Raw genomic sequence first — 144179 nt, 5'->3', positions numbered from 1 at the left:
AAAGAGTTTGTTGCTTTTTAAACAAAGGATGCTATTTTTCAAATGAGTGGTAATGATGACTCTGTGATCAGAGTCACTTTATCTAGGGTATGCTGAAAATATCTCAGTTTCAGTATTTATCTGGTATCTCAGAACACAGAAAGTTATTAATAGAATAGAAAAAGTGTTAAACTGATTTATACAATGTGTGCTTGCTTACATACCATTAGAGTGAGAAAATATGGTTTGCTATAATTTTAAAAATTGAAACAATTTTACAAATTATATTTTTTGTTAGGGGGATGTTTTTTGGTGTTAGTAAACATTTATTTTAAAATATTTTTTATTATATTATGTTAATCAACATACAGTACATCCCTGGTTTTTGATGTAAAGTTCCATGATTCATTAGTTGCGTATAACACCCAGTGCACCAAGCAATACGTGCCCTCCTTACTACCCATCACCAGCCTATCCCATTCCCCCACCCCTCTCCCCTCCGAAGCCCTCAGTTTGTTGCTCAGAGCCCATAGTCTCTCATGCTTCACTCCCCCCTCTGATTACCGCCCCTTTCATTATCCCTTTCTTCTCCGACCGATCTTCCTAGTTCTTATGTTCCATAGATGAGAGAAACCATATGATAATTATCTTTCTCTGCTTGACTTATTTCTTTTTTTTTAATGATTTTTTATTATATTATGATAGTCACCATACAGTACATCCCCGGTTTCCGATGTAAGGCTCGATGATTCATTAGTTGCGTATAACACCCAGTGCACCATGCAATACATGTCCTCCTTACTACCCATCACCGGTCTATCCCATTCCCCCACCACCCTCCCCTCTGAAACCCTCAGTTTGTTTCTCATAGTCCATAGTCTCTCATGTTTCATTCCCCCTTCTGATTACCCCCCCTTTCTTTATCCCTTTCTTCTCCTACTGATCATCCTAGTTTTTATGTTCCATAGATGAGAGAAATCATATAATAGTTGTCTTTCTCTGCTTGACTTACTTCACTTAGCATTATCTCCTCCAGTGCTGTCCATGTTGCAGCAAATGTTGAGAAATCGTTCTTTTTGATAGCTGAATAATATTCCATTGTATATATGGACCACAACTTCTTAATCCAGTCATCTGTTGAAGGGCATCTCAGCTCCTTCCACGATTTAGCTATTGTGGACAGAGCTGCTATGAACATTGGGGTGCATATGGCCCTTCTCATCACTATGTCTGTCTCTTTGGGGTAAATACCCAGTAGTGCAATAGCTGGATCATATGGTAGCACAATTTTTAACTTTTTAAGGGACCCGCACAGTTTTCCAAAGTGGCTGTACCAACTTGCATTCCCACCAACAATGTAGGAGGGATCCCCTTTCTCCACATCCTCTCCAACAATTGTTGCTTCTTGCCTTGTCAATTTTTGCCATTCTAACTGGCGTAAGGTGGTATCTCAGTGTGGTTTTGATTTGAATTTCCTGGGTGGCTAATGATTTTGAACATTTTTTCATGTGTCTGTTAGCCATTTGTATGTCTTCATTGGAAAGTGTCTGTTCATATCTTCTCCCATTTTAGGATTTGTTTATTTGTTTCTTGTGTATTGAGTTTGAGAAGTTCTTTGTAGATCTTGAATATCAGTCTTTTATCTGTAGTATCATTTGAAAATATATTCTCCCATTCTGTGGGCTGCCTCTTAGTTTTTTTGACTGTTTCCTTGGCTGTGCAGAAGTTTTTTATCTTCATGAAGTCCCACAAGTTCATTTTTTCTTTTGTTTCTCTTGCCTTTGGAGATGTGTCATGAAAAAGTTGCTGTGGCTTATGTCGTACAGGTTGCTGCCTATGCTCTCCTCTAGGATTTTGATGGATTCCTGTCTCACATCGAGGTCTTTCATCCATTTGGAGTTTATCTTGGTGTATGGTGTGAGAGAGTGGTCAAGTTTCATTCTTTTGCATGTAGCTGTCCAATTTTCCCAGCACCATTTATTGAAGAGACTGTCTTTTTTTCCACTGGATGTTTTTTCCTGCTTTGTCAAAGATTAGTTGCCCCAAGAGCTGAGGGTCCATTTCTCGGTTCTCTATTCTGTTCCATTGGTCTATGTGTCTGTTTTTGTGCCAGTACCATGTTGTCTTTGTGATCACAGCTTTGTAGTACAGCTCGAAATCCGGCATTGTGATGCCCCCAGCTTTGCTTTTCCTTTTCAACCATTCCTTGGTGATTTGGGGCCTTTTCTGGTTCCATAGAAATTTAAGGGCTATTTGTTCCAGTTCTTTGAAAAATGTCATCGGTATTTTGATCGGGAGAGCATTGAAAGTATAGCTTGCTCTGGGTAACATGGACATTTTAACTATGTTAATTCCTCCAATCCATGAGCATGGAATATTTTTCCATCTTTTTGTGTCTTCTTCAATGTCTTTCAAGAGTGATTTGTAGTTCCTAGAATATAGATCCTTTATGTCTTGCTTAAGTTAATTCTGAGATAATGTATGATTTTTGGTGCTATTGTGAATGGAATGGATTCCCTAATTTCTCTTTCTTCAGGCTCATTATTCGTGTATAGAAATACGACTGATTTCTGAGCATTGATTTTGTATCCTGCCACATTACTGAATTGCTCTATAACTTCTAAATGTTTGGGAGTGGATTCTTTTGGGTTTTCCATATAGAGTTTCATGTCATCTGCGAAGAGAGACAGTTTGACTTCTTCTATGCTGATTTGGATATCTTTTATCCCTTTTCATTGTCTGATTGCTGTTGCAAGGCCTTCTAGTACTATGTTGAATAATCATGGCGAGAGTGGGTATCCTTGTCGTGTTCCTGATCTTAAGGGAAAGGCTTCCAGCTTTTCCCTATTAAGAATGATATTTTCTATAGGCTTTTCATGGATGGTTTTTATGAGATTGAGGAATGTACCCTCTATCCCTACACTCTGAAGGGTTTTAATCAGGAAAGGATGCTGTATTTTGTCAAATGCTTTTTCTGCATCTATTGAGAGAATCATATGATTTTTGGCTTTTTCCTTCTGGATAAAATCTATGACACTGATAGATTTGCAAATGTTGAACCACCCTTGCATCCCAGGGATGAATCCCACTTGCGCATGATGGATAATCCTTTTAATGTACTGTTGGATTCTATTAGCCAGGATCTTGTTGAGAATTTGGCATCCATATTCATTAGGGACATCGGTCTGTAATTCTCCTTTTTGATGGGGTCTTTGCCTGGTTTGGGGATCAAGGTAATATTGGCCTCATAGAATTAGTTTGGTAGCTTTCCTTCTGTTTCCATTTTTTTTAAATACCTTTAGGAGAATAGGTATTATTTCTTCTTTGAATGTTTGGTAGAATTCCCAGGGAAAACCGGACAGTCCTGGAGTTTTGTTTTTTGGAAGGTTTTTAATCACTGATTCAATCTCTTCATAATTAATTGGTCTGTTTTTAAACAATTTCTTCCTGTTTTGGTCTTGGTACTTTATAGGTTTCCAGGAAGGCCTCTATCTCTTCCAGATTGCTTAATTTATTGGCCTAAAGCTGTTGATAAAAGTTTCTAATATTCCTTCCAATTTCTTTGGTGTTGGTTGTGACTTTTCCCTTTTCATTCATAATTTTATTAATTTGGGTCCTTTCTCTATTCTTTTGGATAAGTCTTGCCACTGGTTTGTAAATTTTATTTACTCCTCCAAAGAACCAGCTTCTAGTTCTGTTGATCTGCTCTACTGTGCTCCTGGTTTCTAATTCATTGATTTCTGCTTTCTTGTGCGTGGATTAGGCCTGTTCCTCTGTTGCTGTTACAGCTTTTGAGGTGGGAATATAAAAACTGCATTTTAGATTTTTCTATTCTTTTGAGTGAGGCTTGGATGGCTATGTATTTTCCCCTTAGGACTGCCTTTGGAGTATCCCATAGGTTTTGGAACGTTGTGTTTTCATTCTCGTTCATCTCCATAAATATTTAAATTGATATTTGATTTCCTGGTTTATCGAATCATTCTTGAGCAGAATGGTTCTTAGTTTCCAAGTGTTTGAGTTTCTTCCAAATTTTTCTTTGTGGTTGAGTTCCAATTTCAAAGCGTTGTGGTCTGAGAATGCAGGGAATAATTTCAGTCCTTTGGTATAGGTTGAGACCTGTTTTGTGACCCAGAACATGGTCTATTCTTGAGAATGTTCCATGGGCTTTAGAATAGAATGAGTATTCTTTGGTTCTGGGGTGTAGTGTTCTATATATATTTATGAGGTCCAACTCGTTGAGTATGGCATTCAAAGCTCTTGTTTCTTTGCTGATTTCTTGCTTAGGTGATCTGTCTATTGCTGATAGTGGAGTGTTGAGGTCCCCTACTATTAGCGTATTTTTATCTATATGTCTTTTTATTCTGGTTAAGAGTTGGCTTGTGTATCTTGCTGCTCCCCTGTTGGGGGCATAGATATTTATAATTGTCATATCCACTTGTTGGATACATCCTTTAAGAATAATATAGTGCCCTTCTGTGTCTCTAACTATAGTCTTTAGTTAAAAATCCAATCTGTCTGATATGAGAATTGCTACCCCAGCTTTCTTTTGAGGTCCATTGGCATGAAAGATGGTATTCCATCCCTTTACTTTCAGTCTGGATGTACCTTTAGGTTCAAAATGAGTGTCTTGTAGACTGCAAATTGGTGGGTCATGTCTTTTTATCCAATCTGCAACCCTGTGGTGCTTTATGGGAGCATTTAGGCCATTTACATTTAGACTGATTATTGAGAGATATGATTTCAATGATGCCATGTTGCCTGTAATGTCTTTTTTTCTATAGATTATGACTTTCTGTTCTGTATCACTCTTGGGGCCTTTTTACTTTTATAGAACCCCCTTTAATATCTCCTGTAGGGCTGGTTTCATGGTTACGAAATTGGTCAATGACTTGCAATTCTGGAAAGTCTTTATCTCTCCATCAATTCTGAATGACAGCCTTGCTGGATAAAGGATCCTTGGCTGCATGTTCTTCTCTGAAAGAGTTTTAAAAATGCCACCCCCCCAAACCCTTTCTCATTCCAGGTCTGTGTAGACAGGTCTGATGTAATTCTGAAATCTTTGCCTTGGTACGTGAGAAATTTCTTTGCCCTGGGGGCTTTCAATACTGTATCCTTGAATCTAATATTTGCGAATTGCACCATGACCGACATGGCATAGGTTTATTGTGGTTGAGATTGGGAGGGGTCCTCTCTGCATCTTGTACATGAAAGCTTGTTTCCTTTGCTATATTAGGGAAGTTTTCAGCTATAATTTGTTCAAATATCTCTTCAAGACCTCTGTTTTTCTCCACTCCCTCGGGGATGCTGATGATTCTGACATTAGAATGTTTCATTGAGTCAGTAATCTCCCGTAACCTACATTCTTGAGATTGGATTTTTTTGAACCAAGTTTCAGCTTTAACTTTCTTTTCTACTAACCCATCCTCCAATTCACTGATACGTTCTTCTGCCTCATTCACCCTGGCCCTCAGAGCTTCTAGTTTTGACTGCATTTGATTCATAGAATTTTTAATTTCTGCCAGATTTGCTCTCATTTCTACCCTTAGAGATTCTATATTCTCATTAACATTTTCATTAATAATTTTTTCAAGTCTACACATCATCTTGACCATTGTTACTGAACTCCATTTCTGATAATTTGGTTATATCCATATCCATTAGTTCTGTGGTAGAGGCCACAGACTCATTGTCTTTTCTTTGCTGGGGGGGATTTCTCCTTCTCGTCATTCTGATGAGGAGAGGTTGCGGAGTTGTCCAGAGCCCAAATTATTGACCTGGACCCAGGCAGTGCGCACTTGTTTTATAGGGACCTTAGGGATGTGGGCTTCTTTGATTTTTCAGCCTACCTTCTGGGGGAGGGGCCTGCCGTGGTGATACTCAGGCAACCCTGTTTGGGTAGAGTCTCTGTGGCCCCTGAGAAGGTGGATCAGTGTGGGCACACTGTAAGCCAGTATTTCCAGGCTTTTGTTCTCTGGCGGCTTTCCCTGGTGGTTTGCTGTGTCTCTTCTGCAAGTCAGAGCAGCAGTGGCCAAATCTCAGCCTTTGTCTCAGAACAGATGAATTGCAGACCGTTCTCCACTGATGTTCTGGCCACTTTAACTCTGTTTCTTTTGGTGCTGCTCAACCCTGCGGCGTCCCTGGATGTGTGCCCCACAGCCGGTGTCCCAGCCCTCACTTCCAGAGCTGGCACATCTCTGTCCTTTGTGTTTCTAACACCACCAGCCTCCAGCTGCCAGCCGCTCCCGTGCACTCGTGGAGCTCCCGGTCTCAGTCTGGTTCCAGTGAGCACACCGGAGCTCCATTTCAGTCTGGTGGCGCGCGTTCCCTGGCTCACGGTCTCAGTCTGCTCTCTTGGGGGTGCCGGTCCGCGAGTCTGCCCCCTCCCCCGTGCAGGAGGCTACTGCTTCCCAGTGCCCGAACGCGGTGGCTCCCTCGCCCTACCGTTTATCTTCCGATATCTGTGTGCAGTTTCATGGCTCCCCGCTTCGTACCTCAATACTCAGTGCTGGAGATGTTCACTTGTAGAGATCCAAATGTATCTTCCTGCATCTCAGGGTGATTCTGTGGATGTTCAGGATGGTCTCAGGGGACCAGCTGAAAAAGGGGCCCCCTACTCCTCCACCATCTTAACTCCTCCACTCAAACATTTTTTGTCTTACAGGATTTCACCAAGATCCCAATAGTATCTAATTAGAATCTGAGCATATAAAAATGTGATGTTTCCTTCATTTTGTTTATACAGTGTATTTAAATACAGAACCTTCAAGAGCCTGTATATTGAGAAATGTGGACTGAGAGATGTCTTTTATACAATCCTATATGTTGTTAGTGTAATTTTTTATAAAAAAAATTAGGTGTTGTATAAATGAGAAAAGAGGTGCTAAATTATTGTCTGTCCATACTGCTTATTTTGAGGTCACCACCCTTGCAAGATTAGTTTGACATTTGTGACTTGGCCATAGTGGTAATCAATCATCTGACTTGATTTGCATAAAACTTAATCACTGGCTACTAGCTTCTCTCTGTTTAAACCTGCATACATAGTTAATCAGAGTTTATTATTGCCACAATCAGTCTATATCTGTCACTGTTAAGTTTCCAATTATCAGTTCCTTGGAGAGAAAATTATGGCTTAACTAGAAACATTAGCTCTGCACATTCAAGAAATGATTATTTGTCTAGGTTTTTGTTCTGTATTTGTAAACTTTTATCTTGTGACAGGAATAGCCCCCCAGCCAGGTGTTCAATCCATGCATAAAGTCAGGTTACTCTCTTAACTCCAGGATGGAGTCAGTGATGCTATGCTGCACATGCAGGAACGTCATGTGGGTGTTGAAACAGGTTTATCTGTGAGCAGTACCATGTGGAGAGCCTGCCTCTACTCTTCCATTAGCAGTCTGAAATAGATAAAGGTATTATTTCCTTATTGCTTCTTTTTATTCAATTTTATTACTTGAGAATTGATATTAGGAATTTTGTTAAATGCCCTCCTTTTGGAACCCCTTATTTAAAATGACACAGCTAATCACTGCCGTGCTGAGAAGTCAATTTTTACTAAATGATTAGCACAATAATAACTTTAAAAAATGTTTCTAGAATCATTAAAAATACCTACATAATATAGCATTTCGCATCATGTCTTCATTGTCAATCATAAAACCTCCTGGAGCAATTGTCAATAAGGTTTTGTGTTGCATTTATCATTCTGACTGGGAAAGTCCTTGACTGTCTCAGTCAACTTTTGCTATTTATTGATTAATCTATTTATAACCGTAATATCATCAATTTTTCAAATTAAGATACAGTTCCAAAATGCCAAGTTTGGACTTTTTAATAATTACTTAAGTCCTTTCTGCTGACCTTTGTCTTTCATGTTGTTAGTGTTTTGCTTATGTAGGTTCTTTCTCAACTGAGCTACAACAGATTCAATGGTGCTCTCCTCTTGAAGTAAATATATCTTCTGACAGTGTTTGATTCAATCAAACTGTGCACTTACTCTCTTATTTTATTCCTTGTACCTTAGTGGCAATCCAAACTATTCGATGTAGGTATGTGTGTGCGTATGTAATGCATTGTTTCTTCTGAGTGTACCTAGAAATTTAAAGAAATTTCAATTTTAGAATATTTTATTTCCTTGCTCATTGAGTTTACTTGCCAGAGTACCCATTTTTATCACCCATTTTTCCAATCAACACTATTCAGAGACTGACTTTTCCAACTTAAAAACAAAACAAAACAAAAACGTTTTCTTCCAGTCATGTCTTCATTGCCAAAGTTTTATAAACAATGCCATGACTCAATGAATGGACAATACTATCTCCAGGATAGAAATCATTTTATCAAGGAAAGGTGGTCTTCGCTTATTAGATAGAATATAATTTCAGTGGAAGTAATTTTAAATGTGAACTTCCGTTGGACAAAATGTCCTTTTTAAAAGACTTTGACTGCTACTATGGTTGAACTTTTATCACAAATATTCCTTATTTTAAAATAAATAAAAACAAAGATGGCATGGAATGAGTTTCCACAGTATGAAATTATTTACAGCAGCAGCAGACCACTTCTCAGATAAAGTTATCGAAATATGTGTGTCTGAAAGGATGGGAATTTATGCTGCTTGACTCTATGGCATCTGGAGGTCGACAGCTGGCATTATGTACACCTAATTTACCGGAGCAGTAAATACTGCAAGTGAAGAGATCAATTCACCAATGGTCTATGGTTCAATAGGTTTAGCACTTCATGTTGAAAATAAAATGTGGAATAAATTAGGAGAAAACCTTTCTCACACTGCCTCAATAATAAAAGAACCCCCACAGTGGAAAAAGGCACTAAATGAAGTGTCTTTGATATAATTAGGTGGATGGTAATAAACCCAGTCTTGACCTGCTTTTTATGAAGCTATTGTAATAATAGTAATGATGTTTAACCATGTAACGATCCCTGGACAAATGGTAAATCTATTTTCAATACCAAATTACTCATCTTTAAAAGAAAATAGATTAATAGCATTTTCTACTTATAAGACGTTACAGGGAAATTAAATTAATGAAGCTTTAGTGCATGCAGAAAGGAAAAAAAAATAGTTTGTAAAGGAAACACAGAATTTTCTATTAAGCTTTAGGTTTAGTCATTTGTGTTAACCCAGGAAATACAGCTAACAGTTTAGAATATGGGTCCAATTTAGGGATTAGCTCCTTTTACCATATAAACTGTTAAGAAAAACATTTTTAAAATGCAGTCTAGCTTCTAATCTAAAAGGATCATTCAAATTTTACATACAAAGCAGTGTATTTTTATCTCTTCTCCATTTTCTTATATAATAATCAAAAATTTAATAAGTACAAGGTCACTGATAACCACTAATAAATATCACCCACAATTAACACCTCAGATAAGCCATTCTATTCATGCCTGATAGCATATGGTCTTTATTTTTTATTTAAAATGAGCTTTATGTTGCAGAATCACTATATCATAAATCTGAAACTAGTATAACACTGTATGTTAACCAACTGGAATTAAAATAAAAAATTAAAAAAATAAAATCAACTTTATGGAACTGCATTTTACATTCAATAAACTCCACTGCTCCTTAAAGGGAGTTTTCACTGGGTTCTGACGGTCTATAGTCATGTGGCCACTACCCAAATCTAGATACAGAATAAGCCTATTGCCTCAGAAAGCTCCCTGTGCTGCTTTGCTTTCTATCCCCTCCCCCAAAAACTCATCATTTCACAATGACCATTCTGTTTCTTGTACCCAAAGATTTTTCTTCCCTAGCATGTCATTTAAATGCAATCATGCAGCATGCACCCTTTTGGGTCCAACTTCGTCTGCCTATCATATGTGTTTGAGACTGATAGATGTGGCCTGCAGCAAAGATTTAATTCTTCTTTTATGAGCAAAAATTATATGATCATTTCTTAAGATGCAATCAAATTTCTACATTCTGATATGACTTTAAGCTTTTCCATCATTCTGCTGCTTAAACATTTTATCTATATTTTGGAGTGTCCTTGGCATTCAAAGTATGTTCAAGAGTGGATCAGGGGGTGAATCTTTTTGAGTTATAAATCACAGCTTGTAAGCTACATTCACTAGAATACATAAAACCTTGTCCTTACTATGTGCTCATTTTGTTAAACCTAGAAGTATATTTTAGTCATCTTATATAATTTTTAAAATATAATACATGTTTTCTCAAACTAAGGACAACATACATTTATTTAAATATTAAAGACTCAGTGGCTTCTCTTTTTCAAAGTATTTCAAGACTGTCTCATTTTAACCTAATATCAAAGTGGTTAGCTACTTTCCATGTGAAAATATCTTTTGTTATTTAATATATTTGTATTTCCATGTGCTTGTTTTAAAATTGCTGCTTACTACATTTAATTTCAGAATTTCTAAGTTAACAATCTTGTTATTAAGAACAACTTTTTAAAAAGAAAATAAAAGCACTAACAGAAAAAAAGTTCTTAACATAAATCTAGTGTTGTTTGCACTGTAAAAATTGGACATCCTTGAGCTTCTTAAATAAGCAGAGTTAGGGGTAAGACAAAAACCAACCAATACAATACTGACCATTGATTTTATGTCTCACAGTAAAGGCTTGTGTGTGTGTGTGTGTGTGTGTGTGTGCGCGCATGCGTACGCGTGTGTTTTGTCTTAATGCTAGCTATTCTTTTTTTTCTGGGCATGATCACCAACAAACATGGAGACTTAATTATAAACATACAGTTGACCCTTGAACAACACGGGTTGCAACTGCATGGGTCCACTTACATGTGAATTGTTTTTAATAAACACAGTATAGTCCTGTAAATGTATTTTCTTTTCCTTATGATTTTCTTAATGACATTTTCTCTTTTTAAATTAAAAAAAAATTTTTTTAATTTATTTGAGAGAGAGTGAGTGAGCATGAGTGGGGTAAAGGGCAGAGGGAGAAGCAGACTCCCCAAAGAGCAGGGAGTCCAATGTGGGGCTCCATCCCAAGAGTCTGGGATCATGATCTGAGCCAAAGGCAGATGCTCAACTGACTGAGCCACCCAGACACCTCTTAATGACGTTTTCTTTTCTCTAGCTTACTTTATTGTAGGAATACAGCATATAATACACATAACATAAAAAACATGTGTGAATTGACTATGTTACTGGTAAGACTTCTGGTCAACAGTAGGCTATTAGCAGTTAAGCTTTGGGGGAGTCAAAATTTATACACGGATTTCAATTGCACAGAGTGTCAACACCCCTGCATGTTGAAGGGTCAACTGTAACTATTCTACTCAAAATTATAGTGTTATTTTTGGTGTCTAGATAGACATCGGTTTTCCTTGGTCCTCATTCCCTTTTCCCCTCTCTTTTACTCAGTCTCTCTTTCTCTCTCTTCTGGAGGTCATGCTATTTTTGTTTTCTTATGCTTTTGGACTCTTTCTATATTTCACTAGTTCATTCTCACATCTAATGTCAATGAAATCCTTAGATTTTAGTCCCTTTCATTATTCTTTCTTTTGCTTTTAGGTCTCATCTACCATAATGGAGTCACCTATCACTCTTGAATTCATAATGTCCAAATTAAATATTTAGTCCTGAACTTTTTTTCAGAATTCTGATTTTGAATTTTAATGCAGAATATCTCTATCTGGATGTTTTAGCCTCAAATTAAGCAAGCAAAAAATCAACTCCATGTTTTACCATAAGCACATTCTTCTCTGGGTTTCCTAATTTCTTCTCATGAAACTCTTGTTTCTTAATTACTGGGTTCTAAAATGATGCTTTGTTCTTATTTTAGTCAATAACTAGGTCCTGTTGATTTTTCTCTCTAAATTATTGTGTCCATGTCTATCCCTTTCCTAGTGTAGTCACTATATTTACTCTAGCTCAGGGCAATGTCACCCCTCTGTAATAGTTTCCTTTGTGTCTTTTCCACTCTTCTCCAAACCATTCTGCATGTTTAGATACATTAATCTTATAAAATATCACTTCTTTGTTTCATACTCATGCCTCCAAAAGTTTAATGCCTACATTAAATGTCAAGGTTCAAACTAGGACAATTTACTAATAGAAGCTGGAAGTTAGTTGGTTGTAAATAAGAAGGGACTCCACATTATTAGATCAGGTTTAGTGGCTGAATAATGAATAATGGTTGCAGATTTAGCTGTACTTGAACACGAGGCAGGTGAAGAAAGCAAGTAATAAATATGTCAAATGCAATTTTTAGTCTTGGCCTACGGGACCAAGTTTTGAAATTTAACAGTTATACATAAAACACTAGTACCAGAAGTTCATTCAGGATGGTGAGAACCAAAGAAGCCAGTAAAAAAGAGCCAGATAAGTCAAGGATGGAAATCAAGTCAAGAATGATACTGAAGAAAGACAGAAGAAGAGTTAGTTACATGATGACAAGAAGCAATAGTTCATATGTGCTCCAAAAGTGTGTTCTACTGATCGAACCTTGCTCTTAAATGCCACAGTTTACTGAAGAGACATGGAATTCCTTTGCAGCTCTCCTCTTAGGGAGCTTTGTTTGGTCTTAAGGTGTAGTAATCCATCAGATCAAATACCGAAGGTTCAGGTTATATATCTACTTAACTCACCATGCTCTACAAGAATGATATTCTGTGGCAATGCCACTACCTAATTAAGAACTCATTTTCTTTCGTGGGTCAAGTTTCAAAGTCATTGTTGTTGAAATCATTCATAATGTTGAAGGTCCATCTAGTATGTTTGAACAAGTTATAAAATTTACTCACAAATTCTTCCTACAAAGAAATTCTCAAGTTCCTTTGAATACTTAGAACATTGCTTTATACATTTCCAAAATTTACTTAGTCTGAATGTTAAAAGTAATAAATGATTCTGTAATTAGAAGTGTCTTATGAACTGTTCTTGTGTTATATCTAAAACAATGTCTATTTCAATAAAATTATCCACACTGAACAAATCATTCTTAATATCCAAACATTTTCTAATTAAGAATCCCTCTACATATAATGCTTTTCTTCTGTTTTCTGTTGATCCATTGGGTTTGTGCTTTGAAGCCCATTCATCTAATAAAATCTTAGCCAATGGGCTTATTTCAGTGAATTCTTCATCTTCTGAAATGCAATGTTTTATCTTTAATATTCAAACAGCATTTAAACAGTGTTTATTATTATTGTCCTTTTTGAGTATGTTTTTAATCTGCCAAGTACAGTTATAAGTTTCTCAGAACCGAAATACCGTCCTACATGTCTCCATCACTTGGATAATGTTCATTATAATGTCTCTAGGCAGTTGCTGAGCAAAAGTTGGTATATTTTTAAAAATATTTTATTTATTTATTTATTTGAGAGAGAGAATGAGCAAGAGAGAGCACAAGCAGGGTGAACGGCAGAGGGAGAAGCAGACTCCCTACTGACCAGGAAGCCCAATGTGGGATTTGATCCCAGGACTCCAGGATCATGACCCAAGCCAAAGCAAAACCGACTGAGCCACCCAGGTGCCCAAAAGTTGATATTTTTATGGTTGATAGATTGATCCCTCTTCCAGTGTTTCAAAGAGCAATGCCTGTTTTACTGCAAGGTTACTAATATCTAGGTATAAACTGACCCTGAGAGATGCAGCAAATGGCCACAGGGTACAGTGACAAAAGCATCAAAATGTAAATCAAAATACTTAAGCTCTAGCTTTAGTTCTACCCATAAACTATGATTTACCTTTTTCTTTGCCACAAATCTCTTTGGCCAAAACCTCAAGGGTTATTTGCTGATATAAGATTTTATTATTCTATGAATAGATTCTCCCTACAGCTTTTTCAGCTCTGAAATTTCTTTGTTTTAAAAATCACCTATTTCTTGGGGTGCCTGGGTGGTTCAGTTGGTTGAGTGTCTGCCTTCAGCTTGGGTCATGGGATCAAGTCCCGGGATCAAGCCCCACATCGGGCTCCCTGCTCAGTGGGGAGTCTTTTTCTCCCTCTGTCCCTCACCCTGCTCTTGTGCTCTCCTTGTTCTCTCTCTCTCAAATGAATAAATAACAAATCTTAAAAAGAAAATCACCTATTCCATGTGTAAAATTCCATGACTTTCTCATCATTTCATTACATGAATTTACTCTTTTATTCATATTTAAAAGAAGACTGATTCATAATCATCTCAATTTACATATATTTGTTGTATGTATGCTGTACATATTCCATTTTCTCACTCATAATTGCTTACCATGTACTTGTTATGTTCTGATATTACTACTTATTTTATTATCCCATAGGAAATTATGCTACTCATCTAGATGTCTATTAATGCTTTTAATTGAAATAACTACGATGGGAAAATGAGTAAATAAAACATGAGTTCCCCCACTATTTCCTTAAAACAACTTTCATAAGGAAGTTTAGGCAAAAATAAATGTTATTACTGTTAAGATAAATCAAGTTAATTTAAAAATCGTGAGCTCTGAGGTTGAAAAGGTTCATAGCAGCAATATCCACAATAGCAAAACTGTGGAAAGAGATGAGCTGTCCATTGACAGATGAATGGATAAAGAAGATGTGGTATGTATACAGACACACACACACACACACACACACACACACACACACATAATGGAATATTACTCAGCCATCAGAAGGATGAATAGTCACCATTTACATTGACATAACTGGAGGGTATTATGCTGAGCAAAATAAATCAATTAAAGAAAGACAATTATATGGTTTCATTCATATGTGGAACAGCACAGAGGATCTTAGGGGAAGGGAGGGAAAACTGAATGGGAAGTCATCAGAGAGGGAGAAAAACCATGAAAGACTCTTAACTATGGGAAACAACTGAGGGTTGCTGGAGGGGAGGTGGGTAGGGGGATGGGGTAACTGGGAGATGGACATTAAGGAAGGCACATGATGTGATGAACACTGGGTATTATATGCAACTGATAAATTATCGAACATTACCCAAAAAAAGTGTGAGCTCCATATCCTGTCTTAAAGATCTTATACATTGTCCCAAATAGAAGGAGTTGTGCTTAGAAATAAATTGTACCTTAAATGCAACCTAAAAGAAAACAATCAGCAGAGTGAAGGATACCTGTAATTTACTCCACATGGTCTTATGCAGATAAAGTATTATATACCGACAACCAAAAGTTTCCATTTGCCAAAGCTTCAAGTAAACAGTCACTGCCTGTTCATTACTTTGTAGGTTTCTAATCAGGATTTGTAGAACTACAAACATGTTTAATAAAGGCAAAGACAGGTAATAGTCCAGTAACTTTCTCTACCTAAAAAAGCCACATTTCCTCAAGTTGAACATTCTTTAAACTTTTTTCCTTCCCACATTTCCATATCATAATACTATTTTCGTGTTATTGCTCTTTCTTCAGTTAACTACTCCCAATTTAGCATTATCCATGAATTTAATGAGTATGCAATATAGCTTTACATATTATTAACTGGGAGGTAAAAAAGGAAACAGCTGTGGCAGAACAACTATTTTAAAAATGCTTAAACTTATCAATATCCTAGTTCATTAATAACTTTAAAAAGGAACTGTAGAAAGCTAAAATATGAAAATATTCCATATCAGTTTTTATATGTGGTCCAAGTGCATATGAAGTATAAATGTAGCTCATAAGAAAAATAATTCAAGAAAGTAGAAATACTGCTCCTAAAAATATATATTCCACTTTCAAAGGATTAATTTAGGAAAAATATAATCAAGAAAGAAAATCAAAATATAATCATAGAGTCCAGAAATTTTTAAAAACTCAAACAAAGATGATGTCTCATAACATAATTTGTTCTGTTCTAGGAAAAAAAATCTTTGATGTTCTTGAGAAAAATGGAAGGATATAGTGGGATACAGAAAGAAGCCAAATCATGTATCATGGACTTCTTAAAACTAGGAATATGGGTCAGGTAAGTGCTCATATTTTCAGTCAAATTTGACTTTTCTTTAATGAAAGGGAATTTTATATGATGAGAACTTTTCATGGAAAATGTGTGAAATTGTAACACTTAAAATTGGGTATTTATTTTATAAATAACCCCTCATTTTCCTTATCTATAATATAAGTCCCTCTACTCCCACCCATAACTCAACATTTTTTCTCTTCGGTATAAGAACATTTAATTAAGAAAATTAAAAACAAACAAACAAAAAAACACCAAAAAGCATGCAAGAAAACCCTGATAATTATTATGGGATTTATTTTCCAAATGTAAAATGAAGAGTTTTGAGAACACGGGCATCACTAAGAGTTTAAAATAGCTGTCATTGATGACTTCTGCAGTAATGCTAGCAAGCAAGTATTTCAATATCAGAACCCAAACTCCTCAGTTAATTTACCAATCCCCTAAGCAGGTGAAACCATTCATGAGTACCTTCCATCTGTTCCAACAGGTCCCTATGTTTGTTATTTCTTAGATGGGTGCACACCATCCAACTGTGACACAAACTCACAAATCAGCTGTCAGGTAGTTGTGAAGACAAAGGCATAGGAAAGTAATCTCAACTTTGAAAACACTCTTACTCATAAAAATAGCAGCATTAAACTTTTTATTACTACATGCTGTAGCTTATAATTTATCTTATACAAACTCCCTTAAATAGCAAGTTGTATATTACGATTATTGCAATCCACTATTGATAAAAAAACCTCTCTGATTATTTTGACCCAAAACATTCCTCATAATTTATTAAATTTCACTGAGCTCTACAAAATAAGGCACAGCTATAAATAAAGAGAATATTCTTTTTTATATTTATTTTTAAAATCTCAATTTTGCAAAATTATAAATGGTCTCTTTCTTATTTGTCAAGGACAAATGAATAATTTTGATAAGAAGATAAGGAGATACATAGTTACAATAAAACATGAAATCACAGAGACGAAATTGTGCCCTAGATGAGCTCAGTTTTCAGGAGGACGTCAAAGACAATTGATCCATAATGCTGTCTATTGCATCTTTGAAGATTCTTATGCAAATTAGCCATTATTAAAGTTCCAGTTAGATATATCTCTGCTCTTTAACACTTTGATTATTCCTAGCAAAATTGGTTATTATCAACTTTCACGTCTAATTATTGTCAATGTTACCCCCATAATTATTTGATTTCTGTGCAAAATTGGTTTCACTTAATTACATACTGCCTTGCATAGCTCTTTTCTTAAATGGAAATTTATTTTTCTAATTACATCGCATACTCTGGTCGTAAGAGCATTGTTGTTTATATTTAAACTTAAATATGTTGACAGACAAAAGTGGATTTTAACCCTGGCTCATACACTTATTCTGCATTTGACCTTCGATTATTTATCTTCTCTTGGCTTTGGTCTTCTCAGCTGAAACTACTACAGTTGATATTATATACCACTAAGTATGACGAAAATTGAATCAGATAAAGAGCATAAAGCACCCATTACAGTGTCTTAAACACAGTAGCCACTCAAAAATAGCTATTGTTCTGTGGATGATATCAAGGAAAACTTAGCTTAAGACATTATTCAACAATTGTTCAAGTGCATTGTATGGTACATTTCAGTATTTCCTACTTGAGAACACTCGCAAGAATGCAGTATAAAGAAAACAGTTAATTTAAATGGTGCTAACAAGCCTGATTTCCATTATTGGCATATGGGGACTGAAAGACATGCAGTTGCTCTGGACATTCCCACCATACGGGATGCCCTGCTAACAGTGTTCCCTCCTCTTACCCCTGGCTAAATATGGTGATGCTTCTCATGTCCAGGAGTCCATAAATGCTGCAATTCTATGGGTTTCCATAACCTTACCTAGACCTTTTGAAAGTGCCTCTTCATTAAATTCTCCTTATCCAAGTTGAGTGTGTCTCCATATTCTCACCTCAATTAAGTGTGCCATGTCCTCTGCCTTGCTGACAAACATCCAGCATGTCTCACTGGGGCTATTTCAGTGTCTTTTTGGGGGTCAGTTATCTTATTTCAAGTTGTGCCCAAGTAAAAATTCTATCCTCCATGAAACCACCAGGGTAATTTATTTAAATTGCAACTCTGACCAAGTCATTCTTTTATTTAAAATCTTTACATGACACAATATCAACTAGAAGAAAAAAGTCCAAATACGCACATCTCCTATTCCCCTTCCTCTTACTGTGGTAATGTGATCTAAATCAATGTGATGTTCAGAGTGGAAACCAGAAGAAGAGAGAACTCTAGCTATATTATGACAGAGAGTTAACATAGTCCTGAAGGATGAGAAGGGAGAGAAACAAAAAAACTGTAAATATGTATAGTTGTTCATTTCATTTGAATGTCATTTTTGATCTCTTCTCTTCTAAGAATGGAAAATAATTTATTTCCCAAATCTAAAAAAAAAAAATATGACACATGACACAGCAGCTGCAATTGAGACTACAACTTGATTAAGTTTGGGATAGTCTATTGTCAGTCTTCAGGATAAATCTGGTTTTTGCAGGGTCCACCATGGTAAATTTAATAAAAGAAAATGTTGAGGGCCACCATCTCTGTATCCTTTAGAATCTAGAGAATATACTGATGTTTGCCATTTTACCCCATGATATGATACTGCTTTTAATTTATTATCTCAGGGGTCAGTTACGGAAACTGTCATTTGGTATCACTTTTTCTGAGAATGCTTATCCTATAAGCCATGAAACTGATTTGGGAATTTCCACAACTCCATACTAGGTATGTCAAACCCCACTGACTGCTGAATCATGTGAAGGAACACATTTATTACCTAGTGTGTCCAGTCAAATAGGGTATTATGGTGATTCTTCAGATCTCCAGGTATTCATGTCAACTCAGGGGCTCTGAAAAACAATTCTCTAAAGTATGAAAGTATGAGTATTCTACTTTGCCCAGTGCAGTTATCTATGCAAGTCAATGGCCACAAGTGTCTTTTAGGGGAGGTCTGCAGGAAGCATTAGCATGTGCTATTACAGTGGTGTTGCAGGTTCCTTCTTCCTGGAGATCTGGCCTCCTTTTTCATAAAAGCCTTCTGGGTCTGAAAATGAGCCCAGGTCTGTCTGAAATCTGGACATATGGTTGTTAACGTTTTAGGGAAAAACAACGAAAGGTCATCTATCTGATTTCTCCAAAAGTTTAAGCTAAGTAGTTCTCTTTTCGACTACCTATAGATTATGCACTTATGGGGATAGGCTGGTGATGGGTAGTAAGGACGGCACATATTGCATGGTGCACTGGGTGTTATACGCAACTAATGAATCATCGAACTTTACATAAAAAAAAAAAAGATTATGCACTTATGGGAACTGTGTTCTGTTTACTATCTCCATAAACATCTGTGAGTTAGACAGGCCTCTTGGCAGTTAATCCAAACCTCTGCTATTTACAAAAATTGCTTCCATCAGCTTCAGATGGGTAAGCACACTTCCTACACCTCTTCGGTTTAGGGGTGCTATCGTCTCTATTTCTATTATTGTTCCTGGTTCTGTAACTGCCTCTTCTACAATCAACCCTGGTCTACAGAGGAGAGCAATTAATGAACATTTTAATGATGTTGGTGACACTTTTACAAGCATGTTTATTGTGGCCTTGGCAAATGTTGAATCCTTCAGGCCTTCCTGGGGAATGTAATCATCTGGTGAGATTTACTGCCTTACATATTGTAACCACTCAAGCAGTCCCACTTTCTCAAGCCTTTGAATTTTTTCCTGTACTATCTGCAATGGGAACTGGGCATTTTGCCTCCACTTAGCATGCTCATTGCTTTTTCCAGCTTCTAGGAGCTATCCTTGTAGCCATTTCACATTTCACACCATCCTCTGGGTCCTTGACAGGATATTAAAATGTATATCTTCAAAAATTTCTCCTAAATAAATTCCACCATATTCAATCTTATATTTTGACCCTTGGATCAAGATTTCTCAGAATTAAATTCTATTTGACTCCACCAGCTACTGCTGGTACATGCTAATTAGGTCCTTTGAGACATCATCCCCTTCCTTTCTTAAGAGGCTTAGCAAATTCCCTGCTGGGTTATGCCACAACTTAATATTAGTATATGCCTAGTGTGCAGCAGGGAAGGATGAGGCTGATCCTAAGGGGAAATGTGCATCTTTGTACCTTTAAGTTAGTGCTAACTCTTGGTACAAGCATCCACCGAAGTGTATCCATCTCAATTATCAGGGTTCCATTATTTTCTAAATTTGCTTTTGACACTGGCATAACAGACCTTCGTTGGCTGGGCATTAACCATCTCTAGAGTTTGAACACTTTAACTGGCAAGTCCTAAGCCTGTTTCATGTCATTCTCTATATCCTTGCTGTAGGAGATGATATGCAACACTTTGTTGAAGTTTGATTTTAATCGTCGTGAAGGAGAATCTATTTCTGTTTTTCCCTTAATCAATTTGAACTGTATTTTTTCTAAACATTTTTGAGTTGCTATGGATAAGACTATATGAAATTTTCCATGTTTAAATTCTGTTCACGTACATACAAATCTTGTATGGAATGTGTATGGCCATATTTAGATAGCAGTTTTGTATTTTTATTTTCTATTTTTTATTTTGTCAGTTACAGGAAATCAATGTTATTCTCTGAAAAGTGGAGTTTTAAAGTCATAAAACATCATATTGAATTGGCTGAATAACATGATAGACTCATCAGGAACTCTTACTGATTCACCCAGGTGGAAGGGAAAGGCAAGCTTGATTATATAGAGGATAAGAGTCTAGCCGTAAAGGTACAATAAAAGAACAAAAGATCACATGAAAGTACAAGACAAGGCTGGTTGACAATAAAAGAGATGTTTCAAGGTAAACAGTGTAGTGATATAGCATTTTGAGGTTAAATGGGGACTAGACCAATGTGAAGATAATAAATAAGGAAATGTTCCCAGATATTCATTGAATACTTCCTTTGGTCCATTTACTCTTGTAGTTCCTTTGGATGGAGTAGGGAATAAACATACATATCTCCACAGGCAGATTATACTTCTGTGTGTGGAGGTAGGAGGGCTGGGGGACAGGTGAGATAAATAAATAAATAAATAAATAAATAAATAAATAAATAAATAAAAAAAACACGTTCTCTCTGAGGAGGAGATATGTCTCTGAACCAATGATTTTTTATTTGTATGGAGTATCTTTTTTCCCTATTCATTTATATTCAAACTTTCCAGCACATCATGTTTAAGAGATTAGTCTTATAAGCAGCTTATATCTAGTTTGCAATCCATTCCTACAATCTTTGTGTAACTGCTTTTATATTTGGGTTAAATCTGCCGTATCAATATTCATTTTCTATTTTACTCTTGTTTCTGTTCTCCTTTTCATTTTTCTTGCTTTCTTTTTGATTAATCAATTCCATTTTTCTACCTATATATTTACAGCAACAAACAACCTTTTCCTATTACAGTCTACCTGGCATTGGTACTTTTGCCATTTTTAAAAAGATTTTGTTTATTTATTTATTTATTTATTTATTTATTTAATTGGTACTTTTGCCATTTTAAAAAATATTTTATTTATTTATGTATTTAATTTATTTATTTATTCATTTATTTAGAGAGAATGGGGGAGGGGATAGAGAGAGAGGGAGAGAAATTCTCAAGCAGACTCTGCTGAGCGCCGAGTCCAAGGCAGGGCTGGATCTCACAACCCTGAGATCATGACCTCAGCCAAATCAAGAGTTGGAAGCTTAACCGACTTAGCCACCCGGGCACCCCAAGTACTTCTGCCATTTTCTGTATAATTCAAGAACCTTAAAATATGATATTCCATTTACCCCTTGCATACTTTCTGTTCTATCATTGGCATGTACAATATTTTAATGCTACATATAGTTTAAATCCCACAGTACATTTCTTAGTGTTGTTTTAAAATTCAATAGTAATTTAGATTTCTCACATATTTACACTTTCTGGTGACTTACACTACATCTTGCCATTTTCAAGTTCCTGTTTGGGAACATTATTCTTGTATCTAATGTATTTCTTTATGGCAAGTTTTGCTATAAATTAATTCTCTTAAATTTTGTTTCCTTTTGAAAGTGCATTTATTTCATCTTTGTATTTCAAGGGTACATTCACTGCATATCTTTGTATTTATATTGCTTTGTATTTATATTGGTTGACAGAGTTTAAACTGTGTTTTCATGTCTTTTTCATGTGATTGTGGAAAATTCTGTGGCAATATTACATCATCACTATTTCTTTTTGTCTTTCCCTTTTTTATTGTAGGGTATCATTTATCCTATCAGTCTCTTATCTTGTTATCTGTATTTTTCTTCCTATTTCTTTATGTACTTCAGTTTTGATATTTTCTACTGTTATTCTGGGTTTTCTGACCTATTAAAATTACCTAGCAGATCCTTAATTTCCTTTCTTATATTATTCATCTCTATAATCTTCATTGGCTCTATTTTAGATATTACATTGACTTCAAATATTTTCCTCTAATTTCTCGATTGTGTATATTATACATGTCATAGAGCCATGGTATACAGGCTCTGTCTTTCTTATCAAGTATGACTTGTTCAAGCCCCAGTCTTCTGCTTTTTGTTGACCTTCTACTCCTTGTGATAAGAATTGAAAAAATATAAGAGAATTGTTGCTTACTTTTTTTCTAAAATCATGGCTCCCCAAGTCCTCACTGCCTTGGTGCTCTCTGGTAACTTTAAATATCAGTTTCAAATATGGTATCCAGCATTTACAGTTCATATATCTCTTTGTGGGATTGTCAGTCTGATGCAAACTGCTTCATCCTCACAAGGTACAGAAGACTACAACTGACACCTTAATGATTAAAAAATGGGGGAGGGCAATGTGACAATCTGAGGAAAAAGCATACGATGTAGAAGGAAAAGTGAATACAAGAATACTGGGTTAGCAAAAAAAGTAGGCTGATCTAAGACAATGACAAAAGTCATTATGGTTAGAACAGAGTTGATAGATCATGATAGATGAATTTAAAGAAGTAAGTTTATAGATTTTATGCTAAAGGACTTTATTCTATATGTTTTGTTAAGCTATTGGTAGTTTAAAGGGGAGGGTTATTTGAGCTATTTCACATTTAGAAAATATCAATGGCCATTTTTATCCATTGTGGAGTAACAGGGACTGGAGTTATCTTCTGGACTAAAGCAACAATAAAATGGACAGAATATATGAATCAAGAGTTTTTAAGACATCGGGCATTAGGCAATGAAGGACAGTAATCCCTGAAAGATAAGAAACAAAGGAGATGAGCCCTACAATTGCTGCAGCTTACTGCTTAGAGAGAATATGAAGGCTATGGCAAGAGGAAGGGACAGAACCAAACAATTTGCAGCTTTCTACAATCAGAAATATACTACTAGAAAGGGATTTCTGAGGACCACAGTTTACAGTAGCTAAACTGACACATGCAAAAGCCATCACACGATACTGCATTCATATAGTATTGTCAAAAATACAAACTCACCTACAGTGACAGAAAATAGATGGGTAGTTAGTTGCCTGGGGATTCTGATATGAGATGCTGGAATGCAGGATTTAGTGATAAAAAATGGGCACAAGGAATGTGGAGTGATGGATATGTACATTAACTTGACTGTGGTAACGGTTTCATTGGCATATACATATATCAAAACTTACATTGTACACTATAAGTGCAATTTCTTTTATTTAAATTATGCTTTAACAAAGCTGTAAATATATATATATATATTTCCGGCTGGTAAATCTCTAGATTGTTGGCAAAGAAAGGAATAAACAGACCAACTGAAAGTTTTCTGCAATAGTTTAGATAATAGAGAATGGTTTTGATCAGGCTTCAAGCCATGAATGTGGTAACAAAGCTGGATTTGGGACCTACTTTGGAAATTAGGGACAATTATGAGAAGTTTTAGAGAATTATATGACCCTATACAATTCAACAGATATTATTTAGAGCCTATTTTGTGCTAGCCAAGACAAAGATACTAGTAATATGGAGTCTGCAATAACTTTTTGGGGACTTTTGCAAGTTCGTAGCAGTATAGTAGGTTTTTATTAGACCACAGAGGAAGCAAGTTAGGGAGCACAATTTCCCACACTGACATAAGCCAAATGTGAGAGGAAAAGAAGAAACTGTTTAGGGGCGCCTGGGTGGCACAGCGGTAAGCGTCTGCCTTCGGCTCAGGGCGTGATCCCGGCGTTGTGGAATAGAGCCCCACATCGGGCTCCTCTGCTATGAGCCTGCTTCTTTCTCTCCCACTTCCCCTGCTTGTGTTCCCTCTCTCGCTGGCTATCTCTATCTCTGTCAAATAAATGGATAAAATCTTTAAAAAAAAAAAAAAGAAACTATTTAGAAGAGTTCTAAGGGAGACTTTGTTTCCCAGAACTAGCTAGGATCCAGTTAAGACAATGAAGCAATTTTTTAAAATAATGTTAAGGGTATAGGAATGTTATTGATTACAAAGAGGAGTTCAAAAGGACACAATAAAACTTTTAACAGAAAGAAGTGGGATTTTACCTTAGAGGAGAAGTACAGATATTAGGAATGAAGAGACAGAGCTAGAAGATACATAAAGGACTTGGGGGAAAAAATCTTATCTATCTTCCACAATGACAAGAAGAATTAAAATAGGTTAAATAACATTAAAAGTAATATTATTTTCCTGTAATATATATCTTGCAGTGTATGCAAAGTCACACTCAGGTCCATGGTAAATTTTCAAATCAAAGAAAGAAAACAGTAAATAATATATGCAAGACCCTCTTCTCTAAATCTTATATAAGCGTGAGTAAAAAACCATATGCAAAACACAAAGAATAATCTATATCATCAATCTATTTTCCATGCCCTTGATTTGATAGCTTCCTGAATTACCTTGTGAGTTTTCAATATATGTGTTCAATTACCTTTATCTATATTTAGCACTAGCCTGTTGATATCATTCACTGTAAAGAGTCTCTGCCTGCAGAATATTTGCTGGTATATCATGGATTTTCATATTTAGTTTTTATACTTTTTTTTTACTGGATGTAATAAATTAGTTGTATTGTTTTATTCACACATGACTGCATTGCAATTCAAAGACCTTGGCAGCATTTTAGAATTACAATGAAATCATCATGGGGACCAGATATTCATTGCCTTTTTCTTCAAACTGTCACTAAGCTGTGCCAAGTAGAGAGGAGCACACACATAAATACATATATTGAATATAAACTTACTTCATATTAACTATGTGGGGTTGCAGGAAAAATGGTGAACTAGCAATGGAAACTAAGGGCTTAAAGAAGAAATAAAAATAAACTTTTTTTGTTTTTTTAAAATCCTTAAAGTTCAAATTACAAATCTTACAATTTTGTATATAATTTATAATTTTAGTATAAAAGAAAGTAATTATTTCTTTTCAAAAATAAAGATAATGACAGTCAAACTTTTGCAATTTACTTTGCAAATAAGTATAGACAGTGGGAATTTAGAAAATGTATTTTATGGTTCCTAAAAGGAACTGAGTGACAGGACATTGTGAGATTATCGCTTTTCAGAGGTATTTAAACAAACTACTCTGTCAATACTGAAGCTAGAGAATGAGATAAGTCTTTTATAATTATTACTTTTTAAAATGCAAAAAAAGGAATGTTTACATTTTTTTGTAAAATCAGCAGGATCATTAAATTTGCTTTTATAGATTGAAGAGAGAAAAAAATCATACTATGAAATAGTGATGGTATACACTACATTCTTCCATTCCAGAAAAATTACAAATTTCTTAAAGAATCCAGTTACAACACATACAGTATATTTTGGTTCTACCTGCACACAACTAATTACTAAAAAGAACTGAGATCTGTCTAAGACTCTGCGATGTCCATACATCCTCAGAAATGTCGGCTCACCTCTATTCTTGCAATTAATTGTATAAATTTAACGGTCATAATTATCAGCACTACCTGGTGTATACCATTGTCAAACTTGTATTTATGTTCCTTTTTTTTTTTAAAGATTTTATTTATTTATTTGACAGAGATAGAGACAGCCAAGTGAGAGAGGGAACACAAGCAGGGGGAGTGGGAGAGGAAGAAGCAGGCTCATAGCAGAGGAGCCTGATGTGGGGCTTGGTCCTATAACGTTGGGATCACGCCCTGAGCCGAAGGCAGATGCTTAATGTCTGTGCCACCCAGGTTCCCCCTGTATTTATGTTCCTATTCCATTTTTGAGCTCTGGACTCCTTTCCAGGGGTTAGAAAAATATATGACCTCATTCTGTGCATGAGAATCCAGATATCATTTTAAATCTTTTATAAGATAGTAAGGAAATAATGGATCGAGTTATTAAATGTGTCATTTGAATTAAACCAATGAATGTAATTGCCAGTACCCCATAATCATCACTGTTTGAAAGGCTATGGAGAACTTAATTATGGGGAACCGCTCAGTGGTTGAAGGAAAAATAGTATAGCTTAAAACTAATATAAAGCTTTGATCATGCATGTAAAGGCTAGATACATAACATCATGTAAATCGTACCTGGACTCATTGGGATGAAGCAAATTTGGACATACCTCACTTTGTAGATTATCTTAATATGGATTTTTAAAAAATGAAGCAATTTCATCTGGTGCTATGTAAGATTGAAATAACATAATATTGGAAATAAATGCTACTTTGCAGCAAATATATATATTTTAAAACCTTGTGAATAGAAGTCACTGTGACAATGGGGTAAAAAATTTGTGGCTTTGCGATATTGTCATTGTTGGCCTAGATTCCACTATTTTATAAATGTTGCTGGATGTCATTCTCCTTCATTCATATTGCTTCAGATAATTAGATAATGTTCAAATCCACGAATTTGAACATCCTTAAATTGCACTGTGCCCATCTCTTTCCAATTGTTAGTAAAGATTGATGAGTAAAAAAACACGAGAGAACCCTTGAATATTTTGCTTTCCCTGAGGATGTCCTCATAATTCACTATTTGACAATAACTCTTTAATCTGTGAAATATATATTGCAAATTGTGATTAGATGAGCATGTTATACCAGACTTTGGATTTTCTAGTGCCAAGTATAATTTAAATACCTATAAAAGTAAATAAAAAAGCTTGAGAAATTCAATGATATTTATCTTACATTTTCCTTTAACTTTTTCTTAAGCTTCCTGCATTTTATTATCTCTTTAAGATAATCAATTTATCACTACTGGAAATAAAAATGGAAAAGTATACAAGTATTATCAATTTTAATTATATTGTTTGTAAATGATGGGTCAGGGAACTAGGAAGAAAGATGTGACACCCAGGTCATGTGGGAGGAGCTTGAGTAGGGATGGGTAACTTTTTAAACTAAGCTAAAACAAGGTAGCTAGCCTTATTCAGACATTTGAATCCATCCAAGAAGAATCTTGACAGCAGAGGACTGAAACTGCATGCAATATCTGAATAGTAATTGCTACTAAAATTTATGATATCTTAATAAAAAAAAAGATAGATATATATTTAAAAGACGTTTTCATCAAATGCATGATCCTTGGAATTTTGAACAATTCATTCACTCCATTGCAAAGAGAAAATATTTCTGAGCCCTAGATATATATGCTAATGAGATATGTGTATAAATTTGGACAGGGTGAGAAACACAACAACATGATCATTGATGGTAATTACATTTATGCCATGTGAATCTATAAGAATAAATTATACCTATTGTCAATTGGCAGTGTCATGCATGGAATAGTCAAACTTGGGGGGAATGACAGTGTGCCAGGACTAAGCTGAAGTTTAAGAGGAAAAGCATGCTTCTCCCATCTCCAGTCTGTCTTCTATATTAAAGAATATTTTGTCACAAATAGCTTTGGATGCTATTGGCTATATTTTAAAATATTTTAATAAAAACATGTCAAAAAATAATTGCTAGTTTGCAAGCAGAAATGAGGAGTATAGCAAGCCCCTCAAAATTTGGAATTTGCAGGGTTAAAACATGGAACATTTTTCCATCTTCAACTGATTAAAAATGAAATTACTAAAAGCTGGCTCCTAATGAATATTGGTACTTAAATAATTTCTCAATTATCTTTTAACTATGATAACTAAAAAAGGACATGTATTTTATTTAAAAACAAAATTAGTGATGAGAGCATCATGTTCTTTATTTAAAACTCTAGAGTAATGTGGTTTCTAGGAAGTCCATTCAGTTGGACAAAAAATTTCATTAAAAAAAAAAAGACTAAGGGTATGTTCCACATTAACACAGAACTCAAATAAGTAGTGAAGAGATAACAATAAACCATTTCCAACAACACGTATTTTTTAATTAAAATAAAAATAGATACATGATATAGATAGATAGATGTAGATAGATGATAGATTGATAGATAGATAGATAGATAGATAGATGATAGATAGATGATAGATAAATAGGTAGATGATAGATAGATGATAGATAGATAGATAGATGATAGATAGATAGATAGATAGATGATAGATAGATAGATTCACATGCCATTGTAAGAAATAATGCAGAGATTCTGTTTACCCTTTATTCAGTTCCTCCAGTGGTAATATCTTACAATATTATAATTTAATATTACAACCAGATATTGACCTGATGAAATCGAGATACAAAACAACTCCATCACCACAGGAACCCTCTTTTTACCCTTTACTAGCCACACAACTCTCTCTTCCCCTATTCTTCACCTCTGGCAACCACTAATTCCACTAATCCATTCCCCATTTCTATTTTCTTTTAATTTCAAGAATGCTGTGTAAGTAAAATCATGCAGTATGTAACACTTTGAGACTAGCCTTTTCTTCACTCAGCATAATTCTATGGAGATTCATCTAAGTTGTTGCATACACAATAGTTTCTTCATTTTTATTCCTGATTAGTATTCCATGGCATGAATGGATTTACCACTGTTTAACCATTCAACCATTGGAGGATACATGGGTTGTTTCCAGGTTTTTGCTATTATGACTATGGTTAACATTAACATCTGTCTAGAAGTTTTCTTTGTGAACCTAAGTTTTCATTATCACTGGGATAAAGGCACAGGGAGCATTATTTTAGGTAGATGGCAGTTTCATGTTTTGTTATTTGAGAAATTGCCAAATTATCTTCCAGAGTGGCTCTTCTATCTTATATTTCCCCACAACATATAAGTGATCAAGGTTCTCAGAATCCTCACCAGTATTTGGTATTGTCACTGTTTTTTATATTAGCTCTTCTGATAAGTGTGTAGTGGTATCATATTGTTTTTAATTTGCATTTTCCTAATGACTAATGATATTGAACCTCAAGAAATGTAGTTTTCAGAGAGTAACCTTGAGAAATGAAGCATATTGTCTCTTCTGGAGCAAAGAACAGTTTTGCTTACTGCTTGCTATAAAACACAGGGTTTTTTCCAAGCTCAGTACTTTACTCCTACAATGCAACCCACTAGATGTGCAGACATTCATCTGGTCTTCACATAGAAGACAAAGGGAACCAATGCAAACATGACAATTAGGGTGCCTACTTTGCTATGAGTAATTAAGTCATTTGACCCTCAGCTGTAAGTCTTAGGTCTTCTGCAAAACAGTAATAGGTTACCTTAATATTTTTATGTAGGTATAAAATCAAAACACACACTCATCATTAACTACTAAACTCTAAGTAATTACAGGGAAACATATTTCAAGCCTTTCATCATTGGAACTTAACCAATATGCAGTATGCATTTAATAATTACATGTTAAACAACTGATGAACTATGGATAAGACTAGTAAGTAGATGTAATATATATATATACTAAATGAGTTGGACAGGGAAATTTGCCATTTGAGATTCTCTCATTGCAAGTCAACTGATTCTATTTGATTTTGGCCTGCTAAATGCTAATATTAAACCTTATGACATTATTACTTATTAATATTATTTTAATTTTTAAACCTTTTCCCTAAAGTTTATCTCATTTTATCTTTACAGCATGAGTGTGAGTTACACAGGACATTATTTTTCAAAGGAGGAAAATAAGTTCCACAGAGATTAAATGACATGCTTTGAATTAAATAATTCACAAATCAGTTCCAGGATAATATAAAAAATGCATTAACAGGATTTGCACTTCGAGTTTCTCCAGATTGGAAATTCTGAATTTTTATATCAAATATTGGTGATGTATTCATTTATATCATCCATTCTTATCACTTTAACACCCAGGAAGATGTCAAAATCTGTTGTTAAACATATGTAGCCTTTTTAAAAAATTATTTTAGATTTTATTTTATTTTAGATTTTCCCAAATCATCTCATATACAAATTATCCAAAATGTATTTCAAATTCTCCTTTTTTTCAAATTATTTTTGCCTGTATTTGATATAAATTAATGACTTCATTAAACTTCAAGTATGTTAAAAAAATAGTGAACTGCCTTGTCCAAGGTAATATTATTTATCTTAAGAATATTTGATAAAGATAGAAAATTCTTTTTATAAAGTTTTTTTAATGTTAATTTTTTTAGTAATATCTATACACAATGTGGGGCTTGATCTCATGACCCCAAAATCAAGAGGTGCATGCTCTACCAACTGAGCCAGCTGGGCACCCCAAGACAGAAAATTCTTTAGAGTTTACTGCCTAGCCAGGTACCCTAAGTAGCTTCATCTGCCACATCTCCTTGGATGGGCTTTGCCCAGTATTTGATAACTCTGTCTCAACCACTGCAGTTTTCATTACACTGTCTCACTTTAAGTTTTAAGTTTATATGTTCAATTATTAATTTATTATTTTGTTAGACTCTTTGTGACCAGACTATTTGCTTATAGTTAATGTTACATATAATTCTATCTGCAGGTTCCCAGGTGTCATCTTTTTTAAATTAAAACTTATATGTGTCTACTAACATAAGGTAAAGTCCCCAGTACTTTGTGATCTGAATCTAACTGCTTTTATGCCTCAAATGATTATTATAATTTGGATGAAAAATGATGACACCAGCAGATAAGCACAAGTAAAATAATATGAGAAATAAATAAATAAAATAAATAATAAATAAAATAATTATAACAGTAATAACAGCTAACATTTATATAGCACTTAATCTGTCAGACACTATTCTAAGCATTTTTAATGATTTATATATTTAAAACTCAAATTAACTCTGGAAGTATGCAGTAGCAATAGTTGTAGTAGTAATAGTAGTAGTAAGAGTATTTGCATTCCACAGAGAGGAAACTATTGATAAGAAGTGCCATTAATCTGGGTAAATGGTTACATAGTTCAGTAGGTATATGTGTTCTTTGTTGGAGACAAAAGTGTCCCTTGCCTTAAATTCCCTTGAAAGCATACATATTGTTTGGAATGTAAATTCCATCAAGTTGTTTATAAGAAACTCAACCCATGTCGTTCTTAAAGTATTAGAGAGGAATGATTTTGTCTTCCTGTAGCTATCCTTGTGAGAGGCTTTTATGGATTCTCACTACTTGCTGGCCTAATATGAGAGCATACAAGTCATAATCAGTTGATATGATTGTCCAGCATCAGTCTAACTTGCCTTAGAGATGTTCACATCTATCCTCCTCCCCCACAGGAGCACCTGTCCAAATCAGTTCCTGGGTAGTCTAAAGCAAATACTTCAGCTTGACTTGTTTCAGATCATCTCCAAACATTGCTGTGATCTGGCATCTGCAAGCCAGAAGAGATTTCAGGCCTGGCTTACATTTCTATACCCACAAAACTGAAGTCCTGCCCCACTTTCTACTGTATTATGATTATGATACAGTCTTCAAGCTCTAATGAGTTTTCCCAGCAGAAGCAGAATCATCATATTTTGTGTTTAAATTCCCAGCTCTCCATTTGGAGTTTTGTCTTTTCTTGTCTTCTTAGGAGAGATGTAATTATCATAAGGATATAGTACATCCATAATTAGTCAGGTAATTCCTTCTCTGTTTCCCTATAGAACTTTTCTTTTTTTTTAATTAATCAGATCCTTTAACATAATGGATTATAATTATTCCTTCAAGTGTCTTTCTCAACAATGAGAATAGGATATCTTCAAGGCAAGAGTCCTTTTGAATTGATATTAGTACCCTTGGTTCTTATTATAGCTCTTGGCATATTTTAACTTTTCACTAAATATTTAGCTAATTATTTCATTAATTATTTATTTAAAAATCATAGAAAATCTGCTAGAAATTAAACTACCATGAATCAGAATATGATTTCATTTATTTTGGCAGAAGTTTGGAGGTTTTTTGTTCGATTGTTAAAACATATTTGTTTCTATTTAATTTTCATGATGCTAATGAGGATTAGATAAAAGAAAAGTAAATTATTTTATTCTGTAATAAAAATGCAATGCTTTTAAAGTGAAATATATATTGACTGTTTTAAAATTTCTTGTTCTGGGCATCCTTGTCGTGTTCCTGATCTTAAGGAAAAGGCTTCCAGCTTTTCCCCATTGAGAATAATATTTGCAGTAGGCTTTTCATAGATGGCTTTTATGAGATTGAGAAATGTACCTTCTATTCCTACACTCTGAAGGGTTTTAATCAGGAAAGGATGCTGTATTTTGTCAAATGCTTTTTCGGCATTGATTGAGAGGATCATATGGTTCTTGAGTCTTTTCTTGTTGATACGAGGTATCACGCTGATTGATTTGCGAATATTGAACCACGCTTGCATCCCAGATATGAATCCCACTTGATCGTGGTGGATAATCCTTTTAATGAACTGTTGGATTCTATTAGCAAGTATCTCGTTGAGGATTTTGGCGTCCATATTCATTAGGGAAATCGGTCTGTAATTCTCCTTTTTGAGGGGGTCTTTGCCTGGTTTGGGGATCAAGGTAATATTGGCCTCATAAAATGAGTTTGGTAGCTTTCCTTCTGTTTCTGTTTTTTGAAATAGCTTTAGGAGAATAGGTATTATTTCTTCTTTGAATGTTTGGTAGAATTCCCCAGGAAAACCGTCCGGGCCTGGAGTTTTGTTATTTGGAAGGTTGTTTATCACTGACTCAATTTCTTCATAATTAATTGGCCTGTTTAAGAAATCAATTTCTTCCTGTTTCAATCTTGGTAGTTTATAGGTTTCCAGGAAGGATTCCATCTCTTCCAGATTGCTTAGTTTATTGGCATATAGCTGTTGATAAAAATTTCTAATAATCCTTCCAATTTCAATGGTGTTCGTCGTGACCTCTCCTTTTTCATTCATAATTTTAATAATCTGGGTCCTTTCTCTTTTCTTTTGGATAAGTCTTGCCAGTGGTCTGTCAATTTTATTGATTCTCTCCAAGAACCAGCTTCTAGTCCTGTTGATCTGCTCTATTGTACTTCTGGTTTCTGCTTGATTGATTTCAGCTTTAATTTTGGTCAACTGCTTCCTCGTGTGTGGATTAGGCCTGTCCCTCTGTTGCTGTTCCAGCTTCTTGAGGTGAGAATATAAAAACTGCATTTTAGATTTTTCTATTCTTTTGAGTGAGGCTTGGATGGCTATATATTTCCCCCTTAGGACTGCCTTTGCAGTATCCCATAGGTTTTGGACTGTTGTATTTTCATTCTCATTGGTCTCCATAAATTATTCAACATAGTACTAGAAGTCCTTGCAACAGCAATCAGACCACAAAAAGGGATCAAAGGTATCCAAATCGGCAAAGAAGTCAAAATGTCTCTCTTTGCAGATGACATGATACTCTATATGGAAAACCCAAAAGAAGCCACTCCCAAACTATTAGAAGTTATAGAGCAATTCAGTAATGTGGCGGGATACAAAATCAATGCTCATAAATCAGTTGCATTTCTGTACACGAATAACGAGAACGAAGAAAGAGAAATTAGGGAATCCATCCCATTTACAATAGCACCAAAAACCATACGTTACCTTGGAATTAACTTAACCAGAGACGTAAAGGACCTTTATTCTAGAAACTATAAATCACTCTTAAAAGACATTGAGGAAGACATAAAAAGATGGAAAGATATTCCATGCTCATGGATCAGAAGAATTAACATAGTTAAAATGTCCATGCTACCCAGAGCAATCTACACTTTCAATGCTATCCCGATCAAAATACCGAGAACGTTTTTCAAAGAACTGGAACAAATAGTCCTTAAATTTCTATGGAACCAGAAAAGACCCCGAATCTCCAAGGAACTGTTGAAAAGGAAAAACAAAGCTGGGGGCATCACAATGCCGGACTTCAAGCTGTACTACAAAGCTGTGATCACAAAGACAGCATGGTACTGGCACAAAAACAGACACATAGACCATTGGAACAGAATAGAGAGCCCAGAAATGGACCCTCAGCTCTTTGGGCAACTAATATTTGATAAAGCAGGAAAAAACATCCGGTGGGAAAAAGACAGTCTCTTCAATAAATGGTGCTGGGAAAATTGGACAGCTACATGCAAGAGAATGAAACTTGACCACTCTGTCACACCATACACAAAAATAAACTCCAAATGGATGAAAGACCTCGATGTGAGACAGGAATCCATCAAAATTCTAGAGGAGAACATAGGCAACAACCTCTACGACATCGGCCAAAGCAACCTTTTTCATGACACATCCCCAAAGGCAAGAGAAACAAAAGATAAAATGAATTTATGGGACTTCATCAAGATTAAAAGTTTCTGCACATCCAAGGAAACAGTCAGAAAAACTAAGAGGCAGCCCACGGAATGGGAGAATATATTTGCAAATGACACTACAGATAAAGGACTGGTATCCAAGATCTACAAAGAACTTCTCAAACTCAATACATGAGAAACAAATAAACAAATCAAAAAATGGCAGAAGATATGAACAGACACTTTTCCAATGAAGACATACAAATGGCTAACAGACACATGAAAAAATGTTCAAAATCATTAGCCATCAAGGAAATTCAAATCAAAACCACACTGAGATACCACCTTACGCCAGTTAGAATGGCAAAAATAGACAAGGCAAGAAACAACAATTGTTGGAGAGGATGTGGAGAAAGGGGATCCCTCCTACATTGTTGGTGGGAATGCAAGTTGGTACAGCCACTCTGGAAAACAGTGTGGAGGTCCCTTAAAAAGTTAAAAATTGAGCTACCCTATGATCCAGCCATTGCACTACTGGGTATTTACCCCAAAGATACAGACGTAGTGAAGAGAAGGGCCATATGCACCCCACCAATGTTCATAGCAGCAATGTCCACAATAGCTAAATCGTGGAAGGAGCCGAGATGCCCTGCAACAGATGACTGGATTAACAAGTTGTGGTCCATATATACAATGGAATATTACTCAGCAATCAGAAAGAATGAGTTCTCAACATTTGCTACAACATGGACGGCACTGGAGGAGATAATGCTAAGTGAAATAAGTCAAGCAGAGAAAGACAACTATCATATGATTTCTCTCATCTATGGAACATAAGAACTAGAATGATCAGTAGGGGAAGAAAGGGATAAAGAAAGGGGGGGTAATCAGAAGGGGGAATGAAACACGAGAGACTATGGACTATGAGAAACAAACTGAGGGCTACAGAGGGGAGGGGGGTGGGGGAATGGGATAGGCCGGTGATGGGTAGTAAGGAGGGCACATATTGCATGGTGCACTGGGTGTTATACACAACTAATGAATCATCGAGCCTTACATCGAAAACCGGGGATGTACTGTATGGTGACTAACATAATATAATAAAAAATCATTATGAAAATAAATAAATAAATAAAATTTCTTGTTCTGGAATGTCTGGGTGGCTCCGTTGGTTAAGTGTCTGCCTTCGGCTCAGGTCATGATCCCAGTAGTCCCACATCAGGCTCCTTACTCAGCAGGGAGGCCCTTTTCCCTGTGCCTGCTGCTCCCCCTGCTTGTGCTTTCTCTCTCTCTCTGACAAATAGGTAGATAAATAAATAAATAAATAAATAAATAAATAAATAAATAAAATCTTTTAAAAAAAGTAAAATTTCTTATTCTGTTAAAATTTGGTTACATTTTTAAAATGTTTTGTAATAAAACATTTGGATAACCATAAAACATAGGAAGAGAACATTCATTAATGACATGACTTCAGTCAATTTGTGTCTCCATGCTGACCCTATAGTTAAAGTTTTGCTGTATAAACATGCTTAGGAAATTTTAAACTTTTTAACAACTCTGATTATGAACCTATGGAAATGTCAAATAACAAAGTCCATTAGCAATATTTTCCTATTTATTTTAATCAATCACTTCTCCTGAATTATCACTCATACCAATATCAAGGCAATACATCTGACTCAAGTCATCATATCCGTTTTAGGAAGTAGGAGAATTTAAAAGATGAATTGGAAGAGTGGCTGGCTGGGTTGGTAGAGCATGAGATTCTTGATCTCAGGGTCATCAGTTCAAGCTCCATGCTGGGCATAGAGTTTACATAAGAGAAAAATTAATTGACATTGGATTTAGATGTGTTAAATAAGGGAGTGTTTGGAAATTCGTTTGTTTTTAAAAATATGCCATGGAGGGAGATCCATTTTTGGATCAGTGCTCTAAACATTATTTGTTCTCTATTTTCCTGGGTATTTCAGGAATCTCTTCTGACATGATAGCTTCATAGCACTGGAAAGAAATCTTTTGATCAGGATTTAGTCATTTAACATCTGAGCATCTGACCTAAAAGCAAAGACTATATTCAATGTTTAAGAACTTGGCATAACAAAATTGAATTCAAATACTGAGTTCTGTAGAGAAAAAATATTTTATTTTCATATATCTGTCTATTTATAAAAATGGTATCTTTCCTTGTGTCATTGTGTGGATTAACAACAGTAGTTAATATTAGTTCAGAGTTTATATGATTTCATTTCATTACACTTTAACAATATTAAAACAAAATTCAACAGTAAATTTTAGAGATCTTACTGGCTTTATTCAATGATTCATGAATCAGGTAGCATCCTATCTAGCAGATAGAAAGGAGCTCTGAGGAGCTGTACAAAATGGAAGAAACAAGGAAGTTAAGCTAGCAAAAAGTGGATTGGTTGTGGTAGGGTCACGTTCCTTAAGGGGATGTCAGAGATCTGTCAGTCAGATCATCTCAATAGTGCTGATCAGCTGACTCCTGATTGACTGGTTTAAGACTTCACTTCTGGGGGAGGCTAAAATGTAATTAAGTCAAATCTTTGCTTGGTGACATAATTGACTCCATTTCGGGCCTGTTGTCTTGTTTTTAACAATAATCGTATGAAGTTGGTACTATTATTCTCATTTTACAGATGAGGAAATAGTAATAAAAGATTAAAGCCATATGCTCAAGGTAATGTAGCTAATAAGCAGAATGGCTAGGATAGGAACATTTGGGCCTAAGTCATTTTAAAAATCAATGAAAATTATCTAGTAGGAATTCCAAAATAAAAATTATTATGGTCATAATTACTAGTGAAACTAGCCCATTAAAATGAACTAAATTCAATAAGACAAAATAATTAGAGATCTTTTCCTCCATTACTGTTTTCAGTTGAATCATCTTTGCCCTTTGACAAGATCTTGGGATACAAGTGCTTCATTACTTTATAAGTATCAAAAATAGTTATCTGTCAAAGGCTGGAGTAGCCTGCTCTGGTGATGCCCAGGCCCTTGCAGGCATCCTCTGCCCAGTGCTCAGGGCTCTGGCTTCTTGTGCAGCAAAAAAGCTGCTGGTGCCTGAATCCATAGATGCTGCCACTGCACACACCTTTCTCTGGGTGGATGGGTGGGCTGGAAGTCTCCTAAGCCCTCTGCCGACAGGCTGTGGGAGATGCTCTGGAGCCCAGCTTCTTCTCCCTGGAGTGCCCAGGGCTTTCAAATCACTGCAAAAACACCTATGCTCACCCAGCTCCAAATGTTCTGAGCTCAGCCAATGTTTACATTCAATTCCGGTATAGGCACTATCAGTTTAACAATTCCATCACACAGAGAAGTGTCTTTACTGAAGCAACAGATACCAAATGAAAGCAAGAACTGGTAAAGAAAAAAGAAGGTGGGGGAGAGATAGAGAGAGAAAGAGAAAGAGAAAGAGAGAGAAGTAAAGACCTCTTAGGAAAAGGAGTAGAAGAATAAAATGGAGAACTCCAAATGTTGATGGTGTTGGAAAACAGCTAGATAGAAGATAATGATGATGACAAGATGGTGTCTCACATGCCAACTTTCTGGGCTCCAATTGCGTCAGCCAGAGCTTGAAAGCAAGTCTCACATAGTGCTTGCTGCCAATAGAGATCCTAGTGCTTGTCCTTGGACTGGTGATTTCTAGTAGTTTTGACATCAGGTCATCAGAATAGGTGTTACTGGTGTCCTCATTCCTAAGGCTCTACAGTCTAGTGTTTGACCAGGTTGAAGGTTTGGGATTACAGTTTTAATTGAACTCTTTGCTTATATTTTCTGAGATGAATTTAGAGTAGACCTGTGTTTGGGTGGATGGGATGTATATCATTAACTTTTTATATTCACTTCCAGTCAAACGATCTCTATGGTTTCTGTAGAGCTTGGCACCAGTTGGAATATTGCAAGTATATAAGATGCTTCCCTGATGACAAGGTGATGATAATGGCATCCTGTGGTTAAGAGAAGGAGAACCAACTGATTCAGTTTTACTGGGTCATTTTCATTTGTCACAAGATACAAGATATTAGACCAAAGTATTTACTATGAGACTAAAAAGCATAAAAGTTTGAAGTATGTTTCATTTAAAGTTTTCACCATCAAAACAAAAAAAGTTGCCCCTGAGTAATATTCAATGCCCCAGATATTGAGTGATTGCTGTGGACCTAACTGACTATATGTTTAGGAATTTTCACATCTAATTTTTCACTTTGTATAGGTTTAATTCACTCTAGTTTGAAATTTGGTGTTCTTTCACAGTCATAGATGGAAATAAATATAGGTCATTTCCAAAAGAAACTTAACTTTTCTAAACTATGAATAAACTTTCTTTACTTTGCGCCTGCACCATTTCCTCCATCCACACACCAAAATTTTTCATCCCAGAAATAACTCTAATTTTCTGAGGAGAGTATGTGACCTTGCCTCTTGTTCTCAAAAAGTAGCAGCATTGTAGGGTGGTGGAATAGATGGGGTTTACCAACTGTATGCATATTATTTTTAGTGTAGGAAAAACAGAATTATATGAGATTTCCTTTCAAAAGATAATCAAAACTTTATGACACAGTTTTACCCTAAAAAATAAGAAGACTTTTATAATTTCATGTAAAGTTGTTTTTTATGCAAAAGAAGATATATATTCATAATTTAAGGGTCCTTAATAGTAATTTAGCATGCTTGAAATTTAACTTATTTTCATCAATTAGAAGATCATAAAATGCAATTTAGGGCATATGCTATGAATATTTTGCTTAACCTACAGATCAAGATGTTGAGAGTTCAAATATAATTTTAAAGAGAATTGACTCATTCCAAAAAGATTCCATTAATAATGGAAATAAAAGGTCATGATTTCATTAAAAGAAAGATTCTTTTTTTTTGCACAACTGAAAACTAAAATTGATTTAATGGATCTTATTTCCTTTTTGTGATTCTACTGGGAGAGGAATATAATATATTGTTTCACAGCCATATGCCCACCAATTATTTTCATTCAAGAAAGCAAAGATATCTTCTAAATAAATGAGATTATTTTATAGCTGCTGTATTCTCCTGGTGAACTCTTTCACCTATTCTTGGAATTGCTCAGTAGGGCTTTTTAGGAGTGAATGGAGATGTGGATCCAAATTTGATTTATGCTCAGAGTAGCTTTTTGTTAATAAAATCATTTTATATTTTAGCAAGTATTTAACAGTAATGATATAGCATGTTAGATTTTTATTTAATATGTTAAATTGAAAGTGCCTTAGTAAAATTAATTAAATTAAATGAAATAATATGTCTTAATAATTTCTACAATTCTAACTTTTAACTGAGTTGCTTGCAAATATTTAATAAACAATAAAATATAAACATAAATTAACATAATAAAACAGAATAGCAAAACTTTTTCTGTAATTGCAGATTTTAAAAATGACACTGATTTAAAATTAACTCTACATAAATAAAAATTATCTCGATGATCCTAAATATTAAAACATTTGAATTTACTGTTATTTTTAAAAGTAATGCTTGGCCCCTAAAATGAATTTATGATGTGACAGAAGATACACTTTGACTTGCAAAAAGATAAGATGTTTTTCCTTTCTAATTTTTGCTTTCCTTCATTTTATTTAGAATTATCAGGGTAACTTATTACTGGAGAGGGCAGTTTCTCTCTCACTGAAAGCACAGGAGAGTTTGTATCTCATCTCCTCCAGTTACTAGTCATGTAACCCAAGTGAGTGTTTTAAACTCTGTGTGCTTCAGTTTTACCCACGGATATCACGGATATGGATTTTATCAAGGGGTATCCAAAATATAGCCATCATTACAGTCATAGCCTTCTTATGCCTGTAAACACTAGACCACGAGGCTTGGGTGCCATTTTAAAGAGTGAAATCAACAACAGAAAGCACCATCTTGTTCATTCTCAGCTAGTAATGTGCACATAGAGTAACTCAAATTTTTTACCCCTCCCTGCATGTTTCAGAACAACTGTTTAAGTACTGCAAGTATTGATTTGGTTTAACAAGTTAATTTGGGGGGGGGGGAGTGGATGTGCATATTGGTAACTGGCAGATAATCAGGATCGACTATTACTCTATAGGAACAGTAGGATTAAGATCAATATGTACATAGGTCTAAGTACTTAGACCCTAAATTAAATAATAGAAAAACAGAAAAATTACTTGAAAGAGCATTGTTTCTAATACTATTTCATCTGGCATTTACTCTTCTTAATTTTCCAGTTGATGACAACAAGTCCTGACTCTGAGATTGAGCTCTTTACAGGGTCCACTGTTCTGGAGGCAAAGCTCAGTGAAACAATACTACCTTTATGTCTTTTAACTGAAAATACAACCAAGAACATATATGGCCACCAACTGATTTAGAAACAGTAATCGTGGAGTGAAGGTTCACTAGAGGGCCCCTTTAACTATTATAAATTGGCCAAACTTCCTCTGAGGCTTTGCAAAAGTTAACTTAATGTTCCTATCACCTTCTCATCAGGACACTTTGGACTCATTTCCAGTTGAGCATAACCAGACCCGTAAAAGTGTATATCTTTTACACCCGCAGGAATGGGACGTTACTTTAACAAAAACAACATGTTTTCTTGGTTTCTTAGTTTCTTACTCAGTAATGAATCTGCCTGTTTTCTTCATTTACTTTGATGAAAAAAGTCAGGCTTTTCAAAATAAGACAACACTAAATATTTATAGTTGGAAAAAATAGTTAAAGCTTCAACAAAATTATTTATTTAGGGTTTGGTAATGAGATTTTTAGATACAAATTCAAAAGCATGATACAACTCACAAAAGAAAAAAAATGATAAGTTGGGTTTTTGAAAGACAGTTAAGAGAAAGAAAAGACACAGACCTGGCAAAAATATTTACAAAACATCCATTTGATACATTTCAACAAGAATAAAACAAATGAATTTTAAAATGAACAAGAGGGGATTTTTTAGCTGGGCAAACATTGTTATTGCTTTCAAATATATGTTAAAAGATCCCTGTCTAAGAGGCTTTTCGAAATGGGTTGGCTATGACTGAGTTGTTCCCCTCTTCACTGTTTTTTTATCCTGATAATAATTACTTTGATTGATTTTTCAAATGTTGAACAAGCCTTGCACCCTTGGAGTAAACCTTGCTTGGTCTTGTGGAATCATTCTATATATAATTTTTATTTCTATTTGATAATATTTTGTTAGGAATATTTATGAATAATTCATGAAGTAATTTGGCTTTACTTTTCTCTTAATGCACTGTTTTGTCTGGTTTTTGTATGAAGATAATACTAATTTCCTAAAACAAATTGGAGAATGATTCCCCCATTTTTATTTTTTGGAAAAGATTGTGTATAAATAATGTTAATTCATATTTAAATATTTGGTCTAATTTTCCAATAGAAGAATCTGAAACTAAAAATTAATTTTTGGCAAGTTTTAAAATTGCAAATTCAATTTCCTTAATAGCTACAGAACTATTCAAATGATCTCTTTTATTGGATGAGTTATGGTAGCTTGTTTTTTGGAAGACATGGTCAAAAATTTTGTGGGAGAGGAGTTAAGATGGTGGAGGAGTAGGGGACCCCTTTTTCAGCTGGTCCCCTGAGGCAAGCTGGATACGTACCAGACCATCATGAACATCCATGGAATCACCCTGAGACGCAGGAAGATACATCTGGATCTCTACAAACGAACATCTCTAGCACTGAGTATTGACATACAAAGCATGGAGCCATGAAACCAAGCAAGATATCAGAAGATAAACGGAAGGGGGAGGGAGCCGCCACGTTCAGGTGCTGGGAAGAGGTAGCCAATTGCACGGGGGAGTGGGGGGACTCGCGGACCTGCACCTTCAAGAGACCAGACTGAGACTGTGAGCCAGGGAATGCACGCCACCAAACTGAAACGGAGCTCCGGTGTGCTGACTGGAAACAGACTGAGTGGGAGCTCCGGGAGCACGCGGAGGCAGCTGGTGGCTGGTGGCTGGCGGTGTTAGAAACACAAAGGACAGAGATGCGCTGGCCCTGGAAGTGAGGGCTGGGACGCCAGCTGTGGGGCGCACGTCCAGGGATGCTGCAGGGTTGAGTAGCACCAACAGAAACATAGTTAAAGTGGCCAGAACATCAGTAGAGAACAATCTGCCATCCCTCTGTTCTGAGAAAGATGCTGAAATATGGCCACTGCTGCTCTGACTCTCAGAAGAGGCACAGCAATCTGCCAGGGAAAGCCGCCAGAGAACAAAAGCCTGGAAATACCGGCTCACAGTGTACCAATCCCCATCCACCCTCCCAGGGGACACGGAGACTCTACCCAAACAGGGTTGCCTGAGTATCAGCACGGCAGGCCCCTCCCCCAGAAGGTAGGCTGAAAAATCAAGAAGCACACATCCCTAAGGTCCCTATAAAACAAGCGTGCACTGCCTGCGTCCTGGTCAATAATATGGGCTCTGGACAACACCGCAACCTCTCCTCATCAGAATGAGGAGAAGGAGAAATCCCCCCCCCCCCCAAAGAAAAGACAATGAGTCTGTGGCCTCTACCACAGAACTAATGGATATGGATATAACCAAATTATCAGAAATGGAGTTCAGAGTAACAATGGTCAAGATGATGTGTAGACTTGAAAAAAGTATTAATGAAAATGTTAATGAGAATATAGACTCTATAAGGATGGAAATGAGAGAGAATCTGGCAGAAATTAAAAATTCTATGAATCAAATGCAGTCAAAACTAGAGGCTCTGACGGCCAAGGTGAATGAGGCAGAAGAATTTATCAGTGATTTGGAGGATGGGTTAGTAGAAGAGAAAGCTAAAATAGAATCTGGGTTCAAAAAAATCCAATCTCAAGAGTGTAGGTTACAGATTACTGACTCAATGAAACGTTCCAATGTCAGATTTTTGGCATCCCCGAGGGGGTGGAGAAAAACAGAGGTCTAGAAGAGATATTTGAACAAATTGTAGCTGAAAACTTTCCTAATCTAGCAAAGGAAAGAAGCATTCATGACCAAGAGGCAGAGAGGACCCCTCCCAATCTCAACCACAATAATCCTACGCCATGTCACGTCATAGTGCAATTCACAAATATTAGATCCAAGAGTACAGTATTGAAAACAGCCAGGGCAAAGAAATTTCTCACATACCAAGACAAATGTATCAGAATTATGTCAGACCTGTGTACACATACCTGGAATGAGAGAAAGGGTTGGAGGGGAGGCATTTTTAAAGCTATTTCAGAAAAACATGCAGCCAAGGATCCTTTATCCAGCAAGGCTGTCATTCAGAATTGATGGAGAGATAAAGACCTTCCAGAATCGCCAGTCATTGACCAATTTCATAACCATGAAACTAGCCCTACAGGAGACATTAAGGGGGCTTCTATAGAAGTAAAAAGGCCCCAAGAGTGATAAAGAGTGGAAAGTCACAATCTATAGAAACAAAGACTTTACTGGCAACATGGCATCATTAAAATCATATCTCTCAATAATCAGTCTCAATGTAAATCGCCTAAATGCTCACATAAAGCACCACAGGGTTGCAGATTGGATGAAAAGACATGACGCATCCATTTGCTGTCTACAAGAGACTCATTCTGAACCTAAAGATACATTCAGACTGAACGTAAAGGGATGGAATACCATCTTTCACGCCAACGGACCTCAAAAGAAAGCTGGGGTAGCAATTCTCATATCGGACAGATTGGATTTTAAACTAAAGACTATAGTTAGAGACACAGAAGGGCACTTTATTGTTCTTAAAGGTTGTATCCAACAAGTGGATATGACAATTATAAATATCTATGCTCCCAACAGGGAAGCAGCAAGATACACAAGCCAACTTTTAACCACAATAAAGAGACATATAGATAAAAATATGTTAATAGTAGGGGACCTCAACACTCCACTATCAGCAATAGACAGAGCACCGGAGAAGAAAACCAGCAAAGAAAGAAGAGCTTTAATGCCATACTCGACGAGTTGGACCTCACAGATATATATAGAACACTACACCCCAGAACCAAAGAATACTCACTCTATTCTAATGCCCATGGAACATTCTCAAGAATAGACCATGTTCTGGATCACAAAACAGGTCTCAACCCATACCAAAGGACAGAAATTATTCCCTGCATATTCTCAGACCAAAATGCTTTGAAATTGGAACTCAACCACAAGGAAAAATTTGGAAGAAACTAAAACACTTGGAGACTAAGAACCATCCTGCTCAAGAATGATTCGATAACCAGGAAATCAAACATCAATTTAAACAATTTATGGAAACCAGGAGAATGAAAACAGAATGGTCCAAAACCTATGGGATACGGCAAAGGCAGTCCTAAGGGGAAAATACACAGCCATCCAAGCCTCAGCCAAAAGAATAGAAAAATCTAAAATGCAGTTTTTATATTCTCACCTCAGGAAGCTGGAACAGCAACAGAGAAACAGGCCTAATCCACGCACGAGAAAGCAGTAGATCAAGATTAGAGCAGAAATCAATGAATTAGAAACCAGGAGCACAGTAGAGCAAATCAACAGAACTGGAAGCTGGTTCTTTGAAAGAGTAAATAAAATTGACAAACGGCTGGCAAGACTTATCCAAAAGAATAGAGAAGACCCAAATTAATAAAATTATGAATGAAAAGGGAGAGGTCACAACCAACACCAATGAAATTGGAAGGATTATTAGAAACTTTTATCAACAGATTTATGCCAATAAATTAAGCAATCTGGAAGAGATGGAGGCCTTCCTGGAAACCTGTAAACTACCAAGACTGAAACTGGAAGAAATTGATTTTTTTTAAACAGGCCAATTAATTATGAAGAGATTGAAACAGTGATTAAAAACCTTCCAAAAAACAAAACTCTAGGACTGGCTGGTTTTCCCCGGGAATTCCACCAAACATTCAAAAAAGAAATAATACCTATTCTCCTAAAGCTATTTCAAAAAATAGAAACAGAAGGAAAGCTACCAAACTCATTCTATGAGGCCAATATTACCTTGATCCCCAAACCAGGCAAAGACCCCATCAAAAAGGAGAATTACAGACCGATTTCCCTAATGAATATGGATGCCAAAATTCTCAACAAGATCCTGGCTAATATAATCCAACAGTACATTAAAAGGATTATCCATCATGACCAAGTGGGATTCATCCCTCAGATGCAAGGATGCTTCAACATTTGCAAATCTATCAGTGTCTGAGATTTTTTACAGAAGAAAAGAGCCAAAAAATCATATGATTCTCTCAATAGATGCAGAAAAAGTATTTGACAAAATACAGCATCCTTTCCTGATTAAAACCCTTCAGAGAGTAGGGATAGAGAGTACATTCCTCAATCTCATAAAAACCATCTATGAAAAGCCTAGGGCAAATATCATTCTCAACAGGGAAAAGCTCAAAGCCTTTCCCTTAAGATCAGGAACATGACAAGGATGCCTACTCTTGCCATGATTATTCAACATAGTACTAGAAGGCCTTGCAACAGCAATCAGACAACAAAAAGGATAAAATGTATCCAAATCAGCAAAGAGGAAGTCAAACTGTCTCTCTTCGCAGATGACATGATACTCTATATGGAAAAACCAAAAGAATCCACTCCCAAACTATTAGAAGTTATAGAGCAATTCAGTAATGTGGCGGGATACAAAATCAATGCTCAGAAATCAGTTGTATTTCTATTCATGAACAATAAGACTGAAGAAAGAGAAATTAGGGAATCCATCCCATTTACAATAGCACCAGAAACCATACGTTACCTTGGAATTAATATAACCAGAGACGTAAAGGAACTATACTCTAGAAAGTACAAATCACTCTTGAAAGACATTGAAGAAGACACAAAAAGATGGAAAAATATTCCATGCTCATGGATCGGAGGAATTAACATAGTTAAAATGTCCATGCTACCCAGAGCAATCTACATTTTCAATGCTATCCCAATCAAACACCAATGACAGTTTTCAAAGAAGTGTAACAAATAGTCCTTAAATTTGTATGGAAACAGAAAAGGCCCTGAATCTCCAAGGAACTGTTGAAAAGGAAAAACAAAGCTGGGGGCATCACAATGCTGGATTTCGAGCTGTACTACAAAGCTGTGATCACAAAGACAGCATGGTACTGGCACAAAAACAGACACACAGACCAATGGAACAGAATAGAGAAGCCAGAAATGGACTCTGGGCTCTTTGGGCAACTAATCTTTGATAAAGCAGGAAAAGGCATCCAGTGGAAAAAAGACAGTCTCTTCAATAAATGGTGCTGGGAAAATTGGACAGCTACATGCAAAGAATGAAACTTGACCACTCTCTTGCACCGTACACCAAGATAATCTCCAAATGGATGAAAGACCTTGATGTGAGACAGGAATCCATTAAAATCCTAGAGGAGAACATAGGCAGCAACCTCTACGACATCAGGCAAAGTAACCTTTTTCATGACACATCTCCAAAGGCAAGAGAAACAAAAGAAAAAATGAACTTGTGGGACTTCATGAAGATAAAAAGCTTCTGCACAGCCAAGGAAATAGTCAAAAAAATTAAGAGGGAGCCCACGGAATGGGAGAATATATTTGCAAATGATGCTACAGATAAAAGACTGGTATCCAAGATCTACAAAGAACTTCTCAAACTCAATACACAAGAAACAAATAAACAAATCATAAAATGGGCAGAAGATGTGAACAGACACTTTTCCAATGAAGACATACAAATGGCTAACAGACACATGAAAAAATGTTCAAAATCATTAGCCATCAGGGAAATTCAAATCAAAACCACACTGACATATCACCTTATTCCAGTTAGAATGGCAAAAATGGACAAGGGAAGAAACAACAATTGCTGGAGAAGATATGGAGAAAGGGCATCCCTCCTACATTGTTGGTGGGAATGCAAGTTGGTACAGACACTCTGGTAAACAGTGTGGAGGTCCCTTAAAAAGTGAAAAATTGAGCTACCCTATGACCCAGCCATTGCACTACTGGGTGTTTACCCCAAAGATACAGACATAGTAAAGAGAAGGGCCATATGCACCCCAATGTTCATAGCAGCATTGTCAACAATAGCTAAATCGTGGAAGGAGCCGAGATGCCCTTCAACAGATGACTGGATTAAGAAGTTGTTGTGCATATATACAATAGAATACTACTCAGCTTTCAAAAAGAATGATTTCTCAACATTTGCTGCAACATGGATGGCACTGGAGGAGATAATGCTAAGTGAAATAAGTCAAGCAGAGAAAGACAACTATCATATGGTTTCTCTCATCTATGGAATATAAGAACTAGGAAGATCGGTAGGAGAAGAAAGGGATAAAGAAAGGGGGGTAATCAGAAGGGGGAATGAAGCATGAGAGACTATGGAGTCTGAGAAACAAACTGAGGGCTTTGGAGGGGCGGGGGTGGCGGAATGGGATAGGCTGGTGAAGGGTAGTAAGGAGGGCATGTATTGCGTGTTGCAACTAATGAATCATCGAACTTTACATCAAAAACCAGGGATGTACTTTATGGTGACTAACATAATATAATAGAAAAACATTAAAAAAATAAAAAATAAAAAATAAAGTACAACATGGTAATAAAAAAAATTTGTTAAATGTGTGTGCATATAAATTTGTTCTTAGTATTCCTTTGTTATCCTTCCGACGTCTTCAGGTTCATAGTGATCTGTCTTTTTCCATTCCTTCTAACTTGTGTCTTCTGTTTTTTAATTTGTCAATACTATTACATGTTTGCCAATTTCATTGATCTTTTCAGCTCTCTGTTTCACTGACTTACTCTATATTATTTTGTTTTCAATTTCATTGATTTCTGCTTTTATATTTGTTATTTCCTTCCATCTACTAGCTTTGGATTTGTTTTTCTTTTTTTTTTTCTAGGTTTTTAAAGTGGAAGCTAGAGGATTGGCTTGAGGGACACTTAAGGGTCCAAAAAGGTTTTAGACAGCTCATAGGAAGGTATAAAATGACTAATGATTATAACAATCATATTTGATCAGCCAAGTGCCATTTGGCAGTATGATACTATCCTCCAGGACATCCCTAGGCTCACAATTCCTAGTGGGATCTCCCCAACATGAATCCTCTCAACTCAAGATCCCAATGCAAAGGGATTCAAGAAACTTGTGAAGGAGAGTGACTTCAAAACACTGCCACTCTGTCCAATGTGAAGAGGGGATAGGGGAATGAAACTTGGCAGGACAATTTGAATTTCCAAACTTAGTAAACGAAAAGCAAATATGAAGGCCCCAGATAGGTCTTCTGGGTCTACAGCAGGGGTTTGGGGAAAAGAGAAGCAAAATGGCAGTGGCTGGGAGCAGGTTTCTCTTTTCTATTTTTTCCTCCTTCTCTCCTTGAGAGCCAGGTGGGTGGCTATGCCATTGGTTATGTTATAGTAAACATGCAAGTTGGAATCCTCAATGAAGATGACCTCACACTGCAGTTTGTTTCCCTGGTGTATGCCTGTGGCTTCATAAATCTTCACCTGGATGTCAGAGATCTGGTCTGTGTGTAGGAGGATGAAGAACAGCACCTGTCCCTTTAGCTTCAATTCTGTCTTATCTGTTGGGCACTTGGAATTTGATGGGCAGTAGACCCTTGTTTCTGCATAAAAACTTTTCCTCCAGCATGAGGATATCTTCTGACGTCAGTTTCTTGGAGACAGGTTAGGCTCATCTTCAATGGAGTAGAATGTAGGTAGGAGTCACTGAGGCTGGAGCTGGGACAAGTGCTACAGGTGGAGATGGCACAAAGGCTGTTGGCACAATCATGGGGGCTGAGTAGGGTGCCATGATCGGAGGGACCGATAGATGCATGGGCACTTTGTTCCTGAGATTATGGGTGATGGGTGGTGTGAGGGTGATTGCTGAGCCCAGAGACAATTGGACTATCGATACTGGATGACCGTATGGCAGACAAAACTCTGGTTTGGCCTGAGGCACCAATGCTGGTGGTTAGGAACACCAAGGTGATGGTTTGGGGTGAGCTGAGTATGTTAAGGATAAAGACAGAGGTGGTAGCTGCTGGAGGAGTTCATTGGACTTGTTGGGGCCAATCTTCTTTTTGATCTCTTCTGGCACAAGGCTCTTGGCCCATTGGTGGCTCAATCTGTTCCTGAAGGATGATATTGGTCTGGGCAGCTTTCTGGGCCATGCTATCCAAGTGGCTGTGTAGGGTCAACTTTTCCTCTGGCTTTTGGATCTCCTCCTCACTGATCTTACTAGTGATCATTTCCTCTATACCAAAGATGTCAGTACACCACTGGGCCAGTTGTTTCAAGCTGCTCTTAATAATCAGATCTGGTGCATACACCTCATTTTTTCTCTGCACTTCTTGCTCATAGAACAATCTTGCTGCTTCACTTAGTTGGGGTTGAGAAGCCCAGTGCACATGTATTTCTGTATTTGCTGGCAGGGATCATCTCCTTGCTGATGGGGGACACAAGATACTCATTTGGAGCAGGAGTTGGAGGCCGGGATTTGGAAGCTTTTGAATTTTCAATATTAAAAAGTTTGTGTGTATGTGGTTGGACTATTCTTTTTTTTTTTTTTAAAGATTTTATTTATTTATTTGACAGAGAGAGACAGCCAGCGAGAGAGGGAACACAGCAGGGGGAGTGGGAGAGGAAGAAGCAGGCTCACAGCGGAGGAGCCCGATGTGGGACTCGATCCCGGTACGCCGGGATCACGCCCTGAGCCAAAGGCAGACGCTTTAACGACTGCGCTACCCAGGCGCCCCTGGACTATTCTTTTTAATGAATGCATTTAGTAGTACAATATCCCTCTCAATACTGTTTTAGCTTTGTGTCCAACTTTTGATAAGTTGTATTTTTATTGTCATTCACTTTAATGTATTTTGAACTCCCCTTAATATTTTTCTTTTTGATATACACATAAATTAGAAGTCTGTTGCTTAGTTCTCAAGTGTTTTGAGATTTTCTTGTTATCTTTTTCCTATTCATTACTAATTTAATTTCACTGTGGCTAGAGAAGACACTTTGTATGATTTCAATTCTTTTAAATTTGTTGAGGTTGTTTTAGGGCCCAGGATATGGTGTCTTGTTATAAGTTTTGTGAATACTGGAAAGAATATGTCCTTTGCTCCTTTTCATGGAGTATCCTTTGAATTTTGACTGAGTCCTGGTGATTAATGGTGTCCTTGAGCTCTATATTCTTGCTGAATCTCTCTAGTTGTTCCATCCTTTGTTTTGTAAGGAGTGTTGAAATCTTTAAGTTTAAACAAATGTAGGCATCTCTTTTTTCCTTTCAATTCTATCAAATTTTGCTTTGCATATTTTTAGCTCTTATTGTTGGATGTACAACCTATAAGTTTTCTATATTTTTCTGATGGAGCAACACTTTTATCATTATACAATCTTCCCCCACTTCCAACAATAATTTTCTTTGCTTTGTGATCTAATATATTTGATATTAATATAGCCATTACTATTTTCCTTCAATTAATGTATGCACAGTATATACATTTCATTCTTTTACTTCAACCTGCTATTAATTATAATCAAAGAGAATTTCTTGTAGAAAGCATAAGTTGGGTCATATGTTTTGATCCACTCTACCAATATCTGTTTTCTAGTCAGTGCATTCAGACCATTTTATGTTTAATGGATTATTGATATATTAGGACTTAAATCTGTATATATATATATATATATATATATATATATACAGAGAGAGAGGGAGAGGGAGAGAGAAAGAGAAAGAGAAAGAGAAAGAGAAAGAGAAAGAGAAAGAGAAAGAGAAGGAGAAGGAGAAGGAGAAGGAGAAAGAGAAGGAGAAGGAGAAAGAGAAGGAGAAAGAGGAGAAAGAGAAGGAGAAAAAGAAAAAGAAAGAGAAAGAGAGATGTTTCCTTCTGTTATTTCTTTCTATGCTTTCCTTTAAATTTTTTTTTATGCTTTCTTTTTCCTAACTTTTTGTGTTACTTATCTGGAAAACTTGTTTAGGATTCCATTTTGATTTATTTATAGTATTTTTGAGTGAATTTCTTTGTATAGCTTTATTAATGATTGTTCTAGGTATTACACTATACATACACATAACTTATCACAATCTACCACTATCATCATTTTACCAGTTTGTGTGAAGAGTTGAAGCATTACTTCATTCTATGTGTCTTTGTCCTCTCTCTTTTATAATTGTCTTAAATATTTCCTATGTATTCATATAGAACCACATTAGGCAGTACTGTAATTTTTACTTCAACCACTCATTTAGAAGACTCATGAGAAACATAGTTTATTGTATTTATCAATATTTTTGCTAATCATGTTCTTTCTCCTTTCTGCTATTCCAGTGTTTTTTCTTACATTATTTCTAGAGAACTTCCTCTAGCTATTCTTTTAGAGTAAACTCACTGGTAACAAATCCTGTTTTTCTTCATCTGAGAATGTCTTGATTTCCATTTTATTCCTGAAGGATATTTTCACTTTGTATAAGATTCTGTTGATAGTTGTTGTTTTTCTCTTTTCTTTCTTTCAGCACTTAAAAATCTATTGTGCCACTTCCATTTGGCCACCATAGTCACTGATAAGAAGAAATCCATTGTCAGGAAACCATGGGTGCCTCAGTTGGTTGAGTGTCTAACTCTTAGTTTCAGCTCAGGTCATGATCTCAGGGTTGTGACTTCAAGCCCTGCATCAGACTCTGTGCTCAGCTAGGAGTCTGCTTGGGATTCTCCCTCTCCTTCTCCCTGTGCCTCTTCCCTCTTCTTCCCCCCTCACACATGTGTGCATATGCATGTGGGTGACTCTCTTTCTCTAAAGTAAATAAATAAATCTTAAAAAAAGGGAATCTACTGTCATAAATTTTTGTTCATGTATGTGAAGTGTCATTTTTCTTTGCTTTCAAGACTTTTTTCTTTATCTTTAGTTTTCAAAAGCTTAATTATGAAGTCACTTGTTAAGTATTTCTGTAGGTTTATTCTATTTGGTACTCACCTTCTTAAACTTATAGATATATGGGATTTTTTTTTCCAAATTGGGACTATTTCTGCCATTATTTCTTGGAGTACTTTCTCAGCCTCCCCTTTTCTCCTTTTCTTACAAGACTCCAAGATACGAATGTGAGATTTTCTTATTTTAATTGTCCCACAGGTCACTGATGTTTTATTCAATTCTTTTCAAGCCATTGTTCTCTATCATTCTCTATTTAAATTGGGTAATTGCCATTGCTTCAATGTCACTGACTGTTCCTTCTGTCCCTCCATTCTGCTCTTGAGCCCATTTACTGAGATTTTTTAGATAATATATTTTTCAGTTCCAAAACTTGCATTTTGTACTTTTATATCTTTTCTTCCTGAGACTTTCCAATTTTTTTTTGTGAGAGCTTTTGAATTTATCATTTGTTTCAAGCATGTTTGTAATTGTTCCTTGAACCATTTTCATGATGACTTCTGTAAAATCTTACTGAACTTACTCAATATCTTTGACTTCTTGGTGTTGGTATCTATGATTGATTCCTTTCATGTAATTTGAGATCTTCCTGGTTCTTTATATGAAAAGATTGAAACATGGGCATTTTATATTATGTTGTGACACTCTGGATCTTATTTGAATTCTCTGTTTAAGGTGTCTTTTTTGATAACATTTTGTTAAGTAAAGGGAAGCACTGCCTCTGTGTGGGGATAGAATTTCATATTCATTACTGGCTTCAGTTGATACCCTAGTATGGGGTGAGCTCCTCATCACTGTTGGTGAGGCATGGGAATTTGGGCTCTCCATGTAGTCTTCACTGACAGCACTGGTTTTCACTGGGTAATGTTGAAAGTCCAGATTTTTTTTTTTCCTTCCCTGATACCACCCAGTAATGAATGTGCAAGAACCACATTATCCAGGTGGGTCTAGAAGTCCTAGGTCCATACATGGTCTCCATTGACATTACAGTGGAAGAAAACTGTATTACTGGCAATTGGATATGAAAGTCCAGTCTCTGTGCTGGGAGTTTTCTGACAACACTCTAGCAGCAGTGTTGAGGAAGCTCATTACGTCTTCATAAAGGTAGAAATCCAGGCTCCCCATTCAGCATCTGCTGGCATGTGTGAAGGAGAGGGTTACAGTATTTTCTGTTATTTTACTGAAGTAGAACAGTTATTGTCTAATATTTTTGTTTTGTTAGACTGCTCCTTTGTTGTTTCTTTTGCTAGGAAAAGCAGGTTTTTGTTAGAGGTTTCTTGGCCAGTGCCCTTTGGAATCCCTAGATTGCTGCATTCTTCAACTCCAAGTCTAGAATATATGAATGAAAAGAAAAACCAAAGAATTCATCACCATGTTATTTGTTAGGCCTTGAGGTCCTTGCATCTTTCATAGACTTCTTATGTTTGCTTTATATGTAACATCCAAGGTTTTCACTAGACTTAGGAAGAATAGGAAAAGTATGACACTTCATCTTTCCAGAAGCATAAGTCCATCCCTTTACTTTTAATCTGAGTCTTTATTTATTTTTTCTTTCTTTATTTATTTTAGAGAGGGGTGGGGGCATGAGCGGCAGGGGCAAGGGTGGAGGAAGAGGGAGAGAGAGAATTCCAAGTAGGCTCCATGCCCAGCACAGAGCCCTATGCTAGCCTATATCTCAGGACCCTGAGATCATGACCTGAGCTGAAATCAAGAGTCAGATGCTTAACTGACTGAGCCACCCCATGCCCTTGAGTCTTTATATTTAAAGTAGGGTTTTTGTAGACCGCATACAGTTGGGACTTGGTTTTGGTTTTTGTTTTGAGTTTTTTTAATTCACTCTGACAATCTCTCTTTTAATTGGAGTGTATAGACCATTCATATTCAAAGTGATTATTGGCATAGTTGGACTAATATAAACCATGTTCATAATTGTTTTCTATTTATTGACAGAGACTTCTTTTTCTACCTTATCTGGTTTAAATTGAGCATTTTATATGATCCCATTTTATTTCCTTTTCATCATAACAGTTCTTTTCACATTTGCAATATTCATTTTTACTAATCTAAGGCCTCCTTCAAATAACATATTATTTCATTTGTAGTATAGATATATACTAAAAATATATAAATATATTACTAATAGTATATATTATATTTTATATCTATATATTATTAGTATGTGTAATAAATAACATATAACTATACTATGTTTCCAATTCTTCCCTCCCATCCCTTGTGTCATTGTCATTTATTCCCCTTTCCATATGCCGTAAATCATCAATTGTTGCTATTTGTGATTTGAACAAACAGTGTATTCAGTTGAATACATACTTACATTCAAAAGGATTGTCGTGTTACCTAAGTTTTGGAAACAGTCCTTCAAAATGCTTTTGGATTTTATTTTAATAGGTACCTTTGATCAATACTATGATTTTTAATGATTTTTCTTTATCTCCCAAACTCTGAACCATTTGAGTAGTTTATATTGGTACTCTCCCCCATCATTTCTCCAGGAAATACATTCATTTTAACCATTAAGTGAATTGATTGATGATCATTGCCATAAGAGATCCAAGCATGACAATTTATTAACAATATGCTGAGTTCTTAGTCTTCACTGTAGCATAACAAATTATAATTCGTAATGAAGCATCTTCCTAAAGACTTTCAGCCTAAGGATTACCTATTTCCCCTGCAGATTCCAATGATCAGTCAATCATGGTCATTCTCCTGGGTGAGCACCATAGGGGAAAATGGAGAGTGCACACTCTGGTTGCCATTTCCTCTATACCTAGTTTAAAATATGTCTACTAGCTAAGCTCTTGTAAATCAAGATTAAATTTGAGAGATGAGAATTGTATATAATTTGTAAAATTACAGATACAAAATTATATATTTAATCATGTAACATGTAAGTGACATTGCCAATAACCTCAGTTTTATCTTCGAAGTATTTATTTTTATGTTTAAAAGGAGTAATTATTTGAGAGAAATGATAACAAAAGTTAATTTCATGATTGAAGAAACTATTCGAGATGTAGTATTTTCTCTAATTTTGCAGGAAACCAGCTTGCCGATTTTTCATTCCCTTTAGGCAAAGACGATCTCATTATTGAGACCACCTACAGATGGTATGATTGAAATTTTGAATCTGTGCATAATCACCTCATCATTTTGATCTTTTGATGCAAATCTCTAGATAATCATGGACATTACATGAAAATAAAACTTAGGAAGTTCAATTTTAGCCCTAAATTGCTCACATTTCATATATGCCCTACATAAATCTGAAATATTGCTGGTATGCCTAACTTCTCTCAAGTATATAAAAAAATAAAGTTTCTATGATTGACAACTTATTTTATTTTATGCATTCCATGAAGTTAGAGCATCAGGTATTATTCTTGAAAAGTTTTGGTTTTAAATAATGTGTTATATTTTTGATTGATTTAAAGTCTCAAGACTTTGCAGCTCACATTACCCTGTATTGTTTTGTCAATGTGTTAGTAGTTTGCAAATTAGTGTTTCCTTTCTTCTGTATCTTCTGGGATGAGGCTATTATTCAACATAAAAATTCAGTTTTATATTGAACAAAATTAGTTTTATTTTAAAAGAACTGAATTGCACCTCATAACATGCCAAAATATTATTTTAAATGAGGAAAATCTTTAAATATTAAAGGGTACCATAACTTACTCATTCCATTTGTTGTAATTTCATTTGATTATTACGGGTAGACATATGAAATTCTGTGATTTTAAAAAATGTTTCAAATTACTATTAAAACACCATCATCCACTATTATTTTATAAAACATTTTTAAATTGGCAATCAGATATACTAAAGATTATTGTGTTCATGAAAGTTACATTACAAATTTAATTATATTTCAGTTAAGACCCAGCATCATTTACTCTAAGAAAATCTATATTATGAACCCAACATAAACCATAAAACCTTTTATTATAATTACTGAGATAAATAACTAAATTTAATTAATGCCAAAATAACATACAAAAGTCAAATATGTAATTTAATTTACATGATACTGGAATATCAGATGTAATTTGTTGTTTTTAAGACTTTATTTTTTTTTAATTTTTTAAAAATATTTTATTTTTTTATTTGGAGAGAGTGCCTGAATGGGGGGTTGGGCAGAAGGAAAGGGAGAGAGAGAATCTCAGGCAGACTGAGTGTGGAACATGACATGGGGCTCAGTCTCATGGTCCTGAGATCATGACCTGAGCCAAAATCAAGAGTTGGATGCTTAAGTGACTGAGCCACACAGGTGCTCCTTAAGACTTTATTTTTAAAGCAGTTTTAGGTTTATAATAAAATTGGGAGGAAGGTATGGAGATTTTCCATGTTACCCCAAGCCACACACGTGTAAAGCCTCTCCCATTACTAACAACACTCACCAGAAAGGTACGATATACTCAAAGTCCATAATTTACCTTAGAATTAACTCTTAGTTTTGTACATTCTATGGGTTGGGACAAATGCATGATGACATGTATCAATTGTTATAATACTCATACAGAGTATTTTCACTGCCCTAAAAAAATCCCCTGTGCTCTGCCTATTCATCTCTATCTCCCATTTGTTGCTACCTAAAGCAACCACTGATCTTTTTATTGTCTCCCTAATTTTGCCTCTTCCAGAATGTCATATAATTGGAATCATATGGCATATATAATCATATGGTGTATATAGTCATCTCAGATGGACTTCTTTCACTGAGTAATATGCATTTAAGGTTCACTTATCTCTTCATGGCTTGACAGCTTATTTCTTTTTAGCTCTGATTAAGATTCCTTCGTCTGGGTGAACCACAGTTTATTCATCCATTTACCTAATGAAGGACTTCATGGTTGCTTCTGAATTTGGGCAACTATAAATAAAGCTCTTATAAATATTCATGTGCAGGTTTTTGTGTGGACGTAAGTTCTCACCTGTTTTGAATAAATACCAATGAGCACAATTGCTGGATCATATATCTTCCAAAGTGGCTGTACCATTTTGCATTTCCAATCATTATTGCCTCAAATATTTTTTTCTATTCCTTTTTCTCTTTCTTTTCCTTCTGGTGTTTATGTGTATGCTACATCTTTTGTAGTTGCTCTACAGGTTCTGGACTTTCCAGTTTGTTTTTTTCAGTCATCATTCTCTTTGCTTTTCAGTTTTTGTTGATTCTATTGAAAATTCTATCCTCTAGCTCAGAGATTCTTTCTTCATCTATGTCCAGTCTATTAGGAAGCCCATCATAGGCATTCTTTATTTCTCTGTGTGTGTGTGTTTTATCTCTAGAATTTCTTTTTGGTTATTTCTTAGTATTTCCATCCCTCTGCTTACATTGTCCATCTGTTCTTGGATGCTGCCTACTTTATCTATTATAGCCCTTATCATATCAATCATAGTTGTTTTAATTTCCCAGTCTGATGATAATGCCAACATCCCTGCCATGTCTTGTTCTGATGGTTGCTCTTTCTCTTCAAATTGTGGTTATTACCTTTTGGTATGCCTTGTAATTTTTTCCTGATTAACTGGACATGATGTAAAGACTAAAAGGAATTGCTGTAAATAGACTTTAGGAGAAGAATCATTCTATAGTCCAATAGTTAGATCTCAGTTTTTTTAGGGAGCCTATGCCTACGGACCTTGAACTTCACAAGTATGTCTCAGGTTTTTTTCCTCCCATTTTAGGTAGGTCAGGATGGATAGAGTGGGGTTAAGTTGGATATTTCTCTTCCCCATGTGGAAAGCTAGAGCCAGTTGGAGTTGGTTGTTTCCCTTCCCCAGATCAATTAGGCTCTGACAATACTTCAGCAGGTTAGGCTCTAATTAACTAGTTTTCTCCATTGCTAAGAATGGAATACTCTGGTATAGTTCAAAATGGTTCCTTTTCCTAAGGCTCTACCAGAAGCCTGAGGGGATTTTTATCGACATGTACTGTGGGAACCTGTTTGAGCTTCGGGAGTTAAATTTCCTATCATGGAGGCCTTCATAGCTGGGTCCCCCTAGAATTTTCCAGTCTCAGACTTGTCCTCACTGAGCCTCCAGCATTCATCAATTACAGCGTAAGCTTTCCTACCCTGGCACTGGATCCTGCAGTGGTTCTGCTCTCAAGTCTCTGCTCCAGTAAGCTGTGCCTGCCTGTGTTTACCTGTCTCTTCCATTTTGGTGGCAGCAGTTTTTCCTGCATCCGGCCTTCTCTTATGGATAGAAGAGTTGTTGATTTTTCAATCTGTTTAGTTTTTTACTTGTTGTCAGGTTGGAGTGGCCACTTCCAGTCTTCTTATATACAGAAGTGGAAACCAGAAGTCCATTTGTTCTTCAAAAGAGAAAAATTCTATTAAAAAAATTAAAAATTATTCCATTAGTGCTGTAATTTAAAAAGGCTTTGGGGAAATGTATTTTGTTTATTTTATCATAGGAAAGTACCTCAGAAAAAAGTTTTCATTCTTTAAATTGGAAACTCAAGATATGTATATGCATTAACACAGAATTAGATGTAATGCTCTAAATAAGTTTGCAAGAATAAGCATGAACGAAAATTTATTTTCAGCTGCACAAATTATGAATTTTGTTTATTAACTTTAAGCCAAACATAGCCAAAATGGAAGGGGAAAAATGTATTGTAGAAAATATTTCTTGGGCTGTATTACCCTGTTGGATTATAAATCAGACCATCTTTATTATGCATTAGCTAATTTAATACTAAAATCAACTTAATAGCTAAATGTACCTATTTGAATTATAAGCTATTTTAAATAAATTCACAGTTTATGAAGTGCTATGTGAAAAGGATGTCAACCCAGATGGTCTGAATTGTAGAATGGAGATTTACAATAAATAAACATATTTATTAGAAGTGTTCCTAATAATTACTTTGTAAAATAAGTAGTTTTATATATTGCTTCAGAATATGTCAAACTTGAATAGAAGCAGGTGGCTATTGGTATTGATTTCATTGTGTGTAAAATTAAATATATCTTTGTCAATACCTATGCATTTCTTAAAATATGTCCTTTTTTTGTCCTCTAGCAAGGATTCAACTTTCTGTTCCTATTTATTCTCTTAATATTTTGTATGTGAATAATTTCAGTCTCATATCCTTGAGCAAAGATAAGAGTAGACCAAAATTCTCTTCTGTGCCAATATTTTATCTAGTAGACTATTGCTTAAATCTTTATAACTATACATTATATGTCTCTCAATTCAGGGTTTTTGGCTAATATTTGCATAGAAACATTTATATTTAGTTTTAAAATATAAATAAAATATTAAATACACATGTAGGGAAAATCTAGAGTTGTATTCCAAATTTAGTTAGTAGCAACCAATAATTTATGTAGCTATTTGAAGAATTCACTGTATATCTAGAAAGGTTTGTCTGTCTTGGATGTTATTGGCTTTAAGAGAGGCATCACAATGCTGTACTCAGTGTGATGACGTTCTGCAGCTCTGTGCTTGTTCAGAGTACATTTCCACATTGCCTTGCATATTTAATCCATACTCCTGTTAATGTGTATAGTGAATATCTAAAGATTCAAAAATATGCTGAGTAAACTTAAAGAACAAAGGGGAAAAATGTTATTGTAAACATACAGAGCAATTGTTGAATAACATATTGATACTTTGGTGGTCACAGAACTATGGTTGAAGCATTTTACATAAAAATATCTAACACAATAGATTGTTTTGTATGTGTATGCATGTGTGTATGTGCATTTTACTATTCTAGTTTTATATATATATATATATATATATATATATATATATATATATATATATATATATATATTTTAAAGATTTTATTTATTTATGTGACAGAGAGACAGCCAGTGAGAGAAGGAACACAGCAGGGGGAGTGGGAGAGGAAGAAGCAGGCTCCCAGCAGAGGAGCCTGATGTGGGACTCGATCCCGGAATGCCAGGATCATGCCCTGAGCCGAAGGCAGACGCTTAACGACTGCGCTACCCAGGTGCCCCTTAGTTATATTTTTGAAAAATTGATTGGAGATCTGTTTTCAACTTATAAATTACCTACTGGGAAATAGCATTTCAGTTAGTATTTTTATATACAAAATCTAAATTTTTAGAAACAGTTTGCTGGTATTCAGCAGGAAATGCCTACAATGTTGTTTTTAGAGTCCCAGTGGGCTAGTATGTTTCTTTCTAGTTCTTTACATACTCCTTTTTCAGACTAATTCATGAAAGATATAGTTGTTCCCAACATACCTTGAGACTAAATTTATAAGTTGATAATTTGGCAATTTTATTCTTTTTAGTATAATCAATATTTTGATAGTTATGTACTTTTGCCCTATAACATTTAAATGTAAATCTTTAATTGAATTATTTCTGTATTTCTTCACACTTATATTTATACATGGATATTTAACAAGTGTTGTAGTTCATCATGATAAAAATACCAAGAATTTAAACACCTTCTAAAAACTGATACCTAGAGGTGTTAAATTAATATTTGTAGGAAAATGACCTTCAGAATCTTGGTAGCTTCTATTTGTTGTATGTGTATGTGTATATGTTGCAACTAGTACAGTATGAACATTATACCATGGCCAATATTCTAGGAGATGACTTTAATGTAATTATTGTATTTTTGTCCTAAAAATTATTAGGTCTTTTTACAAAGCCAAAAATATTAATAGGATATATAGTCTTGAAAATGATCAAATTCCTGGGGCTCCTGAGTGGCTCGGTCATTAAGCATCTGTCTTCAGCTCAGGGCGTGATCTTGGAGTTCTGGGATCGAGCCCCATGTCAGGGTCTTCCACTGGGAGCCTGCTTCTTCCTCAAATTCCCTGTTAGTTCATGAGATTGGGATAGGCCAATCAGGTAAATTTAATTGTTTGTTTTTTTGTTTTTTTTTTACATATTTTGTAAAAAAAATATTGTAGAGGATGAATTTGGGAAATATCTTTTGGGGATATTCAGAAAACTTCCTATTACCAGTAGGAAAAAATCTGCATATTGTGTTAAGGAAAGACTATATATGTATACTCTCTCTCTCTCTCCCCTACCACCACATCCCATCACACACACACACACACACACACACACACACACACACACACACACACACACTCAGTGTTTCAGTGCCAAGTATAATACCTTCCCAGTTTGATTTTATTGTCATACATTTTGCTTAAAGGAATTCTCATCACATTTGAGACTCATTTCTAACCCCACATTTGTATAAATTGACTATTTGAATTGTTATTAGCTTTTTTCTTATAACTATTATGATTAAATTATGTGAGAGTAGAGGAAATAGCTGTCTTATTTTCCTTGAATTGGTACTGTAATTAACAGAGCTTCACTCTAAGTTTATTATTTTAAGATTAATAGTGTTTTCCATTATTTTTATTAGAGTGCTGTTATTATTAGAGCATTATTTTATGTGCTATCTATTGTAATTCTTAATTTAAGTTCGGATGACATTGCTTCATCTTGCATCTTGTCTGGTTTTCCTATAGTCCAAATTTTGCTGAGTTAATAAATATGAGTAAAAGAAATGAAAGAATTGTAACAGAAAAAAACATTAAGGTTTATCACTCAGAAGATAAGGATAAAATTTTTATTTTAAGACCATTGGTAAAATTATAAAAAGGTAAATTATAAACAAGTGTCAACAGGAAAGGAATTTCAAAAGTCAGAAGTTGCTATTCTTAGATATCTATTTGCTGTTAGGTGTATGTATATTTATAATTGTTATATCACCTTGGATGAATTGTCACTTTTATCAATATATAATGCCCTTCTTTGTCTCTTGTAACAATTTTTGACGTAAAGTCTATTTCTTATGATATTAGCATAGCTAGTACAGTTCTCTCCCAGTTACTATTTATGGAATATCTTCCTTCATCCTTTCACTTTGCAAACTATTTCAGTTTGGGTTAATTTTCCTATGAGTGGGGAATACTTTTTTTTGCATACTTTATAATTTTTTGTTGAAATTTAGACATCTTGAATATTATAGTATATTAATTTTAGAAGTCCCCTTCAGAATTTGTGGTTGTTGTTGCTTTCTTTGCCTTCTAATTGGTTGTTTGCTTAAGAACTTTTCTAACTATAGTTGCAAAGACTGTATAATTTGTTGTGTGTAGTCTCTGAAGTCTCTGTTCCTTTATCTTTTTGTTAGCTAATGTTGACAGATTTATTTGAATTCTTGAAGCCAAAAACAAAAACTCTTTTAGTCTTTGCACATTGGATATGTGCTATAACACTCCTTTAACACTTAGGTAGGCTGTTTACAACCCTGTCTTAATCTTTATTCCCTGCTTGTACAGAGCCTAAATATCAGTCTGAGATGAAAGCTTAAGATCTTCTCAGGTCTTTCCCAAGCACACATTCTGCTCTAGGCATGCACCTAACTTTCTACATTCCCCAATATACATGTGAGATTTTCAATGCTATAACTCTTCAAAGACTCTTCACAGATTTTCTTCTCAGGCTTTTGGCATGTCTATTATTGTTTCTCAAATTTCAATCACTTGCTCCATGCAGGAGTGAGTCCTTCAACTGCCTTTCACAATTTTCAAGGAATGTCCTCTGTGTAGTCACTTTTGTGCCTTGAGAGAGTTCTGAATCAGGTGAAACCAAAACAAGTGTTTTTGTCGGTCCTTCAGGTAACCATTGGCAAATTAAAATTGATGAACACAATTCTTTGAGAACAAAATCTGTTTTGCTCCCTTTGTACCAGGGTGCAGGAACATGGGTTGCCATCTTTGAGATCCCTGCTGATCTAGGAGTAGGGTAAAATAAAGGAAAATACCTCAGAGCTCTCCAACTATTTTTAAGTTGCCTTCTTGATTCATTGTCTAGCTAGTCCCTATAAACCTCTGACTTTTTTCCAGAATTCCAAAATTTAATTCTAACAGTTTTTGCTCACTTTTACCATGTTTGTGGAGGGACAGCTCCTTAGAGCTAAATATTCCACCATTTTCACTGAAATTATATGAGCTATTAGCATATTAAAATTTCTTACTATTTGAAAGAAATGCCAATAAATTCTTTAATACTTCTGTGGATTGTGTGTATGTGTGTGTGATTACATTTTTTCAGTCTTCATCACTTTCCAATATATTCCAATAAAATAATTTTAGCTAGACATATTTCATTAAGATTCAAAGAAAAATAAATAGGAGGTCAAATCGTATCCTTTAAATTGATTCTGGAAAGATATAAGATGAATAATATGAATAAAAGAAATGAAAAAGAATTGTAACAGAATAAAACATTAAACATTTATAATCTCCCATTTTCACTTAAGCATGGGTCTATTCAACATAAAACAAAAGTTTCATAAATGCTCTCTAGTTTCATACTCTATGCCAAAGTCTTAGGTGATTAAAATAAAGAGACTAGTACAAGAAAGCAAGATATTTACTGAAGATCTAAGGAATTCAATAATTTGGAATGTGAAGTCTCAGTTTTGTTTTCTAATCCATTTCTTCAGGTTATCGTCAAAGCACACCAAAAAATTACGTGCAAGTTTGTCTCCAGACTCTTATGGCCAAAATTTGAAGGATATAGAAATGAATAACATAGGGTCTCTATCATTGAAGAATCTCAGGTGCAGTAGGGGAAAATAAGATACATAAAAGGATTTATTTCCAATATAATTTAGCGAGCAATGTAGATATATGCACAGGATGCTATGGGAGCACAGATCAGCACTTGACATACCTGGTGTTTAAAGCATTGCTGCTTAATACTTTAATTGAAAGGTGAATCTTGAATTATTGGAAGGTGATTACAGGCAGAGAGCAGCATGAAAAAGGCACAGAGACACAAAATAGGATTAAATTAGTAAGAAAAGAAACTATCATTAGAGAAAATCAAAAGTGGACCATTACAAATGATTATGAGGAGAAATAACAGGGATGTCAGTAAACCAAAGTTGAATGGATAACAATATTACTTATCGTCAGGGGGGAAAAGACTTCAGAATGATTCTTTATGTCTTCCTAAATTAACCCTGTTTATCTGTTACTTGAAGTGAAAGCTCAGAATAGTAATTGTTAGAGAAGTGAAAACTGAAATACAAAGGTCATTCTCTGCTTTAATTCTAACACAATATGTTCACTAGAGCTATGCATAGAGATAACTTTCTCAGTCAGGATTTTGCCTGAGAATTACTGCAATTACGTGTCTGAGGAGCCGTAACTGAGTGGCAGCTTTGGACAATGACACAAATAGAGTGTATATGTTATGTTAACCATATGTGTTATTCTGTCTTCCTTTCCACCTATTTAAGAAAATAAATTTCATTTTTAACTTTAGGATTTTTATTTTGAGATCCTTGATATAAATTCACCTATTTGTTATTTAAATTTTTGAAGATAATTCAGACTAAATTCTAATATTAAATGTTTAAGTATAAGAACAAGATTAAATATATCATGAAAAGAAAATTTTATCAACATTTCTTACAATAATTTGTTATTATTTTTAAAATGTCTTAGAATTGTTTCTTGTGATTTTTATTCTATATCTTATAGATATTTTTATGTTCTGAGCTATACATTTGGATTTTAAAAAGTACATGGTTCTCCCTTTCTTCAAAAGTAATTGAATTTTGACTCAAAAATCTTTTATGTGTTCAAATTAGAGAGCATATGATGGATAAATAATTTCTATATCTCTGTATCAGGATTGAGGGTATTTCTTAAATTACATACAAAGATAGATTAGAAACAAAATCTAATTGTAATATTTACATTACATTATTAATGTAAAATCTAATTTGGGGGAAAATATAGAATGTATTCTAAACTATGTTCATGCCATCAGTAGTCATTACCTTAGTGCTAAGGGCAATTTCTTATGATGATTTTTCTGTCTATATTTTATTCTGTCTTTTTCTATATTCAATATATTCTCAACCCAACCCTCATCTCTTACCAGTTCTTCAGTTCTCATCTAATCCTGACTTTTTCTGCTTTTCACCTCAATTTTATCTTCTTCAGCTTTTCACAGTTATCCCTGGGCATCTGTATCCTCCACTTTTTATATCCCATAGATAGCATTTCACAAATATCAATACTATGAATTTGAAAATTTGATATTTTCAATCTGTCACACTTTTATGTACTAGCATGTGTTCTCAAGTTGTTTCCTGCTATATTTGTTCTAAAGTTGTTAACTTCTGAATCAGTTAGGATTATTTTAACTAAATGAAACAAAAAATAACAAAAATTATCTTAATAACTGAGTATATTTTGTCTCACCAAAGAGAAAGTCTAGAGTGATGACTGGCTCTACAGCTGGTCAATGTTACAACTAAGTGACATGGTTGGGGATTTCAGTTCTTCCTATCATTTAATTCTGCCACCCACAACATTGGCTTCATGCTAAGTCTCATTTCCTTCCTAATTATAGGATATTTATGAGGATCAGACAGGAAAAACTTTCTCATTCACAGTTTTTAAGATTATTTGTCTTAGTCCATTCAGGCTGCTATAACAAAATATCATAAACTGGGTGGATTATAAACAACAGAAATTTATTTCTCACAGTTCGGAAGGCTGGGAAGTTCAAGATCAAGACACTGGCATATTCATTGTGTAGTGAAGCTCATTTCTTAGTTAATATGTGGCACCTTCTTGCTGTGTCTTTACATGGTAGAAGGAGGAGGCAAGCTTCTGAGCATCTTTTATAAATGCAATCACCTTCCAAAAACTCATCTCTTAATAATATCACCTTGGGGGTTAACATTCTAATGTATAAATTTGGGGAGACACAAACATCAGACAATAGTACTATTGATTATTATGGTGCTGAAAAAAGCTTCTCCTATCTCATTACCAGGTTGGACTGTGTGTCTATTCCTGGACCAGTCTCTACTGACAGAGGAATGCCATTAAATGATAACATTTGGCCTGTATTCCCCCATAAAACACAAAACAAAGCAAAACAACAACAGTAACAACAAACAGAAAACAGAAAACAGCCCTGTGAAGAGATATCAGGTAAGCATAATTCACTTATAATCATCAAGTTCCAAACAGTAAAGGGGTACCCTAAATTATTTTTACAATAAATTAGAATGCTTTAAATTTAAGAAATCAACTACTGTGTTCAGTTTCATTGCCTCAGAGAACAGAGCTGGTGAAGGTGATACTTTAGATGTCTATAGTTTAAAATTTCCTAATCTTTGAGATACAAAATATATTACCAAGATAGAACTACTTAGTCTTGCCATTCAGCATAACATCAATGACAAAAACCTTTTGTGGAAACTAGATAATCATGTAATTTTTAAAAATGTGATAATTATGTTAGAAATATAGAATGCTTTTCACTTATATTGCAGCAGACTGTATATTGCAGGAGATTGGAGAAAATATAATGTCAACTCTTTGTCTATAAGAGTACAAGCCAAATTTGGAAGAGAAGTTGCTTTTCCAGAAAAAAAATAGAATTAACTCAAGATTATTTCTTGGCTAAAAATAAAGTTGACAAGAAGGAATACCAAAAACAAAACAAAGACAAAATTTAATACTCTTACTTGAATATGTACTTGTATAATGCCTAGTGATCATATTATCTTAATGATTATTTACAAATTGAAGATCTTTATTTTTCCTTATCTGATCTTTATTAGGAAATGGTGTTGTATCAGCCTGTTGTATCAGCTGGACAATGGTGCCCAGGGATGATGGAATGCTTAAGTATTCTGGATGCAGACAGAAAACAACTGAGAAAGAGCAGAAATAGATTATGTTAAAAGAATGGTTGGGGATTCCAGAGTGCTGCATAAGAGTTTACTTAAAAACTCAAATTTGGTAATACAGCTATTATGGTCATATATTAAGCAATACTAAAAATTTCACTGAACATAGTTTCTTTAGCTTGTTACCATTTTTAAAGTTATCTCTAAATCTTTTCCACATCTACCATTTGAAGTTCAAGTATGAAGAGTTAGGTGGCAATATCAATACATAGAAAATGGCTACTCATATACTAAGTAAATGAGTAAGTTTTCTTCAGTTTTCCTGTCTTTTGACAGGATTGTGGCCGGGATGATATAGATGCTGATTAATGCGCTCTCCCTTAGAGAAATGAAAAAAGTAAACTTGTGGGGTCAATATTTTTTTGTTCATTACCCAGGGAAATATAAAGTAATTTACACTCAGGGTGCTTTCAGCATGTAGTCTCATAATAATTACCCAAAACTAAGCAAGAAAAAAAATTATTTCAAATTTAGGTAGTCAGAAATAAGAGGATATAATGCCTTGAAAATTACCTGAAGCAGGGTAAAACATGGCTTAACCAGATGGGAAAGGAAAAAAATCTATAAATGCTAATTTATATATGAAAAGAAAGTTGAATACTACTTTTTTTCTTTTTTTATTTAGTCAACTTGAAAATTCATACATATATTTTTGTTTAATATATAGTATTATATTGTTTGTACTTACTATACGGTCTAAAGTCACTTATGTAGGGGCGCCTGGGTGGCACAGCAGGTAAGCATCTGCCTTCGGCTCAGGGCGTGATCCTGGCCTTATGGGATCGAGCCCCACATCAGGCTCTTCCGCTATGAGCCTGCTTCTTCCTCTCCCACTCCCCCTGCTTGTGTTCCCTCTCTCACTGGCTTTCTCTATCTCTGTTGAATAAATAAATAAAATATTAAAAAATAAAGTCACTTATGTAAATACAAATACATATATATAAATATATATGTAATATATATATTTAAAGTGACTCTAAAAATTGTTTTAATATTATTAGGAATTAATAGAACAATTATAAAATGAAATGACCTTTTCCAAAGGTACTTGATATACACTTGTCTGAGCAAAATATCCTTGCCTAAGTCAGCATAAGAGACTTCAAATCCCAGATAAGATAGAAACACATTTTATCTTACTCTTCCCTTGAATCACACACACAAACCCTCTAGACAAAACCCATAACTTGCTCATAAGAAGATGCTGAGAAGTCAAGAAAAGAATAAACACTAGGCTAAGTTAGGTCTGGCTTAAGACTCAAGAAATGAGCCAGAGGTTTGGTCCCTGGGAGTTTTTTTTTTTTTATACCTCTCTAAGTATTCCAGCCTGAGCATTAGAAAAATTCAAACCCGTAAATTCCAGCAGACACAAACAAAAAAATTAGACGCAAGTGAAGCCTGCTTTCTCCAGCGAAAGGACCCAGAAAGGGGATGATGCCACTTTACAACAACCTTGTATTTATACATACTAACACTAAAGGTAAGCATCACTAAAAATGGCATGTCACCCTTCCCCATATGAATGTGTGCTGCAGTGGCAGAGCCAGCAAGTGGAACCCTGTCTTTCAATTCCCCTCCCATCCAAGCAGCAACAAGGTGGTATACTTTAACCAAAGTGCCTGTGGACAATTCCTGACTTTTATCACCATCTTTGCAGTAAAGAGGAAGCACCTTTCCCCTGTTGAGACTGTTGACAGAACTGTTTCACCATACCAAGTGCCATGACAGTCTCAACTGAAATGTGGAGGCAAAAATAGTCATCAACATCAAGATGTTATAGATGTTGAAATGATTTGACAAAAATTTTAAAGCATTTAAACTAAAAAATAGTTCAACAAGCAATAAAAAAATCTAAAAAGTTATTCAAACATGTAAAGTATTAGAAAAGAAACAAAAGATATAAAGAAGAACCAAATGGAAGTATTATAAGTGAAAAATACAATAACCAAATAAATATCTTCATGGGAGAGCTCTATAGAAAATGGATATGACAAAGGAAAGAAGCAGGGGACTTGAAGATAGATGAATACATATTATCTAATCTAAAAAAAATAGATTGAAAATAGATTGAAAAAATTAACCAAGAGTCAGGGACTTAGGAGACCATAACACAACCTTCTTACTTCATGTCTGATAAATTCCAAGAGAGGAAATAAAAATATCAGACTGAAAATATATTTAAAGAAATAATGTCTAAAACCTTTCAAATTCAAATTAGTAACAATGTCAGTTCTCTTCAAATTGATCTATAAATTTAAGCAATTCCTACTAAAATCCCAACACAATTCTTTGTAGATGTAAATATGTTCCTGGTTTTATAAAATAAAGCAAAAGAACCAAAATTATTTTGATAAAGAAAAATAAATTTAGATACCTGACCTTAAGACTTAATCTAAGCCACAATATTAAGAGTATAGTATTGACAGGGCAATAGACACATGGATCAAAAGAATAGAATAAAGAAGCCAGAAATTGACACACACAAAATAGTCAACTGATTTTAGGCAAGTGTGAAAAAGCAATTAAGAAAAATAAATATGGTCTTTTCAATAAATGGTATTGAATAAATAAGAATAAATAAAACTCACCCTAAATTTCACCTGTTACTCAAAGGTTACTAAAATGCATAAAACAAAACAATAAAAATGCAGAAGAAAATATAAGAGAAAACCATTGGTACTAAACAGCAGGGTGAAGTGTTCTTACTCATGGCACCAAAGGCATGATCAAAAACAATTTTTAAATATGTAAGTTAACTTACTCAAAATTAAAAGTTTTTGTTCTTCATAAAAAGCATGCTATGTGAGTTAAAAGATAAGACAGAGACTGGGAGAAACTATTTGCAAATCACACACCTGACAAATGATTTGTATCCAGAGTATATTAGTAATTCTCTGCATTAGTTTGCTAAGGCTGCCATAGGAAAGTACATGGGATGCGAGCCTTAAACAAGAATTTATTTCTTCAGAGTCTGGAGGCTGAGAAGACCAAGATCAAGCTGTCAGTAGGTTTGGTTTCTTCCGATGCATTTCACCTTGACTTGTAGATGGTTGTCCTCTCTGTGTCTTCACACAGTCTTCTCTTTATACATGCTATGTTCACGTTTCCTCTTGTAAAGATGCCAGTCATATTAGATTAATGCCTATTCTAAATGCATCATTTTAATTTAATTACCTTTGTAAAGACCCTATCTCCAAACACAGTCACATTCTGAGTCAAATTCTATATGAATTTTGAGGGAACATGATTCAGCCCATAACACTCTCAAAACTCAATTGTAGGAAAGCAAGTAATTCACTTAGAAAACAGCAAAATGAACAGAGAATTGTCTAAAGAATGTACAGATGGCAAACACATGGATTGGTGTTCATCATCATTAGCCATTAGGAAATATAAATTAAAATCACAATGGTATATCAGTACATACCTCTTAGAATAGTTAAAATAAAATTGTGACAATAACAACTGTTGGCAAGAATGTAGAGAAAATGGACTTCTTGCACATTGTTGGTGGATATTGAAATAGTGTAGCTACTCTCGAAACAAGTTTGGTAGTTTTAATATACATTAACCATATGACGTTAAAATCATACTCCCAGTATTTTTGAGAGAAATGAAAATTTATGTTCACACACAAAGTTTTGGATGAGTTTTGATGAATACCAGTAAAACTGGTAATAGCCCCAAACTAGAAAAAAAATACAAATATCATTCACTGGATGAGAGGATAAAGGTACTATGGTGCTATTGAACAGGGGAAGGAATGAACAATTAATTCAGCAAAGAAAATGGATCTTCAGAGAATTGTGCTGAATAGTCAATCCTAAATTGTTACAACATATATGTTTCTGCCTCTATAGTTTTTTCAAAGTGACAAAATTATAGTGATAGAAAACATATTGGCGTTTAGGTCTGGGGACAGGATGCAACAATTAGGAGTGACACAAGGAAGTTTCTTTGAGATGATACAACAGTTCTGTGTCTTGATTGTGCTGGTGGTTATTCAAACCTATACATGTGATAAATTTTATAGAACTATACACCAAAACCACACCAAAACCAAAACAAAAGAAAAGCAGTGCATGTAAACACTGTTGAAACAAATAAGATCTGTATATAGGTTAACAGAACTGGACTAACATCTATTTCCTTGTTTAGAGAGTATAATATTGTTATGTAAGGTATATTACTGGTGGAAGCTGAGTGAAACATGCACATAAGAACTTTTTTTTCTTTTTCTCTTTTTTTCCCCTACAAATCCTTGCAAGGCTAACCTATTGTAAATTAACAAATTTTTAAACATTAGAATGCTTCAGTCATACTGATTTCTTACTAATATGTAGTTAATGATTCCTCAGTAATATTTAATTAATCCTTAAATAATAAAACTATGCTGAGCATATTGTTAAATAAGGAAGAACCAATTCCACCTTTTTCCCACTATGTTTTCTACTATTTTCTCCAAAATATATATGGCTCACATGATTTTAAAAGGTTGTGGGAATTGAAAATCAGGCACATATCAATAAATTTCATTTTTGTTGTTTGTCCTGAGAATATATATCACGCATTAAATACCTAAAGTAACACCTATTTTACTTCAATGATTTGGGAAATTTATGTTACAGAAAGCTTTATTTAACCTCAGTAAACAATCTTCATGGTTTAACTAGATTATGTGTTTTTAACATACACAATAGCCTTGGGAAGTATGAAAGAAAAGGGGCCCATATTTTAAGACTCAAAATGCAAAATATAGAATCTGTAGCAATTGGTCCACATACCCAAGAGAGATTAAGATTGATTAATTTGGGTGTTCCATGAATGGAAGTCATTAGAATGAACAACTAAAATGGAGTAAATTAAATGCTAAACAGCCAGTTTAGTCCAACAATTAACTGTTATTCTTACATATTTTCATTTATTTTGCTTATTCTCTCCTGAAGGCAAGACTATTGAGTTAAAGCTTAAAACATCAACAGAAAAGAAAAAAATGTATCTCAGTAGTACTACCCACTGAATACATCTTAGTTTTTTTATAGTATATTTCTCACACTTCCCCTCTATACCCTTCCTGTCCATCAGCATAGACCTCATAAAAAGAGTTCCTTTATCCATAATATATGAGTGTTTATTAAAAGAGAATGGTTATTTCATTATTAAATTACTTTGAAATTCAGATTTGGCAATATTTCTAATGCTAATAGTTTTATATCCTGATATTCTTGATCAGGACAAAATCATCTCTGGTGCATTGTTCAAGTTAAACATACAACATATTCAGATACAACTCTGAACATTACTTTGCCAAAGCTTCTTTTTCTTCTAGATACTTGGTGGGTGCCACCTAGCATTATTCTGCCCTGAGAAACTCTTCATACAAAAGTTGACATTTGCTCTGACAACCTTTTTGCAGTCAAAGTTAGATAATCACAAATATGAATTCTAAAAGCTTATATTATGTACCAAATTATGTTAGGCACTTTAATTATTACATTCTATTCTTAAGTTGCTAAAAATTATTCAGTACAATGGGGTAATAATTACTATTCAGGAAACTTTCTTTTTTTTTTTTTAAGATTTTATTTATTTATTTGACAGAGAGAGAGCCAGCGAGAGAGGGAACACAAGCAGGGAAAGTGGGAGAGGAAGGAGCAGCTCCTAGCGAAGGAGCCTGATGTGGGGCTAGATCCCAGAGCACCAGGATCACGCCCTGAGCTGAAGGCAGATGACTAAAGACTGCACCACCCAGGCACCCCTATTCAGGAAACTTTCTAAATTAGAAAGTTATTAATGGAGCTATTAGCAATAACATGACTGACTTATTTGAATCTAGCTTTTCTCTTTCCTGTGTTATCCCTTTTCTTATTATAATAATATTTTTTATTATATTATGTTAGTCACCATATAGTACATCCCTGGTTTTTGATGTAAAGTTCGATGATTCATTAGTTGCATATAACACCCAGTGCACCATGCAATACACTCCATCCTTCCTACCCATCACCAGCCTATCCCATTCCCCCACCCCCCTCCCCTCTGAGGCCTCAGTTAGTTTCTCAGAGTCCATAGTCTCTCATGCTTCATTCCTCCTTCTGATTACTCCCCCTTTCTTTAATCCCTTTCTTCTCCTACTGATCTTCCTACTTTTTATGTTCCATAGATGAGAGAAATCATATGATAATTGTCTTTCTCTGCTTGACTTATTTCACTTAGCATTATCTCCTCCAGTGCCGTCCATGTTGCAGCAAATGTTGAGAAATCGTTCTTTCTGATAGCTGAGTAATATTCCATTGTATATATGGCCCACACTTTCTTAATCGAGTCATCTGTTGAAGGGCATCTCGGTTCCTTCCACGATTTAGCTATTGTGGACAATGCCGCTATGAACATTGGGGTGCATATGGCCCTTCTCTTCATTACGTCCCCCCCTTGGGGTAAATACCCAGTAGTGCAATTGCTGGATCATAGGGTAGCTCAACTTTTAACTTTTTAAGTGACCTCCACACTGTTTTCCAGAGTGGATGTACCAACTTGAATTCCCACCAACAATGTAGGAAGGATGCCCTTTCTCCACATCCTCTCCAGCAATTGTTGTTTCTTGCCTTGTCAATTTTTGCCATTCTAACTGTTGCAAGGTGGTATCTCAATGTGCTTTTGATTTGAATTTTCCTGATGGCTAATGATTTTGAATATTTTTTTCATGTGTCTGATAGCCATTTGTATGTCTTCATTGGAAAAGTGTCTGCTCATATCTTCTGCCCATTTTATGATTTGTTTATTTGTTTCTTGTGTATTGAGTTTGAGAAGTTCTTTGTAAATCTTGGATACCAGTCTTTTATCTATAGCATCATCTGCAAATATATTCTCCCATTCCGTGGGCTGCCTCTTAATTTTTTTGACTATTTCCTTGGCTGTGCAGAAGCTTTTTATCTTGATGAAGTCCCACAAGTTCATTTTTTCTTTTGTTTCTCTTGCCTTTGGAGATGTGTCATGAAAAAGGTTACTTTGCCTGATGTCGTAGAGGTTGCTGCCTATGCTCTCCTCTAGGATTTTGACGGATTCCTGTCTCACATTGAGGTCTTTCATCCATTTGGAGTTTATCTTGGTTGTATGGTGTGAGAGAGTGGTCAAGTTTCATTCTCTTGCATGTAGCTGTCCAATTTTCCCAGCACCATTTATTGAAGAGACTGTCTTTTTTCCACTGGATGTCTTTTCCTGCTTTATCAAAGATTAGTTGCCCAAAGAGCCAAGGATCCATTTCTTGGTTCTCTATTCTGTTCCAATGGTCTATGTGTCTGTTTTTGTGCCAGTACCATGCTGTCTTTGTGATCACAGCCTTGCTGGATAAAGGATCCTTGGCTGCATGTTTTCTCTGAAAGAGCTTTAAAAATGCCCCCCCCCCCTTTCTCTCATTCCAAGTCTGTGTAGACAGATCTGACGTAATTCTGATACCTTTGCCTTGGTACATGAGAAATTTTTGCCCTGGTCGCTTTCAATACTGTATCCTTGGATCGAATATTTGCGAAATGCACTATGACGTGACGTGGCATAGATTTGTCATGGTGAGCTTGGGAGGGGTCCTCTCTGCCTCTTGGACATGAAAGCTTGTTTCCTTTGCTAGATTAGGGAAGTGTTCAGCTACAATTTGTTCAAATATCTCTTCTAGACCTCTGTTTTTCTCCACCCCCTCGGGGATGCCAATGATTCTGACATTGGAACGTTTCATTGAGTCAGTAATCTCCTGTAACCTACATTCTTGAGATTGGATTTTTTTGAGCCAAGTTTCTGTTTTAGCTTTCTCTTCTACTAACCCATCTTCCAATTTGCCAATTTGATCTTCTGCCTCATTCACCCTGGCCATCAGAGCATCTAGTTTTGACTGCATTTGATTCATAGTATTTTTAATTTCTGCCAGATTCGCTCTCATTTCTATCCTTAGAGATTCTATATTCTTGTTAATATTTTCGTTAATATTTTTTCAAGTCTACACATCATCTTGACCATTGTTACTCTGAACTCCATTTCTGATAATTTGGTTATATCCATATCCATCAGATCTGTGGCAGAGGCCACAGACTCATTGTCTTTTTTTTGCTTGGGGGATTTCTCCTTCTTGTCATTCTGATGAGGAGAGGTTCCGGTGTTGTCCAGAGCCCAAATTATTGGCCAGGACCCAGGCAGTGCACACTTGTTTTATAGGGACCTTAGAGATGTGGGCTTCTTGATTTTTCAGCCTGCCTTCTGGGGGAGGGGCCTGCCGTGCAGATACTCAGGCAACCCTGTTTGGGTAGAGTCTCTATGTCACCTCCGAGGGGGGATGGGGATGGGCACACTGTGAGCCAGTATTTCCAGGCTTTTGTTCTCTGGTGGCTTTCCCTGGCGGTTTGCTGTGCCTCTTCTGAGAGCCCGAGCAGCAGTAGCTGAATATCAGCCTCTGTCTCAGAACAGAGGGATCGCAGTCTGCTCTCCACTGAGCTCCTCTGGCCACTCTAAGTCTACTTCTGTTGGTGCTGCTAAACCCTAAATGGTCCTGGGAGGTGTGCCCCACACCGGGCATCCCAGCCCTCACTTCCAGGGCTGGCACATCTCTGTCCTTTGTGTTTCTAACACCACCAGCCACCAGCTGCCCCTGTGTGCTCCAGAGCTCCGTTTCAGTGTGGTTCGCGCACTCTAGAGCTCTGGTTTTCAGTCTGTTCATGGGCATTCCCCGGCTCATGGTCTCAGTCTGCTCTCTTGTGGGTGCAGGTCTGCGAGTCAGCCCGCTCCCCAGTGCAGGTGGCTACCACTTCCCCGTGCCTGAGCGCAGAGGCTCCCTCCCCCTTCCGTTTATCTCCCAATACCGGTGTGCAGATTGAGGGCTTCCTGCTTTGTACCTCAATACTCAGTGCTGGAGATGTTCATTTGTAGAGATCCAGATGTATCTTCCTGCATCTCAGGCTGATTCTGTGGGTGTTCAGGATGGTCTGGTACCTATCCAGCTCGACTCAGAGGACCAACTGAAAAAAGGGGACCCTTACTCCTCTGCCATCTTAACTCCTATCTCCTGTGTTATCCCTTAATTTAGATGAGCATGAGTAAGAAATGTCCAAACGTGCACAGAAGGATAAAAGAAAGAAAAATAAGATGTTTGAATAATTCACAGAACTGAGTATAAGCCCAAATTTGGGTCTATCCTGCTTCTTTGAGATATTAGTAAATCTAGATGGAACGTCTACTTTTATAAGTTGGTAAATTCAGATATTTCTACATTATCTTTGTGAATTCTCCACCATACAGCTCCATAATATGTGTTAATTGTGCTCACTGGTCCTGTGAAGTCAATTGACTCCGCTCTTTGTAAGAGTTAGAGAGAAGCACCAATTCTTCAACTATTTCCAGAAAATAGTTCTATGACTGGATTTTGTTATGAAATAGTTTATAATTAAAGTGTGAGTAAAAGCAAAGAGAGAGGGTTCACAACCCAGATCTTGGAATTATTCACCATTTCTCTAGCACTCATATTTCTTTATTTGACCACAGCCAATCCAAGAAAACAGAGTCTCCTAATCCAATACCTAGTTCTCTACAGCAAGGAGGAGGAAATAAGAAATAATATAGAATACATACTAATTTATGTAATCTAGATACTTCAATCTTAGAAGTTCTCTCATCCTGTTCATCTTTTCTTCTCCTAAGGATGAGATTTTTTTCAAGAATTAGGAAAAAAATCTTCCCTTTCCTAAACTCACTTTTGGGGATTGTCCCTTGGGTTGACCTCCTGCCTTTCATAAATTGAAATGCTCTATTCCCTCTTCTGGAGCACTAGTTCCTGTCATCTGGTCTCATATGTTAGCACAACCAGTAATTGCCTGTTCTGCATCACAAAAAGCATTTGGGAATATCTGAGTAGTTATGAAATGTGGAGGGTCAAATACAAAAAAATGGTATTGTTATGTTGGCAGGCATAATAAATTCTGAGTTTAAATAGTCTGACATAATTCTTTTATCCTCCCAGATAGGGACCATCAAGTGTCTGAGATTTCTATTGGCTGGGTAGTGGCATCTTCTGGTGGGAGACTGAACTTCTTAGAATCTCTCTCCAGAGACCATGCCTTCTGCAGAAGGGAAATCAGTACTAGCGCACTTTTATACTCAAGAGCTCAGATTTGTTCTGCCCTATGTTCTTGCCTTGTTTAGATAGTACATTCTGGAGGTAAATATTTTCTTCTATACAATTCAACCCGAAGAGGGCAAACAGTATTACGTAAGACTTAATTCTGACTCACCCACTTACTATGTGAGCCTATAAATTCATTGTTTCTTAATCTCAATTCCAATCACATAAAATCATCAATATTGTTCTTGCTGCAACAAAGACAAATTCTAATCTCAGGGCCACTGACATTGTAAGGCAATCATGGCCTATTTCTCTAATCCATTCACTCTTCCTCTCTCCTAATTGACTCTTCTCTTTTAAAACATTTGACATCACTCCCCAATCTTTATTCTCAACAGATGGCTTTGCTTCCTACTTCAAGGAGAAAATTGAAGCAATTATAAGAGCACTTCCATTAGCCACCTTACCAATAACCCATCTACCTTTCCTTATTACTATAGTTGAACTGTTCCTGCTTCTGTCCAAAGTTATCCCTTTACTTGTGACTGAGTCTCAGCTTATTATACCAAGTCAAAGACGTTACTAAAGTAGTTCTCCCTTTTTTCTACATAATTTTTTCCTTCTCTATTTAACCATTTGAATCAACACACAGTAATATATTTTCCTTATTATTACAAGAAAAAAACATTTTAACTTACATCTCCCGCCAAATTCTTGATTCATTTGTTTGCTCCCTTTTGCAGCAAAACTCCTGAAGAGTTGCCTAGTCTCTCTGTCTCCAAATTTTCTTCTCCCATTCTTTTAAAAATCTTCTCTTGAGGTTTTTCTAAACACTCCTATGAAAATGGTCTTTCTATGGCCATTATGACCACATGGATGTAAAGCTATGGACAGTGAACTCTCAGTCTTAATCTTACTTAAGCCAACGATAACCATCATTTAACATGTTATGTAAGCAACACGTCTAGGAAACCTAGAAAAAAACGTACATTTTCTTTGCTCATTCCTCTTCTTTTTGCAGACTTCTTAACAGTAGAGTGCTCAACTTCTATACTTTTCTACTTCATCTGCAATCACTGTGTTGGTGATCTCATTCAGATTCTTTGGTTCACAGGTTTACAATTGGTTTCAGCCCACATTTCTCCAGGCATGTCCAGATCTGATATTTCCACTCAAAATTCTAGTAGACACTTCAGACTTAACATGTCAAATTAAATGACTCATTTTCCTCCACATTTCTTACCAAATCCCTTGCTCACAATCTTCAGCATCTCAATTATTGATAATTCTATCCATATAAGCAAACACTTACAATCATATTTGAATTCTCTTTCTCCCTTAATTCTAATTAATCCATCAGAAAATCCTGCTGGCTCTATTTTCAAAACAGTGCTAGAATCTGATTGCCTCCCAGTATCTGCATACTTAGCACTGTGGTCTGAGTTGTCATCACCTCTGTTCTATATTATTTCAAAAAGCTCCTACTGTTTACTTTTCTCCTACTTTTGTTTCAATAGAGACTATTTTCAACACATCACTCAGAGTGCTCCTATTCATAACTAATTTAGATCATACCAGTCTCTTCTCATATTCCTCCAGCAAATCCTTAGTTTTCTCAGAGTAGAAGCTGAAAGTTTCATAATGACCCACTGGGCCTACATAATTTAGCTCCATATTAACTCTACATTTTTTTTTATTCTACTCCAGTTAATCCAGCCTCTTTGAGGTTCCTTAAACACTGTAACACTCTTTTACAACATGAATTTTTCACTGGCTGAATACTTAAATTGGGGTGGTTTTCCTTCATTTATACATATGGCTATTTCTCTCACCTGTTTCTCTCCACCATTCTACTTGCTCTAATTTACATAACTCTATAAATTATACCTAGTATTCTTGATCTCTGCTCTATTTTTTTCCAAGGCATTTATCACAGTTTATTATATAATTTACTTACTTAAGAATTTTACGTTTTATTTACTCCCACTAGAATATAAGCTCCATGTGGACAGATAGGGATTTCTGCCAGTTTCATTCCACAATGTATTCCTAGCACTTAGGAGAGTGGCTGGCACATGCTAAGTGCTCAATAATCTATTTTCAACTAACTAGTTAATTATATTATTACCTTTTCCCTTCCAGAAAGAGCTACAATTTCTTAAAATACTAGGTTCTGTAATTATGTCTACAGTGCAATTTTGGGAGACAGTTTATTTTACAAAAGATTGCTCTCTAGTGGAGATGCATTAAACTGTGTACAATGGACTTTCTTGCTGAACATCTGCTTCCAAGTTCTTATGCTGTTGTTTGACTGAGTCTAGTGTTTTGGAATCATGGGGAAAATGCATTGTTCATTCACTTCAATGATAATGACTTTATATGATAAGCACTGTATGTCAAAGGATCTAAGAAAGTAACTCAACTTGTAACATGTCCCTTATATTTAGGTAACTTTGCCCCAATTAGTGATTTCACAAATAGAATAAGAATAAGGCCTTTCACAAGAATAATGCCTTTATTCTTCCCATAGTCAGAAAAATGGCTCTCTGTGAGTCTCTTCTGAGTCTATCTCTCAACACATTGAGAAATGAAGCTCTGTCCTTTCTTGGTCAAATAGTAGAATCACACTATAGATAGGAATTTACTAAAGATCTGGGGTGTAGCTGATTGAAGGACTTTGCTCAATATGACCTGCATGTGACCCTTGCCATCTTTTTGGCATCCAGCATTTCATCTCACTCACAGGCCCTCTGACCTCTCTTTCCTATTCTGGAAGCATAGGCTCAGTTCTAGCAAAGCCATATCTACAAATGTGTGGAGGGCGAAATGTCAGTAGAGTAAGATCATCAAAAATTCTGTGAATATTTTATCTTTTTTATTAATATATGATAAGAAAATAAGGTCAGTAATAGGCCCAGTCCTTTAAGGCATTTTAAAATTATCGATAACTCATGAGGTGTATGCAAAGCAAACAAGAATCATGTTGATTTGACACTTTAATAAACAATAATGAGATTTAAGACTAAAATAGAAGTTGATCATCTGTACTTTTTATCAACACTGCCATCAAGCTTAATAGCATGTGACATTTTTATTAACCTAGGAGTCTTACTTGTTTATTTTATTATTCTCTAGAATGATTGCTTGCTGGTGTTCAGTGATTTGTCCTTTAGATTTGCATAGTTAGACACTCTCACATCTTTGCTTTATAAGCAAAGGATATTTTTTTTGAAAACGTAAAACAGAGATTTTTAAAATCTATTAAAGCAACCTGTGAAAGAGAAATACATCTTTGACAAGAGGCTAATTCCTAAGGAAAGAGAATTCGATTATTTTATTGTAAGACTTATGTAATACACCATGAAATCTAATCCAAAATAAAAGAGGAAACTATTGAGGCTGTTTTCATAACACAATCGTTAGTCACCAACTGCTATACAAAGTACTATCTTTTGAGAATATTAGTGAAAATATTATTTAGAATATCTATTTTAAATAAACTGCTTACTTAATTTATTGAAATCATAATGTTACTGAATAACTCAGTGTCTTAGTCTACCAATGCAAAGTAACATGAAAATAATTACATTAATTTTATTAATTAGCATATTAATCATTTCAGATCAAGAAAATCATTCTGTAATTATACAGATTAAATAAATAAATCAGATTTTTCTTTTATTCTCTTTTTTAATATTTTTTTATTATATTATGTTAGTCACCATACAGTCAGTACATCCTTGGTTTCTGATGTAAAGTTCGATGAATCATTAGCTGCGTGAGCACCATGCAATATGTGCCCTCCTTACTACCCATCACCAGCCTATCCCATTCTCCCAACCCCTCCCCTCTGAAGCCCTCAGTTTGTTTCTCAGAGTCCATAGTCTCCCATGCTTCACTCCCCCTTCTGATTACTCCCCTTTCTTTATCCCTTTCTTCCCCTACGGATCTTCCTAGTTCTTATGTTCCATAAATGAGAGGAATCATATAATTGTCTTTCTCTGCTTGACTTATTTCACTTCACATTATCTCCTCCAGTGCCGTCCATGTTGCAGCAAATGTTGAGAAATCGTTCTTTCTGATAGGTGAGTAATATTCCATTGTATATATGGACCACAATTTCTTAATCCAGTCATCTGTTGAAGGGCATCTCAGTTCCTTCCACGATTTAGCTATTGTGGACAAAGCTGCTCTGAATATTGGGGTGCATATGGCCCTTCTCTTCACTACATCTGTCTCCGTGGGGTAAATACCCAGTAGTGCAATTGCTGGATCATAGGGTGGCTCAATTTTTAACTTTTTAAGGGACCTCCACACTGTTTTCCAGAGTGGCTGTGCCACCTTGCATTCCCACCAACAATGTAGGAGGGATGCCCTTTCCCCACATCCTCTCCAGCAATTGTTGTTTCTTGCCTTGTCAATTTTTGCCATTCTAACTGGCGTAAGGTGGTATGTCAGTGTGGTTTTGATTTGAATTTCCTTGATGGCTAATGATTTTGAACATTTTTTCATGTGTCTGTTAGCCATTTGTATGTCTTCATTGGAAAAGTGTTCAAATCTTCTGCCCATTTTAAGATTTGTTATTTCTTTCTTGTGTATTGAGTTTGAGAAGTTCTTTATAAATCTTGGATACCAGTCTTTTATCTATAGCATCATCTGCAAATATATTCTCCCATTCCGTGGGCTGCCTCTTAGGTTTTTTGACTGTTTCCTTGGCTGTGCAGAAGCTTTTTATCTTGATGAAGTCGCACAAGTTCATTTTATCTTTTGTTTCTCTTGCCTTTGGAGATGTGTCATGAAAAAGGTTACTTTGCCTGATGTCGTAGAGGTTGCTGCCTATGTTCTCCTCTAGGATTTTGATGGATTCCTGTCTCACATCGAGGTCTTTCATCCATTTGGAGTTTATCTTGGTTGTATGGTGTGAGAAAGTGGTCAAGTTTCATTCTTTTGCATGTAGCTGTCCAATTTTCCCAGCACCATTTATTGAAGAGACTGTCTTTATTCCACTGGATGTCTTTTCCTGCTTTATCAAAGATTAGTTGCCCAAAGAGCCGAGGGTCCATTTCTGGGTTCTCTATTCTGTTCCATTGGTCTGTGTGTCTGTTTTTGTGTCTGTCTTTGTGATCACAGCTTTGTAGTACAGCTTGAAGTCCGGCATTGTGATGCCCCCAGCTTTGTTTTTCCTTTTCAACAGTTCCTTGGAGATTCAGGGCCTTTTCTGGTTCCATACAAATTTAAGGACTATTTGTTCCACTTCTTTGAAAACTGTCATCAGTATTTTGATTGGGAGAGCATTGAAAGTGTAGCTTGCTCTGAGTAGCATGGACATTTTAACTATGTTAATGCTTCTGATCCATGAGCATGGAATATTTTTCCGTCTTTTTGTGTCTTCCTCAATGTCTTTGAAGAGTGAATTATAGTTTCTAGAGAATAGATCCTTTATGCCTCTGGTTAAGTTAATTCCAAGGTAACGTATGGTTTCTGGTGCTATTGTAAATGGGATGGATTCCCTAATTTCTCTTTCTTCAGTCTCATTATTCGTGTATAGAAATGCAGCTGATTTCTGAGCATTGATTTTGCATCCCGCCACATTACTGAATTGCTCTATAACTTCTAATAGTTTGGGAGTGGCTTCTTTTGGTTTTTCCATATAGAGTATCATGTCATCTGCGAAGAGAGACAGTTTGACTTCTTCTTTGCCAATTTGGATACATTTTCTCCCTTTTTGTTGTCTGATTGCTGTTGCCAGGACTTCTAGTACTATGTTGAATAATAGTGGCGAGAGTGGGTATCCTTGTTGTGTTCCTGATCGTAAGAGAAAGGCTTCCAGTTTTTCCCCATTGAGAATGATATTTGCTATAGGATTTTCATAGATGTTTTTTATGAGATTGAGGAATGTACCTTCTATCCCTACACTCTGAAGGGCTTTAATCTGGAAAGGATGCTGTATTTTGTCAAATGCTTTTTCTGCATCTATTGAGAGAATCATATGATTTCTGAATTTTTCTTTCTGGATAAAATCTAAGACACTGATAGAATTGCAAATGTTGAACCACCCTTGCATCCCAGGGATGAATCCCACTTGGTCATGATGGATAATCCTTTTAATGTACTCTTGGATTCTATTAGCTAGATCTTGTTGAGGATTTTGGCATCCATATGCATTAGGCAAATCAGTCTGTAATTCTCCTTTTTTATGGGGCCTTTGCCTGGTTTGGGGATCAATAATATTGTCATCATAGAATGAGTTTGGTAGCTTTCCTTCTGTTTCTATTTTGGAAATAGCTTTAGGAGAAAAGGTATTATTTCTTCTTTGAATGTTTGGTAGAATTCCCCAGGAAAACCATCTGGGCCTGGCGTTTTGTTTTTTGGAAGGTTGTTTATCATCGACTCAATCTCTTCATAATTAACTGGCCTGTTAAAAAAATCAATTTCTTCCTGTTTCAGTCTTGGTAGTTTACAGGTTTCCAGGAGGGCCTCCATCTCTTCCAGATTGCTAAATTTATTGGCATAAAGCTGTTGATAAAAGCTTCTAATAATCCTTCCAATTTCATTGGTGTTGGTTGTGACCTCTCCTTTTTCATTCATAATTTTATTAATTTGGGTCCTCTCTCTATTCCTTTGGATAAGCCTTGCCAATGGTCTGTCAATTTTATTAATTCTCTCAAAGATCCAGCTTCTAGTTCTGTTGATCTGCTCTACTGTGCTCCTGGTTTCTAATTCATTGATTTCTGCTTTCTCGTGCGTGAATTAGGCCTGTCCCTTTGTTGCTGTTCCAAGGTCTTGAGGTGGGAATATAAAAACTGCATTTTAGATTTTTCTATTCTTTTGAGTGAGGCTTGGATGGGTATGTCTTTCCCCCTTAGGACTGCCTTTGGAGTATCCCATAGGTTTTGGACAGTTTTGTTTTCATTATTCATTGGTCTCTATAAATTGTTTAAATTGATTTCTCATTTCCTGGTTTATCGAATCATTCCTGAGCAGGAAGGTTCTTAGTCTCCAAGTGTTTGTGTTTCTTCCAAATTTTTCCTTGTGGTTGAGTTCAAATTTCAGAGCTTTGTGGTCTGAGAATATGCAGGGAATAATATCAGTCTTTTGGTATCAGTTGAGACCTGATTTGTGACCCAGAACATGGTCTATTCTTGAGAATGTTCCATGGGCATTAGAATAGAATGAGTATTCTTTGGTTCTGGGGAGTATCCAACAAATGGATATGACAATTATAAATATCTATACCCCCAACAGGGAAGCAGCAAGATACACAAGCCAACTCTTAACCAGAATAAAAAGACATATAGATAAAAATACGCTAATAGTAGGGGACCTCAACACTCCACTATCAGGAATAGACAGATCACCTAAGCAAGAAATCAGCAAAGAAACAAGAGCTTTGAATGCCATACTCAACGAGTTGGACCTCATAGATTATATATAGAATAATATAGTGCCCTTCTGTGTCTCTAACTATAGTCTTTAGTTAAAAATCCAATCTGTCTGTTATGAGAATTGCTACCCCAGCTTTCTTTTGAGGTCCCTTGGCGTGAAAGATGGTATTCCATCCCTTTCCTTTCAGTCTGAATGTATCTTTAGGTTCAGAATGAGTCTCTTGTCGACAGCAAATGGATGGGTCATGTCTTGTCCAATCTGCAACCCAGTGGCACTTTATGGGAGTCTTTAAGCCATTTACATTAGACATATTGAGAGATATGATTTTAATGATACCATGTTGCCTGTAAAGTCTTGTTTCTATAGATTGTGACTTTCTGTTCTGTATCACTCTTGGGGCCTTTTTACTTTTATAGATCCCACCTTAATATCTCCTGTAGAGCTGGTTTCGTCGTTACAAAATTGGTCAGTGAATGGAGATTCTGGAAGTTCCTTATCTCTCCATCAATTCTGAATGACAGGCTTGCTGGATAAGGAATCCTTGGCTGCATGTTTTTCTCCGAAAGAGCTTTAAAAATGCCCCCCCCCCAACCCTTTCTCTCATTCCAGGTCTGTGTAGACAGATCTAACATAATTCTGATACCTTTGCCTTGGTACATGAGAAATTTTTGCCCTGGTCGCTTTCAATACTGTATCCCTGGATCGAATATTTGCGAAATGCACTATGACGTGACGTGGCATAGGTTTGTTATGGTTGAGCTCGGGAGGGGTCCTCTCTGCCTCTTGGATATGAAAGCTTGTTTCCTTTGCTAGATTAGGGAAGTGTTCAGCTACAATTTGTTCAAATATCTCTTCTAGACCTGTTTTTCTCCACCCCCTCGGGGATGCCAATGATTCTGACATTGGAACGTTTCATTGAGTCAGTAATCTCCTGTAACCTACATTCTTGAGATTGGATTTTTTTGAGCCAAGTTTCTGTTTTAGCTTTCTCTTCTACTAACCCATCTTCCAATTTGCCGATTTGATCTTCTGCCTCATTCACCCTGGCCGTCAGAGCATCTAGTTTTGACTGCATTTGATTCATAATATTTTTAATTTCTGCCAGATTCGTTCTCATTTCCACCCTTAGGGATTCTATATTCTCATTAACATTTTCATTAATACTTTTTTCAAGTCTACACATCATCTTGACCATTGTTACTCTGAACTCCATTTCTGATAATTTGGTTATATGCATATCCATTAGTTCTGTGGCAGAGGCCACAGACTCATTGTCTTTTCTTTGCTGGCGGGGATTTCTCCTTCTTGTCATTCTGATGAGGAGAGGTTGCTGGGTTGTCCAGAGCCCAAATTATTTATCGGGACCCAGGCCATGTGCCTTTGTTCTGTAGGGATCTTAGGGATGTGGGCTTCTCGATTTTTCAGCCTGCCTTCTGGGGGAGGGGCCTGCCATGCCGATACTCAGGCAACCCTGTTTGGGTAGAGTCTCCGTGTCCCTTGTGAGGGGGGATAGGGATGGGCACACTGTGAGCTGGCATTTCCAGGCTTTTGTTCTCTGGTGGCTTTCCCTGGCAGTTTGCTGTGCCCCTTCTGAGAGTCAGAGCAGCAGCGGCCAAATCTCAGCCTCGTCTCAGAACAGAGGGATCATGGACCACTCTCCACTGATGTTCTGGCCACTTTAACTCTGTTTCTGTTGGTGCTGCTCAACCCTGCAGTGTCCCGGGATGTGTTCCCCACAGCTGGCGTCCCAGCCCTCACCTCCAGGTCCAGCGCATCTCTGTCCTTTGTGTTTCTAATACTGCCATCCACCAGCCGTCAGCTGCCAGCTGCCCCCATGTGCTCCAGGAGCTCCCGGTTTCAGTCTGGTTCCTGTGAGCACACTGGAGCTCCGTGTCAGTCTGGTGGCGCGCATTCCCTGGCTAATGGTTTCAGTCTGCTCTCTTGCGGGTGCAGGTCTACGAGTCCGCAGGCCCCCCTGTGTAGGTGGCTACCACTTCCCGGCTCCTGAATGCAGCGGCTCCCTCCCTCTTCCGTTTATCTTCCGATATCTGTGCATGATTTCAGGTCTCCCCACTTTGTACCTCAATACTCAGTGCTGAAGATGTTTATTTGTAGAAATCCAGATGTATCTTCCTGCATCTCAGGCTGATTCCGTGGTTGTTCAGGCTGGTCTGGTACCTATCCAACTTGACTCAGGGTACCGGCTGAAAAAGGGGTCCCCTACTCCTCTGCCATCTTAACTCAGCAGCGGTGGTGAGGGAGGCAACAGCTGCCCTAGCGCAGGGTCCAGGAGGCACGGCCTGACTGCGGAGGCGCCAATGCTGCGGCTGGCGGGACTGCGGTGGGCGCCATCTTGGAGCGCTCCCCCAAATCAGATTTTTCTATTGGTCTACTGAGAAAGTCTTGGGTGGCACCTATAATTTTCAGGGTAATGTTCTTTTAATCAATTTTCCCATAACAATACGTGTAGATCAGTTCATTTGCCCGATGTCAGTTTGGGTAAGTCGGTGCAACTTATGATTTCACAATATCCAGCATGTTAACTGAAGCTTTGTTGAGTTTAAGAAAGTGTCACTGAATATTTGGCAGAACTAAAGTGCTGCAGCCATTTTTAGACCTTTCAGCTCACACTAGCATACCCTCATCCTGATGACAATTGGGTGTGGGTTCCGCAAGTGCACCAAAGTTGCTAGATTCCTAAACAGTCATTTTAACCATCTATTCATTTCAGAACACCTACCTAATATTCCTTAGAATACTGCTTATCTTTTCCTTGTCATATAAATTTACCTCCTTTTTTTAAAATAATTACCTTCTAAGCAAACTTCTTATGAGCTTGTCCTTTAGTTCTACGAATTTAAGTTGCTTCTAACTTCAGAGTATCTGGCACAGCTATAATCTTCTTTTAGCTCTCTAACTCACTCCACTTCCAGCTGGAAAAGAGGCTGTGAATCATTCTTGATTCCTCTCTTTCTTGCACCTCCAGATTTTACTTTATAAATTCTCTACATTGTTATCCTCTAAGAATATTTCTAAATAATGTTTCCCATTTCCACTGTTGTGATTTCAATAGTCTCTTCCTGGGATCCCAATTTCAATTGTCTCTTCCTAAAACTATTCTCCACTCTACTGTCAGTGAACTTCTAAAAATGGATTCTGCATTTACTGCAGGAAACATTTCAATACTCTCTATCCTCACTCACCACCAAAACCTAACTGTGTCTCTGCCCAAAGTGTCCTCAAGGTAATACAAATACCATAATATACTTTTAAAGTGTTTGCATATTTCCTGGGAAAATATGGCATCCTCTATTTAAAGAATCTGATTCATGAGATCTATACTGTTGAGAAACTCCTAAGAAGCAAACAGTCTCTCATAGATCTTCAAATTTTGTTCTTGAGTTAGAATGAGGAAAAGAAAAACATTCAGGTAGAGATGCTGGTACAAGGGAAGACCAAATCCTTCTGCTTACAAGAAGGATACACTAAGGTAACTAATATGATTACTTTTATAATTTCTACTTATAATAAATATATTCACAATGAAATGCATTATTTTACTGATGAGTGTTATAAGTTAGTCTCTTTGTCTTGTATTATTTCAAGCTATTAGGAATTCAAAGATAACCTATAGCAAAGAACTATTACCTTTTCTGGAAACAAAGAAAAAAGATTTTGATGATAAAAGTCTTGAATCCACTGCATTTTGTGCTACAGTTGGGTTCCATTTTGTATGGTGTGCAAAAACACCTCTCACATTTACACAAAGTTTTTCTCTACAGAAAAATAGACTGGATTTTAATACTTGAATTGTATCTGCCAAGACAAAATTTGGCTTTTCTTCTTTAAGAAAGTCTATATCAAGAGGAACATATGCATGATTTTTGATTTCTTATAATAGAGATTTCATTTAACATTAAAAATTTTATTTATGTGGTTCTGTTATTAGTTTTCTTTGAATTTTATTTTTTGTTCTATTCTTTGCATCTATATGCTAATATTTAAGTAAATTATTAATGGCAATTCCATAACAATAAGTGTAGGGAAGAAACGAAATTTCTGCCTGTGGATGCACATTATTTAGAGCACCTGAAGTACTGATATGAATTTAATGATCAAAAACTTGAATAAAATATGTTATAGCATTCTTGCATGTTTTATGCATTATAACATTCTTGGTAACTGAATTTTTATGATATATATATATGATACATATGATAAGAATATATATATATGGATAAGGATGATAAGGATATATATATATATATCTCCTTAAAATGAATGAATGAATTTCTGATTCTCAACCAGGGCAATTGGTGACTGGGGATGTCATTCTCTGAAGTAAAAAAAAAAAAAGTGTAGAGGAACTGATATGTGATTTGGGGAGGTTGTTTTAGTAAATAATTTTTTGGGAAGTAGTGAGGTCACCTACAGAAAATGTACAAAATAAAAAGAGAAAAATTCTTAAAGCCCCCAGGACTGGTGACCAATTAGGGAGAAAAAGCAAACTAAAGTCAAGATTCAATAAAAGGGATCAAGAGAAGTAACCAGAGAAAAAGAAAAATAAATAGTATTCTGGAATTCAAGAGAAGTGCACTGTAAGAAAATAGTCCATATTTTTAAGTTGTATAGGAATATTAATTAATATAAGACCTAAAAATTTTTTTTGCCATTAGGTTTCACAATTAGGAAAGTATGACATTGGTGAGAGCAGTTTAACTCTTGGATGAAGATTGAAGCTGTATGGAAGCAGATGACAGGCTTAGGATGATGGGTAAAATGAAGGAATATATGTAGAAAATAGTGTTTGGAGTAAATAAGGAACCAAAGAAATTTCTTGTTTTTTGTTTTGTTTGTTAGGTTTTGTTTTGATTTCATTTAAAAGTAAAGGTGAAAGACTTCCACTTCCAATGTCGAATGTAAGGAACTTGGAACCCATCACTCTTCACTGTCACTGTCACAGGAAAAAAGCTGAACAAACTAAAAATCAACAATTGTTTTAGATCCAGTAGAAAATTTAGGTCACCCAGCAAACTATTGCCCCAAAATTGGCGAGATAGACTGTTGGATTCAGAAAATCACAGCTTGTCAGAGGAGAAGCCCAGGAGAAAAAAAAAAAAAACCTTTGCAGGAACTAGCACCAGGATAGGAAAACTTAAACTATGTTTGATTAAATTGTTGATGGCTAAGTGCGGACAAATTTAAGAGTTAAGAATTTCTAGAGGAGGCCAGGCTCTGCCCCCCCACCACATTCACACACACTCACACACTTTTGTGGGTTGTACCTCCAGGAGCCCTACCAGATTATCACAGTGTAGATCTGAGAAAAATACCCTTTGTTTCCACTTCCTAGCAGAGTGAAAGGGAAAGTAGCTATTTTAAAATACATAACATAAATGAAAAATGTCTTTAATGGACTCAACATTAGATAGGACACGGCCAAAAAAAGTGTAAGTGAACTTGAAGAAATATCAGTAAAAACTTTCAAAACTGAAATGAAAGGAAAAAAAATAACTAGATGGAATAAAATATCCAAAAAATGTGGGACACTTAAAAAAAGTGTAACATATATGTAATGAGCCTGCTAGACAGAGAAGAAAAATAAAGGACTAGAACAAAATTGAATGAAAAATTTCCAGAATTAGTTATAAACAGCAAACCATAGATCCAGGAAGCTCAGAGAATATCAAGCAGAAAAAAATGTTAAAAACATCTAATGTAGGTCTGATGGTTAACATTATGTGTCAATTTGACTAGCCTACAGAGCCCAGTTGTTCAATGAAACACTAGTATAGATATTTCTGTGAAGGTATTTTTTAGACACAATCAAAATTTAAATCAATAGACTTCGAGTATAGCAGATTACTCTGCTTATAGTGAGTGGGCTTCATCCAATCAGTTCAAGGCTTTAAGAGCAAAGACTGAGGTGTCCCACAAAGAAGGAATTCTCCTCAAGACTGCAATGAAGATGAGATATCAAAGTGAAACAATGAAACATCAACTTCTGCCTGAATTTCCAGCCTCCAGCCTGTGCTACAGATTTTGAAGTTTTTAACCCCCAACAATTGCATGAGGAAATCCTTATTCTTTAATATATTAAAATAAATCCCTCTCCCTCTCTCTCTTTCTGTATGTGTGTGTGTGTGTGATATCATATTCAAACTGTGGAAAATCTATGATAAGGAGAAAATCCAGAAGTCAGAAAAAATAAAAAACCTTATCTTTAGAGGAACAAGGATAAGAATTATATGGAACTTTTCTTCAGAAACCATATAAAGAAGACAGTGGGTGAAATATGTAAAGTGTTGGAAGAAATAAACCATCGAACTAGAATTTTGTATTCAGTGATATTATCTTCCATAAATGAAAGAGAATTAAAGACTTTCTTAGACCAAAAAGATTTTTTTGAGGGAATTGTCTGTCAATAGATCTGCCTTGCAAGAAGTGTTAAAAGAAGTTTCTCAGAAAGGAGTTAAATAAGTCAGAAACTCAGATCTACCTAAAGAAAGGAAGAGAGAGGAGGTGTAAAATCTCATTTATGCCAATGAGCATAAAATAAGATCTTCATGTTTATTCTTTTTTTTTTTTTTAAAGATTTTATTTATTTATTTGACAGAGAGAGAGACAGCCAGCGAGAGAGGGAACACAAGCAGGGGGAGTGGGAGAGGAAGAAGCAGGCTCATAGCAGAAGAGCCTGATGTGGGGCTCGATCCCAGATCGCCGGGATCACGCCCTGAGCCAAAGGCAGACGCTTAACCGCTGTGCCACCCAGGCGCCCCTTCATGTTTATTCTTGATGTAACAAATAACATTTTGTTCAAAATAATAATAGCAGCAATTTATTCAGTAATTATCACTAATGATTAAGTGAAATGAAACAATCAATAAGAGGCAGGAGTAAAGAATTAGTAATACTCTTTTATAAGAGTATTATATGCACCACCTGTGAAGTGCTATAGTGTTATTTGAAAGAGAATTTGGATCAATTGTAAATATGTAATGCAAATTTAAGGGCAGCCACTAAAAAGAAAAACAAAGTATAATTGGTATGCTAAGAGAGGAGAAAAATGGACTTAGATGAATGCTTCATTAAAACCAAAGAATGCATAAAAATAATGGAAGACAAAAAAAGAAAAATGAGTAGAAAACAGTAAAAAGTAAAGTAGATATTATTCCAACTATATAAAAATCATTTTAAATATCAATGGTCTAAATATACCAATTAAAAGATAGGGACTATCAGAGTAGATTAAAAACAAAAAGAAAAAAACACATGACCCAATTATATGTTGTCTACAAGAAACCTGTGGTTAATATAAAGACATGAGTATATTAAAAGTAAATGGATGGAGGAAAAGATACCATTCAAATACTAATCAAAGGAAACTGGATTAGCTATATTAATTTCAGAAAAAGGAAAGCTTAGAGCAAAGGAAATTATCAGGGATAAAGAGGGGCATTGTGTAATAGTAAAGGGAACCATTTTCCAAAAAGACATGAAACTCCTGTGTGTGTGTGTGTGTGTGTGTGTGTGTGTGTGTGTGTGTGTGTTCTTTGATGAGGTATCTGCTCAATCATTTGCCCATTTTTTAATTGGGTTGTTTGTTTTCTTATTTTCTTTATTTATTTTTAAAGATTTTATTTTTATTTATTTGAGAGGGAGAGAGAGAGAGAGAAAAACAGCATGAGAGGGGAGAGGGTCATAGGGAGAAGCAGGCTCCCCACTGAGCCAGGAGTCCCAATGCAGGACTCCATCCCAGGACCCTGGGATCATGACCTGAGCTGAAGGCAGACACTTAACCAACTGAGCAACCCAGGTACCCTCTTATTTTTTAATGTTAAGGTTTCTTTGTATATTTGGGATACTAGTACTTATCAGTTATCTGTTTTACAAGAATTTTACTCAAGTCTTTGGCTTGTCTTTTTATTCTTTTAATAGTGCCCTTAATGGAGCAGGAGTTTTTAATGTTAATGATGTCTAACATGTACATTTTTTTAATAATAATATTTTTTTATTATATTATGTTAGTCACCATACAGTACATCCCTGGTTTCTGATGTAAAGTTCCCTGATTCATTAGTTGCGTATAACACCTAGTGCACCATGCAATATGTGCCCTCCTTACTACCCATCACCAGCCTATCCCATTCCCCCACGCCCCTCCCCTCTGAAGCCCTCAGTTTGTTTCTCAGAGTCCATAGTCTCTCATGCTTCATTCCCCCTTCTGATTACCCCCCCTTCTTTATCCCTTTCTTCTCCTACCGATTTTCCTACTTCTTATGTTCCATAGATGAGATAAATCATATGATAATTGTCTTTCTCTGCTTGACTTATTTCACTTAGCATTATCTCCTCCAGTGCCGTCCATGTTGCAGCAAATGTTGAGAAATCGTTCTTTTTGATAGCTGAGTAATATTCCATTGTATATATGGACCACATCTTCTTAATCCAGTCATCTGTTGAAGGGCATCTTGGCTCCTTCCATGATTTAGCTATTGTGGACAATGCTGCTATGAACACTGGGGTGCCTATGGCCCTTCTCTTCACTACGTCTGTATCTTTGGGGTAACTACCCAGTAGTGCAATTGCTGGATCATAGGGTAGCTCAATTTTTCACTTTTTAAGGGACCTCCACACTGTTTCCCAGAGTGGCTGTACCAACTTGCATTCCCACCAACAATGTATGAGGGCTAACTTGTACATTTTTTTTCATTAGTAGTGCTTTCAGTGTTATACTTAAAAAGTCATCACAAAAGCCAAGGGCACCAATTTTCTTCTATGTTATCTTCTAGAAGTTTTATAAATTTACATTTTACTTTAAGGTCTGTTATTCATTTTGAGTTTAATTTTTGTAAAGGGTGTAAAGTCTATGTTTATATTAATTATTTTGCATGTGGATGCCAGTTGTTTCAGCACCATTCATTGAGAAGACTGTCCTTTCTCTCTTGAATTGCCTTCACTTCTGTGTTGAATAAGAATAGCAAAAGAGAACATCCTTGCCTTGTTTCTGATGTTGCTAAAGAAACATGTAGTTTCTCACCATTAAGTATGATGTTATTTGTATATTTTTGTTGATGTCCTTAATCCAGTTCAGGAGGTTTCCTTCTATTCCTATTTTGATGAAAGTTTTTATAGCCAGTAGGTCAAATGCATTTTCTGCATCTATTGTTATAATCAAAATATTTTTTTCTTTAGCCTGTTGATGTGATGGATTATATTAATTACTTTTTGAATGTTGAGCCAGCCTTACATACCTGAATAAATTCCACTTGGTCATGGTGTATAATTTTTTTATACATTGTTGAATTTGATTTGCTAATATTTTGTTGTACATCTATGTCATGATAGATATTGGTCTGTAATTTTCCTTTCTTATAATGACTTGTCTTTTTGTAATTAGGGTAATGCAGGTCTTATAGAATGAGTTAGGAAGTATTCCTTCTGCTTTTACTTTCTGTGAGAGATTGTGGGAAATTGGTATAATTTGTTCCCAAAATAGATGATGTCTAACTTTCAGCCAACATTCTATGAGTCCATATAATTAGTATCAGGTTTCAATCAGCTATACAACAATCACAAACACAAATGATCAGGGTGTGTTTACTAGGTCATAGCCATGGTACCAATCAAATTTCATGATGATTTTTCCCCTCTTAAACCTCATCATAGTTCTATGAAGTTTAAACTTTTACTGTCCTCCATTTTACAATGAAATTAAGATGTGACTTAAAAATTATATGTGAAGATGACATATGTGATTTAAGAGACATAAATGATGTAAGTTATACTGCTGTGTTTGACACCATGCAACCAATATAATAATGAAGAATATAGAAAAAACACTTTTCTCTTGGTTATGAGAAATCTATTCATGGCAAAGGTACTAAGGTACTATTATTACTACTATCTCTTCAGTGCAATACTCTGTTCTCAAGACATCAAATTGCAATTTAAAAAAATCTGTTCCTGGAGTGCCTGGCTGGGCTCAGTTGGTAGAGCATGCAACTCTTGATCTTGGGGTTGTAAGTTCCATCCTCACATTGGGTTAGAGATTACTTAAAAACAAAATCTTTAAAGAACAAAGAAAATTTGCTCCTTTAAAATTTTTTTTTCTATAGTCCACATTATTCTCCTAGTGGTTGCAACACAAGCAGGACTGAATTGCGTTTAGTTTGCTGAACACACCAAGCATTTCACATTACCGTTTTCTCCCTAAGTTCTTTCTGTTGCCCCAATCTTTCTCCTGTTGCCTAAATGGCAGAGTCATATTTCTATAATTTAACAGTTTTCTAGTTTCTTTTTCTGTGGGAAACTTTTGCTGACTATCCCTCCATTTCAGCAAAGTTAAAAACTCTCCTCCTCCAAATTACTTCACTAATTTGTGTCTACATTTTATTTCTGTGTGTGTTACATACTTATAATTTTTATAATTGTCTTACTTTCCTGTTATGCACATTTCCTTGGGATGTAAAATCATGATCTAGTTGTGATCCCTGGTATCTGTATAAATTATAGCAAACACAGTAAATATTAGACAAATCATTTACTTCCTTGAACATATGGTTTCCTAGTGAAAAGTAGAATCAGAGGAAAGAATTTTAAGAAGATTTTTTCAAAGTGTGGTTCCAGAATCACCAGCCCCAGAAATAGCTGATATATTTGTAAAATGTACAGATTCATGTGTCACCTGACATGCTTTCTATAACAAGGTCTCTTTGTGTGGAGAAAATCCATTTTTATCAAGCTCCCCAATGATTCTTGTGTATTCTATTTGTAGTTTGATTCCTGCCTAAATCATCAAACATGTTCTCTTACAAGCTACATTGAGCACTAAACTATTAATAGCTTGGATGTTAGTATAGTGTCTTATATCCTTTCTGTGTCATCTCCTCACACAGTTTGATCCATTTCTTAAGTGTCTTCCTTCAGCATTTGCACCATCCCTCAGATACTTTATCACCTTTTTCAGAAACCTCACTTTTACAAATATTGTTCTTATGCTTGAGCCTCCCTCAAATATTTGTATTGCTATTTAAAAATAACTCAGAAATATTGTACACCTGAAACTAATATTACACTGTATGTTAACTAACTGGAATTTAAATAAAACCTTTAAAAAAATAACTCCAAATGATTGTATAGCTTTGGTGTCTCAAACAGACACCAATGAGAGGTGTAATGGGGAAAGTTAACTCCCTTAGCTGAACCAAGGACATTAACTAAATACTAGGTCAGTATGGAGGAAGGGTACATTTTGTAATTTGTTCATCCAATGAACAATTTTTCTGTCCAGATGTGGATATTTTTGTTATTTACCTACAGGTTTTGTGTGTGCTTGCTCAGACCCGGTTATCATTTATTGACATCTAGTGTCAGTTATTGTTGCTAAAGTCTGTATTTTCTTCTTTAATCCTCAAAATAACCTTAACATATCAGTTGCCTTTCTTAAGGTAAGACAACAGCAGTAACAAAGCAAAACAAAGCAAAACAACCAAACAAAACAAAACAAAACAAAAGCAATTCAAACAGAATAGAAATGTGTTTCTTGCTCTTGTAAACAGATCAAAGTGATTCAAATTCCTGTCCACAGAGTAGATGTTGAACATGTAGGTGGCTGTTCACACAGTTATTCAGAGATAAATGTGAATGAGGAGTCTGCCATATATATTTTATAAGTGGATTTCAGGTTTACCCTGAATGATGACATCCAGCCCATAGATGAAAAAAAGCATGAAGGATTGTCTATGGGTTTTTTGCGTGTGTGTGTGTGACTCAGTTTTATACATATTGTACATCATTTTAGTTCACTGTCCATTGACTAGAACTCAACTCAGTGTTATATGTAACTCCAAGAAGGTTTGAAAAACGGTATAGTTTTGTTTACAGGAGGAAGAAATAGGGTGCACTAGTATTTGACAGTCTCTGCCTCAAAGGTAGGATTCTTTTGGCAACTGAGTCAACAGAGGCTTACTAAGTCTAAGAAATTGGATTATCCTTATATATTTAGCACGTTTTGAAATTGGGCTTTGATGACCCTTCTGACTTCCAAAGCCAGAGCTTTGACAGATGCTTCAAGATTTAACTTTAAAAAATACCCTGTGAAGACTTTCCTGAATTAATTAATTTATAGAAGTCATGCAATATACCAGACACTGGGAAAAGGCCTAAGAACTCTTTGTGGAAGTCAAACAAAAATCATCAATGTACTTTAGTACCATATGCCTCTTTGATGTTCTAATTCAGTATATTATCTGGAGGTAGTCCCAATCATGCCAGAATTTTAATAAAATAAATGTTATTTAAATTTTCTTATGGGGGAAAATTAATCACCAAATAGCCACCGATGATACATTGATAACTAAATACATTGGCAATTAAAATATTTTATCATGAAAAAAGTGAAAAATTGCTCTTTTAGCTGGCTCAAACAATTATTGGCAGAATCATATAATTGCTTTGAAAAAAACATGATATGATTTGGGACATGCAGATAAATATTTTGCTTTCATTTCTTTTAAAAAGGATTCAAGGTTTTTATTTTTTTGCACATACATTCTTATGCATACATATATGCATATATGTATAAAAATAATTTATATATTTGTGTGTATATATACTTTTTATTTATTTGTGTGGGTATATATCTGTGTGTGTGTGTGTGTGTGTGTGTGTGTGTATGCTTTTTCATAAATTTTGCCATCTCACTCCAGGAATAATGGTGCAATAGAGTTGAAAATTCTAATTTTGTAGTAAAAGTGACATTGACATTTTCATTGTTTTATATGATATATTGGGACTAGACTGGAAATTGGGCTACCTGTGCTGTATTAAAATCTCTGTAATAACTAGTAACAGTTCTCTCTGTTATTCTGGACTCAAGTTTTTTCATTGCTATAGGAGATATCTGCTCTAGAGCTAAGCAAATTTATCTGAAGTTTAGTCTAGGCCAAATAATTTTAGTTTGTTTTTGCTTGTAGCCGACGTTTTCAGTAATTTCTCTTATTTAATTATTCTTGTTTTAGACTATTGTCTTATCATAGAGGGTTTGGATATTTTAAAACATTTTATAATGTATGCTCTTATAGTTTTGCTGCCCACAATTTGGGGAATACTGAACATATATGTATTATTGACAAAGGAATGTATAATGCATTTGGGTAATAATCTTGAGGATATCATTTTGCATTCCACTTATGGCATTGTATAATACTGTAGAAAATAGAATATTTAATTTGAGATAATCATGAGGTTTTAATACTAATTGATCTTTAGCAAGTTAAGAAGACTCTTTGAGCTTCAGCTTTCTTACCTACAGAAAATAGTAGCACCATCTTAAGAATTTGCTTATACTTAAATGTGTGAATGGCTTTTATTGGCTAGACTGAATACACTCTTTTATAGTACATACTGTATACTATATATAGCATACACTGAAAGTTGTTTTTGTAATACATTTTATTATTTATCACAGTTTAGACTTATAGAAGGTTGCAAAGATGATACAGAAAGTTCCCATATATTCCTCACCTAGTTCCCCCATTGTATCTCATAGTGGTATGATACATTAGTTACAATTAATGAACCAATGATGATAAAGTATTATTAACCAATATAATTTTTCTCATTTAGTGTCCTACCCACAGTGCTGCATTACATTTACTTACCACACTTCTTTCTTTCTTTATTTTTTTACTTTTGGAGAGATTCTATTTAAATACCAAGAAAGTTGGATTTGGGACCCATGCCCATTATCCTTCCAAGGAGACAGCTGTGTTATTCACCTCTATGAGCAAAGAAAAATCATTTTCCTCATTTCTCATCTGTAGAATATTCACAGCTCAGGAACACTGTGTGCCATATACTACACTTCTTTAGTCTTCGCTTGCCTGTGACAGTTTCTCTGACTTCCTTTGATTTTAATGACCTTGACGGGTTTAAAGAGTAAGGGTCAGATATTCTAAGAATATCTGTCAACTGATATTTATCTGATTCTCTTTTTAGTTTTATGATTAGACTGTTATGTTTGGGGAGGAAGAATGCAAAGATAGACTGCTATTTTCATCACACACGGCTGAAGTAGTGTTTTTCAGATTTCTACACTATAATCTTTTCCCTTTTGACCATTTTTCATGCTGGAGCAGTGAGTATGCATCAGCTTCTTAAGGTTGGAAATCTGTACAAATTATTTGGGATTGTTCTACACAGGACATTTGTCCCTTCTTCCCGTTTACTTATTAATTCAATGATTTGTTTATCTAAGTATGGACTCATCAGTATTTGTTCTATACTTTGGGTTATAATCCAGTGCTTATGTATTTATTTATATTGGCATACCCTCATCATTGTTGGTTGTTGCCTTCTTGTTTTTTTGTTTGTTTTGTTTTGATTTAGAGATACAGCAGGCTCATGTTGTATATTTCCTGTCCTAGTCCTAGAATCAACCATTTCTCCAATTGCACTGGTGACTTTTATTAGGGATTATTATTAAACACCAAGATTTGGGCAAAAAGTATGTTTGTTACTGTGGAGCACTGCTTCTAGGTTCTATCTGCTGAAAATAAGAGTATGTGTATGTGAAAACCAGCGTATATACACCTACTTATATGTATTTCTATGACATGGATTATTCTAGTTTCTCTCTTTCCTTATCTGCAAATTCTCACTTCAACTGTGAAAACTCTGCCTCCCATGCTCCACCATCATTTACCTAATTGTTCAGTTTCAGAATATATGCATAATACCAAAAGAATCCTGAATCTGTAGCCTCTTGGGAAACAACTTTATTAAATAGAGTACAGTGCTTATGTAAGTTTCTTTTTTCTTTAGTTTTACAGACTCCACTCATTTTCAAAGTTACTTAGGTCAGCACTTTTTCCTACACTCCCTTTAGTGAGGCTGTTCAATATACTTGTAATATGGTTATTATTTTATCACTTTCTGCATTCCATCCTAGAATAGATACTTTCTATATGTACATTAAGGTTCATGCTATAAAGTTCTGTGTGTACTGAAAAATTCAGTGTCATGTATCCACAAGTGCAGTATCATAGAGAATCATCTGATTGCTCTAAAAAGATCCCTTCTGCTTTGAGCATTCACACTTCTCCCCAACATTAAACACCTGGCGACCACTGATTATTTTACATCTCCATAGCATTGCCTTCTGGGAGTTATTTTTTAAAACAAATTCCTGCTATAAAATTCCCTTTGCATAATTCATCTGTTTCATTAGAAATAGATGACAACTTTGATGTCATGTACATATACTGTAGCACTGATGAAAGACAGGCCAACAAGATGTGCACGTATTTTCAAAGGCAAAACAAAAGAAGCTCAGTGATGTATTCACAGAGGAACATAAATTCTAGCTTGTAATAGAACCAAGTGTATATTCTAGCTTCCTAAATTTATATATATAACATTTAAAAATATGATATAATATATAAAATATAGTTTTAGATTCTCCCCTAAACTTTTATGTCAGAAAACAAAGTGAAGTATAAGAACATAAGAAATGTAATAGATTTTAGTTCACCCTACTGTTTTTTTATAATAATATTTTTTATTATATTATGTTAGTCACCATGCAGTACATCCCTGGTTTCTGATATAAAGTTCGATGATTCATTAGTTGCATATAACACCCAGTGCACCATGCAATACGTGCCCTCCTTACTACCCATCACCAGCCTATCCTATTCCCCCACCCCCCTCCCCTCTGAAGCCCTCAGCTTGTTTCTCAGAATCCATAGTCTCTCATGCTTCATTCCCCCTTCTGGAGGAGATAATGCTAAATGAAATAAGTCAAGCAGAGAAAGACAATTATCATATGGTTCCTCTCATCTATGGAACATAAGAACTAGGAAGATCGGTAGGAGAAGAAAAGGATAAAGAAAGGGGGGAAAATCAGAAGTTCACCCTACTGTTGAAGGAACTACATAATTTATTATGTTCCAGAAATAGATTTGATTTTAAGGAAGACAAGGTGAAAAATATACTTTATTAAAAATAATTCCATAACCTATGATGAGAAAATGCACCATACCTGCATTGACCTTCCTTACTGAATTTAGCATCATTGTTCTAAAAAGATGTATATAGAACCATTAATAAAATAATATGTTAAAATAAATAAGTAAAATAATCTTAATTACAGCTAACCTCTATTGACCACTTTCTGAGAGCTATGGATTATGTAAATATTTTGGTCCTCCAAACTTAACCAATAAAAACAGTCAAATAAGTGAACAAACATGAAATAGGTACAAGCGTTTTCCTACCATATGATGTGAAACCTAGTATCAGGCTTAATAACTACCTCTCCCAAAGTCGTGTATCTAACAAACCCGAACACTTATTTCAGGGTCTTTATTCTTAAACCACCTTAGTAATTTTTTTTTTGCTTCCATGTGATTACTTTTTCATTTTATATTTTAATATCTTTGGTGACAATTTCAATATTCCCAGTGTTGTCTGGTAATTCTTATGATTATCAATATTTGCAAGTATTATCGTTGCTATGTTATAATGTATGAATTTTGACTAATCTTTTCTCAACCTAAGCTATTTTTTATATAATTAAAAGAGCAAAAAGGGCTTTCAAACTAATAATTTGTTTTCTTTCGAAGATCCACAGAAATAATTAAGTTTTATACCATTCATTAAAATCCCTGTTTGCGTTGAACCAATATTATGCGTATTATAAGGGGATATTCATTTTAAGGCAAAAAAACGTTATTATGCTACTTATGTAGCCAATTTTGAATACAAAAATGTCTATCATTATTTTGATTAATGCTTTAATTTATCCATTGTAATATATGCAAATATATTTTTCTGACAGTCAAGTAATAGATAACCCTCTACTTTTCTAGACTGTAATGGAAGACATCCAAAGATGAACCATAATTAAAAGTGTATGTTGAACCAAAGAGATTATTACATTTTGGATGATAAATCACCTCATTTGGGAAAATGGTACCAATCAATTAAAATAGCTCCTAAAAGAGAATCCTGAAGAAAAAGACATAATTCATATTTCTAAGACCTTGATAAATTTTTTTAAACAGGAAATGTTGTAATTCCAGATGGATACAAAGTGATACTAATACTATAAAGATAAAATGAAAGAAGATTATTATTAGTAATGGAGAAAAGGATAGTTAAGTCATTTTAATTTAGAAATTATATCCATTGGGTAATAAAATAACTTAAAAAGAGATGGCTCCAAATGTTTGCTATTAACTTGAAAATGATTTAATAATTCTTTTAATTCATAGATTCATAATCAATCTAAGAATATCAATGAGGCCAATCTTGCTGCTATCAGTAATGCTGGATATTGTTGAGATCCTGCTGCCTATCATCATAAGTGGGTCCAAGAAAAATCCTTTATCAGTGAAACTAGTACATCCAAAGTTGTCATTTAATGATTTTACAGTATGTTTATAGAGAGTTCCACATTTTGGGGGTTATGCTGTATTGGATTTAGAATGTTGTTACATGTTATTTAAATTTTATTAGAAATATCTAATGAACAATTTAAGAAAATTTAAAAAAATATATAATTCTTTAATTACTAGTGTGCTAGATATTCACTGTTTGACATATCCCTTCCCACCTAGCTCCCAGACACAGTTTTCTGCCCACATTCACCCTGTTCAGTACTCGGAAAGATTAATCCCTGCTAGCTGCATCTCCTTCCCCCAACCCACCCCAATACTGCTCAGGACTTCTGGACAGGTTAGGACAATGGGAGGCAAAGAAAGAAAAAGGAAGAAGAAAGAAAGAAAAAAGAAAGAAAGAAGAAAGAAAGAAAGAAGAAAGAAAGAAAGAAGAAAGAAAGAAAGAAAGAAAGAAAGAAAGAAAGAAAGAAAGAAAAAGAAAGAAAGAAGAAAAGGAAGAGGAAGAAGAAGGAGGAGGAGAGGGAGGAGAGGGAGAGGAGGGAGAAGAGGGAGAAGCAGAGGAAGAAGAAGGGGGAGGGGGAGGAAGGCAAAACTGCCAGAAGCTGGAGTAATTCTTGTGCACTCCTTTCTGTGTCATGTCTCTCTCAGTACATATTTCCATCTTTGTGTTGCCAATAGTCACTGAGCTCCAGTAAAAATATTTACTATCCCTGTCTCTTCAGCAAAAGGGCTAGGATAGTTTCCCACTGTAGTAGTTTTCTGGCATATTCTCATTCCTTGTTTTTATCCCTGAAAAAGTATTCCCAGACTTTTGTAGGAAGTGTTTCCATGAAGACTCTTTATTTGAAATGTTTGGGGTGAATTCTAATTCCTGTCAAAAACTCAGCCTAAAATATCTAGAAATAACAACTTTTGAAACTTTGGTGAATCTTCTCTATGCATACCTACACTGTAACACTACCTTTCCAACTGTACATAGCAGAATCATCTGTTCTGCATTTTTTCTTTTTTTTAAATTTTAATTCCAGTATAGTTAATATAAGGTGCTGTATTAGTTTATTTTCAGATATACAATATAGTGATTCAACAATTTTATATATTATTTGGGGCTCATGATGATAAGTATACTCTTAATCCCCTTCACCTACTTCACCCAAACCCTCACCCACCTCCCCTCTGGTAATCATCAGTGTGTTCTCTGTAGCTAAGTCTGTTTTGGGGTTTGTCTCCTTTTGCTTTGTTCCTTTGTTTTGTTTCTTAAATTCTACATATGAGTGAAATCATATGGTATTTGTCTTTCTCTAACTGACTTATTTTGCTTAGCATAATACTCTCTAGCTCCATCCACACTGTTGTAAATGGCAGGATTTCATTTTTCTTTTTTGATGGTTGAGTAAGATTTCATTGTGTGTGTGTGTGTGTATGTATGTATTATATATATATATATACACTATCTCTTCTTCATCCATTTAGTAGTTGATGAACATTTGGACTGTTCCCTAGTTTGGCTATTGCTGATAATGCTGCTATAAATATCGGGGTGTATGCATCCCTTTGAATTAGTATTTTTGTATCCTTTGGGTAAATACCTAGTAGTGCAACTGCTGGGTCATAGGATAATTTTATTTTTAACTTTTTGAAGAAGCTCCATAGTGTTTTCCAGAGTGGCTGTACCTTTTTGCATTCCCACCAGCAGTGTAAGAGTCTTCCCCTTTCTTCACATCCTTGCCAACACCTGTTGCTTCCTATGCTGTTATTTCAGCCATTCTGACTGCTGTAAAGTGATATCTCATTATAGTTTTGATTTGTATTCCCCTGATGGTTAGTGATGTTGAGCATCTTTTCATGTTGGCCATCTGTATATCTTCTTTGGAAAAATGTCTATATGTCTTCTGCCCATTTTTTTAACTGAATTATTTGTTTTTTGAGTGTTGAATTTTATAAGTTCTTTGTATAGTTTGGATATTAACCCTTTATCAGATATGTCATTTGCAAATGTCTTCTCCCATTCTGTAGATTGCCTTTTAGTTTTATTGCCTGTTTCCTTCACTGTGCAAAAGCTTTTTATTTTGATGTAGTCCCAAAAATTTATTTTTGCTTTTGTTTCCCTTGCCTCAGGAGACTTATCTAAAAAAAAGTTGTTATGGCCAATATCATAGAAATTACTACCTGTGCTCTCCACTAGGATTTTTTTGTTTTTTGTTTTTTTGTTTTTGGGGTTTTTTTTGGTTTCAGGTCTCACATTCAGGTCTTCAATCTATCTTGAGCTTATTTTTTGTATGGCATAAGAAAGTGGTCCAGTTTCAGTCTTTTGCATTTTGCTATCCAGTTTTCCCAACACCATTTGTTGAAGAGACTCTCTTTTCCCCCATTGCATATTCTGCCTTTTTTGTCAAAGATTAATTTACTATATAGTCATGGGTTTCTTTAATGGCTCTCTATTCTTTTCCATTGGTGTATGTGTCTATTTTTATGCCAGTACCATACTTTCTCAATTACTACAGCTTTGTGGTATGTCTTGGTATCTGGGATTATGATATTTCCAGTTTTGTTCTTCTTTTTCAAGATTGCTTTAGCTATTCAGGATCTTCTGTGGTTCCATACAAATTTAGGATTATTTGTTCTAGTTCTGAGAAAATGCTGTTGGTATTTTGATAGGGATTGCATTTAATCTGTAGATTGCTTTGGGCAGTATGGACTTTTTAAGTTTTTATTTAAATTTCAGTTAACACAGAGTGTAAGATTAGTTTCAAGTGTACAATTAAGTGTCTCAACACTTACATACAAACACCCAGTGCTCATCACAAGTACACTCCTCAATCCCCATCACCTATTTAACCTATACCCCAACCACATGCCCTCTGGTAACCATCACTTGATTCTCTATAGTTAAGAGTCTGTTTCTTTGTTTGCCTCTCTTTTCCTTTTCTTCTCTATGCTTGTACAACCACTCTGGAAAACAGTATGATGGTTTCTCAAAAAGTTAAAATTATAACTACCATACCTGTATATTGATCTTGTATCCTACCTACAACCTTACCAAATTCATTTGTCAGCTCTAGAAGTCTTTTGATGGATCTTTAGGGGTTTCTATATATAGTATCATGTCACTTGCCAAATAGTGTGAGTTTTACTTCTCCTTTATCAATTTGTATGACTCTTATTTCTTTTTGTTGTCTGATTGCTGTGGCTAGGACTTCCAGTATTACGTTGAATAAAAGTGGTGAGAGTGGATATCCATCTTATACCTGATCTTAGGGAAAAGCTCTCAGTTTTTGACTGTGGGTTTTTCATATATGGCTTTTATTATGTTGAGGTATGTTCCCTCTAACCCTACTTTCTTGGGGGTTTTTATCATGAATGGATGCCATACTTTGTCAAATGCTTTTTCTGCATCTGTTGAAATGATCATATGGTTTTTATCCTTCCTTTTGTTGATGTGATGTATCACATTGATTGATTTGCTAATCACCCTCACATCCCAGGAATTAATCCCACTGGATTGTAGTGAGTGATTTTTTAAATGTATTGCTGGATTTGGTTTGCTAATAATGCTGGTCTCATAGAATGAATTTGAAAGCTTTTCTCCTCTTGTATTTTTGTAAATAGTTGGAGAAAGATAGGTATTAACTGTTCTTTAATGTTTGGTAGAATTCATCTGTGAAGCTATCTGGTCTCAGACTTCTGTTTTTCAGGAGTTTTTTGATTACTGATTCAATGTCATTGCTGGTAATCAGTCTATTCAAGTTTTCTATTTCTTCCTGATTTAATTTGGGATATTATGTGTTTCTTGGGATTTATCCCTTTCTTCTAGGTTGTCATATTTGTTGGCACATAATTTTTCATAGTACTCTATTTCATTTTTTTTTATTTCTGTGCTGTTCTTTATTTCTCCTCTTTCATTTCTGATTTTGTATATTTGAGTACTATTTCTTTCTTTATTGGTGAATCTGGCCAAAGGTTTATCAATTTTGTTGATCTTTTCAAAGAACCAGTTCTTGGTTTTACTGATCTGTTTTATTCTTCTTAGTTTATACATTGTTTATTTCTGCTCTAATCTTTATTATTTCCAACCTCCACTGGTTTTGGGTTTTGTTTATTCTTTTTCTAGCTCCTTCAGGTGTAAGGTTAGGTTTATATGAGATTTTATTTGTTTCTTGGTGTAGGCCTGTACTGCTATAAACTTCCCTCTTGGAACAGCTTTTGCTGTATCCCAATGATTTTGAACTGTTATGTTTTCATTTTTATTTATTTCCATGTATTTTATAGTTTCATCTTTGATTTCTTGGTTAGCCTGTTCATTGTTTAGTAGCATGGTATTTAACCTCTATATATGTGTATTCTTTCCAGATTTTTTCTTGTGGCTGATTTCTACTTTCATAGCATTGTGGCTGTTGTGAATTTCTAACTCATTTTTACATCATCTCAGTGTGGTACAGTGGTTAGCAGAACTTGCTTTGGAGTCAGAATGCTTGGATTAAAATCGTATGCAACCTTAGAAAACCATTTAAATACTTTGTGTCTGAGATTCCTAGTCTTCCAGGTCTGTGAAATGGAGATGATAAGAATATCTGCCTCATCAAGTATTTCTGAGTATTAAGTGAGTTAAGAAAGATGAAGTACTTGGAAAAATGTGGTGTGTAAGGCTTCAATAAATTATAGTTATTTTGATACTGTTATTATTATTGATAATATTGATATTATTTTATTGCCTTCACCTTCCTATGGTATAGGGTAATGCTGAAATGCTCAAAAAAGAGATGTACACACCTAAGCTAGCATAAGAATATATATTCTAACAAATCCCATAAAATAGTGGTGGTTTTCAATATTTTAAACTTTGGTTTATCTTATAGGAGAAAATATCTCATTTGTATTATGTGATAATTAGTAATGTAAATAAAGATATTTTCTAATAGTTACGATTTGCATTTCTTCTATTTATCTTTTTAAGATTTATTTATTTGTTTATTTGAGAGAGAAAGAGAGCACCTGGAGGGAAGAGGCAGAGGAAGAGGAAGAGAGAGAAAATCTCAAGCAGATTCCCTGCTGAGCACAGAGCCCCATGCAGGGCTTGATCTCAGGGTCATGGCTTGACCTGAGATCTCAGGCTTGACCTGAGATCATGACCTGAGCCAAAATCAAGAGTTGGTCGCTTAACCAACTGAGCTACTAAGGCGCCCCTGCATTTCTTCTTTTGATTTGACTTAGTTACTAATACTTGTTTTGCACAATTTTCAATGGAATTATTTTTTTTGTTTTAGTGACTAGAGGGTGCACCTGGGTGGCTCAATTGGTTAAGCATCTGACTCTTGATCTAGCTCAGGTCTTGATCTCAGGGTCATGAATTCAAGTCCCATGTTGGGCTCTATGCCCAGCTACTTAAAATAATAATAATAATAATAATAATAATAATAATAATAATAATAATAATAATAAAATAATGAAAAGGGAAACTAAGCCATATTTTTCCACTCATTTTCAAGTACTTCATACCATTACTAATGGTATATCTTATATTACACAATTTTATAATTATATCTGTTCAATAAATCTATTTTAATGTTTCTGATTTATATTATATATTTTGAAAAATGTCTGAAACAAAATTATAATGTTTTTGTCTACCCATTGTACTTCTAGTTATTTATTTTTTATTTTTGTCATGGTGCAAATACTCTTAATATAAAATATATTTTTATATGGGTCGTAAAGGAAAGATGACATTTTCATGTCACTTTTCTCTGCTTATTCGTTGTTTCAGTGATTTGAAATGCAATTCACAATTTTCATATGAACTTGAGTCTATATCTGTGTTGTCTATCTCAGTATCATAATCTGACAGATTTTACAAAATGTGTATAATCAAGTCCTTTGGTTTATTGGAAATTTTTTCTTAATTTACAGTGAGCATGTTAAGTGGGTATTTTGTTCACTACATTTTGTTTACCACTTTGTCACAGAAAATTAATAAATGGGTACTCTGGATTCTCATTATCAGTTTCTGATTACTATTCCCTTAGGGATTCTTGGTAAATTTATTCATTTCTACATCTTTGCATCTTTGTTTCTCTATTCTTGTGAATTTTTACATTCTTTTTCTATCTTCTTCTTTAAAAACCATTTCTAATCTTTCCTTTCCTGTAGGAACTATATCCAGGAAAATCAACAGCTGATAAAGACAAGTCCTTCTTTATAAAATTCCTGTTAATGGCAATGGAAATTCCCATTTGCAACCTCTAATGAGCCAATGGGTCATCAATTGATCAAGTGATGCACAATTTTTAGGTGAAAGATTAACAAAGAATATTATAAATGGAGGGATCCACTGACCCCATTGTTCAATCTTAACATCACTGAAAGTGGGACCCCAAATACCATGTACCTAATGATATGATGCAATAAGAAGGATACAGCATCATCTATGAATGTTTTTCACTTAAAAAACAAAACAAAACAAACCTGAAGATGAATCAAACCTCTAGCTTTAACTTCCAGTTTTTAGGAAATGTGGGGGATAGAAAAACAAGTTTAATAATACCATGAAGAAGCAATCAGCCAAATTTGGAATATAGGACATTTTAGAGAACAAATGACCCAGTTTTACTAACTGTGCTGGGAAAAAGGATGAGTGTGAAAAAGGAAGTGAGGAGCATTATAAAATAAAACATAACAACCAAATGCAATTTGTGGACCTTGTTTAGATGTTGAATAGAACAACCAATTGTAAACTGGCAACTTTGAGACAATCCAGTAAATTTAAATACGTTTATATTATTTGATGGTAATAATAAATCCTTCTCAATTTTTTTTAGGTTTAATAATGGCATACTGGTTAAAAATTGGGACGGGGGAGGGGAGTAAGATGGCGGAGGAGTAGGAGACCCCTTTTTCAGCCGGGCCCCTGAGTCAAGTTGGATAGGTACCAGACCAGCCTGAACATCCATGGAATCAGCCTGAGACACAGGAAGATACATCTGGATCTCTACAAATGAACATCTCCAGCGCTGAGTATTGAGGTAAGAAGCAGGGAGCCATGAAACCACACACAGATATCAGAGGATAAACTGAAGGGGGAGGGAGCTGCCGTGTACAGGTGCCGGGAAGCAGTAGCCACCTGCACAGGGGAGCGGGCGGACTCGAGGACTGGCACCCGCAAGAGAGCAGACTGAGACCGTGAGCCAGGCAACGCCCGCAACCAGACTGAAACGGAGCTCCAGTGTGCTCACTGGAACCAGACTGAGACCGGGAGCCCCGGGAGTGCGCGGGAGCGGCTGGCAGCTGGAGGCTGGTGGTGTTTTAAACACAAAGGACAGAGACGCGCCGGCCCTGGAAGTGAGGGCTGGGACACTGGGTGTGGGGCGCACATCCCTGGACACTGCAGGGTTGAGATGCACCAACAGAAACAGAGTTAAAGTGGCCAGAAAATCAGTGGAGAACGGTCTGCGATCCCTCTGTGCTGAGACAGAGGCTGAGATTCGGCCACTGCTGCTCTGACTCTCAGAAGAGGCAGAGCAAACCACCAGGGAAAGCCGCCAGAGAACAAAAGCCTGGAAATACCAGTTCACAGTGTGCCCATTCCCATACCCCCTCGCAAGGGACACGGAGACTCTACCCAAACAGGGTTGCCTGAGTATCAGCACAGCAGGCCCCTCCCCCAGAAGGCAGGCTGAAAAATCAAGAAGCCCAGATCCCTAAGATCCCTACAGAACAAGGGCACATGGCCTGGGTCCCAGTCAATTATTTGGGCTCCGGACAACCCTACAACCTCTCCTCATCAGAAAGACTAGAAGGAGAAATTCCCGCCAGCAAAGAAAAAACAATGAGTCTGTGGCCTCTGCCACAGAACTAATGGATATGCATACAACCAAATTATCAGAAATGGAGTTCAGAGTAACAATGGTCAAGATGATGTGTAGACTTGAAAAAAGTATTAGCGAAAATGTTAATGAGAATATAGAATCCCTAAGGGCGGAAATGAGAGCGAATCTGGCAGAAATTAAAAATTCTATGAGCCAAATGCAGTCAAACTAAATGCTCTGATAGCCAGGGTAAATGAGGCAGAAGAATGTATCAGAGAATTGGAGGATGGGTTAGTAGAAGAGAAAGCTAGAATAGAATCTGGACTCAAAAAAAGAAAAATCCACGCTCAGGAATGTAGGTTACCGGACATTACCGACTCAATGAAACGTTCCTTGTCAGAATCATCGGCATCCCGAGGGGTTGGAGAAAAACAGAGGTCTAGAAGAGATATTTGAACAAATTGTAGCTGAAAACTTCCCTAATCTACCAAGGGAAACAAACATTCGTGTCCAAGAGGCAGAGAGGACCCCTCTCAAGCTTAACCATGACAAACCTACACCCCGTCACGTCATTGTGCAATTTGCAAATATTCGTTCCAAGGATACAGTATTGAAAGAGGCCAGGGCAAAGAAATTTCTCATGTACCGAGGCAAAGGTATCAGAATTACGTCAGACCTGTCTACACAGACCTGGGATGAGAGAAAGCATTGGGGGGACATTTTCAAAGCTCTTTAAGAGAAAATTGCAGCCAAGGATCCTTTATCCAGCAAGGCTGTCATTCAGAATTGATGGAGAGATAAAGACCTTCCAGAATCGCAGTCATTGACCAATTTCGTAACCACGAAACCAGCCCTACAGGAGATATTAAGGGGGGTTCTATAGAAGTAAAAAGGCACCAAGAGGGATACAGAACAGAAAGTCACAATCTATAGAAACAAAGACTTTACTGGCAACTTGGCATCATTAAAATCATATCTCTCAATAATCAGTCTCAATGTAAATGACCTAAATGCTCCATTAAATAACACAGGGTTGCTGATTGGATAAGAAGACATGACCCATCCATTTGCTGTCTACAAGAGACCCATTTTGAATCTAAAGATACATCCAGACTGAAAGTAAAGGGATGGAATACCATCTTTCATGCCAATGGACCTCTAAAGAAAGCTGGGTAGCAATTCTCATATCAGACAGATTGGATTTTAAACTAAAGACTATAGTAAGAGACACAGAAGGCCACTATATTATTCTTAAAGGATGTATCCAACAAGTGGATATGACAATTATAAGTATCTATGCCCCCAACAGGGGAGCAGCAAGATACACAAGCCAACTCTTAACCACAATAAAGAGACATATAGATGAAAATACACTAATAATAGGGGACCTCAACATTCCACTATCAGGAATAGACAGATCACCTAAGCAAGAAATCAGCAAAGAAATAAGAGCTTTGTATGCCATACTTGACGAGTTGGACCTCAGATATATATAGAACACTACACTACAGAACCAAAGAATACTCATTCTATTCTAATGCCCATGGAACATTCTCAAGAATAGACCATGTTCTAGGTCACAAAACAGGTCTCAACCGATACCAAAAGACTGAAATTATTCCCTGCATATTCTCAGACCACAGCACTCTGAAATTGGAACTCAACCACAAGGAAAAATTTGGAAGAAACTCAAACATTTGGAGACTAAGAACCATCCTGCTCAGGAATGATTCAATAAACCAGGAAATCAAAAATCAATTTAAACTATTTATGGAGACCAACGAGAATGAAAACACAATGGTCCAAAACCTATGGGATACTGCAAAGGCAGTCCTAAGGGGGAAAGACATAGCCATCCAAGCCTCACTCAAAAGAATAGAAAAATCTAAAATGCAGTTTTTACATTCTCACCTCAAGAAGCTGGAACAGCAACAGAGGGACAGGCCTAATTCACGCACGAAGAAGAAGTTGACCAAGATTAGAGCAGAAATCAATGAATTAGAAACCAGTAGCACAGTAGAGCAGATCAACAGAACTAAGAGCTGGTTCCTTGAGAGAATTAATAAAATTGACAGACCATTGGCAAGGCTTATCCAAAAGAATAGAGAAAGGACCCAAATTAATAAAATTATGAATGAAAGAGGAGAGGTCACAACCAACACCAATGAAATTGGAAGGATTATTAGAAACTTTTATCAACAGCTTTATGCCAATAAATTTAGCAATCTGGAAGAGATGGAGGCCCTCCTGGAAACCTATAAACTACCAAGACTGAAACAGGAAGAAATTGATTTTTTAAACAGGCCAATTAATTATGAAGAGATTGAGTCAGTGATAAACAACCTTCCAAAAAACAAAACGCCAGGCCCGGATGGTTTTCCTGGGGAATTCTACCAAACATTCAAAGAAGAAATAATACCCATTCTCCTAAAGCTATTTCAAAAAATAGAAACAGAAAGATAGCTACCATCTCATTCTATGAGGCCAATATTACCTTGATCCCCAAACCTTCCAAAAAACAAAACTCCAGGCCAGGATGGTTTTCCTGGGGAATTCTACCAAACATTCAAAGAAGAAATAATACCTATTCTCCTAAAGCTATTTCAAAAAATAGAAACAGAAAGAAAGCTACCATCTCATTCTATGAGGCCAATATTACCTTGATCCCCAAACCAGGCAAAGACCCCATCAAAAAGGAGAATTACAGACCGATTTCCCTAATGCATATGGACGCCAAAATCCTCAACAAGATCCTAGCTAATAGAATCCAACAGTACATTAAAAGGATTATCCATCATGACCAAGTAGGATTCATCCCTGGGATGCAAGGGTGGTTCAACATTCGCAAATCGATCCAGGTCTTAGATTTTATCCAGAAAGAAAAATTCAGAAATCATATGATTCTCCCAATAGTTGCAGAAAAAGCATTTGACAAAATATAGCATCCTTTCCAGATTAAAACCCTTCAGAGAGTAGGGATAGAGAATACATTCCTCAATCTCATGAAAACCATCTATGAAAAGCCTACAGCCAATATCACTGTCAATGGGGAAAAGATGGAAGCTTTTCCCTTAAGATCAGGAACACGACAAGGATACCCACTCTCGCCACTATCATTCAACATAATCGTAGAAGTCCTTGCAACAGCAATCAGGCAACAAAAAGGGATAAAAGGTATCCAAATCGGCAAAGAAGAAATCAAAATGTCTCTTCGCAGATGACATGATACTCTATATGGAAAACCCAAAATAATCCACTCCCAAACTATTAGAAGTTTAGAGAAATTCAGTAATGTGGCAGGATACAAAATCAATGCTCAGAAATCAGTTGCATTTCTATACAAGGATAATGAGACTGAAGAAAGAGAAATTAGGGAATCCATCCCATTTACAATAGCACCAAAAACCATACGTTACCTTGGAATTAACTTAACCAGAGACGTAAAGGATCTATGCTCTAGAAACTACACATCACTCTTTTTTTTTTAAGATTTTATTTATTTATTCGACAGAGATAGAGACAGTCAGCGAGAGAGGGAACACAAGCAGGGGGAGTGGGAGAGGAAGAAGCAGGCTCCCAGTGGAGGAGCCTGATGTGGGGCTTGATCCCATAACGCCGGGATCACGCCCTGAGCCAAAGGCAGACGCTTAACCGCTGTGCCACCCAGGCGCCCCTACACATCACTCTTGAAAGACATTGAGGAAGACACAAAAAGATGGAAAAATATTCCACGGTCATGGATCGGAAGAATTAACACAATTAAAATGTCCATGCTATGCAGAGCAAGCTACACTTTCAATGCTTCCCGATCAAAATACTGATGATAGTTTTCAAAGAAGTGGAACAAATAGTCCTTAAATTTGTATGGAACCAGAAAAGGCCCCGAATCACCAAGGAACTGGTGAAAAGGAAAGACAAAGCTGGGGGCATCACAATGCCAGATTTCGAGCTGTACTACAAAGCTGTGATCACAAAGACAGCATGGTACTGGCACAAAAACAGACACATTGACCAATGGAACAGAATAGAGAACCCAGAAATGGACCCTCAGCTCTTTGGGCAACTAGTCTTTGATAAAGCAGGTAAAAACATCCAGTGGGAAAAAGACAGTCTCTTCAATAAATGGTGCTGGGAAAATTGGACAGCTACATGCAAAAGAATAAAACTTGACCACTCTCTCACACCATACACCATGATAAACTCCAAATGGATGAAAGACCTCAATGTGAGACAGGAATCCATCAAAATCCTAGAGGAGAGCATAGGCAGCAACCTCTAGGACATTGGCCACAGCAACCTTTTTCATGGCACATCTCCAAAGGCAAGAGAATCAAAAGATAAAATGAACCTGTGGGACTTCATCAAGATAAAAAGCTTCTGCACAGCCAAGGAAATAGTCAAAAAAACTAAGAGGCAGCCCACGGAATGGGAGAATATATTTGCAAATGATGCTACAGTTAAAAGACAGGTATCCAAGATCTACGAAGAACTTCTCAAACTCAATACGTGAGAAACAAATAAACAAATCATAAAATGGGCAGAAAATATGAAGACACTTTTCCAATGATGACATGCAAATGGCTAACAGACACATGAAAAAATGTTCAAAATCATTAGCCATCAGTGAAAATCAAATCAAAACCATACTAAGATACCACCTTACGCCAGTTAGAATGGCAAAAATGACAAGGCAAGAAACAATTGTTGGAGAGGATGTGGAGAAAGGGGATCCCTCCTACATTGTTGGTGGGAATGCAAGTTGGTACAGCCACTCTGGAAAACAGTGTGGATGTCCCTTAAAAAGTGAAAAATTGAGCTACCCTATGACCCAGCCATTGCACTACTGGGTATTTACCCCAAAGATACAGACGTAGTTAAGAGAAGGGCTATACGCACCTCAATGTTCATAGCAGCATAGTCCACAATAGCTAAATCGTTGAAGGAGCCGTGATGCCCTTCAACAGATGATTGGATTAAGAAGTTGTGGTCCATATATACAAGGGAATATTGCTCAGCTATCTGAAAGAACGAGTTCTTAACATTTGCTGCAACATGGATGGCACTGGAGGAGATAATGCTAAGTGAAATAAGTCAAACAGAGAAAGACAATTATCATATGATTTCTCTCATCTATGGAACATAAGACCTAAGAAGATTGGTAGGTGAAGAAAGGGATAAGGAAAGGGGGGGTAATCAGAAGGGGGAATGAAGCATGAGAGACTATGGATTCTGAGAAACAAACTGAGGGCTTCAGAGGGGAAGGGGGGTGGGGTAATGGGATAGACTGGTGTTGGGTAGTAAGGAGGGCACGTATTGCATGGTGCACTGGGTTTTATATGCAACTAATGAATCATCGATCTTACATCAGAAACCAGGGATGTACTGTATGGTGAATAGCATAATGTAATAAAAAATATTAAAATAAAAAAAAATAATGGCATACTGGTTATATAGGCATGGAGGTCCAAAGTAACATTTGTTCCCTCCCTCCCACTCTATATCTATCTAATCTATCATCTATCTATCTATCATCTATCTATCTATCTATCTATCTATCATCTATCTATCTATCTATCATCTATCTATCATCATCTATTTATCTATCATCTATCTCTCTATATCTATGTGTGTGTGTATATATATATATAGAGAGAGAGAGAGAGAGTTTACACTGAAGACACTGAAAACATTTATACACCTAAGTAAACACAAAGTGGTATATTACACAAACAACTTCCAAAATAAATAAAATGGCCATTATGTGGATATGTATGCATATATATAAAAACACATATCTATACATTTTATCTCCAGTTCTATTAAAATAAGATGCAGGATATTATATATTTTAGTACGGTCAAGGTGTATTATGAGAATTTTCATTTTTTTCAGGGAGCCCTGTTTATTATGCAGGTTCATTTCCTTTATAATACTTTTTGCTGCGAATACGGACAATAAAGAAAAATTCCATTCATAATTTCAGCAAGTTCTCTACATTTTTCCTAAAGGTGACTATTTTAGGAGATAAGTTTCTTCATCATACACCGCACTAGGTTTAAGTACCCACAGGTGTTAAATTATAATTACCTCAATGATATTTAAAAATAATGGATAATAACTTTGAATGGTAAAAAAATCTCACATTTTCAGCCACAAAAAAAACTCAACTATTATTTTTAGAGTAATGCTGTATTAAAAAATATGTGGCAAGAGTGTTAGTTGCTAAGGAAACCATCTTCCATGAAATTGAATATAAAATAGAAATTTTGGGGGAGGATATCTAAAATGCACACTGAATATTTTGTATTAGCTTCTTTTCACTTTGTTGTTGGTATTGGTGTCTTTTGGAGTATATTTTTAATATCAGATACAATGAAATTTACCTAGGGCACTGAAAATGTGCACTGGGTTTCAAAGTTTTATAATAGAATAAATATAAACCTTGGAGAATTTCATGAAGCAAATGTCTTTAACATCATGAATTCAGCTGTGCCAGAGTAAGCTACAGCAAAGTTGTTGCAGAATACCTTACAATATTTCTACATTTTACATTTCTTTCTAATACAGACTTTCTTAAAATTAAATCTTATTGACTCAAATATCATTTACATTTTGATTTTTCTTCTAATAAATCTAAATAAATAATTATTATTTAACTGAAGATGAGATTAACATGAAGAGAGAGCATTTTTAGCCTTACATTTTTCTTTATACTCCTAGTTTCCAGAGGCAAGATTATATTAGTGTTCATAAATCAATTGAATTTTCAACAAGATTAATTCCTAAATTATAGTGGAGCCTACAACTTTCTTTAAACTTTTATAAACATTTGAAATAAATCACTTTATTTTTTCTTAAAACTGTTGTACTTTGTTTATAAATTACGCATATAATAATATGTTAACTTTGTAAAAGGGCTAAACCATGTAAATAAAGAAATGTTGTTCCTTGACTGCCCCAGATACAATAATAATAATGATAATAATAGTAGTAGTAGTAGAATAAAGTGTCTGTTATGAACATTGTGTTTATCTAATCTGCTATTAATAGACATTTGGAGCATTTCCAGGCTGTATATATTATAAATAAAGCTGCTAAACCCTTTCTTGTGAATGTATTTTTGTGATCATATGTTTCATTTCCTTTTCACGGACATTTGTTTTCATTTATTTTAGCTGAACAGCTAGAATTGAAATAATTTGGTCATAGGTTTGGTGTATGTAAATGAAAATGTCAGATATTTCTTCAAAGACCTTTATAAAATGTATGCAAGTTACAGGTCCTAGAGTCTCACAAACATTAGTTTTGTGAGATTTTAAAGATTTCAGCTGTGATAGATTGTATATGATAGCTCATTACAGCTTTCAGTTGTATTTCTCTGGGGACTGGTGGTGATTCCCCATGCTTTTTAGCCATTTGTATATTATTTTTGTGAATTATAAGTCTTACACCAATCTTTTTTGAAATTGCATTTATATCTTTTTTTTTTAACTGTTGTGGCTTACTTTATATAGTCTGGATACAAGTAATGTATCAGATATACATCATATATTCTTTATTCTTATCTGATATTTATTATCATTATAATCCTAATGACTTTGTTTAATGAGCTGTATTCATCAGTATATTTGTTTGCTTGGTTTGATTTGCCTTTGTGTTAGTGCTTTTTGCGCCTGCCCCACGTAAGAAATATTTGCGTATCTCCAGGTCATGAAAATATTTCCTCATGATTTTTTTATAGTATAGTTTATGTCATTATCTTTTATATATAGGTCTATGTTCCTTTTTGAATTAGTCTTTGTGTGTTGTGTTATTAGTTATAGTAATTTTGTTGTAAATAGTTTTATATTTTCTACTAAAACAATCCTTTCCAATTTTTATGTTTTTTGTTGTCATACTATTTTCACTAGCTATGATATCTAGTATAATGTTGAAAAGAGATAGTGAGATCAGACATCCTGATCTTTAGAGAAAATATGTATTATTTCACCATTAAGTATGATGTTATGTGTAGATTTTAAAAGTATTCATTGAATTGAAAAAGTCCCTCTGTATTTCAATATTTCTGATATACATATTTCTATTATGAAAATATGTTGAATTTTGTCAATGTTTCTCTTGCAGCTGCTGAGATGATCATATATTCCTTCTTCATTATTTCATTAATGTGTTCATTTACATTGATTTTTTTAAACATTAAACCAACATTGGTGCATTACCATAAAATGATTGAATTATCAAAACAGACTCACATAAATCATAGATCATCCCTAATACCAAACGTTAGGAACTATTCAAAGTTTTCAAATAATATGGAAATACCACCTTCTTTCTGGAGGTGCCAAAACCCATCAGAAGCAGTTTTTAAGTGTTCCTTTCTCCCACATTGGGATGTGAAAATATGAACACTTAACCATGTGTCCACAAAATTACAGTTAGATAAAGGTGACTTTTAGTATTTTTACTCCATCTGTTTGACTAACTTTCACTCCAGCTAGCCTAGTTCTATCAATCCCTAAAATCTGGGCTTATTTATTGTAAGAGAGACAGATAGACAAGCCATTTCTTGCCAAAATGCATTTATTTAAAAGAGCTTTCAGTATACATATTTCCATTTGTGAATGCTATTAGCTTATTTACAAGGAGGTCTGGTCTACTTCATTTATTGCCTCTGCATTCCCAAAGTAGAGGAAATAAATCATAGCCCAACTGTTAGCTTTCCTTCCCAGTCCACCCACTGATCTTGGTCAATATCTCCTTTCCAATCATTTCTATGTATAATTTCATAATTTCTTTTTAAACCAGTTATTCGGACACATTGTTTGCATATGTTAATGGAAGTATGTGTGATTTTTCTAAAGCCTACCTGACCCATCTGTATCGGTATGTGTGACATCAAGGGCTTAATCAAGCCTTCAAATAAATCTCAAAATATTTTCTCATTCTGATTGGGACAAGAAGTTGATTTTTTATTGACTACTAAGGTAAATAGAGTAAAATAGAGACTTTAATATACCAGTTGACATATCATACATAAGTTAAAATTATAGTATACATTTCCCTTTCATGTACTTATTCTACATACACATAATTCCAATACCTTGTGTGGTTACTAGAGGCCTTTAAAAAACAAAAACAAAAAACAAAACAAATCCCCTCCAAACAAACAAACAAAAAAACCCAAACAAATAAAAACTTCTGGATTCTTCCTGGTGTTTGAAGATAACCATAACATTATTCCTCTTATAGCACAAGTTCTTACTGACACAGGCTTTCAGATAATATTATGTAACTCTACCCATTTTCTTCCCAATTGTGATTAACATGGTGTTGACTCTCATTATTTTCTTGACAATTTGAAACATGAGGAAAATCATTCTTTTTATATTTTATATGGGTACTTTGAGAACAATAACAAAGGCCACACTGTCACCATAAATGCATCTCCCTGGCATAAACCTCTAATATACCTGGCCAATGACCTTTAAGGAGATGAGATTCCACAGTGATTATATTTCCCAATTTCCTTCCCTGAGAGGTGGTACAAATCATCCTTAATTATTATTAATGCACACAATGTTCTTTCAGGTCTGAGGCTTCTCTTGTCCATTCACAAATCCTCCATCATCTTCCTCAACTAAGTTCTATTTACAAACAGTCTCCTGGAAAAGTATGCCCTTTATCATCAATGGTTAAACCATTCTTCTCATCATGACAATACATATGTGGTATAGCAATTTTCACATTGGTAAATTTAAGTACACAGTATTCACCAAAAGTCATGGTAATTCCTGGAAACTCTATTTGGCATATTCCACAGTCTGGGTATCAAAAGACTTCCCATAAGTGCCCCCAAAAGGAACATCACTGGTGAATAGTAGTTAACATATCACACTGTAATACTATCTGAGTATCATTTCCACTTTAGTTGAAAGCATTATAACCACAATCAAATTTGTGATACATCATATTTCTCTTATATTACTTGGGGGAAAAATAGTAACATGGACCAAAAAACAGACATCAAATGATCACTCCAACTGACCAACTGACTGCTAGTTAACTAAATCATCAGTGGGTAGCTCATCACATCTTTTCTCTACATTATTTGAACAGAGTTTGAATTGGTCCCTATTAATCAGTATAGTTCAATTTCCCATTTTTTAGAGAAAATAAGTCAAGTGGTTTCTGTCTGCATCAGCTAAGAGCACAGATCTGAGCAAATGTACTGTGTACTGGCAAATATAGTACATTGATGTCTTGCTTTTAAAATGCTCTAATCATCACCTCTTTTTTATGAATTAAGTATACATAAAAACTCCATGACCAGAGGTGCCTGGGTGGCTCAGTAGGCTGTGTCTGACTCTTGGTTTTGGCTCAGGTCATGATCTCATGGGTCATGAGACTGAGCCCATGTTGAGCCTTCAGTTGGGCTCTGTGCTCTGTAGGGAGTCTGCTTGAAAGATTCTCTCCCTCTACCTTCCCCCCACTTGCTTACATGCTCTCTCTCTCAAATAAATAAATATTTTTTTTTAAATCTTCATGACCATTGCCACAATTTCTCTTGGTTTCCACTGACTTTTCATCTTAACTCATATTTTCCCTCCTTTGGTCGGGTGTTTTGGTTTGAGTATACAGTGTGCCTATTAAGCAAGGAATAGAATCAGTATTTCCTGGACCTCCTCTTTGCCCCATCCCTGGAAGATCTTGGAAGATTTGATAACTAAAGAATTATAGGTCTTCTACTGCTTTTAAGACAATGGGGGTGAATTCACATTTAGTACTAATCTGAATATGTGGGGTGAGATTTAGATCCACACTAAAGTCCCTGTAAGTATACAAAATGTTATATTTCATTTATGGAAATCATATCTAGTTCATTAATGTCTCCTTTGATTTAAACACATAAACACAACCCTTAATCTTGGACATCCAGATTATGTAACACAAATAAAACCTTTGTGAGATGGAAAAAGTATAAACAATCTCAATCACCCATTCCCATCTCCCAATCCTAAAGATCTATCTAGCTGAACCCACCCACGCATTACAACCATCATATTTCCACTAAAAACATATTTATTTATTTGGCTCAGCTAGCCTGTTAAACACATTTTACTACTTGGTTTCAGTAGCAAATATTTTAAATTGTCCATTCTATTTTTCAATGAAATTATAACTGTGAGGTTGAAAACAGATGTATTATGCATGTGTTATTGTAGTACCTTGCTTGTTTATATGCATTAATAGCAGTAAAATGTGTACCTTAACCAAAGAAAACAAATTTAGATGAACAAAATTGATGAACTATTTGCTGTTCTAAACTTTTGCTTGTATTATCCATGATTGTTTCTGCTACTAGATGGATAAAGTCCTACAGTAGAATAAATGTTAATTCCAATTGATGACTCAATATATATTTGTAACTACCACACTGCATGCCAATAAGATGAGATCAGTAATGAGCAGTCCTTAATGTGGTGGAATTTTTACCTAGAGCCATCATTGAATGATTTCTTTTACAATAGTACTCAGTAAAATCCCTTACCATATTAGTGCCTTCAGTGGATGTGAAGGATATGTACCATTGTTTGTTTTCTCTGAGCATGAGCCTTCCTCCTCTTTAGTCTAGAAGAATTTCTGTAAGAGTGTTAGTATTTTTCCTTTCATGTTTTGGAGATTTCATAACTGAAATGTCAAGCTTTATCTGTGAAAATACTTCTAATCGAGAATTTAATTTTTAACAGGCACAAGATCATGAACATTGGTAATTTTTCTTGCCAGTTTTTAAAAGTAGTGATCTTGAATTAGTCTATTTCTTCAAAGTTTATTGAATTAATCAACATAAAGTTTTCATTATATCCCCTTTTTATGTTAATATTTTAAGTAGCTTCCTCCCTGATACCTTCTTCATCATTCCTGAAATTATTTCTATTCTATTTCTATTTTTATTTTGTTAATTCCTTCGTTCTTGATGTGGAAATTTGCATTATTTAAATTAATTATATTATTTTCTAATACATGCATGTGAATTTGCTCATTTCTTTTCTTTTTTTTAAGATTTTTATTTATTTATTTGTCAGAGAGAGAGAGCACAAGCAGGGGAAGCTGCAGGCAAAGGGAGACGCAGACTCCCTGCTAAGCAAGGAGCCCAGTGTAGGACTCGATCCCAGGACCCCAGGATCATGATTTGAGCCAAAGGCAGATGCTTAACTGACTGAGCCACCCAGGCATCTCTGAATTTGTTCATTTCTAAGTACTGCTTTAGATAAAGCCCACAAATGCTGATATGTTAAACATTTAAAATAATATAATTCTAATTCTTTCCATTTTAAATAATCCACATTCTTTTTTATTTTTAAAAAATTTTTTTCACATTCTTTTTTAAAAGCTAAGTAATAAAACAAGTATTGTTTTTTATATTTACTAACATGTATATTACATCCAGTGTTTTTCATTCTTTGCAATATATCAAAGCTCTTTCTGCTATATTTTTTCTCTATTTTCAACAATTTCTTTGCAAGTTTATAAAATGTATTTTGTGTGTGGGTTGGAGGGAGTCTTATGAAAAAAATTCCCTCAGATTTTTCCTTTTTCTGAAAATATCTTTATTTTGTCTTCATTTTGAACATTTATTTATTTGTTTGTTTTCCTGGCTATAGACTTCTAAGTTTACAGTTTACTTTTTTCTTTCATAAGTTACATATAAATGCATACACACACACACACACACACACACACACACACACAGTTTTTAATTTTTTGGCTTCATTGTTTTTCGTGAGAAGTAAATTGTAATTTTTATTACTGTTCCTTTGAATGTAAAGTGTTTTTTTCTTCCTCGAATTTTGTAAAATTTCCTCTTTATCAATGGGTTTTCAAAACTTTGACTATGATGTGCATAGGCTTTTCTTAGTAGTTGTTCTGGGGTTTTTTGTTGTTGTTGTTCAAAACTGAACTTCTTAGAGATGTTGATTGCTATTTTTATCTAATGTAGACAGCTGTCATCTATTATATCTTCAAATAGTTTTTCTTCTCTGTTTTCCTTCTCTCCCTTTGTCCTGGGCTTCATTTATGTTAGACCACGTGACTGCACCCTGCAAATCATGATGATCCACTGCATGAAATATTTTCTTTCTGTGCTGTGTATTAGATCATTTCTGTTGACCTTTATTCAAGTTTTATATTCCTTATTTGTATGATGCCTAATAGGTTTCTAAGTTCATTAAGTGAATTTCTTATTTCCAGCATTTTATTTTTAAGTAGTAAAATTCCTATTTCTTTCTTTCTTAAAGCGTACATTTTTCCCCTGAAAGTTCCCGTTCTCTTACCCTCGATGTCCATCTTCTAGAGTAAATTATTGAACGTAGTTAAATGTCTGTTTTATAGTCTTCACTTGGTAATTCCAATATCTGGGTCCTCTATCTATTGACCTCTTTTGGCTGTATTTTTCTGTATGATGTGTCACCTTTTCCTCTCTTTTGCATATACCATATTATTAAAATTTTCATTTATGTGTGTGAAGGTGCAGTGGAAACTGAAAATATAGCTATTATGGGCTTATTACAGAGGGTGCAGGCTTTTCCTTTCTTTGACAACTAGGTTTAGGTGCTGATTATTCTGAATCCACATGAGGTGGAGGCCAACTGGGGCTCTGCCACAGATTTAATAAAAATGAGCTACTCTATGGTTACTCTAACCTCTAACTTCCTAGGATACCACAAGTGAGGACCTAATCTCTTTTAATTTGTCAATTTTTGAAGTGAGGTCATTTAGACCCCTATTTTTAAGTTTTGGTTTAGCTTTATATTAAACTGAGTCTAGAACCCATAGTCCACATTAAGACTACTTTAAATTCTCAATCCTTTCTAAACCCTCCCCCACTACTGTCTTCTAAGCATATTTTCTGTGGGTGTGGTGGTGTGAGGGATGGATTATCAAGCCCATTGATTTATTTTTGCCTGTTGAATTCTTCCAGATTCCCATCCATTTCTCCAGCCTGTCCTTAAGGCTCAGCTGCTTTTAACTTACCTGTCAAAGGCTCTTCATCTATGGCAGCACTTGGCTTCTGCCTGTCCATCTCCAGAGAAGGCATTTTGCCCTTAGAGAAGCTGACAAGGCTCCCTGCTTGCCTATGAGAGGCTTTGAAATCCAGGTCATAAATCACTTATAGAATGGCCATGTTTAAAAGCATGAGTCTATTTTATGTATTTTTTTTCTTTTTTTGGCGAAAGAATGAGGATCTTTAACACTTGTTGCATTCTATCTGAAAGTAGGAATCTTTTATATTACTTTACTAAATGGACTATAGCTAGGGAATAAATTTCCCCAAGAAAGATAATGTTAGGAACACATTTCACATGAGGTAAAAACAAAATAAAGCAAAACAACAAAACAAAAAACCCTGAGATATATTAAAACATTTATTAGTCGTTATCTTCCCCTAAAAATTTAGAGCTCTTTTCTATCATACTGAGACACATGTATTTAAGATGATCAGAACCAATGGAAATTATAGGTTTTTGTGAACCTAAAATTAAGAATTAGGTGGGAACTGAATGTTTGGTGGTCAGTGTGACATCAGACATAGATATATGTCATTGAGACTGTATACAGACTTTTATCACTCAGGTAAATACAGGAAACTATCTCATTTCCAATGTAATACCAAGCTGAAATGAATAGCCTTGTATAAAGGCAGACTCATAAGAGAATTCTGAGGAAGTAAAGAATCTGGTCATTTTCTGGAGATTCTAAAAAGGAGTCCTGAGATGTAAGGTCTGAATTGTTGAAGGTACTCAATATGGGAATTTAACACAAAAAGCCACCCTTTCCTGATAAAATACCTTAAAGCTTTCCAGATTGCATATATGAAACTTTTATGCAATTATGTTTCCATACTCCAGGACACATAGGTCTCTCAGATACAAAACAAACAAACAAAAAAATCCCAAAAACACAAAACCAAAAGTTTGTTAATGATGAGCTGCTCAAAAAACAAAATTAAAACCATGAGTAAACACACCACCAAGTGATACAGAAGAAACAAAAAAGCACTTATCAAATGAAATAGAAGGCACTGTATGACCAGTATCTTTTAAGTAGGATTTTCTATATCAAAAATAGAGATTCAAAGAATATTGCCCTAAAGTAATAAGTGAAGCTGACAAAAGAGAAGGACATTTTAGTTCAGGTATTTTGACTGAATCTTTTCTATTTATTTGGAAGATATTATTTTAATGTTTAGGTGTTATGGAGGGAGAAATGTGGCCATAGATGATGGATTAAATTTCATGTAAAAGCCTCAAGATTTGTGCTTGTGCATATGTGGGGTGTGTGTGTGTGTGTGTGTGTGTGTGTGTGTGTGTGTGTATTCAAGACTGTCTTCAAAATGTATGTGAACAGGTTTCTCACACATCGCTCATATATCATTGGATCACATGCAGGTATTTGGATCCCTCTTGGAGTGGACTGTGTTGTGACAATGATGGAGTACATTGTTGGCATTCAGGGAGTTCAGTGAACCAGGGATGCTAAAAACCTACAATGTAGGGACAGACCTACACAATCAAGAACTATTCCATCCAAACTGCAAGTGATGATCCCACAGAGAAATATGATGACATGCTGATACATCATCACCCTTTTATTAAAGCATACTAATTATTGGGATCCATAAATATGTTTCTGGTTACACACACACACCGACAAAATTGTTCCTTTCCTAATAAAACTAACATATTTAATTGACAATTGTCTCATCAGCTATCACCATACAACCATTCCAAGGTCAGCAACCGACATTTTGTAACCTAAAAATCAGTTTTATTTATTTATTTATTTATTCATTTATTCATTCATTTATTATTGTTTCTGCATTTATTTTTTTTAATGTTTTTTTATTATATTATGTTAGTCACCATACAGTACATCCCTGGTTATTGATGTAAAGTTCAATGATTCATTAGTTGCGTATAACACCCAGTGCACGGTGCAATACATGCCCTCCTTACTACCCATCACCAGCCTATCCTATTCCCCCACCCCCCTCCCCTCTGAAGCCCTCAGCTTGTTTCTCAGAGTCCATAGTCTCTCATGCTTCATTCCCCCTTCTGATTACCCCCCCTTTCATTATCCCTTTCTTTTCCTACCAATCTTCCTAGTTCTTATATTCCATAGATGAGAGAAACCATATGATAATTGTCTTTCTCTGCTTGACTTATTTCACTTAGCATTACCCCTCCAGTGCCATCCATGTTGCAGCAAATGTTGAGAAATCGTTCCTTTTGATAGCTGAGTAATATTCCATTGTATATATGGACCACAACTTCTTAATCCAATCATCTGTTGAAGGGCATCTCGGCTCCTTCCATGATTTAGCTATTGTGGACAAAGCTGCTATGAACATTGGGGAACATATGGCCCTTCTCTTCACTACGTCTGTATCTTTGGGGTAAATACCCAGTAGTGCAATGGCTGGGTCATAGGGTAGCTCAATTTTTCACTTTTTAAGGGACCTCCACACTGTTTTCCAGTGTGGTTGTACCAACTTGCATTCCCACCAACGATGTAGGAGGGATCCCCTTTCTCCACATCCTCTTCAGCAATCCTTGATTCTTGCCTTGTCAATTTTTGCCATTCTAACTGGCGTAAGGTGTTATCTTAGTGTGGTTTTGATTTGAATTTCCTTGATGGTTAATGATTTTGAACATTTTTTCATGTTTCTGTTAGCCATTTGCATGTCATCATTAGAAAAGTGTCTGTTCACATCTTCTGCCCATTTTATGATTTGTTTATTTGTTTCTCACTTATTGAGTTTGAGAAGTTATTTGTAGATATTGGATACCAGTCTTTTATCTGTAGTATCATTTGCAAAAACCCTTCAAAGTGTAGGGATAGAGGGTACATTCCTCAATCTCATAAAAACCATCTATGAAAAGCCTACAGCAAATATCATTCTCGATAGGGAAAAGCTGGAAGCCTTTCCCTTAAGATCAGGAACACAACAAGGATACCCACTCTCACCACTATTATTCAACAAGTACTAGAAGTCCTTGCAACAGCAATCAGACAACAAAAAGGGATAAAAGGTATCCAAATCAGCAAAGAAGAAGTCAAATTGTCTCTCTTTGCAGATGGCATGTATACTTTATATGGAAAACCCAAAAGAATCCACCCCCAAACTTCTAGAAGTTATAGAGCAATTCAGTAATGTGGCGGGATACAAAATCAATGCTCAGAAATCAGTTACATTTCTATGCACGAATAATGAGACTGAAGAATGAGAAACTAGGGAATCTATCCTATTTACAATAGCACCAAAAACCATACGTTATCTCAGAATTAACTTAACCAGAGACGTAAAGGATCTATATTCTAGAAACTACAAATCACTCTTGAAAGACATTGAGGAAGACACAAAAAGATGGAAAAATATTCCATGCTCATGGATTGGAAGAATCAACATAGTTAAAATGTCCATGCTACCCAGAGCAAGCTACACTTTCAATGCTCTCCCGATCAAAATACCGATGACATTTTTCAAAGAACTGGAACAAATAGTCCTTAAATTTGTATGGAACCAGAAAAGGCCCCGATTTGCCAAGGAATTGTTGAAAAGGAAAGCAAAGCTGGGGGCATCACAATGCCGGATTTCGAGGTGCACTACAAAGCTGTGATCACAAAGACAGCATGGTACCGGCACAAAAACAGACACATAGACCAATGGAACAGAATAGAGAATCCAGAAATGGACCCTCTGCTCTTTGGGCAACTAATCTTTGATAAAGCAGGAAAAAACATCCAGTGGAAAAAAGACAGTCTCTTCAATAAATGGTGCTGGGAAAATTGGACAGCTACATGCAAAAGAATGAAACTTGACCACTCTCTCACACCATACAACCAAGATAAACTCCAAATGGATGAAAGACCTCGATGTGAGACAGGATTTCATCAAAATCATAGAGGAGAACATAGGCAGCAACCTCTAAGACATCAGCCACAGCAACCTTTTTCATGACACATCTCCAAAGGCAAGAGAAACAAAAGGTAAAATGAACTTGTGGGACTTCATTAAGTTAAAAAGCTTCTGCACAGCCAAGGAAATAGTCAAAAAAACTAAGAGGCAGCCCACAGAATGTCAGAATATATTTAAAAATCAGTTTTTAAAATGGATGTGTTTTTTTCAAGAAATAGCAAGAAGAGAAGCCAGTAGAATATATTGGTAAACTACAAATGTTATAATTTTGAGTGAAAGCAGCCTTCCCTAGTCACTTTGGACTACATTGATTTTACCAGTCTTTGGCTCACATTGCCTAAATTTTCTGTTTCAAACAGCCCAGAACTTTATCGTAGTGTCTTTCTATTTCATTGTTTAATGAGTCTAAGTCTTATGTTTTCAACAAGACGACAACATCCTTGAGAGATAAAAAACATAGATTATGCAACTTTGTTTTTTGAAAAGGTTATTTATTTATTTATTTGAGAGAGAGAGAGAGAGAGAAATTGAGAGAGAAAACACAAGGCGGAGGTAGAGGCAGAGGGAGGAAACAGACTCCCTGCTGAGCAGGGAGCCCAAAGCCAAAGATAAATAGTAAAGATACTTGAAAATGAAAGAAAATAGTTTTCAAAGAATCAGTTATTATTATTATTCAAAATATCTGACATTACGTTTATTCCATATAAATACCTAAGCTTATATTTCAGATTTTTCTAATGCATTAAAAATGACATCCAGTTATTAGGTATCCTACACATGCATTTTTTTAATATTAAAATGTATTTTTTTCTATCCTCCTACACACACAGAACTATGAAGTAGGATAGCTGTCCTTTTAAGAATGAAGAGATTTGAGTATTCCAAACTCATCAAATTGTACACATTGAATATGTGCTGTTCCTTGTATATCAGTTATACCTCAAATAAGCTGTTAAAAAGAAATGAAAGAATTGAGGCTTAGAAAAGGTACGTAACTTGTCAAGTTGTAAACACTTAATAAGCAGCTCAGCCACGTATGTCTGATTCTAAAGCATACACTTTGTGTAGGAAGTACCATAAATCTCTGTGAATCTTTAATAAGAATTTTTAGTAAGAATACATTAAAGAAATTAAACGTCTTTTCTGCCACACTCATTCTTGTATAGATTAGATTCACAATTCTAAATCTTGACACCTAAACACCGAAGTGTTTCATTAGGCACCACATACTACAATTACATCTGTTCAAAGTTTGGGGAATTCTCCAAAATATCTTCACCAAGACAATGTTTAAAAGAGGGGCATGTCTGGGATTCATTTAGTGCCCTTGAGCAGTATTTTTAATTTTTCAAACCTTGCTGCACTTTTTTTTTAATTTGAAATCAAGCAGACTTCCATTTATTTTCTCTCAAGCAATGTTTCTACTTTTTCTTACAAACACGTATCAGGTTGTTGCTTTGGCTAGAATTAAACAAACACAGGTGCTAAAATTATCAGTTTCCTCATATTTTTTCTACCTACTTGTGCTATGCAAAGTCATTAAGTTTCTGTAAAAGACACATTTTCCCATTTCATTACACCTAAAGAAACTGCCAGGCAGAATGTGTTGCCAATATGTGAACCGTTGCAGACTTCCCATATGTATTTTGTAAGCAGGTGTTCCATTTGCAGTTTGCCAGAAACAAACTGTTTTTCAGGTGCATTGAGGATATCATCTTTGTACAAAAAGGAATAGTAATAACTACTCCTAGTAGAGTGTTTCTCAAGAGGAGAGCAATATGGAGTTGTTGGATAAAGGATTGAATTGAACACAACTTTTAACAGCCTAAGTGCACCCATCCAGTCGGGTTCCATGTTAATTACTCAGCCCAGACTGGATGGATGTAAAATGCCAGTACAGAGCCAAAAGACAGAGATTAACATTGTTAAAGTACCTTGTACATAAAATAGGGTGCTTTTCCATATCCCCATGAGTTAAGTGCTACTATATCTACTTGATAAATGACAAAACTCTGGGTCAAATGTTATGCAACTTTCTTAAAGTCACACATTTAATAAGGATTTTATCAGAATTCACATCCATGTCATTGTGATTATAAAGCCTAAAGACTTGGATTCTACTTTGGTTTGCACTCTCCCGTCCTGTGCTTGGAAGCTGTGCTTCCAGGAATTGGAATACTTTATAGGAAGCACTAATAGTGAATGGAGAGGCCAGTGAAAATGACCAATAGTCTTTCTTACTTTTCCAATTTTTTGGATTATAGCCTGAATTACCACTGAGGTACTGTGTCTTTATTTATTTTATCTTCCCTTTTGTCCTGACTAGATGGTTATGACTAGGCTTAGATTCACAGCTCCTATGTTAGCACAAAGCCTAATGGCAATTTGTATTTGTTTGTTGCTCTAAACTTATACATATTTCCATCAATAATTCTTATATCTTGCATAAAATCTCAAAATATAAGACTTTCCATCTCATCCAAAAGTGAAGTATCACTGGGCTGGTCAATAGGAAGGAGAACTCAGAGGCCAGCAAAATGCAGAAAAACACTAGTAACATCACAGCTGCCCATGACTAGGGACCACACAAAGGAGAATGGCCTCAGCTAAATCTCATGCATACACATGCCTCCAACCACCTTCCTCCCCTTATTTCTCCCTTGCTACAGAGAGGAGAGCATAATGGAGGGTTCAATGTCATGTTGGTTGAATGAAGACAATGTCTATGAACCATTTACACTATTAAACTGCTTCTGCAATATATTTACTTTGCTTTTCCATAGACATCTTAAAAGTCACAAATTAAAACAAACAAAAACTCATCATCTTTGTTGTTTCCCAAAGATGCTCCATCTTTAAGTTATTCTTATCTGTCAACTCTTCTGCTTCCAAAGATATACTTCAGGCTTGTCATTTGTGGTTTCTTATTAATAAAGTAGACTATATTTAATATTGATTTAACATTTCCACCATTTTATTAACCCATCCTTATAATGATACCACTATTATCTTTCTATAATTTTTACTATCTCTGGAATAAATTCCGACTTTTATTTTGTCATTTATGGCAGTTCATGATTTGACTCTTGGAAATATTTCAAGGCTTATATCTTGCTACATCTTCCTACCTTTCATTCATATTAAAATACTTAAATATGCTCAAATAAGCCATGTTTTATGTGATTCCTTCATCTCTGATCATGTAGCTTTCCCTTTTTCTGGTTAGTTTCTTTTCTAAAACCTCATCTGCATGAGTAACTCCCAAACATGAGTCATTATATGAACTATCTTCTCTGGGATATTTTTCTATCCAGACAAGTCTAGATTATATGCCTTTGCTCTTATGACCTTAACTTCTTATGTACAACCTTTGCCTTATTATTTACTATGAGTTATTACAAAAAATTCTGTGTACTTGTCTATAAGCCCCTCATTATTATGCAATCCTAGAAGTCTACATTCCTAAAATTTGTAACGTAGTTTGTGTTCTAGAACATATTTAAGTATGTTAATAATTGAATAAAATAACACTGATTGATGATGATAATATCTGAAAACCAATAAATGTGTAATATGTAAGCATTTTAAAACATGTATTACTTAGCTAAGATTGTTAAGATGAACAAAATATAAAGTATAGAATATGGAATCCATTATAATTTGTATAGACATGCTCTATTGCTAGAAAAGGAGATGTGAATGAGGACATTATCAAATAGGGTTATGTTTACAAACACAGTGAATGTATGCAGAACTTAAAGGAGAATATATTGTCTTTTGATTCACTATGCCTAGAACGTTTTACCAATGTTAAGGCAAGAGATTGCTTTAGACTGGTGTATCTGTATGGAATTAGAAAGATAGGTAGTTACTGAAGGGAGATGAAAATGAGTGGCCATTTGAAATCAAAACACATATTATGAAGTTAGCTATCTCATTGCTGCAAAGGAATTGGTTCTCAGTTGTATCTGAAGAGTGTAGTGTCAGATACTGGTCTTGGCAATGTGATTAAAAAAAAACCACTTATCCTCTTGGTTGAATGTCAACCCTTTGCATATATGCTCAATGATGTGCAAACAAGGATGCATCAATGTGTATCTTCAACAATTCACATAAAATTAAGGACTAACGATTACTAGTGAATATATTATCCTATTTATTAATAGTTTTGAGCTCTAAATTTTATTAGCTTAAGTATAACTCAAAAACTCTACTAAAAATGTAAATATAAGTGCTAATTATGGCCCAGCTGCTTCAATTGTAAGTGATGCATAAGGAAATAGGATCACTTAGTACACCAAAAGAGATAAAAATGGTTTTAACCAAAGGTATACCATGAATATTAAATGAATTTTTTAGATTTTATTTATCTACTTGAGAGAGAGAGAGAGAGAGAAAGTGGGGGGAAGAATAGAGGGTAAGGAACAAGCAGACTCCAAGCTGAGCTCAGGGTCTGACGTGAGACTAGATCTCCAGACCCTGAGATCATGACCTGCGCTCAAATCAAGAGTCAGATACTTAACTGACTGAACCACCCAAGCACCCCAATGATTTTTTTTTTAATATCACTCTGAACACTGCTGATGTAAAATTAGGCTTTGAAATATATTATGATCCTTCAAAATCAATCAGAATCAAGTGTGATCAATAAAGAAAAACAATAATGGTAAAGTTTGAATAAAAATTTCTTTTTTCATTTTCTTTGTTTAATTAAAATATATACTTAAATGAGTATAAGTTGCAATTTGGTGATATTGTTATTTGTGTAAAACAGAAACAAATTTACTTTGATTCATTTCAAATATTTGTGCAGTTAGGACTAGCCACCATAATGGAATTTGGACTTCAGCAGTCTACACATCCATGAACAGAGTAGAAAGAATACATCAGATAAGCCAGAGCCCATTCACTTGGGGTGTACACCAAACTTTGTTAACAACAACTAAAGCTTTAAAATATGTTCAGACCTTTGAATTATCTCTCACAAGCTCCTAACAATTTATTGGCTTAAGTGGCATCTGATATATATTTATTCACTGAAAAATGTTACTCTCCCTTGCATAAATACTTCTGCATCTAGTATTTTGATGGGCTTTCAGCTGTTATGCATGAATATCAATTTTCATATCTGGTAATAGTTATATGGTTATCTTTTTAATAACAAAAAGAAATAGTTGATTTCAGTTTTTCCCAACCCAGCCTACATAGTAATATGTACACACACACACACACACACACACACACACACACACATGCATAGCATATGTATGCCACAAAAATACTGACAAAGTTGAGGATTAACATATTACATTGTTTCTCACTTATTTACATCAGTAAGTAGAAAGGTATGTGGTATAAGATACTTAGAGTTTTTAGAGTATAGTTTGAGACTGAATTGTTATAGCATTCCCAAATAAGAAACATACAAGTATCATCTTTAACAAGATGAAATTTTGCCTGTAGCTAAAAGCATAAGAAAGTAGGCAGGTGTCTAAAACAATCGTGAGTAACAAATATATCTGAAAGTAGATTTAAAGAAAAATGTCATCTTAAGATGTTTGGAAGAACATTTGTAATTAATTATAACGCTTACATATTGGCTACAGAAAATGATAAGCTAAGAGATGACAACTATATTCATATTTGTATGTTAGCCTGCATAATATGCCCTGGAGATTAAGTTTTATTGCTATCAATAAAGAAGAGTATTTTCTAATAAAGTTAGTTTTGATAAAATGTTTTTTAAAGTGAATTTGCAATTGTCATCTTTGTAGTTTGAAACGTGGACATGCAAATATGTGAAATATTTTTTTATCTAATCAAATTGAACAAAACCATGACACTCCCAATAAGACACATTAGTCTTGAACCCCAAAGAAATCCAAAGCACTATACCCAGACAAAACTCTTAAATATAGTTCGAAATTGGTAAAACAATCATGGTAATTATGTTAATATGAAGCCTTATTATTGGGGCCCCTGGGTGGCTCAGCCGGTTAAGCATCTGCCTAACCCTACGCTAACCCTAACCCTTCCGCTTAGGTCATGATCCAGGGATTTTGGGTTGGAGCCGAACATCAGGCTTCCTGCTCAGCAGGGAGTCTGCCTCTCCCTCTGCCCCTCCCCCCTGCTCATTCTCTCTTTCACTCTCTCTCTTTCCCTCTCTCCTTCATAAATAAATAAAATATTAAAATAATAATACTAATAAGCCTTATTATTGACATAAATAGCCATTATAACAAATGTGTATAATAACATTATTTTGCATGTATGTATATTGCATATGTATATGCACTTATCTATTACTCATAAAGAAACTTATTAATATATTTTTATATCTAAAATATATACTAGAAATATAGACATATATATATATATATATATATATATATATATAAATAAATATATTACTAAGAGGAAAACATATATATTGGACTGACTGACAGAAAATTCCCACAATGCTCTACTTGCTACTAGTGACTCTGGACTGGACATCATCAGACAGACAACAGGGAATACCCTAACCCCCTCTTTGCTTTCCCCAAGAATACTTCCCCATGGTCACCACCATCATTGTTCTTAAACAAAACATGGCAATTATGTCCAAGTGATCATTTGGGCTAATGTCATCATTTGCCATATTTCTGTGTAAAAGGTTTTTGTTTTTTCTTGCTATTTGAAGTCTTTTGTGATTCCATATGAATTTTAGTATTGTTTATTCCATTTTTTAAAAATGTCATTGGAATTTTAATAGGGATTGTATTGAATCTGTAAATTGCTTTCAGTAATATGGATATTTTAACAATATAATTTTTCTGATCCATGAACATGGAAAGTCTTTCTATTTGTGTTTTCTTGGATTTCTTTTATCATTGATTTGTAGATTTTAGTTCAGAAGACTGTTACCACCTTGATTAAGTTTACTCCTAAGTATCGTATGGTTTTTTTGCTATTGTAAAAGGGATGGCTTTCATTTCTTTTGGGGTGGTTCATTGTTAGTGTATAGAAACACAACTGATTTTTGCATTTAACGTTTGTAGATGACTTCATACTATTTGTAGAAAATTCTAAAAACCCCTCAAAAAGAGTGTTAGAACCAATAAATAAATTCAGTAATTTAGTAAAATCACTAACATGATACAGAAATATATTGAGGCTAAGGAGAAAAACAAAAGCCACAACGCTGCCTGTAGATTAGAACTTGACTCCATAGTATGCTGTTGGTGGGTTCATCCCCCCAAAAAATTTCTATAAAACCTGCACAAAAATATGTGTTTTCATTTGTTTAGATTCCAGTTCTCTTACAAAGAAAATCATAATAGAATAACATAAGGGACAACAGGTTAATAATTTAAGTAGATGAAGAAAAAAATCTGGGAAAACTGATTATTAGAAATGAAAAAAAACACTAATAAAACATGAAATAAGAAAATTACAAAATAAAATTAAGCAAATAAAATTAAGCAATAAAATTAGTGAAGGCTAATACAGTAGCACTGATTAGACACATTCCGTGGGAAAAATTATATTGGCATTTATGTGACTTTTTAAAATACTTTTAACCTAAACTAATTTTTTGGAAAAGAGACTAAAGAGACTGTTTGCTTAATTCTGAGGAAAATATTGGTTTTAGGAAACATAATATTTTGAACTGTTTTACCATAATGCTGATGATGCTAACTATTTTCAAGTTCAACAAAGAGAAGCCAAGATATTTCAGATTACTTGCCATCAGACATATTTAGCTTCCTTTATTATAAAATTTAAAATATTGAAAAGAAAATTAAATTAGAGAATTTGTAATTATTGTCTGAGTAAACTAATTCTAATACACGAAACATGATAATTTTATGAGCAAGCTGAGTTAGGCATAATACAACTTTAATGATCCTTAACAAACCCTAGCCAACTGAATAATTAAAGTGTGTAATCCTAAATAGCTTTTAGATCTATAATGGTAACAAAAATAAAACTGAAATATATTTAATCAACCCCAATATTTAATTTGTCCTTAAATATTCATATTCCAGCTGAAATTTTTTTATTTTCATGTCTTCAAAATTTCTATGGATGTTACATTTTGCTGTAATGGTATATTGGAGCATAACACGGCTTCTACTTTGCATATAGCCTTTTTAACTTTACTTTCATGGAGTACCATCTAGCCCTCTTTGGACAAATATCCAACTATGTCTAAATTTTTCAGGGTATATTTTCTTAAATTTTGGAAATATGGAAAATAACAAAGATAATTTTTGATTCTGGAAACCTTTAATCCAGGAAGTCATAATCCAGAGGAAAAGATAAACATGAATTCATTTTGACTTGAATTAATTTTTGCTTTCATATAACAATGTAAGAAAAGTATAGGGGGACTTCTGGCTATTGCCAAGGGAAGAGGTAAAAGATATAGAACTCAGTACTATTGATGCAAATTTTAAAATGTAGGTATTCTAAACAACAGTACATATTTGGGAAATATAAAAAACAGATATTTGAAAAAAGATTTATTTCAAAACAAACTTTTGATGGGGCAGGAGAGGAGAGTGTGAATATATTAAATGCCAATAAATAAGGAATAAAATCAGGCATGGATTTGTCCAGGACTAACTATGAAATATTCAGTGAGGCAAATGATGTGATTAAATAAACTTTATGTGTCCGAAGTCAGAAAATAACCCAAATTGTTTCTATTTTAGTTGAGTTTACCATACCATTATTACATGGTTATTGTAATGGGTGCCCACTTTATTTCTGAGTTGGCAGTTATTAATTCCTACTTGTGCAGAGCATTTTACTAAGAATTTAACAGAATAACCAGTCCTTTCCATTAAAACACTAATATATATTTTTATTTTTTATTGATTGTATTGTCTAAAAAATTCAGCAGCCTAAATGTTGCTTCTTTTAAGCAAAAGCAAATTTTTAAATAAATGCAATTTGGAATATACTGTATAATAATTTGATAAGAAAGAGAAACATTTTTAAATAATTATATTTAAATAAAAAATGCATTGAAATGAAAAATATATGTGTATTGTAAACCTATATACACTTAATGGAAATTTAGTAAAGAGTAATTTACAAAAAAAGAATCTCTGTGGTGTTCACAACTTGGACCCCATTATTAGAATGAACTACGGAGAATTGCAGTAGTTGCAGTTCAAAAATAGTTGGATATAGCAGTCTCGTATGATTTAACACTTTCTTTTAGTAAGAGTTCTGATTATACAGCTCTGAGATGGAAAAGCAAATTGCACAAAGATATGTCAGAAACACAGTAAAATCCTACCTGACCTTCTTGTGATGAGTACTTATTGAATATCATCATTAACAGAGGTGACAACAGTTACATGGAAATCTTTCTTCTTAATTTTCTCATTTTTTATTGAGGTAAAATCGGCAAATAGCATTATATCCATTTTACACGTGGAAATAATAGTTCGTTATTTGTATGCACTACAAAGGGATCACCACAATAAGTCTAGTTACCATCCATCACTATATCATTGACTGTTTTTACCCTTTCCCCCACCCCCATCCTGCTTCCCCTCTCATGACCGCCAATCTGTTCTCTGTATCTATGAGTTTTGTTTTATTTGCTTGCTTTGTTTTTTAGATTCCACATATAAGTGAAATCATACGGCATTTGTCTTTCTCCGACTGATTTTACTTAACATAAGATAGACATCTTGGCTATTACAAATAATGATGTAAAGAACATAGGGGTGCGTATATCTTTTAGAAGTAGTGTTTTGTTTTCTTCAAATATCCAGAAGGGAAATAGCTACATTACATGGTCAACCTATTTTTAATTTTTAAAAGAAACTCCATGTTTTTTATAGTGACTAAACGAATTTGCATTCCCACCAAGAGTATACAAGCTTTCCCTTTGCTCCACATCCTCTCCAACATATTTCTTGCGTTTTTTTGATAGCCATTCTAACAGTAATGAGGTTGTATTTCATTATGGTGCTGATTTGCATTTCCCTGATAATTAGTGATATTGAACATCTTTTCATGTGCCTGTTGGCCATCTGTACGTCTTTTGGGAAAAAAATCTCTATTTAGATTCCCTGCCCATTTTTGATCATGTTGGGAATTTTGGTTTGTTTTTTGTTTTGCTATTGGGTTGTTTGAGTTCTTTATTGTTTTGTATATTAGCCCCCTTATCATATATATAATCTGCAAATATTTTCTTCCATTCAGTAGCTTGCTTTTTCATTTTGGGGATGATTTCCCTTGTTGTGCAAAAGTTTTTAGTTTGATGTAGTTCCACCTGTTTTTGCTTTTGTTGTCTTTGCTTTTATAGTTAGATCCAAAAATTCAATGCCAAGAACAATGTCAAGGAACTTAACACTTATGTTTTCTTCCAGAAGTTTTATGATTTCAGGTCTTACATTCACATATTTAATCCATTGTGTATGGTGTAAGTTAGCAGTCCAGTTTCATTCCTTTGAATGTGGCTATCCAGTTTTCCCAAAACCATTTTTTAAAGAGACTGTTCTTTCCCCACTGTATTTTCTTTCCTCCTTTGTCATAAATTAATTAACCATATATGTGTGGATTTATTTCTGTGCTATTTTGTTCCACTAATCTATGTGTCTGTTTTATGCCAATACCATAATGTTTTGATCACTGTAGCTTTGTAGTATAGCTTGAAATCAGAGAGCATGATGTCTCCAGATTTGTTCTTTTTTTCTCAAAATTACTTGGCTATTCAGAGTCTATGTGGTTCCACAAAAATTTTAGGATTATGTGTTCTATTTCTATAAAAAATGCCATTGGTATTTTGATAGAGATTTCATTAAATCTGTGTATTATTTTGGGTATTATAGATCCTTTAATAGTATTAATTCTTCCAGTTTATGAACACGAAATATTTTTCCAACTATTTGTGTCGTCTTCATTTCATCAATAGCTTATAGTTTTCAGTGTACAGGTCTTTCACCATATTGGTTTAATTTATTCCTAGGTATTTTATTCTTCTTGATGCAATAGTAAGCAGGATTGTTTTCTTAAATTCTGTTAGTTTGTTGTTAATGTAAAGAAATGCAACAGATTTTGGAATACTGATTTTGTATCCTGCAACTTTACTGAATTCGTTTAATGGTTTAACAGTTTTTTGGTAAAGTCTTAAAGGCTTTCTATATATAATACCATGTCATCTGTAAATAGTGGCAGTTTTACTTCTTTCTTTCCAGTTTGGGTGGTTTTTATTTATTTTTCTTGCCTGATTGTCCTGGCTAGGACTTCCAATACTATGTTGAATGAAAGTGGTGGGAGAAGGCATCCTTGTCTTGTTCCTGACTTAAGAGTAAAAGCTTTCAGTTTTTCACTGTTGAGTATGATGTTAGCTGTGGGATCGTCATATATAGCCTTTATTATGTTGATGTATATTCCCTCTATACCCACTTTGTTGAGTGTTTTCATCATAAATGGGTGTCGAATTTTGTCAAATTCTTTGGTCATATGATCATGTCAGTTTCAAATTTTTAAAAGTCTAGTCAAACTAATTTTAAATGTTATCTCCTGCCATTTTCCAACCTCATTTAGTCCCTTCCCTTTCTCCAAAATGAGCTAGGATTTGTATTAATAGATTTGGCAGAGAAGTAGTATATGGCATACTTTTAGGCTCCATTCTGCCTCTCATGAATTCTGTCTTCTTCCAAGTATCCCTGCTTTTTTAGCTTACACTGGCTGTTTATCAACACCCTCTGGATTATAGAAATATAAATCCTGCTTTTATCATGGGACAGCATGCATAAATTCTTCACGTAATCTACAAGGGAACTCCCTGACATAAGAAGCCTACCTCCTTTTGGCCTTCCAGTTTTATTAACTCTCATTCTGTTGGGGTTTAAAGCCTCTGTCTACTGAAGTCCCAAAGTCCAGGAGAAGTTGTTTTGCATGGAGCATTAAAAAGATAACCCAAATCCAATGACATTCTCTGATGCCCATTGTCCCATAGGAAATAAAAGAAATATAAATTGCTTTACCATTATCCCATTCCTTTTCTGCCATTTCACTCTAATTTTAGTTATCCCTTTCTATTGGTGGGCACTGAAGGAAAGATGGAAATTCTCTTACTAATTAATCAAATAGTGGTCTCTCAAGGTTTCAGACATCCTGAACATTTGCCAGGGATTTCCTGGAACTGCCATTGCTTAGCCTGAGCAAAGAAAGATGCACTCCAGTTGAGTGAATGGGTAAGGATAAGCCACAACTTTCTCCCACTAGATTTTTTTATTCATATTTTCCACAATTTACCCCCTCTATCCTTCTAATATTCCACTTATATGTAACTTTGGGTACAGGGACTGTCTTAATTTAGATTTCCCTCAAAAGAAGACACTGAGACAGAAATTTAGGTGCAATTTAGTTGGAAGGTAACCCTCAAGCACAAGAATGAGGAAGGGAAGAACAAAATGAAGGAAAAGGAGAAAAGCCAGTAGGAGGGCGTCACTGAGAAGTTTACCATCACGGACAACTAGGACTCAACCCCAGTGGAGATGGTGGAAATGGAGAATCCATTGAAGATTCCAATTCTATTTCTATATTGGTTGAGGATGTCTCTTAAGGATGGTAACTCCTCAGTAGCTCGGGGTTAGTCCTGCTCATAGACCATCAAGCTGTGTAGTGACAAGGAAAGTAATCAGTCAGGCATGAAGAGGAAGGGAAAGGTAGAGATCAGTCAGCATGCTGTGAACTCCCCACCACAGCAGACACTGAACTCAAATGAGCAGAGACAAGGTGGGTAAATCATCCTTGGTGTGCTACCAGGCCCAGGAGTGTGTGAACTCTGGGTCACTTAAGTATAAGCCCTAATCTGAGTCTTGTCTGCTTGAGGGCTTATTTACCAATCTGAGAGCAAAAGGAATTCCACTCCACATTCCATTACATAGTTTGACATAATTATATAACCCAGAAGCCAATGAAGCAGAAAGGGATTCCATTAAAAGCAGGTAATAGCTCTTGGCTAGAAAGCACTTTAATAATCCAGAGTGAGGTGACAAAAAAGCTTACAATTTTTGGCCTCTTTATTTTAGATTTAGGTTGAAAGAGGGATGAAAATGATAAAAGCACATTTCACTAACATGAAAGAATCAGCAGTCTTTCAAGCATCTCTTTCCATAAGCGTAGACAAGTTTTAAAATTTCTGTTATAGCTCTATGTTATATATCTAGTGATATGTATCCTTAAACCCTCTATTAATATTGCTTTCAATAATAGAGCTTCTTTCTTTTGTCATATCTGAATTAGATAGAAATTAGTGAAAATACAATTGAACATTTTCTAAAAAAGTAAAGCATAGAAGAAGAAATAGTGCTGTAAATTTTAATATACCATAATTATGTAAGTCTCTTTACCCTTTTCCTTTGAGGGAATTATTTTTAAAATGTGTCTGGATATGTGATGAGGATTGCCTTTTTGCGTATATGCTTAGTTTGGAAATTGCTTTTTCCCCTCACCAGCTGACTTCAACTATATTTATATTAACCAGAAAGAAGGCCTGGAACACAGCCCATGCATCAACATTGAAATATTGCCTCTAAAAACACAGTTCTAGTAGGAGGGACAAGCTTGATAAATGAATGACAGTTACATACAGGAGTTGAAATTGCATAGTTGCAAACAGGAAGCATAGAAGAAATACTTAAAAGTTTTTCACAGATACCCGAGATTTGGAAAGCTTGGAAAGCTGTGAAACAATATGAATTAACAAAACAATTTGTCCTACATTGTTTAGGGAAACAATTGCTGAAAGCGATTGGGAGAATGCCATTAGTGGGTACTAAAGGTAAAGTCTGTAAGTAACAGTAAATTAACAAACTTTACATTTGAAGAAAATGGAAAGGACTCTTAGTCTGATTCACATATTAATTTTTTCATCAAACATGTATTAGATACCAAGGATTGTCATGTTTGTGAGAAATGTGAGAATGAGTGAATTTTAATTCTAAGACAAAGTAATGCCATCAAAATGAATATACAAGTACACATATGGCTATTCAATGTGATAACTACATTTTGCACTTACGCTATGCAAATACATGTGAAAATACTAATTTTTCTTCATCAAGTGTAGGAAAATATAATTTACAGAAATACATTTCCACATACAACACAATGTATTTTCATAATTATAAATCACAAATGTCACAAAAAATTTGGAAATTAAAACAAACTGTAGCACACATATATTGTCAGTTCTGTAGCATTATTAACATCATGACAAAAATAGAATTGAGCATAAAGATATGCAAAGGGATATAAAGTGGAATGTCATATGAATACTATTGTGATAAAAGTAATGAAAACAAAAACATGATATATCAAACTTACTGATTTTGACAATGTAGTCATTGAGTAATTTACGGCCTTTAGAAATTTATAAACTGATTAGTAACAAATTTGAAAAGTAATATACAAAGCTTCCAACTAAAACGAAAGAAAGAACGGAAACAAAACAATATTAACTAATAAACTGATAAAATTAAAAACCTAACAATACAGGGACATAACTTTTTTAAAAAAACTAAAAGCTAGTCCTTTGGGAAGTAAGGTCTAGGTAAAAAGACAATGTACAAATAACAAACTTCAGAAATTTTTAAAAAGCATCTAATTGTAAATACAAAAGAAATCAAATTTATATTAAAATACATTATTATAGGAGTGCCTGGGTGGCTCAGTTGGTTAAGTGTCCGCCTTTGGCTCAGATCATGATCTCAGGGTCCTGGGATTGATCCCTCCATCAGACTTCCTGCTCAGCAGGGAATCTGCTTCTCCCTCTCTCTCTGCCTCCCTCCCCCCCCACTTGTGCTCTCTCTCACGCTCTCAAATAAATAAATAAAATCTTTAAAAATATATATATACATTATAAATAACTTTAAAACAGTAGAATAGAAAACCTGTATGAAATTGGTAATTTTATGGGAAAAATAAAGTTATCAAAATGGTTGAAAGAAATACGAAACCCTCTTCATAAAAACCAGTAAGTTATCTCTCCCCCAAAATAGGCCACCAATCTCAATCAGATCAAAATGAATGTTATACATGTACCCAGGTCAAAATAGAGTTTACCATAATCTGTGCAAACTATGTGTTTTACAACAAGAAATTAGGTTCATGGAGTGAAGTTTGTCATTATTTTCTTAGCCTCATCCCTTCATACTACCTTATGTTTACACAAAATTGTAATAAAAACTTGCCCTTAGGCTTGTAAGAGAGGAAAATTCTTCTTAACCCTCTTAAGGCTCGTGGCTTTTTCCAAAATTAAACTGACAAAGACAGATTAACCAAAAAAAAAAAAAATCCTGCAAATGTATTTAACATAAGTTAGTGTAGCATGGGAGCCTTGATAAATAAATGGAAACCTGAACAAATAGAGCTGAGTACAGTATCTTTATGCTAGATTTGATGAAGAATGAGTAGTCATGGAGAAATATGATAGGTCAGAGAACATGAGGGAGACTTAGCAAGGCCTTTTTTTTTTTTTTTTTTTTTTTTTTAGGAAACAGAGATCCTCTTTCTCTCTGGGTATAGAGAAGACACCTCCCACATGAAGATTTCGGGGGAGAAAGATAAAGGAATAGTGAAAATGATCTTCCAGCTTCTGCTGTTTTGTCACATTCTTTCTGATTAAAGTATTCAATATGCCAGGGGCCATAGTTTGGGGTAGCAGGGTAGCCTGTTAAACCCCATCAGGCTGCTATATAAAAATGTAGCGAGGCAACTGTAGATACATGGAGACCAGTTAGAAGGCCTCAATGAGATTTGTTACAGAGTTTTAAATCTATCTGCCCCTTCCTGCAAGCCTTTTTTTTTTTAAGTTTTTATTTAAATTCTGGTTAGTCAACACACAATGTAATATTAGTTTCAGGTATACCATTCAGGGTGCTCATCACAAGTGCCCTCCTTAATCCCCATCATGCATTTAACCTATCCCCTCACCCTTGTCTCCTCTGGTAACTATCAGTTTGTTCTCTATAGTTAAGAGTCTGTTTCTTGGTCTGCTTCTCTTTACCTCTTTTTTTTCTCTTTGCTCATTTGTTTTGTTTCTTAAATTGCACTTATGAGTGAAATCATATAATATTTGCCTTTCTCTGACTTATTTCATATAGCATAATCCTCTCTAGCTCCATCCATGTCCTTAAAAATGGCAAGATTTCATTCTTTTTCATAGCTGAGTTAGCTGTTTCCATGATTTGGCTATTATGACTATTGTAGATAATGCTGCTATATACATCAGGATGCATGTATCCCTTTGAATTAGTATTTCTGTATTCTTTGGGTGAATACCTAGTACTGCAATTGCTAGATTGTAGGGTAATTCTATTTTTAACTTTTTAATAAAGATTTTATTTATTTATTTGAGAGAGAGAGCA

The 144179-nt window shown here is 35.2% G+C and overlaps 1 pseudogene; it reads right to left on the bottom strand.

Annotated features, from left to right (window-relative positions):
- Positions 1-48783: 48783 nt before the first annotated feature.
- Positions 48784-123909, bottom strand: LOC148110638 (splicing factor 3A subunit 1 pseudogene; annotated as a pseudogene).
- Between the last annotated feature and the right edge of the window lie 20270 nt (positions 123910-144179).

The sequence above is a fragment of the Ursus americanus genome, chromosome 2, assembly GCF_024610735.1.
Source record: "Ursus americanus isolate L20-20 chromosome 2, mUrsAme1.1.p, whole genome shotgun sequence".
NCBI classification, from domain to species: Eukaryota; Metazoa; Chordata; class Mammalia; order Carnivora; family Ursidae; genus Ursus; species Ursus americanus.
The sequence above is the reverse complement of the archived record's forward strand: the minus strand, read 5'-3'. Positions and strand labels throughout refer to the sequence as shown.